The sequence below is a fragment of the Amblyomma mixtum genome, chromosome 7, assembly GCF_055824585.1.
Source record: "Amblyomma mixtum isolate Tamu chromosome 7, ASM5582458v1, whole genome shotgun sequence".
In the NCBI taxonomy this organism is placed as follows: domain Eukaryota; kingdom Metazoa; phylum Arthropoda; class Arachnida; order Ixodida; family Ixodidae; genus Amblyomma; species Amblyomma mixtum.
Window position 1 is genome coordinate 104,689,301 of NC_143018.1, and position 106,987 is coordinate 104,796,287.

At 47.1% G+C, this 106,987-nt stretch overlaps 2 protein-coding genes across 2 annotated transcripts; one reads left to right on the forward strand and one right to left on the reverse strand.

The window, feature by feature from the left end:
* The first annotated feature begins 30,272 nt into the window (after positions 1-30,272).
* Positions 30,273-46,446, forward strand: LOC149337081 (uncharacterized). The gene is made up of 5 exons (XM_089553304.1): positions 30,273-30,815; positions 35,364-35,499; positions 39,154-39,728; positions 42,382-42,607; positions 45,629-46,446. The coding sequence occupies exons 1-5, from the start codon at positions 30,450-30,452 to the stop codon at positions 46,429-46,431; spliced, it is 2,106 nt and encodes a 701-aa protein (XP_089409430.1). The 5' UTR covers positions 30,273-30,449; the 3' UTR covers positions 46,432-46,446.
* Positions 46,447-52,810: 6,364 nt separating this feature from the next.
* Positions 52,811-94,121, reverse strand: LOC149337082 (neprilysin-like). Its single transcript, XM_089554321.1, has 8 exons — positions 94,046-94,121; positions 71,347-71,629; positions 67,941-68,117; positions 65,632-66,139; positions 63,142-63,422; positions 60,834-61,143; positions 55,269-55,598; positions 52,811-53,140 (listed from the first exon to the last, which is right to left on the reverse strand). Exons 1-8 carry the CDS (start codon positions 94,119-94,121, stop codon positions 52,811-52,813), a joined length of 2,295 nt encoding a protein of 764 aa, XP_089410447.1.
* Positions 94,122-106,987: the final 12,866 nt, after the last annotated feature.

Here is a 106,987-nt window from a genome sequence, read left to right on the forward strand (position 1 = left end):
CAAATTGAGAGACGATGTCCTTTAGAATGCTGCAGTGCGTACTTTTTCTCGTAAGGTTTCCGTCGATAAAGTATAGAAAGCAATGCAGTAGTTCTAAATTCCACACTAATGATTTGCTGACGTACATACGTCGCCAGTGTGAGCTGTGGTCGCACCATTTAATAATATGGACCAATATGGACGTTGTGCAGGATGACATTCGAGTCCCTGCAAAATTGGATCTCGTCAGTACAAAACACTTTGTGGAGAAATTCCTTGTCTTCGCCGCACTGAATGAGGCGCCAGTTGCGAAAACCCAGTCGTTTTTGAAAGTCATTTGGTCTCAGCTCCTGGTGAAGGCACCCATGATACGTGTAGTAGCTGTGTCTTGAAAGTGACCTGCAAACTGAAGCCGGGCTGGCTCCATACGCGCTGGCAATTTCCCCAACACTTGCCTCCGATCTCAGGTAGAGAAACGCATGTCAGGACATCGATGTCAAAATCGTCGGTTGCACTGGCTGGTCACTTTCTTTTCTGAACATGGACTGCATCAATGGTCTTGAATCGATATCGATAAATGGGGGATGAGTCGGCCCATGACGGACTGGATGTTGGGCAGCATACAGTAGTGGATGCCAGCTCCATTTTGATTTTAAGCTGCGAACCCAATGGAGCGGGAGCTTGGAAAGCAAAAGAAAGGCCCACAGCTGCCCTCTTGGAACAGTGGACAACTCCATCGTGCTTTAAGCTACGTGGCGGTAGTGACAGATGTGCGCTGCATGCTTTGGCATTGACAACGCTGTGCCATTTTAAGGAAAGGAAGTGCGCATAACTGGCTCCCTTGGTCAGTGGATCCTGAATCGCGCTTATAGGTACGTGGGGTGATGTGAGAGATATGTGCGCTGCAGGCATTGACAACGTTGTGCCTAGAAATGCGCCGCTGAAGCCTTAGGCCGCCAGCGTTCATTGTGTTCATTGGTGTTGGCGTTGACAACGTTTTACATTCTGATCATTTTAAGGAAAGGAAGCCCGTATAACTAGTTCCTTGAGTCAGCGGACGCCTGAATCGTGCTTATAGGTACGTGGGGTGATGAGAGAGAGATGTGGGCCGCATGCGTTAGCGCTGACAACGGTGAGCGAATTACCTCGATCAACCACTAACTGCCACCTGCCGGGGTGGCAGGGTGTGTGTGGACTTTAATGTAGATAGAAAAAGAAATAAACATGAATTCCTTACTCCTCATGTGGGAGTAGTAGTAAAACATTTATTGTTGCAAAAGGAAGAGTTAGGGAGTAGGGGGTTGGGGACAGATAGATGTGGAGTTTCAGTGGTCGGTCTTCCCTATTTCAGGATCCCGTTGGCCTCCGCCGCTGCCTTGGCCCTCGTCACCAGCATAAGCTGTGTGCTCGGGTCGGAGTCAGTCATGAGGGCCCCCCACTGCTCTAGACTAGGGCTATTTGTCTTTGAGGATGTCCGCCGGAGCCGAGTACTTCTTGCGCGCTCCCAACAACGCCTTCATTGCCTCCCCGTAAGATTCTGGCGTGCTGAAGGGTTCCACCGGCAAACCCGCCCTCCGGTTCGTGAACCCTCGGACAACGGTGTCTGCCATGAGATTTCTCTCAACCCCAGTGTCAGGGACCCAAATGATGGTGTGTTGAATGTTTGTGTTGTTTGATACATGTCTGTGTTGTTTTTGCTCGAAGAGGATCCTCGCGGCTTTTCGGCCGATCCTTCCATCTCTGTATGCCCTCGCTGCAGCCTGAGAGTCCGTCGCTATCCAGTAACTCAGTCCCTGCCGATTGGCTTCAGTCAGGGCTAGAGCTATGGCGATATCTTCCTCTGCTTGTGTTGTCCTTGTGCGCACTGATGCACCAGTAATTATCTTCCCATTGGCGTTCACTACTGCTACCGCCCTAGCGTTTTCCTTCGTTCTGTACTTGGACGCGTCAACATACAGAACCATCTGTTTCTTCTTTAGGAACCTGTCCAACTCGAATGATCTCGCCGCCCGTCTTCCTTCGTTGTTCTTCGGGTCCATGTTTCTGGGCACTGGTTTTACCAAGAAAGTGCTCCTAATTTGGCTGTCAATGTCTGTCTTGTCTTCGCCCTCGCCTTGTGCCGGGTATCCTAGCTTTAGCAGTAGTGCGCGGCCAGCGGCTGTTCTTTTAAGTCTTTCCAGTTGAAATCTGAGCATGGTTTCGCTGTGCTCCTCATAGGTGCCGTACATCCCCATGTTCATCAGCTTTTCTGTCGAGGCGCAGGTCATGACGCCTAAGGGAGAACATCTCGTTCCTCTCGCTTGTAACGCCTCCCACGGCTGTGACAACCTCGCGAAATACTTGCATAGACCTCTGCTTTCAGAACCAGGGATTGTTGCAGCAAGTCGAGCATATATTTAACTATTTCTCCGACCACAAAGCTTCCTTTATGACAATCAAGAATGGTTAGCGCGAGTGTTTCTTGAAGAAGGAAAATGTGTAAAATAAGTTGTCTGTAATTGGACATGCATGTCTTGCTCGAATTCTTTGCCTCAATGTATCGAAAAGCTGAAACAGCTGATTAGCGGCGCTCAAATTCCGCATTAGGAAGTAACGTAATCGTCGGCAAGTTTTTTGTTTTCACTTCGAAACTGGTTTTTCTACGATGCAGGCCCTTTACGTCGTCGCGTAAAAGAAAGAAGACTGCAGAAAGCGGCGATCAGGATTCTCAGAATCGACAGTCGCTTAGTTGGCGATCACTATCCTTTTTCTTGCGCCGACGAACCAGAAGATATCGCCGCCCCCTGTCCAAGCTGACCCAATTAATTCCGTGGCTCGAGCCGCTCAACATCAGCGGATGTTGTGTTTTCAGTATAGTAGAAAAAAATTGATTTTCTGAGGAAAGGAAATGGCGCAGTATGTGTCCCATATCGATCGACACCTGAACCGCGCCCTAAGTGCAGGGATAAAGGAGGGAGCGAAAGAAGAAAGGGAGAAAGAGGTACTGTAGCGGAGGGCTCCAAAATAATCTGCGAAGAGGAACCTGAATTCGTCTTTTTGCCGCGGGAACTCGGTCTACACGTTCCGAGCGTTCTTAGAAAAATCGATTTTTTGCCCGGTGCGGCCCTAATTTCCCTAATTTAAATCGGATTAACGTCCGGCTCCCGCCTTTTTTTTTAATTCCCCGCAGACGATGGGAGGAGTCAGCGAACGCATGGAGTGCCTTTCAGGCAGTCGTGCGGCTGGTTTGCTTTCGCTTTTGTTTCGTTTTTTTAGGTTTCCGTGAATAAATAGTTTCAGTCGCAGATAATAAGCCCGAGAAATGCAATATTTTGATAAATCCGCTAAACAATTGTGATTCATAGAACGTATCGCCAAAAAAAAAAAAAGAAGCCCGAAGCGGCCGGACTATTTTTTCTCCTCGTCTGCTGCCGCAGGAGTGATGCGCCCCAGCGCGGTCGCTTCGGCCTACTCCGAGGAAGCGCTCTCCTCGCTTCTTTTACTTGTCGGTTGTTGGTACGTGCGGTTCTGCTTTCCCGAAGGTCCCGTGTCTGCCCCACTTCCCTCTTTTGCCGTCCCGCGACATCCTTGGATCTACACTTTTTTGTGTGACGCCATATCGCGTTCTGTTGCAAGTGCTGTTCCGTTCTTGAGTGATACTTTCGCGATGCCGGACGTTTGTCGGGTGAGGTCGTGTCCTAATCGGTTTTCAAGAAACTGCCCAAAGGGCCTACGTTTGTTTTCCTTGCCGACGGACGAACCGCGGCGTAGCGCATGGCTACGTTGCGCAGGGCTCGATAACGCCGAGAAGCTACCAAAGCTTCCCCGTTTCTGCGCTGAACACTTCGAGTTACGCGCTTTCCATCGGCCCGACGTCAGTCACTCCCGCCTGCGTTGGAACGCTATGCCCACGCTTCGACTTCCCGTCGTCGATGAAACGGAGGAACAAGCCCCGATGAGCCAAAGTGTCCTGGTAAGTATTTCTGCGAATGAACTTTTCTTAGGATGGCGCGCAAGTATCGTTCAGTAGGGTCGCTGACTCGAACATGCTGAGGCTGAAAATATAGTTTGTTCTAAACGTACCTGTATCATTACGTGAATGTTCATCATTTGCAGAAGCTGACGAAGTAAAAATGTTCCGTGCTTCGTGTTCGTAAGTGTGGGGTCGGTCTACATATACTAAGCTTAGAAAATTTCTGACATACTGCTTGTTCAGCAACTTTGCGCGCGCCGTAGAATGCTTCTCTCAGCTAAAGCGGTGCATTGTTCGTGTTCAAATTTCGCGCGGCAGTGGCATTTGGTCGGCAGTGATGTTTGTTTTGGGTGCTTGTGAGATTCGATCGCAAAGACAGAGGTATTGGCATCGTGTGCTGTGACGGCGAAGCAAAGCAGGCCGCTCTCCCAGCGATGCATCGTGTTGAATGCGAGGTAGCAGCATCCCACCGCTGCCACCAGTTGTTGAAGGTTGAGGACGAGGTTCGGCGTCGCGGCTCGACGGATCCACGGTCAGCACGACGCCCGTTCCCACCTCCAGGCCAAGGACAGGAATGCCGCTGAGCGACGGAGTTAGAAGATGGCGAAAGAAGACTGAGTTTATTTACATATCTACAACAGTCAGGATCAGAAAGTGTGACTGAGACTGCATTCGTCGCCGAGTTTTATACCGTCCGTCTTCCCTAGTTTCCCTAGGTTGATGACGCCGTCGCCAGGGAGGGAGTGGTCTAAAACTTGCACACGTGCGCACAAACTCACACATCCGCACTTGTGGAAACCCCCCATCACGTGTTGAGCCTGGGGGGGGGGGGGGGGGGGGGGGGACGCTCCAGCGGAATGCGACGTTCCTGGACCCGCCGAAGGTTCCCCCGGGCGGCCTTCACCTGTCCGTCAGAAGACATTAGTCACAAAGGGTCGGAATGCGAGGCCGGAACAAAAGGGCGGAAGTGGTCCTTTGTTCTTGGGGACATCCGCGAAGGTTCTGGAAGTCCCCCGCCAGACCGCCGCGATGCTCGATACGCAGAAGAGCCACCAAAGATGACGGCCCTTGACATCCGCCATAGTCGCTTGTGTCCTCTTGTTCCTGTGGGGTCCCGCACTGAGACGCAGCAACATACATTGCCCTTGCCTCTAAGGTCCATTCGGCACGCCTCGAGGCAAACACGTCGTTGGGTATACAGGGGTTTCTCGGAACCATCCAGGAGAAACGTGGGTGCTGGCTTCCTGCTAACGCCGATCTTAACATTCGCCATCACATTTAGTTTGTAACAACTCTGCCATGGAGATGGGGTGTTTTTTCTAACTAGTCAAATAATAAAGGAAGGAAAAGTTGTTGCTGTACCCTCGGCATATCTGTCATCGAAACCTGAGCTGCGGCTAGTAGAAATAAAAGAAGAGGCAGAGGGGAGCCAGGGAAGGCGGTCCACGCGATGTTTTTGTCGGCGACACCGACTTGTTAACTTGCACCCGGGGGCACAGACGCACACTTTGCCTTCGCGCTAGTGATGCAAAACTATCGGGAAATTGACTATCGATAGTATCGATAGTTTTTTTTAAACTATTGATAGTGTAGGCAAACTGTCGATAATACTACTATCGATGGACTATATCGATAGTATTATCGATAGTATTACTATCGGTAGTATTGCTATCGATAGTAGCACTATTGATATTATGCATTTGTTGACCAGCGATATAGCCAAAAACTTTGCGATACGTTTCTGGTTTCACGGTTTTATAAGGCTTAACGTCCCAAAGAGACTGAAGGTATGAGAGACGCCGTAGTGGAGGTCTCCGGATAAATTTCGACCAGCTGTGATCTTTAACGTGCACTGGGACAGTTCGGAATAATAGCTGGAACTGCATCCAATGAAAGAACAAACAGCACAATTTGTGCTGGCGAACACGACACCATTATGCGATCCAGACGTCGTCTTGCTGACGTAGAAATGTTTTTCGCACACATGCTTCGCAGCTAGGACATTTGCGACACTAACACTTTATCCAGCAACTTTACGTAGGGAACGTCTGCAGAGCTGGGTGACGCGTAGGCTGAGAAAACGGGCGAGTCCTGTCAGTCATTCATACCGTCACCTCCATACCACACACTCCGGAAACCAAGTTTAGTATGCAGTGTGTACGCGTGGTTGATTTTACAGTATCGATAGTACTATATATAGCAAGCAGTATCGATACGGCTATCGATAGCACTATCAATAGCACTATTGTCACCCACACTTCGCGCACTTTTACGTGGGAAGCTCCCAGACACCCTTAGAGCGTGTGGGGGTAGCGGTCTCGGACTCGAAGGAGATGCCCTCGACTCAGCGTGGCAAACTCAGCGGAGACCAGCTACCAAGTGACAAGAGGTTTTTGGGCGTTCGGTGCCCAGCTTTCGCTGGTCGCAAGCCAGAGAATGGGTCGGAGCCAAAGGTTCACAAACAAAACAAAATTTATGCAGCAATGAGACGATACAGAGGATTTAACAATCACTAGTACAGACACATACAAAGTGATTAACAGAACAATGCAAATCGTGCAAAGTTAAACTCGAGAGAGAATACAATACAAAGGTAATATTACACCTAAAGTGCACTAACACAAGAGAGAGGGGTATACAAAAAAAACACAATTTGTTCACCGGGCACTGCGGCAGTCCGACGACCAGAGTTCCACGACGATGCCGTCCCGCAGACTGGAGAACGTTGCCTCGTTGGTCCGATGCTGGCCGAGTGGTGTTTTCCCGGGAGTCGACCGGGCGCGCTTCGATGAAGCTTAAACGGCGGTCCGGACTGACTTGTTGTTGTTGTTGTTGTGACTGAGAGAAGGATGAAAAGGAAATTGCACGGGCCTGCTACTGGCTCTAGCCAAGCCACCACCGCTGCCACGTGCAGATAGAGGAGAGTTAAAAGATCAGAGGAAAGAGAAAAAGGAAAGAAAAGACGCGCGTCGCAGCAACAACTGCGTCCGCCGGAGCGGACGCTGCTCAAAAAGAAGCGGCCGAAGCCGCGCTCGCCGAAGCGAGAACAGATACTCCTCGTGGCCGAAGCCGCATGCGATCTAACTTGACAGCGGTCAACGTCTTTCTTTTATAGGCTCGCTCTCCCGTCTGTTTGTTGTACGCGCCAAAGTAGGCGCGCACATACACGCAGTATCTCCCGTATAGTTTCCCTTCCTTTCTCTCGCCGGCCGCGCGTCCTCATTGGTTAAAGTCAGGAGTCGTTTCGCGAAGGTTCCAGCGTGTTCTAGCGCGGCGCCGTCGTGGCGGCGTAGCCGACGTCCGAGTGCAGAGGAGGGGGACATGTCTTAGCGCACGCAAGGCTTCCCCCTCTTCCCCCGGTTAACAGTAGAAAGGACTCGGATGTTCTAGAGAAATCGGCGTGGATGACTCATTTCTTCGGCGCACGCCGTGGCGGTGGAGGGAGAGGCACGCGCTCGGCGGGGGCTTTCCCTCTCTCCCGTTGGGCTCGCGCCGGCGAGACGCCGTGCGCGCGGCGGTTTTTCTTTGTTTTTAAAATGCGCCGAATTTTGTGACAACTATCCAAAGTACTATCGATAGTACTGTCGATAGAACTATCGATAGTACTATCGATAGTTTTTTTTTTCTGGCATTGATGGTTCGATTGTGACTCAAATATCAATAGTATCGATAGTACTATCGATATTTTTGCATCACTACTTCGTGCACCGTGCGGTCCAGCTGAACGTTTGCATTCCGCGCGCGTGCCGTGTTCTGCCACGGGAGGAAAACATAACGCGCGCAGCTCTGCACACAACAGCCTATGTGGAAGCGCCAAACCATAATTCTGTCACACTCCTAATATATATATATATATATATATATATATATATATATATATATATATATATATATATATATGACAGAAGCCAACAGCCACAGAAACCAAGGGGCACAGGGGATTTTTTTTTTTTTTAAGTTATTTTATTTGGTAGTGTTGATCAATTTAGAATATTACTGAATATGTTATCGTTTTTAAAGATAACTGATTAGAAAAGCAGAAGAAAAAACAACCATCTGCCGCCGGTGGGATCCGAACCCACGACCTCCGAATTACGCGTCCGGTGCTCTACCTCTGAGCTACGGCGACGGCTGTCAATTCTTCTGCTTTCGGGGGTATTTATGTTTTACAAGTAACCTAACCTTGAGAGTGTTCATCAGCGCCACCCACGTTCATAAGCGGCGGACGTAGAACGTCCTGAGTTACCGCAGGTGTGACGTAGAACGTCATCGAACGGAGAGGGTGGAAGCTGCGTGAGAGCCCTCTTATGCTTCCTAAGGCATCAAGGCTGCCAGAATCGAGGCCCTCGCTAAGCAATTAAGCAAACAAGGGAAGGGGATGAGGGGCTCGTTATAAATATGACAGAAGCCAACAGCCACAGAAACCAAGGGGCACAGGGGATTTTTTTTTTAAGTTATTTTATTTGGTAGTGTTGATCAATTTAGAATATTACTGAATATGTTATCGTTTTTAAAGATAACTGATTAGAAAAGCAGAAGAAAAAACAACCATCTGCCGCCGGTGGGATCCGAACCCACGACCTCCGAATTACGCGTCCGGTGCTCTACCTCTGAGCTACGGCGACGGCTGTCAATTCTTCTGCTTTCGGGGGTATTTATGTTTTACAAGTAACCTAACCTTGAGAGTGTTCATCAGCGCCACCCACGTTCATAAGCGGCGGACGTAGAACGTCCTGAGTTACCGCAGGTGTGACGTAGAACGTCATCGAACGGAGAGGGTGGAAGCTGCGTGAGAGCCCTCTTATGCTTCCTAAGGCATCAAGGCTGCCAGAATCGAGGCCCTCGCTAAGCAATTAAGCAAACAAGGGAAGGGGATGAGGGGCTCGTTATAAATATGACAGAAGCCAACAGCCACAGAAACCAAGGGGCACAGGGGATTTTTTTTTTTTTAAGTTATTTTATTTGGTAGTGTTGATCAATTTAGAATATTACTGAATATGTTATCGTTTTTAAAGATAACTGATTAGAAAAGCAGAAGAAAAAACAACCATCTGCCGCCGGTGGGATCCGAACCCACGACCTCCGAATTACGCGTCCGGTGCTCTACCTCTGAGCTACGGCGACGGCTGTCAATTCTTCTGCTTTCGGGGGTATTTATGTTTTACAAGTAACCTAACCTTGAGAGTGTTCATCAGCGCCACCCACGTTCATAAGCGGCGGACGTAGAACGTCCTGAGTTACCGCAGGTGTGACGTAGAACGTCATCGAACGGAGAGGGTGGAAGCTGCGTGAGAGCCCTCTTATGCTTCCTAAGGCATCAAGGCTGCCAGAATCGAGGCCCTCGCTAAGCAATTAAGCAAACAAGGGAAGGGGATGAGGGGCTCGTTATAAATATGACAGAAGCCAACAGCCACAGAAACCAAGGGGCACAGGGGATTTTTTTTTTTTAAGTTATTTTATTTGGTAGTGTTGATCAATTTAGAATATTACTGAATATGTTATCGTTTTTAAAGATAACTGATTAGAAAAGCAGAAGAAAAAACAACCATCTGCCGCCGGTGGGATCCGAACCCACGACCTCCGAATTACGCGTCCGGTGCTCTACCTCTGAGCTACGGCGACGGCTGTCAATTCTTCTGCTTTCGGGGGTATTTATGTTTTACAAGTAACCTAACCTTGAGAGTGTTCATCAGCGCCACCCACGTTCATAAGCGGCGGACGTAGAACGTCCTGAGTTACCGCAGGTGTGACGTAGAACGTCATCGAACGGAGAGGGTGGAAGCTGCGTGAGAGCCCTCTTATGCTTCCTAAGGCATCAAGGCTGCCAGAATCGAGGCCCTCGCTAAGCAATTAAGCAAACAAGGGAAGGGGATGAGGGGCTCGTTATAAATATGACAGAAGCCAACAGCCACAGAAACCAAGGGGCACAGGGGATTTTTTTTTTTTTTTAAGTTATTTTATTTGGTAGTGTTGATCAATTTAGAATATTACTGAATATGTTATCGTTTTTAAAGATAACTGATTAGAAAAGCAGAAGAAAAAACAACCATCTGCCGCCGGTGGGATCCGAACCCACGACCTCCGAATTACGCGTCCGGTGCTCTACCTCTGAGCTACGGCGACGGCTGTCAATTCTTCTGCTTTCGGGGGTATTTATGTTTTACAAGTAACCTAACCTTGAGAGTGTTCATCAGCGCCACCCACGTTCATAAGCGGCGGACGTAGAACGTCCTGAGTTACCGCAGGTGTGACGTAGAACGTCATCGAACGGAGAGGGTGGAAGCTGCGTGAGAGCCCTCTTATGCTTCCTAAGGCATCAAGGCTGCCAGAATCGAGGCCCTCGCTAAGCAATTAAGCAAACAAGGGAAGGGGATGAGGGGCTCGTTATAAATATGACAGAAGCCAACAGCCACAGAAACCAAGGGGCACAGGGGATTTTTTTTTTTTTTTAAGTTATTTTATTTGGTAGTGTTGATCAATTTAGAATATTACTGAATATGTTATCGTTTTTAAAGATAACTGATTAGAAAAGCAGAAGAAAAAACAACCATCTGCCGCCGGTGGGATCCGAACCCACGACCTCCGAATTACGCGTCCGGTGCTCTACCTCTGAGCTACGGCGACGGCTGTCAATTCTTCTGCTTTCGGGGGTAAAAATCCCCTGTGCGCCTTGGTTTCTGTGGCTGTTGGCTTCTGTCATATTTATAACGAGCCCCTCATCCCCTTCCCTTGTTTGCTTAATTGCTTAGCGAGGGCCTCGATTCTGGCAGCCTTGATGCCTTAGGAAGCATAAGAGGGCTCTCACGCAGCTTCCACCCTCTCCGTTCGATGACGTTCTACGTCACACCTGCGGTAACTCAGGACGTTCTACGTCCGCCGCTTATGAACGTGGGTGGCGCTGATGAACACTCTCAAGGTTAGGTTACTTGTAAAACATAAATACCCCCGAAAGCAGAAGAATTGACAGCCGTCGCCGTAGCTCAGAGGTAGAGCACCGGACGCGTAATTCGGAGGTCGTGGGTTCGGATCCCACCGGCGGCAGATGGTTGTTTTTTCTTCTGCTTTTCTAATCAGTTATCTTTAAAAACGATAACATATTCAGTAATATTCTAAATTGATCAACACTACCAAATAAAATAACTTAAAAAAAAAAAAAAATCCCCTGTGCCCCTTGGTTTCTGTGGCTGTTGGCTTCTGTCATATTTATAACGAGCCCCTCATCCCCTTCCCTTGTTTGCTTAATTGCTTAGCGAGGGCCTCGATTCTGGCAGCCTTGATGCCTTAGGAAGCATAAGAGGGCTCTCACGCAGCTTCCACCCTCTCCGTTCGATGACGTTCTACGTCACACCTGCGGTAACTCAGGACGTTCTACGTCCGCCGCTTATGAACGTGGGTGGCGCTGATGAACACTCTCAAGGTTAGGTTACTTGTAAAACATAAATACCCCCGAAAGCAGAAGAATTGACAGCCGTCGCCGTAGCTCAGAGGTAGAGCACCGGACGCGTAATTCGGAGGTCGTGGGTTCGGATCCCACCGGCGGCAGATGGTTGTTTTTTCTTCTGCTTTTCTAATCAGTTATCTTTAAAAACGATAACATATTCAGTAATATTCTAAATTGATCAACACTACCAAATAAAATAACTTAAAAAAAAAAAATCCCCTGTGCCCCTTGGTTTCTGTGGCTGTTGGCTTCTGTCATATTTATAACGAGCCCCTCATCCCCTTCCCTTGTTTGCTTAATTGCTTAGCGAGGGCCTCGATTCTGGCAGCCTTGATGCCTTAGGAAGCATAAGAGGGCTCTCACGCAGCTTCCACCCTCTCCGTTCGATGACGTTCTACGTCACACCTGCGGTAACTCAGGACGTTCTACGTCCGCCGCTTATGAACGTGGGTGGCGCTGATGAACACTCTCAAGGTTAGGTTACTTGTAAAACATAAATACCCCCGAAAGCAGAAGAATTGACAGCCGTCGCCGTAGCTCAGAGGTAGAGCACCGGACGCGTAATTCGGAGGTCGTGGGTTCGGATCCCACCGGCGGCAGATGGTTGTTTTTTCTTCTGCTTTTCTAATCAGTTATCTTTAAAAACGATAACATATTCAGTAATATTCTAAATTGATCAACACTACCAAATAAAATAACTTAAAAAAAAAAAAATCCCCTGTGCCCCTTGGTTTCTGTGGCTGTTGGCTTCTGTCATATTTATAACGAGCCCCTCATCCCCTTCCCTTGTTTGCTTAATTGCTTAGCGAGGGCCTCGATTCTGGCAGCCTTGATGCCTTAGGAAGCATAAGAGGGCTCTCACGCAGCTTCCACCCTCTCCGTTCGATGACGTTCTACGTCACACCTGCGGTAACTCAGGACGTTCTACGTCCGCCGCTTATGAACGTGGGTGGCGCTGATGAACACTCTCAAGGTTAGGTTACTTGTAAAACATAAATACCCCCGAAAGCAGAAGAATTGACAGCCGTCGCCGTAGCTCAGAGGTAGAGCACCGGACGCGTAATTCGGAGGTCGTGGGTTCGGATCCCACCGGCGGCAGATGGTTGTTTTTTCTTCTGCTTTTCTAATCAGTTATCTTTAAAAACGATAACATATTCAGTAATATTCTAAATTGATCAACACTACCAAATAAAATAACTTAAAAAAAAAAAAAAAATCCCCTGTGCCCCTTGGTTTCTGTGGCTGTTGGCTTCTGTCATATTTATAACGAGCCCCTCATCCCCTTCCCTTGTTTGCTTAATTGCTTAGCGAGGGCCTCGATTCTGGCAGCCTTGATGCCTTAGGAAGCATAAGAGGGCTCTCACGCAGCTTCCACCCTCTCCGTTCGATGACGTTCTACGTCACACCTGCGGTAACTCAGGACGTTCTACGTCCGCCGCTTATGAACGTGGGTGGCGCTGATGAACACTCTCAAGGTTAGGTTACTTGTAAAACATAAATACCCCCGAAAGCAGAAGAATTGACAGCCGTCGCCGTAGCTCAGAGGTAGAGCACCGGACGCGTAATTCGGAGGTCGTGGGTTCGGATCCCACCGGCGGCAGATGGTTGTTTTTTCTTCTGCTTTTCTAATCAGTTATCTTTAAAAACGATAACATATTCAGTAATATTCTAAATTGATCAACACTACCAAATAAAATAACTTAAAAAAAAAAATCCCCTGTGCCCCTTGGTTTCTGTGGCTGTTGGCTTCTGTCATATTTATAACGAGCCCCTCATCCCCTTCCCTTGTTTGCTTAATTGCTTAGCGAGGGCCTCGATTCTGGCAGCCTTGATGCCTTAGGAAGCATAAGAGGGCTCTCACGCAGCTTCCACCCTCTCCGTTCGATGACGTTCTACGTCACACCTGCGGTAACTCAGGACGTTCTACGTCCGCCGCTTATGAACGTGGGTGGCGCTGATGAACACTCTCAAGGTTAGGTTACTTGTAAAACATAAATACCCCCGAAAGCAGAAGAATTGACAGCCGTCGCCGTAGCTCAGAGGTAGAGCACCGGACGCGTAATTCGGAGGTCGTGGGTTCGGATCCCACCGGCGGCAGATGGTTGTTTTTTCTTCTGCTTTTCTAATCAGTTATCTTTAAAAACGATAACATATTCAGTAATATTCTAAATTGATCAACACTACCAAATAAAATAACTTAAAAAAAAAAAATCCCCTGTGCCCCTTGGTTTCTGTGGCTGTTGGCTTCTGTCATATTTATAACGAGCCCCTCATCCCCTTCCTATATATATATATATATATATATATATATATAGCTTGCGCCGACGTCACATCCGGTAGGCGCGGCATACCAGTCGGCCATGCTGCCGAACCACCGCACCGCCAGACCGCCTCTAGCTTACCGCCGCTTGTGTTAGCTCGCATCGTGTTGGTTCTCGTCCATTCGTGGCTTCGATACGGTTTTATATGCCACCCTTAGCTGCTCTAACCATAGCGACAGTTCAAAAGAAGCCGAACGTCTTCCGCATTCGTTGGATAATTGTAGACATGCAAGTGCGAGCGTTCCTTTCAGTACGAATCGGCACGGGCCGTGGCTGGCTCGCATTAAGCGCGGTTTGCACCCCGACAACCCAAATTTACTTGTGTGCGGAGCGCACTTTGCGAGAGGTAAAAGGCTTGCGACGTGAACTAAATGTTTGCGAAAACGAGGGAAGCAAGAACTACGGCCTGAAGTGAATGTTGCTGCTTTGATGGACGCCATCCCATTTGTTTGACAGCACAAATCCAGACTGGGACCCACATCCCTGCATCTTGGCTACAGCACTAGGCCAGCCGGTAGGAATCGCCACGACCGCAGCGAGCAACGACGGCAGAGAAAGCGGTGCGGCCGAGGCCGAGCTTTTCGACTCGTAGGCGCATCGCAGACAGGCTTCTCATACACTTGCTGGAGAAAGCCTTGTGTACTGCAGTTATTTGGAGGCTTTCATTTCTTTCAACGTCACAAAGCTGGAAGGGTACACGGTATCGGCCCGTGGGTCACTTCAGGGAACACATCAACGCCCATCGCCGACTTCCGGTCGCAGCATGTATGGACCCATATCGCCGCAAAATTTCACTTTGTCTGCGTAGCGTACGCGCGCCGATCGAATAATTTGAGATATGTATTTGAGATTTTTATGAAAATATGTATTTTAGGCATGAATTTTATGAGAATATGTATTTGAGGAAAGGAAATGACGCAGTAACTGACGTCTCACATATCTCTGAGGGCATTTTCTTCATTACGGCACCTCTTTCTTCTTTCACTCTCACTACCTCCCTTCGTCCACTGCGCGGTTCGGGTATGACAGAGATTTAGTGCGTCATTTCCTTTCTTCGAAAATGCGTTGCGTTCAAACCCTAGTAGCACGCTTTGTTGCCTCAGTGTGGCCACAACGTTACCTTTTAACATTGCCTTAACGTGGCTAGCGTCCTCTTTTTGCCACGTTAACGCAACATACATAAGACAACGTTGAGACAATATTGCTCCAATGTTACATCAACTTTCAGTCAATGTTAAAGCAACTTCTGGAGACAATATTAATGCAACATTGCTACAACATTTTCTTAATGTTGATACAACTTTTTATTCGCACACATGCAACATTCCCACGACAATGTTACTACAATATTGCTGCAATGCTGTCATAATGTTTCAGAAACATTTAGACAGCATTCTAAATTACTGAAATATTTCAGCGACCAATAATGGCTGCTTCTCCATAGTGATCTCTTGAAAGACTAAACTGTGTACAATGGCATCATCATACCAGAATGGTATGATGATGCCAAGGTTACAAGAATGAGCAATTGAGCATTACTCCTTGCTACACAGCAATGCGGTGCTTGCTATAGAATACAAATACAAGACTGCACTGCACAACACATTGTATTTCCATACTTTCCAGACCGCTTGCTCTAAATAAATCCTTAAATGTTACATTCATTAGCTCTCTACCAGTGCTCCTATCGTTTAGATGCAACAAGATTCCATGACATGGTTATTCTGACAATTAGACTGATTTATTTAAATAGACAGAAATATAATTTCGAAAAAGGAAGCAGACTTATAATACACTCAACAATACAGCTTGAAAAATGCAACACGAGGGCTTACATTTTCACGGATATGATTTATTTATTTACTTCATAAAGAATTTTGCAACAAATCTAAAAAAAACAGTACACATGTGAGCTACTCGGGAACAAGAACCAGAGCTAATGTTTTAAACAGTTACTAGGCACATTACCATAGCATGAAAACGTGCACACACCTCTCAACTGGCATGTTATAAATACAAAACACTTGAGTAAACTATTTACACAACAATAGCACACCTTAAAAACATGCACCACCTGGACTTTGTATTTCCCAAATTTAACACGTTCATTTTGTGCACAAAATTGCAACAAATAAACAAAGTAGCAGTTCAACCTAGTTGGCCATTCAGAAACAAGGAGCAGAGGTATTATGAACAGCAGAGTTAGTTGTTGGGCTGTTTAACATCACTGATTTAAGTGCATAGTTTTCCAGCTCTACGGAACACACACACACAGATACATGAGCCGCCGCGGTGGTTCAGTGGTTATGGTGCTCGGCTGCTGGCCTGTTAAGACACGGGTTCTATCCTGGCCGTGGTGGTTGCATTTCGATGGGGGCAAAATGCTAGAGGCCCATACATGCAATCTGCATGCAAGAGATCTAAAGAATGAAGAGAGGTTCCAAACTTGTCAAGCACTGCAGTGATTGTACAGAGATTTTCAAGTGCGAAGATCCTTAGCAGAAGCAGACCACAAACCACATGTGAAGCGACAGAGACGCATCATATTAAAAAAGCTGGTTCACAATGTGCGAGCAATACTTCAATTGTATCATATAATGCAGATATGATGTTTCTTTCATAGTTTTTATGATAAAGGCTGGTCGGAGGGCATTTAAGCAGTGTCTGTGCCGTTAAATAACCAGTTGTCAGTGAGCGCTGTGTTTTATCCTTCTTCCCAACTTCAGTAAAACGGCAAGTTGGTACATACTTGAAGAAAACAGCGCAGCAACAAGCACAAGAGAGAAGATGGGACAGGTGCTGACCAGCAACTGAAGGTTTATTGAAAAGGAACACTTAAAATATACTCACTTTACAACCAAGAGCGCACATGAGCTGCGCAAACAACACCGATAAGCTATCAACTTCTGTCATGGTGGTCAAGATTCAACAGTTCACATTCATGAACAAGGACGGACAGTCGTTCATGACTGTGAACTATTGTATCCTGACCACCATGACTGAAGTTGACAGGTTATCAGTGTTATTCGCGCAGTTTATGTGCACTCTTGGTTGTGAAGAGAGTATGTTTTATGCGTTCCTTTTCAATAAACCTTCAGTTGCTAGTCAGCACCTGTCTCGTCTTCTCTCTTGTCCCTGTTGCTGTGCTGTTTTCTTCAGGTATCCTTCTTCCCTTCTTTGGTCATGCACCGTTGCACTGGAAAACTACAAATTTAAAGTACTGTCAACATTTGCCTGAACAATTTAGTACGTCTAAAATATGCTTGTCTTCTGGTGGCCTCCAGCTGCTCACGATGATGGTCTCTTCTAATTCATGATGTCACAAGCGAAGCTGCATCCCTGCAAAAAAAAAGAACAAAAAATTTCCTAATATAAGCATACACGTCTAATAACAAATCTTCTACACTCCTCAAGGAACACAGACATTGGACAGCTCTGTTTAAAGAACTTATGTCCAGTCACTTGGCTCAAACCAAAATAGTGAAAAAAAAATGCCCTTCCCTGGCACCGCGAGCATATTTTAACAGCCTGAGCAACAAATTGTTCTGAAAGTGGCTAAAAAATGCATTCATTACATAAAAGACATCGACTATTCATGCCACCTAAAATTCCTCCAAAGCAAGCAAATAATTTACAAACAAAAATTCCCATTCCCGCACCTCACAGCGATTGCCAGTGCTGCTGTCTCGCTTGAATCCTACCTTACAAGCGGACATACTGATGTCATCCATGGGGACGACCATTCAATTGCTTAAAACCACAAGGGCGTTTGTAGATGAAGGCGTAGCCGGCTGGAGGTGGTTGCACATCACTCCCTTTGTCTTCCCTCAATTGTGCCATGGCAGGTGGCCGACAAAGTAAACCGAGCGAAGAGGGCAGGCCCAGCCTATAGTCTTTTTCAGTCTCACTGCTGTGCACAATTTGAAAGGCAAAGTTGCTAACGGCCGATTCTTCCTGGGCTACATAAGCTAGATCACAAACTGATGATGGGTGCAGGGGTCAAGTGGATGCAGCTAGCACAGGAAAGGGCTAATTTGGGGAATATGGGAGAGGCTGTCGCCCTGCAGTGGGTATAGTCTGGCTGACGATGATGAAGGATGATTGAACACCAATGAATATTTCACTTTTCTTACCCTTGGCGCAAATCGCTGCACAGTCCCATAAATGTTGGTTATAAGGGTATACATCTGATTGGGAATGACAGGGCAAAGACTAGTATAATGCAGCAGCGTCAGTTTCGAGTGAAAGAACAAATTCTGGTTCCCTGCTTAAAATGCCGCTGGATTTATACTATCTTCCAGTAGAATGCATGAGAACTGGTGTAATGCCCTCACACAAAGTGCAGACGTTAAGGAACATGCACATGTTCTTCCATAGAACGAAACATTCCAAAGTAGTGGTAATGACCATCGGTCATCACTGCTGGATCAGTATGCCTCTGCGTCTTTAGTAATTTTCTAGCATCCGTGGGTAACTCTGGATGGTATGGCTTCAGCACTTTAAGCAGGGAATGCAGGTGAGAAGCAGGCTATTAATTGCCCACTCGCGCAAGTCGTGCTCTAGACATTGAGTAGCGGCACCAGACTCAAGTGTCATCCTATCTTCATAAACCACCAACTCCTTATTGTCAGAAATCCGCGACAACTCCTATGTTGCCCTTTCTATGTCAGAGATGCTGCTAGCGGTGCTAAAATCCGATAAGTGAACTGTGGCTTTCAACTGCGTCCTCGCCTGGCGCTGATAAAGAGGATAAAATAATATTATGCGATCAAAAGGCATCTTGATACTGTTCTGCTCATGTTGCGTACAATCTGCTGCCATGACCATTATCAAGCCTAACAACAGAAAAACAGTTTTCTAGTTCGTCGTGAACAACCTCTGCTGTTCTTCGGCGTCGTTGCTGAATGGACACTTCGCTTAGCGAACACTTCATTCTCTTCATGATACAACGAATGTAACACTTTATCAAACTATCACGAAGAACCAACACAACTCACAGCATAACAATGGAAGTCTAGAAATCACTCACCATTGAGGTCATCCTCTGGGCAAGCCTTTGTTGTTTCAGCGGAATTCCAGTGAAACCACAACGAAACACAGCAGCGCGGGCACGGCGACCGCAAGAAAAACTGTACTAGAAGAACAAAAAACGTGAATATCTTGCCATGACTGCCGCTGACACGCAACGCAGTTTCTCCGATGAGCGCGCATCGCAGGATTGGCTCTCGGCGCGGCCGCGGTTTGGATTTGGATTTGTGATAGTGATCTCCATGGCCATTAGACTGCGGGGCGTCAGTGAAACCAGAACTAAATTTCTTCGGCAGTTTTAATTTTGTCTGCATGTTTAATTGAAAAACAAAGTACTTCCAGCTCATTAAAAATATTTTAGATAGAAATATATCTTTCTACATTAGTGTCACAGAGTGCAAGTACACTTGGACTGCTCACCATTTGCATATGCAAACTTGCAAACTTGCCCTCGAAGTAAAAATTAATAAATAAATAAATTAATACTGTCATGGTGAGTAGAAGTGATCTGGTACCGGCTTTTCTATTTGGGCTTCAGAAATAGCCCGAGAGGGCAGACAATTAACCTATAGCATGAATGTTATATCAATGTCATCGTATGTGATTCAACATTTATTCATCATTTTACAATATTGCTGCAATGTGTAAAGACCACTTTAGGGCAACGTTATCAGCATGTTGCTTGGTAACATTGCAGCAACATTATCTAATGTTGAAGAATGTTAGCACAACATAGTACAACATTGGCAATGTTGTTGCAACATTGCAGTAACATACTGTGCTACTAGGGAAGGTGTTTCCAACGGGCAAGGCATCGCGCCGAACGGGCGGTGGCGTTCCGTGGACTCCCTGGTAGCGATGCAACAGGCTGTCGCGTTCCACTCCTAAAGCCGAAACTTAAGCGTTATTAATCAGTAATTAGTCATTAGTTAAGTTTGACGTCATCCAGTGCCACAGTGGCAGTGAAAGTGGTGCGGAAAACGCTTTCGCCTCTTCGCACTTTAGACAGTCAAAGTGCCGAAGAGCAAGTTGCTGGGCTAGTTGGTACTGTTGCATCGTGGTGGGGCAGCGAGTCAAAGTGCCCCCTGAATTTTTACTCGCCTTGCCAATCGCAACAGTAAACGAAATCAGCCTTTTAACGTTTGACGTCCCAAAGAATGTCAGGTATTCAAGTTCTAGACCTCATAATTTTTTCTTTTGGTGACAAGACAAAGTTTTATCTATGCGCTATGTTTTCATAATGGAGAAAATAGTACTTACCGTTCTATCAATGAAATCGAAACCGAAACAACGTTAAGAAAAAAAATATAATCTATTTAGCGGTCTTAGGCAAATGCCACGGATATGTAACGCATCATTTGACAGAAGAGAGATAATAAAAAATGTGGTGTATATAGTCTTTTATATCGTATCCGACTATAAATTTCCGGCGCTCCTCATGCAATGAGTTTTGGTTTCGTATGTGAAAAAAGACACGAGAGTTCCTCGCACTGCAAGGTTTTAGAGATTTAGATATGGAAGAAGCAAAAATTTAGAGAATGATTATTTCTTCGTTTTAAAAACTGGTATGGTATTGTCTTCTTCACGGTTACAAACCCGCCACTGACAATAACGTCGTATTTTCTAAATACACAGCAAATTGGCAGATTTTCACAATTAATTAGGTCTACTGAAGCTGTCAGGTCAGTTTCCTTCTGGAGAGATTTTCTCTTTTTCTCGAAACGTTTATTTTGACAATTTTTTAAAAAGTCCAGACGTGCGACCGGTGCTGCCCCTCGCGGCGCGCGACCGCGCCAGCCGCGTCGTGCATTATTTGACGGATGTCTGCGCGCCTCACTTGGAGCACCAGTTTAGCATTTACCGTGGATTCATCGGCGCTCTGCTTTCATCAGCTAGTTTCTCTACTTCGAATGCATTCCCACAAATGCTTGCATCTCAACCCGTCTCGCTAGAGAGGACGCAGCCAGACTGTGTTTGCGGATGAGTGCGTCGTTACGAGTCTGACTTTCGCTGTGATAGGTTGGCGATACGACAGGATGGTATCAGCCAAGACCTACTGAACTACAGACCTGCACATTTGGCGGGGTCCTATGGAGCAGCGTGCGCCAACTTTCGTTAGCTTTTTGGCCGCTGAGGGCGCTCGGTTGACCTGTTCGTCTGCTACTATCATCATCATCGTTTTCTATGTGCGCCAACTTTCGTTAGCTTTTTGGCCGCTGAGGGCGCTCGGTTGACCTGTTCGTCTGCCATTATCATCATCATCGTTTTCTATGTGTGACGGCGCAGTTGGCTTTCACGCATGCAATTTTAGAATTTGAAGCAACGTGTTTGGAGTACATGCGCTACGACAAATTATTTCTCCTCTCACTGCCTCTCGGTGCATTTGTCCTGTCTTATTATTTTGAAATCTAGTTATGAACCAAGCAAGTATGTTTTTTTTTTTTTTCAATCCTAGCGGTGAATATTCTGTTCGCGCGCATGCATGCGTGTGACTTGCTGGCATCGCGGCCGCGTTAAAAAAAAAGGCGGTGAGGCACTCAGTTGTTTAAACACTTTATTCACACAAGGCTTACATATCATTCTGAGTAAAACACGCTTAATACAAGCGTAAAGTAGTTTTTGTAAGTATTTTTAGAACGAGTTATTTACGCAAAGCGTTATGTGTCGCTCGGGCTTGAAATATAGGCGTGTCTAGATCTCCAAGCCACAAAGAGAAAATTTCCAGCGATAGTGTGTAATTAGTTTTTATTATGCATGCCATGGAGGAGTTTTTTTTTCCTCCATGATGCACGCTGCCTACCACATGTGAAACTTAACATGTGAAACTTAGCAGGTGAAACTTAACATACTCATGACTTGTATATAATCATAATTTTCGAAAAGCCCATATAGAAGGTTTATTTTTCTTATACGTACCCGCTGAAATCTTCGGCGACGCTATATTCCGAGACGAGAATGAATTACGAGGGTAATCCCAAAAGTATAAGGCCTTCAAAGGGCTGCGGCCGTAGGGAAACTATTTGTGTGGCTGCTCGCCACACTGTTCATTGTTCCTCGTCTTCCAAAGAAGTCATGACTCAGCGCGAAAGGGACTGTTAAATTTTGCAAGGCAGCCATTTGAAATGGAGCTGCCGCTACCGCCAGATGCGATCGAAGTTCGCGCAGTTATTCAATTGTTGAACGCAAAAGGCGTTTAACCAATCGAAAATCATCGCCAGTTGACGGAAGTGTACGGAGAGCCTTGCATGGACATTAAATACGTCCGCAAGTGGTGTAGGGAGTTCACCGCTGGTCGCACTGAAATTCACGACGAAGAAAGACGCCGGAGACCGTTAATTTCTGATGAGACAGTCGCAAAGGTCGAAGAAATGATGCGGCAAGATCGGAGGATCACACTCGACGAACTCTGCATTTTGGTTCCTGGCGTTTCTATAGAAGCACTATTCATACGATTTTGACAGCAAAGTTGAAATATCGGAAGGTGTGCGTAAGATGGGTTCCGCGAATGCTCAGATACGACCATCAACGGCAACGCGTTGACTCCTCGCGCGCATTTCTTCGGCGTTATGGAGATGAAATGGAGACCTTTTTGGATTCCATTTTTACGGGCGACGAAACCTGGGCATTCCACTTCCCACCTGAGAGTAAACAAGAATCACGTGAGTGGCGGCACTCCTCGCCGCTCAAGCCGCGAAAGTTCAAGCGAACACAGTCTGCCGGCAAAGTCATGGCAACTGTGTTTTTGGATCGAAAAGGGGTATTGGTGGTAGACCTCACGGCTCTAGGCACCACAGTAAACGCGGAGAGATATTGTGAGACCCCTAAGAAACTCAGACGGGCGATTCAAAATCGCAGAAGAATGCTGAGCAAGCTAGGGCGTGAGTCTTCTCCACGACAACGCTCGCCCCCACGTTACCTGCCAAACCGTCGCGCTCCTGCAACAGTTTGGATGGGACGCATGGAGTTCTTTCCTTCCTCCATGTTGGGACCTGATCAGCCACACACCCTACAGTCCGGACTTGGCACCAAGTGACTACCACTTGTTTCCTAACTTAAGGGAACATCTCGCTGGAAGGCGCTTCACCAATGGTGACGAAGTGAGAGATGCGGTCAAACGCTCCCTCAACGGTATGGCGGCGAGCTGGTATGATATAGGCACACAAAAAACTGCACCCGCGTCTGCGAAAATGCTCACACCGCAACGGCGATTATGTGGAAAAGCGGAAGAATGGTCTGCCTTTTAATTGATTTGTAAATTGCTTAAAAGAAACGTTTCTTTCGATTGATAAAAGATGTGGAGACCTTAATTTTGGGATGACCCTCGTAATTCGATATGCTTGGGTCCCCGCGTCGACGTGCGACTAATTAAACTTTCAGCACTTTTCTAGATGTTGGCTTATGAGATATTCTTTTCATTCTCCCTTCCTTGGCGGTCTTGTCGGCTAAGTAGTTAGCGAAAAAGGGCCTGCTGAACTTTTCGAGGACAAGCCGTGTGACCGCTTCTAGGTGCTGTTTGGTTGATCCGTCGTGCCTGAAAAGTTTGTTCTGAGTCGCTGCCGGAAGGACGCTTTGCACAAAAAGTGACATAGGTTTCTTTAGGGAAATGGACAAAGGCGCGAAGGCTTCTGCTGCTTGCTCTAACGCGCAGACGAAAGAAATGAATTGAAGGTTAGGATATGACAGTCCTCCGCGATCAATGTTGAAGATTACGGCTGTGGCAGGGCCGGATGACCGCGGGGCCTTGATGTTTTCCACGCACTGGTGGCAGTCGATCGCATCTTCCACTGCCTTGACCAAAAATCCTGCTATGAGGCCCAATGTGCTGGCCCTAATGCCCGGAATTGGGGCACCTGAGAAAGAAACCAGAAGCCGAGATGAGGTGACAAAATGAGGTTTACACGCACAAAAAGGTTAAGCTTTCTGTGTTAAGGCAAGTAAAATGGACAGCAAGTTACAAACGCAATTATTTTACACAGCGCAGGTCTGTGCATTCTTTGTAAAGCTCTTCAACGCATTTTTTTCATGCATAGAGTTGTTACGCAAGCACAGCAGCAATCAGATAAACATGCAGACAGAGTGCGATCAGAACTAAGAGGCGTTTGAAATGCATGCACTCAATTATTCTGGAAGACCTCCAAAACGGCACCCCTTTTCTTTCACTCCCTCCTTTATCCCTTCCCTTACGGCGCGGTACAGGTGTCCACCGAGAGAATTAAGTGAGACAGATACTGCGTAATTTCCTTTCCTCGAAACCAAAACCAAACCAAGCGATAATGAGGTGCACTTGTTGTAAAAGCGGTCGATTTAATAATTAATTTTAAGGCGGAAGCCTTTAATGCCTCATTGTTGGAAGCAGGAATTGGTTTGGTTTGGTTTGGTTTATGGGGTTTAACGTCCCAAAGCGACTAAGGCTATGAGAGACGCCGTAGTGGAGGGCTCCGGAAATTTCGACCACCTGGAGTTCTTTAACGTGCACTGACATCGCACAGTACACGGGCCTCGAATTTCTCCTCCAAAGAAATTCAACCGCCGCGGCCGGGATCGAACCCGCGTCTTTCGGGACAGCAGCCGAGCACCATAGCCACTGAGCCACCGCGGCGGCCGGAAGCAGGAATTGTCGACAGAAATGTCACGCTTTTCAATTGGTCGAAATGGTCGTGACGGCACAGTGCGCGAATTTCAAACGGGGCCAATTGTACTTTGGCTGGTAACCATGCAACCGATTAAAGGGATCGTATAGTGATGCTCCATGTAAGTTGGACTGAGTTTAGTTAATTGCTTAATTAACCAATTAGCCTAATTAACCTTTCTACTCAGACCAGAATAAAACCGAGTAGGAAATTGGTCGAGTTCGAGAATCGAACCCCGGTCTCCGGAGTGCGAGACGAGCATGCTAACCACTCCGCCATGCCAGCTTTTTTTTTTGTCGATGGTTTGGAATGAACAAAGGCGCGTCTAGTGAATACGGTGTCTTCGTTCACTCCCATCATCTTCCCCTCCCTTACTGCGAGGTTCAGATGTCCACTGCACTTTAGGTGAACAAAGCGCCCCCCTGAATTTTAATCTTATCATTCTGGTTGTGTTACTACTGCAGATCGCTTTTTCTGTAATGTAATTTTATTTGCGCGAAATTTTTGCCGTGCATGTGTCACGATGAGTTAATAATAAATATACACTTCCACACAAATAGCTGTCTAGGAACGCAGACATTTACGAACGGTGAATCTCTATCTATGAATGTTTTTTTTTTGTTCTTATTGTTGCGGTTTAGTACGAAAGCATATGCATTTAGCCTTCCCTGGAGATTTCGACCATATGTGCCTCACGCGGAAAAATGAAGCCTCAGCCAGATTCGGTAAGGAAATGGGTGTAATGCGGGCTTTAGTGTAATTCGCCTTTCCTTTTTCTCTAAACCAGGGCAGGTTTTAGACTCTGGTGACATTGAGTAAAGGAAAAGCGCATAACTGGCCCGCTGGGTCAGTGGAAACCTGAATCGTGCTTTGAGGTATACGTGACGGTGGTGTGCACCTGCTAAAACTGCGCTTTCGCAAAATATTTCGTGCTGAGCGATGCTGAACTGCCAGCCATGTTCTTCCTCTATCATGCATCGGTAATTATATCCACTTGAAAGGTGGTGTCAAAAACAAGATGCTTAGCATTGCTGCAAACGGAAACGTTCACCATTCGAGGTCCTCAAAGCAGCAAGGTGTGGCTGCAAAACCCGTTCCATTTCGGCACGCGTCGTGATTCCTCCTTCTGCGGCAGATCCGGCGTCACTGTGTCCGCCACCGCTGGCCATGGCGATAGATGACTCCTGTGGCGGCTCTTGTCGCCTGCCAGTCCCTGCTGGTAGCATATGTGGCGCCTGGTAGCCCGAAAGCCTCTGAATGGAGCCCAGAGGGGCCACAACTTTCCCTGTATTGCCGCTTGCTGATGACTGAACGACACCCATAACCAGCATTTTCTGCAAGGGCGAAAGTGCGGCACGAGCATCTGTCTGGTCATTGCAGCCGTTCATGCGCCGGATAGCAGAAAACAGGGCTTCCACAGGATCGCTAGAAAATTTTGACGTCAAAACATAGACGAAGCCAGATTGGATGAGGTATCTGGTGCACAAAACTGTTGACATCGTCGTCACCTGCAGCGCTTCATAGGTCTCAAGAGACAAGAATGCACTCTTGTGGGGTGCTGCTTCCTTCCAAGCCGCAAAGAAGGGAAGGAAGTCGTTCTCCAGCCAGGACAACCTGGAATAGACATCAGTAATAATGTCAAACCACGCGGCCAAAAGATATGATAGACTATATACCTATCATCGTCAGGAGAGCTGAATGGCATCCTGTTCGGATCTCTGCTCACGATGTAAAATGTCGTGCTTCGCACATTGTGGATGGTGAACCATTTGAAAATGAGTTCCATCAGTTGTATGGTTGGAAGACTGTCCTCGAAGCCAATCACCCCAAATCTTTGTCCGTGTTGTTGTAGATACCGAAGGACGGCTGTAACCTAAAAAAAAGAAAAAAATTGCGAGGCACGTTGAACAGCATGCGCCATTGATTTTCTGTTCTTTTTTCTCTTGGTTTAAATACCATTGGTATACTTGCCTGCGGAGAAAATATGTCAAGAGCCCTCTTGACATTCATTTTCTCGAAAGTCGTGGGAAAGACATGTTTCCGTGTGAGGAATCTCACTAATTTGAAAGAAGGCTGCCTTTCAGTAATTTTGAGCAGCTCTCTAAGATATTTAGGGCTGCAGTGTTGATCCCCGTTGCATAGGGTTCGGTTCGAGGCGAGTAGCTGGTTTCGCAGGTTTTTCAGAATGTGGCAGTGATCAAATGCTAGAAACAACTTTCGCCCACTGTTCATAGGATGTCTGCAAAAAAAGAAAGAAGAGGGAAAGCGTCAATAAGCACAAGATAATTAAAAAAAGCCATATCTCATTCTTCCAGCTAATGCAAGCAAAAGAACTGTACGCCGGCGCTGGAATGAAGACAACGAAAGTGCCGACGCCAACGACGCCGAGGCTCCTGGGGGCGGCCTGTATACTGACGCTCGAGCTGAGAACTGCTTTTCATGTAACCCTCCCTTTCGCCCCACTGTTTTCCCGATTACATATGTGGCCGAGTATTCGTTGCCGGCGCCGCTCAAATCCCCATAAACCCCTCTTCAGGGCATATATACTTGTGCCCCGCTGCTTCTGCTTCTACAAACGTATAGCACCGATCTTCGGGAGGTTAACATCGAAGAGCACACGGAGCGTTAACGGCGCTTACGAAATGTGCGTATTTAAAAGTATGAACCGTTCTTTTCCTAACGGGCAGCTCGTCTAACGAACGGGTGATCATGCATGCTATACAATAACCGAGTTTCCCAAATTCTAGCACTACTCCGACGCCCACAGTGTTCCCTCGATAAGGCCAGTGCACACAGCTGTGTACACTTTATAGGTGAAGTGTATATGAAAGGAATTGCGCTCAAGTACACTTACGGCACCTCCGGGCTTATTTTGCCATTGCTTAGTATGGAGAACATCTTGCAGTTGGCGGCATGGTTGTCGGCTACTAGGCGCACTACTTGGAATCCAGCCTCCTCTACGGACTTCATTACTTTCATTGTCAGGTGGTGCAGTTCCTCTCCTTTTATCGATTGGGTAAAGTAGTACCCTACTGGTAGGCTGAAAAAATGTCACACACGTATGCCAGGTTAGAATAGCCCAGAACGCAAACACGATTTACATACTCGTTAATTATACATATACGTAAACGTTGGCATAGCTCACGTGTAGTGCGTAGAGAGGCCGACGAAGACGAAGGCAAGAAGGTGCGTGGCCAGCTCATTCTCCAGACCTACTTCGCTCTCGAGGCCTCCCATTTCGACAAGTCCATGAACGGCGTCTCCTTGCTTCTGATAGCTTGCACACTGCTTTAGAGACATTTCGTCAAGTACAAGGGAGCCCATTTTTTCCTGAAAAAGTACATATATATCATACAAGTGAAAGGAAAGAGAGGTGCTCGAATTGTGACATAATAAATGACTGTTTGCTTCCGTCTCGCGCGCACGCACGCACAAACACACATGCGCGCGCACACACACACGCATATATATATATATATATATATATATATATATATATATATATATATATACACACGCAACAAATTTTTTAGATGTCGGGGATAACCGCAAATAAGTGCGTTACGAAAAGCGTACTCTTTCTGAACTTACCCGCTCAGTCAGATGCGCAGCTTCCTGGTGCAACCGCTGCTTCATTAATGAAGACACCACCTCTCCCTTGCACGGCCCGATGTACCTTTTTAGAGTGGTGCGACTCGGAAGAGTCAGGCACCCTGACTCCCGTATCATTTCATAACCGCACGGTGATTTGGAATGCCATAGTACAGCTTGTCTGATTGTTTCCTCTGACCAGTGGTGATGTTTCTTGGTCAGACAGTAGAGCTGTTCTTTGAGAAAAAGTGCTTTCGAGTTATTTTCATGCAGCTTCTCCTGAAAAACAATGGAAATTTTTGCAAATATTTAATGCGCCAACCCACACCCTCAAGAAGAAGAAAGCGATTCCATTGTAGTTAATAGTACCTGAAGTATTTCAGCACCAGCAAGCTGTGAGCACGCGCCGACTTTGGATGCTTTTTTCTTCAGATCAAAAACCAGCGACTTCAAGGCACGATTCGTTTTTACAAGTCTCTGCGTCTTGCGCTTTAGTGTCTTTGCGGCCACTGTTGCGAGCCGCATCTTTTTCGAGGTCAGGTTTGTTTGCGACGAGACTGAGCGTTTGAAGCTTCTCGGTCTTGCTGTGTCGCTTTTTGATGAACAAGAGGGCCCTGTTAGAGCAGGCTCATAACTCGCCGTTGGTGAGGTCGAATCGTGGATCCCAGTTGTTCGTGCTTCCTGTTGTGCCGATGGACGGGGTGAATACGGTGCAACAGGCTGTGTTTCCTTCCTATGAAACGAAAAAGAGAACCGAATTTCAATATCTATGCGTTGTATGTGAGGGCAGGGGTCAAATGAATAATTATAGCTTCTGGCATATTGGCTCACATTTCCTTGTTTGGAGCTGGGCTTCCTCCCACCGCACTTCTGCAATGCAGTGACGCTTTCCTCCCGGTTGGCATCATATGGCCAGAGTCGCGCAGAAACACTGAAGGTACTGCATCCGGTTTCAGCCGCCGTCGCTTCAAGCCTGGCCTATAATCGTCAGGCGTGAAGTGAAGGCTACATACTTTTGATCGGTCACTTGGCTGCCAGAGTTGATTTTCCGGGCCTTACAGAAGAACGAAATGGAAAAGTGAAACCAAAAGATAAATTGCCGCGCACACTGCAGCTGTTGTCTGCGGTGCCCATTACCACTAGTATTTTCCTGCCTGCTAATATTTGCGCGTATAAGTGGAACAAGTTACAGCGTAAAGAACGAAACGATACTTTATTGTGCTTAGAAAACAGGTATACATGCAGGCTCTCTCATGTTTTGCGTTTGATGGTTTACTTTCCTTTTCTTCAAAATATGCTCCACAAGTTTCTCAACAAACCATGCATCACCTCTTGCACATATTATTCAATTCAATTCAATTCAATTGAATTCATTTATTTCACCACATATTATGTTGTGTTTTATTCCGATATAGCTGCAAAATTTCAAATTGTAAATTGCCTACCTCGTTACGTTGTCGTCTAGCTGAAAGTGAGCGAGATCTGAAAAGGTCTCACCTTTCCTCGCAACAGCTTGGATCCATTCCTTCCGCACGCTCGTGACAGGAAACTCATGAAAGCTTACGCCAGGTGCTTTTTTTTGCTCTGATTTGCAGAATGGTACGCAGCAGTAAACCATTCTACAGGCTTTACGATCGCTTTACGCCATGCAGCAGTCTTTTCCAAGACGAAAACAAGAAAAATACACCCGTTCGCAACGTATCCTAATGTCGCACAAAGATCTACAACCAGTGCATCGACAACTGTCGCACCAAGCACCAAACTGCAGATATTTTGCGGCACGCTACCGTCTGCCAAACCTCCTACTCAGTTGTCGTCTGCCACATATATGTTTGCGACTCGTGGATGCTCGTATTTTATTGTACCGTTAATATGTGTAAGCTTCTGTTTTTTAAGAAGTTCCTGTACGAGCACTAGCGCTAACAGAAAGTGCATGCTAGCATGCCGACACTCTCAAGGCCAAGTGCAGCGCCCAGGATTTGAAAAAGGCGCGATTACGCCGCTCCCGCCGCCCTCTGGTCGACAAAAAGAAAGCAACGCGCAAAAAAAAAAAGAAAGAAACTCCGAGCATACGCAAATTGGGCGCTTCTGCAAAATAACATGGATGGATGAATACTTAAAACATAGACAGCTGATAAAACTATTACATTCATGAAGTAAAATTATGATAAGCGCCATCTTGTTCAACAGGTATAATGTAGCGCCACGCTTCCCGTAGGTGCCGTTTCCTAGCGGCAAAAGGCATGAACTAGAACATGCGCGCTGGAGCAGTGCCAAATGTGCAGGTCTGTAGTTCAGTAGGTCTTGGTATCAGCTGTGGTGGTGGCCGTTGGTGGTGGCGGTCTGCTGCGGAGTGGTTTCCGTTTTGCTTATCAGCTCTGTGAATCGTGTGTCACCGCGCGTCTCCGCTTCAGTATGCATCGAAGGCCAGCGACGCAGCCACAGTGGCTGCAGTTACCGTAACGTAGCTTTTGTGTGCTGAGTTTGTGTGTTTCGGAAGTAGTGATATGGCTGCAAAAACGGCGAAAGCGCGCTGCGCCGTCCCGTTTTGCGGCCTAGGGTGCAACGCCGTGCTCCATCCTCTTCCCGCCGAGGGTACCGCCCAGCGTCAGGCGTGGATAGACTTCGTGCGTCGCTGTCCCGGTGCCGACATGCTCGCTTGGACGCCGTCGGGGAACGAGCGGTGTTACGTGTGCTCGCTGCACTTCGCGTCTCAGTGCTTCACGAGTGCCGTGCGGGTGCGCGTCAACGGAGTAGACGTTATGTGCAGATTCCTGCGGGCGGGAGCTGTGCCGACACTTTACCCGAACGCTACCGTATCTGTGCGCGTTACTACCGAACCGACCGTGAGGAAAAGCTACCCAGGCAGTGTGGTAAGCATTTTTGAAGTGTTGGGTCTGGTTTGGTTTGGTTTGGTTTATGGGGTTTAACGCCCCAAAGCGGTTCAGGCTATGAGAGACGCCGTAGTGAAGGGCTCCGGAAATTTCGACCACCAGGGGTTCTTTAACGTGCACTGACATCGCACCATTTACCGAACAGCACGTTGGTACAGGACAGCTGAAGGGAAGAATGCGAGTTGTTCCATAGGTTACAAGTGCTGTAACAAGTAACAAGCTCCACTGAGGAGTAATTAACTGATTATCGCTAACGTCAGTGATTATATATGCGCTTGAAGGTAGATGTATGCTTAGAACTACGATTTTTGTGGCACAGTTGCTGAGCACCGCAGTTTGTTTTTGCCTTTCTACTTCGTATCATATTCCTTGAGGACTGCCCTCGCCACAAGGTTTAAATTTAAATGAGTGTAATTCATTGCGTAGGGTATAGATTGGAGGGATGTAGCTTTGCAGTGGCCTATAGTGAATCAACGAAATTGTAGCTTTACATCAACCAAAATGGTAACAAGTTCAGTATTCTATAAAGGAATCAACGAACTGCTTCCGATCTAGGTAATATAGAAAAATGCCATCGGCAGGGGTATGCCTTGGCGTTGGCCAGATGCATTATGCATAGCACTGCAAAAGTGACATGCTGTACTTGTATGAAGAGTTCTTGTGCTGTGACACATAGTCATCCCTACCAACTCAGCTAGGTCTTGGCTTTGACCAAGCAAGATGGTTACCCACCTCAAGTCGCGTGAGTTATTCTTTGGCTCAGTCCTTTGGGGAAATCAGCCAGAGTCAAGAAATGGGACCTAGCAGACAGGGAGTTTCTCGGCTGTGAGCTAAGAAGTTTAGTTTGTTGATTATAATGCAAGATAGTCCCTGCTGTAAATAAGGCACCAGTGCTTGCGTTTGTCTTCCTTGCATTTTGTTTACTTGTGCTAGGAATATACATAGTAATGAACCAGCTAGCACTTGGAGTACTGTTGGAGGGAACACTTAAGCTCGGCCGTAAAGTTTGGTTTGGTTTACGAGGGTTTTATATTCCAAAACGACTCAGGCTGTGAGGGATGCCGTAGTGGAGGGCTCCGGAAATTTCCTCCACCTGGGGTTCTTTAATGTGCACTGACATCGCACAGTGCACGGGCCTCTAGAATTTCGCCTTCATTGAAATGCGACTACCATGGCTGAGATCGTATCTGCATCTTAGGTCAGCCGCCGAGCACCATAACCACTGAGCCGCCGCAACGGCCTGCTCCACTGCGGGTATGACGCGATAGAGTAATGAGTTCATTCCCATGTAGGCAGACGGTCATTCTCTACTTTACATTCGTCCGCCGTGGTGGCTCAGTGGTTATGGTGCTTGGCTGCTGACCCGAATGACGCAGGTTCGATCCCGGCCGCGGTGGTCGAATTTCTTTGGAGGAGAAATTCTAGAGGCCCGTGTACTGTGCGATGTCAGTGCACGTTAAAGAACCCCAGGTCATTGAAATTTCCAGAGCCCTTCACTACAATGTCCCTCATAGCCTGAGTTGCTTTGGGACTTTAAGACGGGCCCATAATCTAACCGACCATCTACTTTACATTCATAGATCCCTGCGAGTCCTCGTTTCCCTCCTGGCGTAGTGGTGCAACGGTTAAGTAATGTGCACGCCACTGCCTTGAGATAGCAGGTGCTCCCAGTGGTGGTCATTGTGGAGCCAAAGTTGCACTTCCTGAGCGACCAATCATTAATTTAACTGCCACCTGCCACGGTGGACAGTTTGCTCACTAATCCGGTGGGCAGGTTGGGATGACGTCATAAGGCCACGTGACCTAGGGTGGCCCATCTGCTTCCTAGGTTGCTCTCTTGGGACCACCTAGATGTCGGAGCCATGCCCGTGATTTATCACTCACAACGCCGACACCGGATTTTCTGATGAATGGGGCCATTCAAATTGATATTGCATTAAAATTCTAGTCTTCCTTGGGTCACTTTTGTTTCTGCTGACATTCTTCATAATTTGGTAGCAGCCTGCACGAAAGAAAGGCACAATGCCTTGGTAGCCTAGACACCAGAGGAAAGGAACAGCACCTATCTTCAATCTAGTTGGTTTGGTTTATTGGGGGTTTAACGTCCGAAAGCGACTCAGGCTATTCTGCCTCTGCACGTTTAGCATGCATAGGGCTACCTGCGATTTTCCAAAATAAAAGTTAGCGGCATAGGAGCCATTCAGTGATGCTTAAAGGTACTGACTAAAGCATGTAATGAATTTGTGGAACAAATGAAATGAGCATGCCTTATATTGTGAGAATTGAGCACTGCAATATCACAGAAACGAGAATGGATATTTTTGGTATGGTACTGAAAATCATATGAAATGCCATCTTGCACTGAAATGCTGCCATTTTTAATTTAGTACACTACGGGACCACATTTCGGTAAAGTATCACTGACTTGTTTTAAATGTACAATGTTTTCTTCTTTCAGAGGTGTTCCTTGCGTCTTATTAAAGTTCACGCTCTCTCCACTGTGCCCTTTAATGAAAAGCGATGCACACTTCGCATTGTTGAAGATGTGCTTTTAGCTTTTATCACTAGATGGTGCCACTGTGTTTTGCATTTCTTGAATGAAGCGGCAACCACGATCCACTAAAACGTTGTGTACATCACTGTGCCACAATAAGTTTGGGCCTGGAAACTGAAATGGATACTTCTTTGCATTAAAAATATCTAATTATTGTCGAGTGGGCGAGATTTATATTAATCTTTAGTACATTACTTTTGCCAAAGTGCAGTCTCCATCGCTTTTGCTAAGCATGATTTACACCATTGGCGTACATAAAATTGTTTGCAAACGCTGATAGATAAATTCTCAGTACAAACTGTTGCAGAACCGAGCACCTTTGACAACAAGCTTTGCTTTGCATTAGAAAAAATGAGGTGCTAAAAATTCAGGCTTCTGTCCCTTTAAATATAAGGTGGTTGAGCTAGGAGCTCAGTTCTAGCCACTAATGCCTTGTATTTTTGTCACATTGGAATGTGGCTGAAGGATCCCCGTCTTGGAAGCTACTGAATGAAGCTTGATGGATATTTAAATGATGGCGACCCAGTGTTCAGAGCTGTGGGTGGGAATTGTGAAATTGCGACTGTTTGTAGCCTTGAATTTACAGTGACACACATAGAGGCATAAAGTAAAGGGTGTGTTTTTAAAATGAAAATAATCTGCATCATGCGCCTGATGACGCCCATTGCAGGACAAAAGCTTCTCTAATATCTCTGCAACTAACCCCGTTCTGTGCCACCTTGCTATCACAAACCTCTTAATCTCATACTAACCTAACTTTCTGCCGCCCCTTGCTACGCTTGCCTTCTCTTGGAATCCACTCCGTTGCCCTTAAGAACCACCGGTTATCTTGCCTTTGCATTGCATGCCCTGCCCAAGCCCACTTCTTCTTCGTTTAAACTTCGATGTCTTTAACCGCCGTTTGTTTGCTGATCCACTCTGTCCTTTTCCTATCCCTTAACATTACGCCTATCATTTTCCATTCCATAGCGCGCTGCATTATCCTCTGTATAAGCTGAGTCCTTTTCATTATCCTAAATGTTTGTTCCCCTTAAGTGAGTACCGATAAGATACAGCATACTTTATTCTTTCCAGATTTGATTTGTGGCAATGATAAGCGAGTCTTCAGGCTTAGTTCAAAAGTGTCCATCTCTGCAGGCACATTACACACAGTTCTTAAATAAGGAATGTGGGGGAACTGAAAGCGTTGGTCTTCAACTTTGGTTCTCCACTAGTGTGGACACAGTTAAGTAGGTGTACAGGTTTGGTCAAAAGTTCCCCGGCCACAGGGTCTGCTGTTCAGTGGCAGATTCTGCCACTTATGATAGCAACAAAGGTATCCACTTTGTCAAAGTTGAGAATGATAGTTTTCCTATCCTCCACAGAGATTTCGCCCTTTAGGACTGTCATAACTGCCTGACTGTAGCACTCGAAAGCAGACCCTGTGGCCTGGGAACTTTTGACCGACCCTGTACATGGCCGGCTTTTTCGGACTTGGTTTGTTCCGGCATTTGAAACGTAGATGGGTGAAATGAGATTATTTACAGACAAGGAATAATGGATGTTGACGCATAATCAAAAGCCCTTAAAGAGGATTTGGAGAGGACTGTCATAAAATTAACATTAGCGATTGTAGGCAATTGGAGCATGCTTGACCTGTGGTTACCTGCATTTTCAGTTCTGGCTTTTTGTTTTCTTTTTGGCGCAGTGGCAGGGGGAGACTGAGCGATAATCTCTTGTCTCCACGCTTGCTGGACACGCGAGTTTTCTAACTTCGGGGTCTAGTGTAAGATGCCTTCCCGTTTGCTATAACCGAGTTGTGTGTTCAGATGTTCACTGTATCTCAGACCAGTCACCATTGCCCTAATGCATATTTAGCTGGTAGCACTGCACCAGTTCGTATGTGATAATAAGCAAGCGTTCGTTATGTCTGCGGCGGTTATAAGTGGGCTCGACTGTACATGCTTTCTTCTTCTGGGTCTTTTCCAACACAGGTGGAGAAGCTTGCCTCCGGCAGTGGGTCCCCTGTGCCTGCTGCTAAGGTCTCGCTTGTCGGTTCGGCCTGCACACCAGCGCCACCAGCCAGGAATTTGAATGTCGCTGTTGGTGTTGCAGCACACGGTGGTGGAGGTAAGCCCCCGTTTAACTGAACGGCACTCTTGGTGAAGCTGCACTGAAACAGGCCAGTGGATTATTAGCATGCTTGGCGGGGAATGTTTGTGAAAGGCGCAGCACCAGCTAAAATACATAAAGGGGTGCGGCTGTTCTGTTTACTTCTTGTTTTGAGCAGAAAGCAGAGGACTGGTTTGGGTGAAAGCATTGTCTAGCATTGTGGTGTTCAGAACAGAAGAGGCTTGGGCAGGTGGGTAATTCAGTGTAACACAGTAATCACAGCGCGGGAACAACGCACGACAAAGACAAGCGCTTGTCCCGTCTCGTCTTTGTCCAGCATTCTTCCCGCGCTATGGTTACTGTGCTACAGCAGTGTGGTGTACTGAGACCCTAGCCATTGTTTTCACAGTAGAAAGAACATCAAAAGTAGCAGCTTGCAGTGAAAGCAGCAGTACAGTTCAAGGCTGGATAGCCCAGATTCGTCTTGTATGTTGCCAGCTTTACATGGGAGTCGTTTTGTGTGGTAGTCATACTTCCTTTTTTTTCTTTTGGAAATTGTCTTCTTCGGACTGGTAGCACTTGTCCAAGTCGGTGTTCTGCTCGCGAAGTTGGTCTCGTGTTTTTTAGGCTACTATGAAGACCACTGAGCATCAGGTGTGATCGCAAAAAGTTGCTTTCATTCAGCTGATGAAGCCTTGAGATGGCATGGACAGGTGCATGCTTTTGCTGTTTCCCCGCCGTGGTGGCTTAGTGTTGGTGTTCAGCTGCTGATCCCTATGTCGTGGGATCAACCATGGCCGCTGCGGTGGTATTTCAATGGAGGCGTAATACAAAAAAAAAGTTCAGGGGGCAGTTTGGCTCTCTAAAGTGCTGCAAGGCGAAAGCCTTTCCTGGTGCACTGTTTGGTATTGGCTGCGAGACTTTGCGCTGTACTAGTGCTTTATTTGACTACACACTTTGACCGCCGACTTTGACTTCTTCTTTAGCACGACTCTCTATCCATCGATGAGTTCGGTTGTATCCATGGCTCTGTTCGTAGTAATGAGGTATGTAATGTGGTTGCCCACGGACGCCTTACGCCCCCTGTCGGAGCGGGCGACAACTATTTTACTAGTTGTCGTCTGCTCCAGAAAGGGGCGTCAGGCATCTGTGGGTGACATCATTACTGCGAATCCGCGCACTCTGACGTCATAACCATTTCGACCAACCGTAAAGCGTGACACCTCTGCTGACAACCTTCTGTCGACAACGATGAGGCATTAAAAGCTTTTGCCTTAAAAAGTAAACTAAGCTTCCCAGCTTGGTGCATTAGTCAGCGAAAGCTGATTGGCATTAGCGGTTGAGAGGTCTGGAGTGGCAGGCCCATTTTAATGATTCGCAGGCAACTACCCAGTTGAGCATCTCACATGCCTGTCTTGGTGCCTGTAAGCTCACGTGCATACTCAGCCTCCGTCCACTTGCAGTCTTCAGTTTTATCGCATTCCCGGCACACTTCATGGACTCCAGGGCCTGCTTACAAATTAGACAGTCCAGTTCCCAGTGTTACTGCCTCCGTTGGCTTTGAGAAAAGGAAAGGTGCACAGCTGGCTCACTGTGTCAGTGGACACCTGAATCGTGCTGTGAGGTGGTAGTGGTGTTCACTTACATAGTGGGGCATTTATGCGCCTTTCCTCTTTTCAAAACTGATGGAGAGTTTTAGTTTTGAATCAAACAAGATTGGGGCTTCTGGGGCTGCTAAGCTGGACTTCCTCCTTTTCAAATGTAGCGCTTAACTGTGAGATCGTCTCCATCATTGTACCCCCTATGTTTGGCTCTTTAACCAAGCTGTTGCAGCTTTTGCTCTAAAATGAGTGATTTGCGCAAATGAGTCATTTGGGAACATGGAATTTCGTTGGTGACTGTAGCAGCAAGCATGATGCATAGTACTCTCCAGAGCACTGATTGTATAGTATCTTTATTTGAAATTTATTTAATTCTTATTCCGCTGCCGAGGTGGCTCAGTGGCTATGGTGCTCGGCTGCTGGCCCGAAAGACGCGGGTTCGATCCCGGCCGCGACGGTTGAATTTCTTTGGAGGAGAAATTCGAGGCCCGTGTACTGTGCGATGTCAGTGCACGTTAAAGAACCCCAGGTGGTCGAAATTTCCACAGCCCTCCACTACGGTGTCCCTCATAGCTTGAGTCGCTTTGGGACGTTAAAACCACCTATTAACTATAAACCAAACGAAGTGCACATTAACCATTTGCTGTGCTGCTTGCACGACAAAAGATTCAATAAAAAAGAACTGTGAAGTGGCTACTTCTTTGTTACTTAATAATTGCCTTCATATTATTAAGAAAATAAGATGTTTTGTCATATGGGGCGGCCACCATGGATAAAACACCAAAGGCAGTTATGATAGCCAGGAACAGAAGCTATTCTACTCTACCTGATCACAGGAGGAGTCTGCCTTAGAGCAGCCATCTTGGCATGGTCATGAAAATTGCCAGAACTGTAGGCCTCTCTAGTGGGCCATCACATGGAAAGAAACAGTGAGGGAAAAAAAACAAAGAAACCAAGATGTCGGGCATTAACACCAAGAACAGAAATCACAATGAGGCATCAAGTTCCCATTGTTCTTAATGCAGTTCTAGTAATGAGTGAAATTTTAAGGCAAAAGCTTTTAATGCCTCATCGTTGTCAACAGAAGGTTGTCAGCAGAGGTGTCACGCTTTTCTGTTGGTCGAAATGGTTATGACGTCAGAGTGCGGGGATTCGCAGTAATGAGAAAATAAAAAGAAAAAGATAGAAAGCTAAAAATAGAAAAAAAAAACAAAATAAATACAACACAAAAAATGAAAAATAACAACTTAGGAAATAAAAATAGCAAACAACATAGATAAAAATTACAAAAACAACAAACAAAATTTAAACAAAAAAAATTAAAATAAAGAAATCAATGCCAAACAGTGCACAAGGAAAGGCTTTTCACCTTGCAGCACTTTAGAGAGCCAAAGTGCCCCCTGAATTTTCTCGAACAGAGTCATAAGACCAATCCACATTGTAAAACATTGAAGGAGAAAGGGTTATTGGAAACCGTCCAGGCGCATTTCATCGTTGCAACACCGTGATTGAAACGAAGCTTAAATTTCTGAGGGAATCGAACATATCAGCGGGGGATTCAGCTTTTTCGTAATTCAGGTAGCTTATGCCAACACCCTTCAGCTGATCTTGGTCAAACATTTTAGGGGAATCCCCCAAGGTGGAGTAGATTTGTAACAAGGAAGTAATTACTGATTGACGTCCACCCGAGCGCAGCCATACGGCTACAAAGGAAAGCTGTACAGCTTTCTCGGAAACTTCATAGTTAAAGAAAAATTCGTCCTGGTCCGGGGTTCGAACCCGGGACCACCGCTTCACCGGAGCAGTCGCTCTACCAAACGAGTTAACAGAGACGGCAAGCTTATGGTAGGGCGAGAGCGAATTGATCAATAACTCGAAGTGGGAACTGTGTTGTTCAAATGTTTAGGGGAGTAGATTTGTAATAAGGGAGTAATTACTCATTGACATCCACCAAGCTTTCCTTTGTAGCCGCATGGCTGTGCTCAGGTGGATGTCAATGAGTAATTACTCACTTATTACCTTTCAGTTGAGTGCAAGAGCATGAAATTCACCCCATGGCTGGGTCTTGCAGGCGATGTGCGGAATGCAGCCGTGCAGCAGACCAGAATCCAAGCACAGAAACCCGTGGTCTGCACGAAGGCGGCCACTGCACAAGGCATGACGCAGCTGCAGCAGCCTGTGTACGAGAGAGGGCTTCGTCGCCCCACGATGCCAGCATCCCCACATTGTGCCCTACCAACTTGTGGCAGGCAAGCGGGTCCCAACACGACGCTGTACCCCGTGCCCATCAGGGGGCCCCAGTCCAAGGCCTGGATCAGCTTTGTGCAACGTTGCCCTGGTGCCAACATGCTGGGCTGGATGCCGTCGGAGCGCGGACAGAGCTTCGTGTGCTCGCTGCACTTCAGGCCATTCTTCTTCCGGTTCACTGAACGAGAAGTACGCCCTGGCGTACACATCGTCGAGAGGACACTCAAAATCGGTGCTGTGCCTACACTGTATCCAGAAGTCGGTGACGCATCCATGGTGTGCCAAAAAGTCGGCGTTGTTGGAGGTCCTGGGAGGGCGGCCGTGTCCCCTTCCATTGTGCGTGGCAGCTTGGGATTATCTGTTTATGACAGTAACCGTGGCAGCCATGACAACCGTGACGTAAGTACATAAGGATTGATCACTGTTTCCTTTAATTGTTCAGTTCGATGTCAGTGCACGTCAAAGAACCCCAGGTGGTCGAAATTTCCGGAGCCCTCCACTACGTCGTCTCTCATAGCCTTAGTCGCTTTGGGACGTTAAACCCCATAAACCAAACCAATTGTTCAGTTAACCTGTCTAGTGGGGATCGCTATGTCTGTTTCAGGAATTTTTTTTCTGCTTAAAATTAGCATATGCGGGCTATAAAAAGCCAATTTGTGCCTCTCGAGCCATGAAATGCTTGCTATTTGGTTTTGTACTGGCATAAAAAGTGTGTAAAAAGCTGCATCTTATCAGTACTCACCTATGGGGCAGAAACTTGGAGGCTAAGAAAGAGGGTGCAGCTTAGGTTAAGGACAACGCAGCGAGCTGTGGAAAGAAAAATGATAGGTGTAACGTTAAGAGATCGGAAGAGGGCGGGGTGGGTGAGGGAACAGACGCGGGTTAATGACATCCTAGTCGAAATCAGGAGGAAGAAATGGGCTTGGGCAGGGCATGTAATGCGAAGGCAAGATAACCGTTAAGGGTAACGGTGTGGATTCCAAGAGAATGCAAGCGTAGCAGGGGGCGGCAGAAAGTTAGGTGGGCGGATGAAATTAAAAAGTTTGCGGGGATGCGGTGGCTGCAACTGGCGAAGGACAGGGTTGATTGGGGAGACATGGGAGAGGCCTTTGCCCTGCAGTGGGTGTAGTCAGGCTGATGATGATGATGATGAAAAAGTGTGGCAATGTTTGCACAGCTGTAACATGTTTGTGACGAGTGAAGGAAATATGCTCTGAAGGAACCATATAATTGCTTACTCTGTTTTCATAGCAGCCTTTACAGGGTAAAACCCAGAATAAAGTAAGTTGATAAAATTAGTCTGTCCAGCAGCAAACGCATGTGCTGGGCAGCTCAGGGCAGGGCAGCTCAGTGCTGGGCAGCTCAGTTTTTTAGAACCGAGGCCCTCGCTAAGCAATTAAGCAAACAAGGGAAGGGGATTGAGGGGCTCGTTATAAATATGAAAGAAGCCAACAGCCACAGAAACCAAGGGGCACAGGGGATTTTTTTTTATTTTTTTTTGTTTTTGTGGTGTTGATCAATTTAGAATATTACTGAATATGTTATCGCTTAAAGCTAATTGATTAGAAAAGCAGAAGAAAAACAACCACATGCCGCCAGTGGGATCCGGCGGCATGTGGGTTCTCACGCAGCTTCTACCCTCTCCGTTCGATGACGTTCTACGTCACACCTGCGGTAATGCAGGACGTTCTACGTCCGCCGCTTATGAACGTGGGTGGCGCTGATGAACACTCCCAAGGTTAGGTTTCTTGTAAACATAAATACCCCCGAAAACAGAAGAATTGACAGCCGTCGCCGTAGCTCAGAGGTAGAGCACCGGACGCGTAATTCGGAGGTCGTGGGTTTGGATCCCACCGGCGGCATGTGGTTGTTTTTTCTTCTGCTTTTCTAATCAATTAGCTTTAAGCGATAACATATTCAGTAATATTCTAAATTTATCAACACCACAAAATAAAAAAAGTAAAAAAAAAGATCCCCTGTGCCCCTTGGTTTCTGTGGCTGTTGGCTTCTTTCATACTTGACTCTTTGGTCTTTCGCTGCTCTGTTTGGCTTTGCGTGAGCTGCACTCTGTTTCCGCAAGCACATATGGGATCAGTAAGCCCATTTCCTCTTCGTTCTCTCGGCTAGAATATCATTAACCCAAATTTCTTCTCTGCACTCCATGCTCTCTTCATGTCTGTTTGTGCCGTCCCTACTTTGCGCAAGTGCAGTAAACAGAATGATCTCATTAAAGGGGCTGTGAAATGGCATTTACTGAGGTTAAAAAAAAGTGCTCGAGTGATCGGTATCCGTTACTCATCATTGCACCGCAAAAGTTTTTATGTTAGCTTCATTGGCATCAAAAGTATCGGTGGTTAAAAATGATGCTTCTCCTCTTCCCACTCAACTCTTATAGGCGCTGACACACCAGACAAAAAAAATGAATAGGTCCCGACTGCACCCCGCCACACCCCATATCCCACCCACGTCAGTTGGGCATGCCCCAGTGAGAAGGCTCGCCCGAATTCCGCATTCACGTCATCGAAGTAGGAGCGGCTAAGAATGCTTGGTGAAGTGTCACACTCAAGCCGGTTGCGAAGAGTAATTTTTAAAAATTACTCATAAGTTATAGACTGCTTAAAGCTTTTATATTTGACTCTAATGGTCACAAACCCGCCGCGGTGGCTCAGTGGTTACGGCGCTCGGCTGCTGGCCCAAAAGACGCGGGTTCGATCCTGGCCGCGGCGGCCCAATTTCGATGGAGGCGAAATTCTAGAGGCCCGTGTACTGTGCGATGTCGGTGCACGTTAAAGAACCCCAGGTAGTCAAAATTTCCGGGGCCCTTCACTACGCCGTCCCTCATAGCCTGAGTTGCTTTGGGACATTGAACCCCCAATAAACCAAACCAATCTAATGGTCACAAAGACCACCTGTACAGATTTGTTGCTTTAGAATGTGTCCGTCAATATAATTTTAGAATCCCTTCAATGTGGCTGGGAATCTTGGTCCCCGTGTTCTCGCATCTGCCATGTTTAGCTTGATGGCCCATCTGAAACTCATTTCCTCTCTCCAGGCCAGGATGGAGCAGTCGGGGGGACCCAGGACGGCAGAGGCGGCGGTGCAGTGCAGCCGCCCGGTGAGCGTTGCCACCAAGTCGACATGGTGCATCACCGAGGCCCTGTCGAAGTCGACGCAGGCTTGTAGCCTGCCACCGAAGGTGCACAGGGCAACGCAGCTGGGACACCCAGAAGACTACTACCGCACTCTGCCGTGGGCACAACGACACAAGGGGAGGAAGGGTGCGTGCACTTCCACTTAGTGTTTTACTTGAAGTGTTAGACACACCTTCCAAATTGGAAGGTGCATTCATTGTGGCAGTAACTATTAATTGTCACTAGTAGCTTAGCATTATGCATAACCTTATGCAAAGCTGCAGTATATTATATAAACAATAATGTATGTCTCAGAGACTGAAAGCTGTTTGATCATTTTAGCAACGCTGATTAGTTAGTTTGTATTGCCACAGATCACTAGTCGGCCTTGAGACCATGAGATGTAATGCCAATCTGTGCCCAAACACTAGAATGTGAAACCCCTGGGAAGGTAGAGATTTGGTGTGATGAAGAGGCTTTTATACCAGGTTGGTGCCCAAATAACAGACCACTTGGGAGAGGCCAAAACAGAATTGGAACCAAGCAAAATCCTATTGGCTCCAGCTATGTTTTGGCCTTTCCCCTTCATCTCCATCATCAGCCTGACTACGCTCACTGCAGGGCAAAAGCCTCTCCTATGTCTCTCCAGTTAACCATGTCCTCTGCCAGCTGTGGCCACCGTATCCAGGCAAACCTCTTAATCTCATCCGCCCACCTAACCTTCTGCAATCCCGTGCTACGCTTGCCTTCTCTTGGAATCCACTCCGTTACCCTTAAGGACCAGCGGTTATCTTGCCTTCGCATTACATGCCCTGCTCAAGCCCATTTCTTCCTCTTGATTTCGACTAACCCGATTGTGTTCCTTCACCCACTCCGCCCACTTCCGATCTCTTAATGTTACAGCTATCATTTGTCTTTCCATAGCTCACTGCGTTGTCCTTAACTTAAGCTGAACCCTATGTGTCAGCCTCCATATTTGTACCCCGTAGGTGAGTACCGGTAAGATACAGCTGTTATATACTTTTTTTCTTGAGGGATATTGGTAGGTCGCCATTCATGATCTGAGTGATCCTGCCATATGCTGCCCACCCCATTTTTATTCGTCTAGTTATTTCCCTCTCATCATCCGGATCAGCTGTCACTACTACTTCCAGCACCGCGCCATCAATTGGGAACTGCTGTTCCCTTGCTAGGCTGTTGAATATTACGTTGGTTTTCTGCATATTAATTTTTAACTCCACTGTTCTGCTCTGCCTGTCTAACTCATTGATCATGCTTTGCAGTTCATGTTCCGAGTGACTTAGCAAGGCAGTGTCATCAGCAAATCGCAGATTACTTAGGTATTCTCCATTAACCCTTATCCCCAACTGTTCCCATTCCAGGCCCAGAATACCTCCTGTAAACAGGCGGTGAATAGCATTGGTGAGATTGTATGTCCTTGCCATAACACCTTTCCTTACTGGAATTTTAAGGCGAAAGCCTTTAATGCCTTACACAGTCGTTAGCAGCCATGTCTGCAGATGTGTCTGCGTTTCAGTTACGTGGCTTATATGGGCATATTCCAGTCATTACTTAATCAATGGCATTTGAATGATACCAGAATACGATTCAGTGCATTCTATGATAATTGCATGATAAATGACCTTTTTACTCAGACCGGATAAATAAATAAAACCGAGTAGGAAATTGGTCAAGTTGGGGAATCGAACCAGGGTCTCCGGAGTGCGAAACGAGCACGCTAACCATGCCATGCCAGCTCGATGGTTTGGAATGAACGAAGGCGCGTCTAGTGAATACGATGTCTTCGTTCACTCCCATCTTCCTCCCTTCCCGTTACAGCGAGGTTCAGGTGTCCACCGTGATGTGCCAGTCAGATACATATCTTTTCCAAAAACCAGTTTACCGATGAGCAAGGTATACAGCCGAACAGGCGATGGCATTCTGTGGACTCCCTGGCAGCGTTGCAAGACGCTGTCGCATTCCACTCTTAGAGGCGAAGCTTAACATTGTAACCACACATCAGTGACACAAGCACCAACACTGCACTTAAGGCTTTCGCCTCACCGCACTTTAGGTCAGCAAAGTGCCCCCCTGAATTTTTTTACAATTACAGACTTGTTTTTTTTTTCACGCATTTTCCTTCTTCAGGAAACACTCCATTAACAGTTCTTGATTGTCATGAAGGAAGCTTTGCGGTCGGAGAAATAGATTGATATATGCTCGACGTGCTGCACCAGTGCCAAAGCCCTGTTCTCAAACGCGAGGTCTATGCAAATATTTCGCGAGGCAGCCGTGGGAGGCGTTACGAGTGAGAGGAACGGGATGTTCTCCCGCATAAGCGGTGCGAAATTCCTGCTTGTCTTTATATCTACATTAAAGTCCCCACCCACCCTCCCACGCTGGCAGGTGGCACTTAATGGTTGATCGCGAAAGTTCGCTGTCCGTTGTCAGCGCTAACGCATGCAGCCCAGATATCTCTTTCATCGCTCCACGTACCTATATGCCCGATTCAGGTGTCCGCTGATCCAGGGAGCCAGTTATGCGCTTTCCTTATAATTATCACAGTGTAAAGCGGCATTGACAACGTTGACAATGAACGCCTACAGCCTATGGCTTCTGTGCCGTGTTTCTTGCACAATGTTGTCAATGCCTGCAGCCCATATCTCTCTCTCATCATCCCACGTACCTATAAGTGCGATTCAAGCGTCCACTGACCTAGGGAGCCAATTATGCGCACTTCCTTTCCTTAAAATGGCCCAACGTTGGCAATGCCAATGCATGTAGCGCACATCTATCACTACCACCAAAAAAAAAAAAGTTGCCTTGCACTTGAAAGCTCAAAACCCTTGAATATCGCAGGTCGGTACCAGCATGAACCCTGGATTAGTAGTTCTTGGGACACATTGCACATTCTTTTGACAACTACTGTGTCAGCAGTGATTGTTTAATTGCTTTGCATGTTGGTAACGCAGTGCAGAGATAATGTTTTGTTTTACTAGTGGTTAATGGTAATCTTTGCCACAGGCGCTGTAATCAATGGAATGTTTAGCAGCGGTGATTGCCACATTTGGTTTGAAAGCTGCCCTTGCACCATAAAAATTCATCATCATCATCAGTTGGTTTTGTGAGACTGCGTATTCAGCTTCTTTTTCTTTTGTCCTTCAACAGTGTTTCTCGATTCGAGTGATGAATCCGAAAGCAGCAGTGAAGAAGAGGAAAGCAGTCCAGGCTACAACATTGGCCCAATTGCAGAGGAAGTTTCGCCCTCTTCTCAGGAGTCTGCAGGCAACGAAAAGAACGTGTTTGCGTGTGGGTTCTGCTCTCGCACCTTCCCCAATCTGCACAGTTTGAATTCTCACGTCCCAGCATGCATTTGGCCAGAGCCATATCCGTGTTGTTTGTGCACCCGTACATTTACCGACCAGGCCTCCATGAGAAGACACATAGCTTGCCACATAAGTGAACCGCCGACACAGTGTCCTGTTTGCTCGATCGTCTTCAGAAGAAGCAGCATCTTGGTTCACATTTTGTCGCACCTCAGCGTGAAGCCATTCAAGTGCGCTATCTGCTCGTGCTCATTTATCAAGAAGCAGGGACTGGACCGCCACATGCGCCAGCACACGGGAGAGAAGTCATTCTTGTGTCACCTGTGCTTGAGTTCGTTTGCGTCGTTAAGCTCTCTCGCTAGACACATGCGTCGGCACACTGACGAAAAACCACACAAGTGCCAACTTTGTGAGAGTAGCTTTGCTGATAAGGTAACCCTCTCTATCCACACACGTCGCCGGCATTTGGGGGAGAAGCCATACAAGTGCAACGTGTGCTCACGTTCCTTTGCTGACAGGGGCTACTACAGGGTTCACATGCGCCTGCACGCAGGTAGGAGGCCGTATAATTCTGTTGTGTGCTCACAGGAATTTGTTAGGTTGGATGGACAGCAAGGCATGTCTATTGAACCAGAAAATAAATGACTATTTCATACACTCTTTCTGCTCACATCCCTTTGGGAACACTTGCAGGTAGGTGGTGGCATTCCTGATGCAATGCCCTATCGCTCACTGGAATGTCTATGTGTGGGTAAACATACAAGTGAAGGGAAAAGAGGTGCTCGTTGTGAATTACATGACGGAAGCTAACAGCCGCCGAAACCAAGGATCATCAGGCATGTTTCTTGCAGAGAAAGCTACATTGGCCACGAACTTGCGATTTCGCTGTGGCGGTGCTTCAAGGAAGCGCCGAGACTGACCTTGAGCCGTTGCCTAGCAACTGCCGCAGCTGGCGCTCACCGCGCCATCTGGCATGACGCCACACCGCGGAGTCACCGTTTGGTAGGACGTCACACCGCTTGCCTCGTCGTCGCGCTTGCCTCCACTTGGTTCGCCAGCTGTGTCGCATGCCCGCTTTCGCTACCTATATCCTGGCATAGCCGAGCTAAGCCACTGCCAGTTTTTTACGATTTGTGGTGTTGCGTAGCTGGAGATTAATGGTGCTAATATTCAATCACTTCAAGATAATTGATAAAGTAGAAGACATAACCACATACCATCGATGGGATCCGAAACTCTCGACCTTCCAAATTCCCGTCCGGTGCTCTACCAGCTGAGCTATGGTGGCAGCTGTCCAATCTTCTGTTTTTGGGGGTATTTATGTGCACTGTAAGTGAATCTTCAGTGTGTTCACCAGCGCCACCCTTGTTCATAGCGGCCGATGTAGTACGTCCTGTACTACCGCAAGAGCCACATACGAACGTGGGCGAAGCTGTGCGAGAACCCTCTGATCTCTTGCTCAATAGTTTAACAAGGGTCTCAAATCTGGCAGCCTTGATGTCACGGGTAGTATAAGAGGGTGCGTAGCTTCTGCCCTTGCCATTTGACCACGTTACTACTGTTACGTTGGTTCCAACGTGGTACTCTACTACGTCCGCCGCCAGGGACGAGGGTGGCGCTGGTGAACACACTAAAGGTTCGCCTACACCACGCACAATACCCCCAAAAAGCAGAAGGTTGGACGACCGCCACCGTAGCTCAGTCGGTAGACCACCGACACAAAATTCAGTGGTCATGGCCGGGTTAGGATCCCACCGAAGGCTTGTTTCTTCTATTGTTTTCTTATGAGTTATCTTAAAGCTGCTGATTATTCGTACTATTTATGTCCAACTACCTAACACCACAAATTGGAAAAAAAAACGCCCTTATATGCTCGTTGATTTCGGTGGCTGTTGGCCTCCATGTGTGTACAGGTGAGTCCACTATGAAGGGGTACAATCAATTTGCAGTACAACTACCATCTTTACCTTTGCACTGAAGTTGAATACGGCTTTATCTGTCCACACAAAAACTATTTAGGATGAAAGCAAAAGTGGTCTTTTTAATTGTGCTTATTGAGTAATCGATAGTTGAACGAGTACCTTTTCATGTTGGAACTACTTATACTATCGAGAGCAAAAGTAACGGTTCCTGCCTGAAGCTCTGATCTGTGCCACTCTGCTTGGGGGCGCCATCTGACGAACTGCTTCTGGAGTCGAGACCGCTACCGTGGACGGATCTCATACCAGAATTGCGATTTGTTGGGTGGGACTGCGTGCTCCGGGCCGTTCTAGACTATGTGCTCAACATCCGAACAATAACTTCTGGTTTGAGACTGGCCGTGCGTGAGTATATGCATGGCCTGATAGCATGGCCCGTCGTTTCGCGGCTTCCTCGCCGACGGGACTTCACAGTCTCTCTGTGTGCATTAGTGGAGCCTATTTCGGCGTGCTTACCTGTCTGGACTTGCCTTTTCAATTTTGGAAAATGTGCGCGAGTTACAGAAATACGGTTTCTTTTCTTTCGTAACCACAGGTAATACGTGGCCATCTATGGGCCAGCATCGTGGTGGTTTAAGGAAACGACCTTACCTCAAGTTAAGGACAACCCAGCGAGGTATCGAAAGAAAAATGTAGGTGTAACCAACGTTACTAGACTAGTAACGTTGGGTGTAACGTTATACTTTGGTCCGTTTCATCGTATGGGTTGACTGAAAAGCGAAAAAAAACTAAATTTTCGTTTCCCAGCGCGCTTCCCCCTTAACTCACAGCAAACGTCATTTTAAGAAGCTAATCAGAGGCTTCTGTCGTCAACACAACATGGCGGCTTAGCGAGGCCTGTTGAGCAGCCATATTTGACCGAGGTCACAGCACCATGACTCGAATGTGGCGTCGCAATGACGTCACGCCCATGGTCACGCCAGGCTGCACGGCGTCGCATGCTCAGAACGGAGTCGGCTAGCTGTTAAGCTGACACGTACGTGCGAAAACCTGGCCGGAGCGCCGCACCAGTCGCCACTTGCGAACTGCCGCCACACACGGAGCGGCAAGCATCTTTGCGCCGCTAGACTCAAGCCCGGCCCACCGCAAACCAGCGCCTGTGCGCTGCTTGGCTACTGAAGTTCCCACCAGAAAAGACAAACTACACAAAATAAGACAAAATAGCGGCGACAAAGCATGCCTGCCCATGTAGCGCGCTTTCGGCACGGCGCTAGACGCGGGCGCGCCGGGCGACGAACTGCACTGGTCTCTGGCTGCCCTGGTCGTCGCTACCCGTTTTGCATCGAAGCCGCGGTGGAGAGCGCTTCGGAAGTAGCCTGGGTTGTAATAAAATACCTGCTCTTGGCATCCCTTTACTGCCAACAGCATCGTATCACAACAAAAAATATGGCCATTTTTGCGGTGCGCTCGGCAGCGGAGCTAGCGGGCGCCAGGCGCGCGAGCCGGACCGCAACGGCCGGGCAGCGGCAGCTGAGAGGTGGTTGTGGCAAGAAATTTGCTCGTATTACAGTTGCTGCTTCTACCAGCAACTCGGCATTAATCAACGATCCTCAAAAATGATCTATTTTCCATACTTCTTGCTCCTAGAGTTTATTACATTAAGAACAATCTTTAGCTCATTTTTATGACGCCAGCGAACGGGTACCAGGGTTGCCGGCCGGCCTGCTGCTCGATGTATTTCACATTCGCACCAGAAAAGAGGAAACAGTCATGCTATCAGAAAGGCTGCCTGCTATATTCGAGCAATGACAGCATGCCGAGCGTTCAACAACGACGTCGGCTGCGGGCGCGCCCGGGAGTGACGAGACTCCCGGCGGCCCTGGTCGTCGCTAAGCCTACCTGGTTTCGCATCGATACCGCAGCTGAGGGAACTTCTGAACTGGTCAGCGCTGTAAAAGGTACTACTCTCGTCACCCCTTTAACTCTGAACCTGTCCCATAATAAAGTAAACATATGCTCGATTTCCGCGACGCCTTCAATAGCGGAGCTAGCAAATGCCAGCCATGCGAGCGGCGACCAAGCAGCAAATAAAGCGGCCATGGGATGAAATTTGTTGGTGTCGCAGTATTCAATTACTGCCAGCAACTCGGAATTGGCCAACGATCTTCAAAAATGGTTCATTTTTGTCATCAATCTATCCCGGGGCTTGTTATGAACATAAATAATACTAGCGTGTTTGGCTACGATAGCTGACTCGTACGTTCGTATCGAGTTCATGTAAACAGAAAGTCTTCGAGATGGGCTGACCTTGCTCAGCTCGATTCTCTGACTCAAACCGCCGCTGTCAAGAAACATCACCTAGATAGGTTCACGTAAGCAAGACTATATCGAGCCGCTGATACTTAAGGGCAACGGACTGAATTCCAGTGCGCGCACTACGGCCGTTTGATACCGTACGCTATTTTTCTTTCCTTGGGATTTTCTTTATTATCTGCGAGTGCACACACACTAACTGATGTGTCCCCTTCTTTCCTTTCTGTGTGTGTTATCAGTGTAGCGTTCCGTCCAGACGGCCACTTGCCCCTCTTCGCGCACTGTCATCAGATGCCGCCCCACGGTGCGCCCCCGCACCTTCCTCCTACATTGTGAAGCCACTCCCTCCCGTGGACGCTTCACCGCTCCCTCCTTTCTTCGGGCGGCCAGTTCGGCTTCTGCATGCCTTGGTCGACGCTGGTCGCACCCTAATCAGCTTTGCGTCTTCAGCTGCATTGAACACAGCGACCGGACACGACACTAACATACATTTCTAAAGCTTTAGAAGGTTTAAAGGTAGCACTAAAATGCTGAAAAAGGCGAAGTTTTTCTGAAGCCTCTCATGTACCTGCAGAAATGAAATGAATATTGCCTCGAGGACATACTAACGGAGTGACGGCTGATGCGTTGGGACTCGAGCCAGTTACCCAGACGTAGGGTAACATAGTGGAGCACCTCAGAAGACTAAGGAGGATCTATCCCCCATCCCATAGACTACTAAAGAGCAGACTAAGTTGGTTGGTTTGTCCCAGAAATTTGGGCCATCTATTGTTCTTAAACATGCAAATGAGAAAAAATCAAAGGATTTTTTCTCATTTGTTTCATTTTTATCTTTTTCTTTCCTGCTATTTTTATTTTTCAAGCCCTCTGTGTGCCATGTTCACTGCTATAAGAAGACGCGTTCATGCACTGTATGATCATTCTTGAAAAAGACTAGTCACTGGTCGAAACGTTGAATTTAAGTTTTTCAATGTGGCTTCCCCAGCTTTTCATATATAGACTTATATCATAACCTATATATATATATATATATATATATATATATATATATATATATATATATATATATTATCTACATGAGAATGCCAACACAACCATGCAGTCCCACTCATATACAATGCCACGCAGGAGCAGTGGGAGGTAGCGCTGTTGAGCCGGGAACCCGGTGATAAGCTTTCACTGGTCGAACGGGCCCAAGCTGCCCCTCGAGTCCTGGCCTAGGGATTCCACCCATGAATACTCCCAAGACACTATGAGCAATATACAAACATTTTTTCTCTCTCTCTCCCTCTCGGGCTTAGCAATGCTATACTTCCATCCAGTTCCTTCCCTAGCAATCCAAAAAAAAGGAGAGGTTTTTCTGAAGCCTCTTAGACACTTGCAGAAATGAAATAAATATTTCCGCGAGTGGGTTTCGAACCTGTGGCGGCGCCAACAAATCAGCTTCGCTGGCCACTGCACGAGAGCAGCCGTACACGTCCTTTAACCCACTTTCAAAGTTTTATGAAGTATTAAGCCATTTATTTTGTTTGATCTTCTACAATTCACGGCAGTGATGCCGCCGCAAGTGGATTAGCAGAGCTTCCTCCCCGCGCAGAGGCCGGGTGTTTCAAAGTACCACTTGTTTTGGTACACGCTTCAGAAAGCATTTACCCCAGAGAACTCAATCAGAGTTATCATATGTCATGCCTGGCATAAATGCTTTGCGGTAAAAGCTAAGTTTTAGAAATTGGCTGCAGTTGAACTACTATGAGAGTTAATAACATTGATCGCTTAACCTTTCTTTGTTGTAGCGGAAAGAGAGTCGTTTGAATCGTTTCAGTAAAACTTCTCTTGTGAACATTCATTCTGTTCAACATACCACGATCGGCGTGCACATCAAGAAGTTTTGTGAAAATGTGTGCAGCAAAGATATCAGCTGCATAAGCTAAACTTGTGATGAAAGAGCACTTAAAATTGAAAATAAAGACGCGCTGTGAAACCGCTAAGTGCAAAGGCTATTGTAAAATAGCAATCGTATATTTTATCGAACAGAAAGGTAAAAGCGATGATTAAAAAAATAGACATCTGGTGAGGGACATGACTACGAACAACTGAACTCTTTTTTGATGCTCAGTCTTTTCTTTTACACGCCAAGGTTTAGGACCGCTCTTGCTAGAAAATTACACGTATTCAGAAACTGGCATTGTAGTAAAATAACATGCAGGATAAACACGAGAACCAGATATCAACGATGACTGCCAAATGAAAAATAACAGCATATTTCTTCTGATTGCGAAGTACATGTCGCATTGCATGCTTTCATCACTTAGGTTAAAGCACAAAAAAAAGTAGTCAGAAAGACACAATAAACTGGCTGAATGTGAAAATCGCAGAAGGCTTAAGAAGTCCGTTTTGCTGCAGTCGTCTGCATGAAGTGTTATACGCGTTATTATTTTTGTTTCAGCAAACCGTTGGCATACACGTCATTCATTTCTTCGTCCTATAATGACAGAGGACATTCGCACTTTTTTGAAAAGTTCGTAGGGAAGAAATAAACGAAAAATAAACTGTTTCTTCTGCGGTTCCGCACTGCAGTGACTCTAGAAATACTTCTTCTAGTTGTCTTCTGTTCCTAATGCAATAAGGCCGCTAACAAATAAATAACATTCAGAAACTATAAAAATGACTACGCCTCATTTGGTCCGAAAGAAACAGCCTATACAAAAATCCCATAAAAAATCCCATAAAATCCAATAATTTCATGATAAGGGCGTGTATATAGCCCCTTAAGTTGTGAGTGTCCAGGGTGGTTAGAGGCAAGTCTGTTCAGGCACCATGGCGCTGCCATTGGGGCAGTTATATGCGTTCCCGAACTCTGGCAGTTCGCGCAGCGGCAGGTTGCAGCGCGCGTTGAGCGGCAGGGAACGGGTCACGTGACGAGGGAGGACGATGCCGCACAGGTGGAAGCAGTAGGCGGCGAAGAAGAGCCGCTCCCTATCGTACACGTGTCCCGAGGCGGCGATGCCCAGGGGAGCGGCCTCCTCATCTGAGCCACCACCGACGCCGGACGAGGACTGGTTCTGCGCGCTCTTGCGAAAGGCGGCGTACGCCATTCTCAGGCCCACCGCGTGCGCCAGTACCTGCGCAAACATAGTGAATCACTAACAGTTCTACAGACACAAGGAGGATTTTAAATTATCTTTTTCAAACGCCGTGGAGGCTAGATCCGAGATCCGATCCGAATTCTGAAATCTTGTTCGAATTTCGTTTGCCAACGTTTTAGGCTATTTTTTCATTGCTTTTGTTCATTGCTTATTGTTGTTGTATAAAATGTTTGCATTGATTTGCTATTTGTTGTTTAATGTATGCATTATATATGTTTATGATATAATGTTAATGTTTATTGGACTTGCCAGCATCAGTGTTCATGTATCCTCTTCCCTTTATTTGCGCCTTCGGCCGCAGAAAGTATCGATGAATGATAAACTCATGCTATGCCTTTCAACGCAATCAGGGCTAGGCGTTGCAAATTAAGCAAGAAACACAGATACAGAAGGATGCAAGGTACACTGCACACGCTGCTTCGGCGCATCCATGCATTCAAGGTGCAGCATTCAAAGTGGGTTACAAGCGGAGAGTTAATGATTCCGGTATTTCTAATAGCATTTATCGAACAAAGTGACGTATCTGTAAAAATCTTCTGCCAGCCATTCCATGAACGTGGTCGCGCATTTTGAAGCCGCTAAGACGCGTGAGAACACTGCACTGTCTTTGCATTTTGGCCTCCCTCATAAATCAGAGGATCCCATCGGTAGTGGTCCTGTTCCATGCGCTCATTATAAAGGGCTGAAATTCAGCCATTACATCAAGATCAAAATCTTGCAACTGTAAGCGGCCGCCACGACAGAGGGGCACCTTACAAGAAAAGACAGCCTAACAGATTTTTGGCGACAATTTGTAGACATGCTCGCTCTACGCGGCATCTACAAGTTACTCTTTCTTTGCATAAAATTACCACCCAGGCTTAAAACCGTGCCTTACTTCTGGAGTTGTTAAAAATGCTTCCCGGAGCATGAATATTCCGCCTCTTAACTGGGCGCAAGCGAGACATATCTAATCACGTCTCCTACACACGCAGTACCACAGAAATATCTTAGCGTCCTCGAAGAAAGGGGGAGCGATTAGGTCAATTTAGGCTGCACTGCTCGCAGCATCTTGCACTAAACCAAAATTAAGTGCTGCCCATAAAAGTGAAAATCTCTAGGATGACACTAGAAAAAATGGCTGTGGCTCAGATTGGTTAAGCCCGGTAATTGCGAAAGCAATATCCGTAGCTACGCCATGGTTCAGCTGGTAGTGTAGCTGGTGGTGGTGCTTGTGGTTAGACTTGTGGTGATGCATCGGTTATACAATCCAATCCAACCCACCTACACTGCTAGGCACGCCGCGCGCGGCGGGCGCAGGAGTTAGGCAGCAGCCACCACGCGCGGCCTCGCCTCGCGACGGCACAAGCTGGAGCCCTGCTCTTGCAGCTGTGACGTCAAACCGCTAGGCGCGCCGCGCGCGGCGGGCGCAGGAGTTAGGCAGCAGCTACCAAGCGCGTCCTCGCCTCGCGACGGCACAAGTTGGGCCCCTGGTTTTTGCGGCAGATGGTATGACGTCATAGCAGAGGTCAAGCTAAAGGTCAATGGTAGCTACCGCGGCCTCGCCACGCGACGAGCTGAAAGTGATAGTAGTATTGCTTTCGCAATAAAAATCAACTAATGAGTTGGCAACAATTCTGACTATATGATCGAGCCCCAAGATCGCCGTCAAATTATGTAGGCTTGCGTAAACGCTCAACTCGACTATCTGCTTTAGGGTACATGCAGAGAGCAACCCATTTCCCATTCGAGTACTACCGGAGAACGCTGCGCAGTAACCTTACCTTGTACGCTGCTGTGTTGGTCAGTGGCAGTGAAAGTGGACACTTCGATTCGTAAGAGCACATCGAAATCTCACGGGTCACCAAACTGTATTGGGCCTAGTAAACTATTTTCGCTTCATTGCACAGCATAACAAATTACCCCAAAAACGATATACGGAGAAAAAAAGCCTAGAGCTTAAACTTAATTCATGTGTTGTTAAAAATCTTTCGAGTGGAATATGCAACTTTAAAGTAAGAATCTGGAAAAATGTGATGTGGATGTGATCTTCTCCGCAATGTAATCCAAAATATGTCCATAGACATGAACAGCAGATTACGGACAGTGCAACAGCGGCGCTTACCTCGGAAGCGTCTTTGTCGGTGACGTTGATTCCTTCGTAAGAAGCCTGCTTCAGGCCCATGCAGTGCAGCTGTTCAAGATACGTCGCTTCGCTCTTCTCCGAGTACCACGTCCGCCCGTAGCGAACGCCCAGAAGATCGTAGACGCCGGTGACGGGGTCCAAGTGGCGAGCAAGAAGGGAGCCAACGATGGAACCGAGAGCAGCGTAGTTGACCACATCGGAATGCAGGGCGTTATCCCCAGTGGAAATCGGCGGGAACAGAAGCGCCGGGGACGCAAGCAACTCATGTCGCATGGAGTCTAGTACTGCCGTTGGTGCCACGTCCAAGAACTGCGGTGCAGATGTATACTACTTTGAGCAGTTATTAAAACAGGAGATGCCTCATCGTTGTAAGCAGGAGTTGTCGACAGAAATGTCACGCTTTTCAATTGGGAGAAATGGTTGTGACGTCACAGTGCGCGAATTTCAAACAGGGCTAATTGTACTTTGGCTAGCAAACCTGCAACCAATTAACGGGATGGTATAGTGATGCTCTAAGTAAGCGTGACTGAGTTAAGTAGGTGTGACTGAGTTAAGTAGTTAATTAAACAATTAGCCTAATTAACCTTCCTAGTCAGAGTAGGAAATTGGTCGAGTTGGGGAATCGAACCATGGGTCTCCGGAGTGCGAGTCGAGCACGCTAACCACTACGCTATGCCAGCTCGATGGTTTGGAATGAACAAAGGCGCGTCTAGTGAATACGGTGTCTTCGTTCACTCCCATCTTCCTCCATTCCCTTACGGCGAGGTTCAGGTGTCCGACGAGATATTCGAGACAGATACATTCCCTTTCCTCAAAAACCAATTTACCGACGAGCAAGGCGTAGAGCCGAACGGGCGATGGCGTTCTCTGGACTCCCTGGCAGCGTTGCAAGACGCTGTCGCGTTCCACTCTTAGAGGCGAAGCTTGACGTCTTCAGCACACATCAGTGACACGAGCAGCAACACCGCGCTTAAGGCTTTCGCCTCACCGCACTTTACGTCAACAAAGTGCCTCCCCTGAATTTTTGACTGAAGTCAGTTCGAGGTCTGCTGAGTACCGTTTCGTCATCATGACCACCATCAGCCTGACTTCGCTCACTGATGCATTAAAGGGAAGCTGAAACACTTTTTTGAGAATTCGAGGTTATTCAAGAATTCGAATCTATCAAGCTTCTAGATAAAGCATGAAAAGTAATTTTGCTCTGGCATTTTAATTGGCGTCATAATCGTCGATTAAAACCACGACGATGTTTAGGCTTCTCCTCAGTACGTTGGAGGAGTGCGAGGAAACTCGACAGTGACGTCATTGTTGCCGAAATTTCAGATGTCCGCTGCTTACGCCTGCATGCTGCTGTGCGTCGTCGGATGGCGCCAAACAATGCATCGTGAGCTTCACCTTCGATGGCGTCGGTTTTCTTCCATGGAATAACCGCTTCTTCGCTGGAAACGTAGTGCAGTCATACGTGACGTCATTATCGGGGCCTCTGCCCGTCGCTGTGCACTTCAGAGAAGCTGAACGCCGACGACGACTCTATTCGGCGGTTATGCCACCATTTCAAGTGCTAGACCAAAACGATTTCGTAGGCTTTACCGGCACATTCTGCACATTCGGCAACCTTAAACTCATCGAATTCTAAAACCGCTTCAGTTGCCCTTTAAGGCCGACAGGTATAAGAAGCGACTAGAAGGGACGAGAAGAGCGCTAACTGGCCAATGTTTTTTTCTGTTAGAATTACCCCGATAGGTTCACTCATCGCTTTCTTGTTGTAATACAGTATGGATTGATTTCGGCTAATTTATTTTACGCAACAAATAAAACAAACAAAATCAGCTCGAGAGTAATTGTTCTTTTCAGAGTCGACTGCTTGAAAATTAGCAGCCCGTGGATGGCTGCTCCCGCACGCACAGTTGAGCGATAGGGCTTTGCCTATAAATAAAAAACGGAAGAATGGTATAATAATATATGCGATGCTCTTCTTGTGTGCTATAGCCAAAAGTTGCATCATTTAACTGTTGAGCATAATCATAGCTTTAATTTAAAAGCCAGAAAACTCACGCCGTCCATTCGTCTTTATTATTTATGCGGCATATACAGTGTTTCACCTAAGAGTTTAAAAATTAAAAGAAATAGGCTTTTTTAGAAGAGCTTTTTTTCGGTATAGCATTGTTAGTGATTTTATACATCAGATTACATTTAAGACGTCCCAACTACCAAGCTGGTTGTTTCTTATTAAATAGTCAACTTTTTACTATCACTGTCAGGCTACTTAATTATTGCGAAGTGTGTAGCTCACTGTATGTAATATCCATATCAGTTTTTAGAATTTGGTGAATGTGGTTATCCTCTATGATGTCGCCAAATGAATTTTGGTTACATCGTGCCAAAACGCATGCACCTGCGAGAAGCTTGCAGGATATGCATCCTTCACAGTGCACGTAACTCACCGAGGTAGCCAATTTTGTGGGTCGCAGCAGTGAGGGCAACCACGTTTTCCATATTCTAAAAGGTGATAATGACATTTGTTACGGCGAGATACGCGCCGCTCAATAATTAAGGCGCCTAAGAGTAACAGTTCAAAGTTAACTATTCAGTATTAGTCAACCAGCCGGTAAGTTAGCACGTCTTAGCTGTATTCTGATGTACTGCACTGGTGACAACGCTATGCCCAAAAAAGCGCTCTCCTAACTCAAAAGCCTATTTTTAAAACTTTTGTAGAGTTTTAGATGAAACACCCCGTATAAGAGAAGGCGCAGTAAAACCCGATGATGGGTTACAACCAATCGGTGTTTGCGGCACTGCTTGTTAGACTTGCAATTAAGGAACTCTGTAGACACTTTGGACGTAACTGCAGTGCGAAAAATTCGCTGTGACTTAGCTTGGTTAAGCCCGGTAATTGCGAAAGCAATATCCGTACCTACGCCATAGTTCAGCTGGCAGTGTAGCTGGTGGTGGTGCTTGTGGTTAGGCTTGTGGCGATGCATCTGTTATACAATCCAATCCAATCCAATGTAATCTAATGTAATCTAATCTAATCTATTCTAATCCAATCCAGTCCAGTCAGGCCGCCGTTCATGTGCACCGCCGTCGCACACGGACGGCGCGAGATCGCGAAGCAATGTTAAGCCGCTGGTGGTTGGCACAGCTACTGCTTTCTAGCGACGTGAGTCGAGCCTAATCTCTTCAGCGTAACGCCACAATCGCGCTCCTAGCGGAGAGCGCAGGAGTTAGGCGCCGGTGGTGGCACCGCCGCGGCTTGCGACGGCGCCAGTCGGTCGCCCTTCTCTTCGGCGTGACGTCACAAAGCACCTGTTTCGCTCCTAGCGGAGAGCGCCGGAGTTAGACGCCGGTGGTGGCACCGCCGCGGCTTGCGACGGCGCGAGTCGGTCGCCCTTCTCTTCGGCGTGATGTCACACATGACGTCACACAGAGGTCAACTAAAGGTCAATGGTGGCACCGCCGCGCCACGGCAAAGGCTGAAAGTGCAAGTAGTAAAGCTTTCGCTTTAAAAACACGGTCACATTATGCTCAGTGGTTAGGGCGCTCGATTACTGAGCAGGAGTTCCTGGGTTCGATCCCGGCCGAGGTGGCCGCGTTTCGATGGAGGCAAATTGCGAAGGCGCCCGCTTGCTGTGCGATATTAGTGCACTTTAAAGTTCCTCAGGTGGTAAACATTATTTTGGAGGCCTTAACTACGGCACCTCTTTCTCTTTATTCTTCAACTCCCACCTTCCTTCATTTCCTTACGGCGCGGTTCGGGTGACAAGCGAGATGTCAGGCAATTACTGCGCCATATCCACTGGTCACACTCTTGACTAATTTTTTTCAAGAAGAGCTGGTTAAACAAATACCCGGGTTGCATATGCGTGCGCTGACAAAACAACGTAAAACGCAGATCGATACGTGCCAGAAACAATACTAGGTCCGACACACGGTTGAAAACTGAAAGTGTCTTAGTTATCAAACGAATTCAGCCAGAAGCTCATTTTAGTCTCTTATCTTCTAGTCAAGTGGCCTGAAACAGAAGAACCTATTCATGAACGTTTCATTAAGTATTCTCGATATTTTTATCGCGCTTTTTAAATTTTCATACAGCCTCCAGGTGCTCATCTAGGGGGAAAAAATTGCTTCAACTGACTGCTGCGACAGGCCAGAGGGCGCTTAGGATAAAAAGCGTGTCGTGCCTTCCTAAATGCAACCAGATTTTTGTCCTAAAAGAAAAATATTAGTAGCGAACATCTGAAAAGAGGAATAAGCATGAATGATTGTCTGATGAGACTAAGTACAGTGATGCAGATGAGCCAAAAGAAACAAGAACTCTAAATGGCGTACTTATTCGTGCGCCCGACTTAAGAAGTCTACGTTCGCATGAAGTTTACCTCTCTTATGCTTTACCACAAAAGCATATTCCTGGAGAGTCAAACTCCACCGGAGCAATCCGCCGTTCTTTTGAGACAGTTGCTGGAGCCATGTCAACGGTCGATGATCAGTAATTAGAATAAATTCAGGGCCCAATAGGTAACAGCGAAATTTCTCGACAGCCCACACCAGGCAAGCGCATTCTTATTCAATTGTGCTGTAAGCTTGTTCCCTCGAAGTTGGGTGAGGATAATAGAGGAGGAAAGCGCAGCCCCGAGGAGTGTGTCGCTACTTTGAAATTATCAAGGGGCTTTGGTCTACGCAAAGCCATGGCGTCTTTAACGCTTTTAGAGGTGATCCACTGAGCAAGAAGCGATGGTGAGGGGGAGAGAAGTAGGAGTAGGCATGAAATGGCCGCAATGCCGCAGCAAAGCGGGCGCGGCGCCTTCTGCATTCGCTCCGCGGGCCACCGGTTGAGAAGAGGAGGGGGCATAGGACGGTATATACGCGCCTGTTCGATCCTTACAACCTCATCCTCAACCAAATGCTGAGCGCTGCGGAACCTGAGTACTTTACTTAGCAGTTTAGCCGTTGCTGAGATAAAAATATCATGGTCTCATTCAGGCGGTGTCAGACACGGAAATGCAAATTTTACATCCTGCTGCACAAGTACATATACACTCATCATGAGTGCTATGAGAAATTTTCAGGAAGACTGAGAACAACTACATGTAAATTTCGTTGCCAGCAAAAATTGACTGCTCTGCTCTTTCCGTCTACCGTGGAGCTTATTCGCCAGCACAATGCGCATTTATGGCTGTCAAATTTCTAGAAACGAAACATTCCTTTCCGGCCATTCGAATAAAACTTGTGTGGTCAGAACAGAAACGGACTGTGCGATCACCGGAAGGAAACGGATGTTTCCTTCCGGTGATGTTTCCTTACCTCGGGCATCGGCGCGCAAATACTTTCTTCATGTCACTGCAGCTTGTTTTCGAGAATCAACGCTGGTCGCATTGCCTGTTTTTTTCTCTTCTACTCCTAGCTTATAAATGCTCTGTTTTCACTGAAAGTGGCTTCATTGCTATTCAGGCGAGGAAGGGCTACTACTACAGTCCAACTTCAGCTTGCCATCAATCTCTCCACAAGCCCAACTGCCGAATCCTAAACTGCCGCGCATATACTGACCGGTTCAGGCTCTCGCGCAACTTTGGACGAGGAGTCGCTGTCCATCAGTTCCGCACTCCGAGCACGCAGATCGCGGGCCCTCTGTTCCAGCAGCCAGGTGGTGAACGACGTGGAATCGCCGAACGGCTCCAGGTGCCTATGGCGGCGCCGCACATCGGCGCTCTGGAACAGCGTGGGCAGAGGGCCCAGCACGATGCGGAGCCGCCGCAGACGCCCGTTGGCGCGATCCTGGGTCTCGGCATCCATCCACGAGTAGTGCGTCATCGCCGACTCCAGGATGGCGCGAACCACCGCGTCAGGGTATTTATACCTGAGCCGGCGAGCCGCCAGAGCACGAATAAAGAACGAATCCGGTTACATCCAGCGGCTGAGGGAAACAAAACGAAACGTCTAATAAAGATTTCTCTCCCTTATAAAACGTTTAGTTAGTAGCACGTTGAAAAATGTTGTCATGTAAGAATACGGTTACTGTTTATGAAGGTTTAACGTCCCAAAGCAAAAGAACATATCCATGCATGAGCATAAGTGTACACGCTTATGCACATGCATAAACATGTGCGCTAATAAATTGAATTTAGATCGACTTTTTTCCCCAAGATTTGCGCGGGTGTTTATATGGAAAAGAATTCCGAGTGAAGGCCGTGTACGAGGTTTTTCTTATCTTCGCTATGAGCGCACCTCCCTACCCGAGCCGCTGTTTTCTTGTTTCGCTAAGGTAGCAGTGTTTACGTGGCGTTTCCTGAAGCACTACTATACTCCTGCACGCTTCTTTCGAAACTGTCGTTTGTTGCGAAAGGCTTTAGTGGGCGTCCATAAGCGCGTCCGGAAGCTTGCGCAACGGTGCATGCATACGTTAGCTACATACCCCACGGTAACGCACCTGCAACGTCAGCCTTAAGGTCTTGCTGCTAAAATCTTCTGCATCTCTCTCGGGGCCTTGTCCTCATGAGGAGAAGGGCCTCGCCAATTTAGCATAAATACTCTGTGTCCTACACTGGCCAAGGCTACCGCCATAAACACTGCTATCTTTAAATTTTTCAGTTGAAACGGGTGTGCATCTAGCTTCGATCTCTTGCGATATGCGGGGACTAGGTCAGTCATAAAGCTTAGTCCCATCCCGAACATCTGTATTACACCTGTCCCTATATCTATGCTCGCTTAAGTATATCTGAACGTGCGTTTGTGGGTTTACAATAATGAAGAAAATACGCACTCCTATGGACAACTGCGCCGAAGAAAGCTGCTTGCATCTGAACAATCTGGAAACAGGGTGAGTAGGGCAGGCAAGGTGTAAGAAAATGGACTCTGAAAGAGGCACATTGTGAGGGGCTGATTTTTTATTCAGGATCATTAAGAACAAACAACATAAAACCGACAGCTAAGCTATGGGGGGACGTGAGGGTTGGTAGTGCAGTTGGCAAGCCCAATACGACAAGCAACTCTGCCGATGTGTTTAGTTTAACATCTTATGAAGCGAAGGAACGATACGACTCTAACGAGGACGAGTGCTACTTCCAACATCACATAGCCGCAGAAACTATTGTGATCTGCCATCCTTCAGAACATTGTTTAGTTTACACTAATTCCACAAAGCACTCATGACTCTGGAGTGCAGACGCATCGCACGCATATACATGTCCTAGGACCTCAGCTACCATCAGCCTCTGCGAAGATGTTGGCGGCGAAATGAAGTGCCTAAGGGTCTAGGGCGGGCCACTTGGTTCGAAATAACGGCATCACCGTAAGGAAAAAGCGTACCGCGTTCCAGAAAGAAATTTGCAAGACAAAAAAACGTAAGTGCAGAATAAAATATGCGAGTTAGTAATATCCCATCCTAAGTCAAGGAAACAAGTTGAAATTAGGCCCGCCATGTAGTGCCTGATAAAGATGAGGGGATACCGTTTGCAATACAAGAGTAGATACTAAGGGTTCAGCCGGTGAGCACACAAAGATGAACAGAAAGGAAAATCTCACACGAGCGACCCATTTAGTAATCTTTGAAGCCTATTGTAGTCTTCGACGCCAATATAACAGAACCACGTTAGTATCCTCAAGTAGAAACTAAAGGTATGGAGTTGTAGCCGAAAGCCTCAAAAGCGGGTGGAAAGGTGATATGGGCAGACTTGGTGGGGTATGGTGCTCACTGCTGGCGCAAGAGACGAAAAGTGTAAGCTGATTTCAGATGCTCTTAGCCTAAGATGGACTCATCCTGGCTGATAATGATGATGTCACGAAGAATATGCAGAAGCTGCACCCTGTGTGAGAGCGTGGTCGTGAGAATTCCTTCGAGTGTCTGAAGGTGGGGCACCTCTGCTCGAGACGTTGCTGGTAGAAGAGATGCTCCCAGGCGCGCGGCATGACACCGATGGACTCCCTGGTGCAGGCGTCAGCGCGCACGTAGAACGCCGCGCGTTGGTCGATGCCGTAGACGTCCGCCAGGTTGCCGGAGGAGACCGGCAAAAGGCTCTCGATGACCAGGTAGCGGACCAAGCGGAACAGCGCGGTTGGCTTCGCAGCGGCCACGAACTTGGAAAATGCGGCGATGACTGTCGGCGTAGAGGTCACCATTTCATCGTCTGGCCGGAAGTACTGCACCAGTTTGGAAGTTGCATCCACAAGGAAGTGCAAGCTGTTATCCGCTTGTAACCAACAAAGCAGGTGTCCTTTCTCAGCTCCCCTGTCATTCTAATACTTCCTTTACCCACGCTACAAATTGTGGAATCGCTTCATCAAAGTGCTGAATTGGTTTTTATTTGCCTCAGGACCCAGAGTGTTTCGGACGTTGGCGTTGATGCTCTGAGCTGTGAAAATGCTACTAAAGAGGTGTTTTTATCAGCGCCAATTAAGGCATCACAAAGCCGGCCGTAAACGAAGCAAGATCACCACCTTCACTGTTGAGAAATTACATGCCGATAATGGGAGTACAAAAATTCTTAAAAGAAAATAAACGTTCTTTGCAAATGTCGTCGAACGATCGACCGAAGCAAGAACTGCAAAGCCACTAATGACAGGATGTCCGTATTGACAGTTAGGTGTTTAGTATGGCTGACCCTAAATTATGCTAGTTTTTCCGTCCTGTCTGCAACCTGCGGAGTAACGGGCGGGCATTCATCAAGCTCGGCGGCAAACGATTTTATAGATGGAAAAGTTTAATGGCATTTTTGTGACCGGAATTCTGACCGTTTTATAACTGTTGTTTGTAAACCGAACGGGAAGGTGCTGCTGCTGCTCACAAAACCTGAAGGTCAGGTTGTATTTTGTCCTTGCTCTTTCAGAGCTCCATAACCTTATAGGACCCCTTAGCGGCAAGCTAAACAAATGGTGTCGAACTTAATTAATCGGCTGCTTTTAATAAACATTCTTTTTATTTCGGTTCGTTAAGGGACCAAGAAGTATTATTATTTCTGTATTCCTGTGCCGCTTTGCCGCTTTGCCGCTGTGCCGCTTTGTCGCTTCGCGTCAAAATGCGTATCCACTTTGTGAACACGTCTTAATTCTGGTGGCTGATATTGGCATGTACTCATTCTCAAAAAATAAGCAAACGCCATCCGCCACCATATTCAATCTCGTTTGCTGCATAAATGTTCTCATCGGGTTGACTCAAACACCGCCTGGTTAGCGTTGCCCATGATTTGGTATCATAAGTACTGATCCCACCAGTCTTATGATACTTAAGTTTGCACGGTGATCATACAATAGCAAGTACGTTTCAGCTGAGTTGGGCTAAGTTGAATCAATTTTCATCACACCTTTGGCTTCCAAAACAGTGATTGCGGACAAACTGGTCACGACCTGTTATGAACACTTCCAGAATACCGTCCCAGAAAGCATTTTTTGGGGCATCATCACAAATTAAACGAGAAATAAAACAGAACTGGGGCATCACTGGTCGTGAATTGCTTTTGTTATACACACTACGCTACGCTGAACCTGCTTCCGTAGCTTCCTGATCGAGAATAGTGCCGGGAGGGGATGCCTCGGTCACAGAACTTGCACCATCAGCGAACGCTACTGGGGTACTCCTGTTAGTTTCAGTTTAATAGAGTTCCTCCATCGGAAACCGTCGTATGGATGCCCATTCCGCATTTACTACTTTGAATTCCTAGAGAAATGTGTGGTGAAAGCTCACTCTCCTTGGCGTGCGCACTTACACTCTAGTGCGTATTATTCCTTTAGGCGCTCTGTACACATCTCTGTACGTAACGAACTAACAGCTATTGCACAGAGTGAGCTGTCCCATGCAGTGATTTCTTCGTTTCACGTGCGTTTAGCGTCATTCATGTCGCAAGTAGGTTAACGGTTTAGGCGATATAGCCAACAAAGTAAATATTTAAAAAAAACTTATTTATTTTTTATTTATTGATACCGCGAATACCCATTTACATGGTGTTACATGAGGGGTGGGCGTGGAGTACGGCAAAACAGTTGATTTTACAGGAAGTAGAAGGTCATCCGCCATTTTTTGTACACATATTTTGTAGCCAGCTGTAAAGTCAATTTGTTTGTTGCATTTAAAATTCGAAGTACCCCTTTGAAAAATAAACTGTTCCGCGGTCTATGCTGTATTTGCTAAACAAATGCCAGCTATGTTAAAGTTTTCAGCCACAGTTACACTTTGTGAGAAATTTTGCGCATCCGTACAAAATTTATCGGATGGTACCTTCCGCTGGTACCTAACCGATTGTCCTTCTTGATGTCTGGATTGCTATTTCAGGGTAAAAATATTTGTTTTCGATGAAAACAAAAAATGGCGCTCAAAGGGTTGTGTATATGCGCTGGGAAATAAGGCACCACTCACGTCTTCCTTTTTCGACCCGTGAAGAGCAGCGTTCGTCATCTTAAGAAACGGCGTTGGTTCCACGAACGACAGGAGCTCCTCCTGAACCTGCGAAAATTTGGCGTACGCCAGGCCGCCCTCCCAGCGCGGCGCCGCGTTCAGGTGCGACATTAGCTCCTCCAAGTGCCTCATCGTGCTCAGCGCTGATCGCCTGAAGCGGCTGATGCCGGTGCTGTTGTGTCCGACCAGACGCAGCGACTCTTCGATTGCCGACAGAGTCCGCTCACCGGCACCCGGCGGGAACCGCGGCATCCTGAACTCCAGGCTTAGCGCCAGTCGGTTGTCGGCGGTCTCCTTCAGCGACGGGCAGAGGCTGGCGTGGAGCAGGACGGGCACCCCGTACTTCAGGGACAGCCGGAGCACGATGCCCAACGTGTCCTGGTGCGAGTGGGTGGACGCCCTCTGGGTCCAGTGGATTCCTGAGGATCGCAAGAGCAGGCGCAGTGGTACCAAGCTGTCGTAGTTGCGCCTGCAGAAAACGAAGACGAGGGAAGTGCGATTAAAGGAACCGAAGTTTCTTAGTCTAGTATATTTTCGGAAAAAATGTTCGAGGGGGACCTCAGCGTGCATGACTTGGGCGCGCAGCTGGGTTTTGCGAAGGGTGATATCAGGGTGGAGGAAGATTTAAAAGCCGTTAAGGCAGTGCATGGGAAGGAATCCTCAAAATCCTTGCATGCGCGCGTACGAGGTCCGTGTGGTGTTCTACCTGCGCGGAAATACCATTATACCATGCGGCTGCGTGAGTCAAAAATGCCGACATTCACGGCTTTAAAACAATGCTTAGCGTCAGGTACTGCTTGGAGTTCATCGTTTTAAATAGTTTTCAGGCGCCCTGAACATCCTTCCTTTAGCTTTTCGGTGCACAGAAAAAATAGCCACCGTCTGTACTGGTGTCAGAGCGAACAGTTGCATTTATTTAACAAGTTGGAAGCAATACCACAGAGAACTCACGTTGAGCACAGCACAACACAATTGCAAGAAATATTGCGATATGATATATGCAGCGAATTTGGTCTCCAAGAGAGTACAAGCTGAGACCAATATGGCGACTAGAATACAAGTACTCTTGCAAAGTAGCGCTTAAATATACCTCGATTAAATACCCTCTGCAAGTAACAAACCATTACAAGTGTTAAAGAAAGGAAAGGTATCTTAAGTGTGATCAGCATGAATCGTTTGGAGCATAACTTATTCAGTATACTGCTCAATTAAGCGTTCCGTCAAATAACCCGCTTTTGAAGTCGTGCAGAAGTAATGCACAGGCACAACTATAACTTCCCGATATCACTACAGCCGAAGCCGAGATGCGTAACAGGAGCGTATGACGTCTGCTGCCAGCTGCCGCGACTGCGTTTCGACACTGAAAATCCAGAAAAACTACTCATAAGATCTGCATGCACGTCAAATAAACACAAGTCGTTAAATCTAGAATAGAAAGCGTCGAAATGTAAAATTACAGAAATAATTGGGGTTACGACTGCCCACGAGCAATAATACTTTTCTTCCATCTATTGGCGTCCAGCAATAGCAGCTGCACCTATTTCACTACTTTTCTGCAGAACAATAGATGTGTTGATAAGAAAAAAAACTTAATTTAGGCGTTTCCCTCACAGATGGCCTGCCCTGTCGGTGCTTTTTTTGCTTTTGGCATTTGTGTGAATATTTTTCTCGCCGACAGTTACGTGGCACTGTCCCGAAAGTAATGACGTCATCCATAATGCTCTTCACCTCTCCTTTTCTCACGAGCTCAACTCCTATTACCCTGCTAATAGCCCTCTCGTTACCGTTTTGCCCGACCCAACTGTCCCCTGGGCGGTCTGCCTACTATCAGTAAATAAACCGCTGGTACGATAAGTACGGCCCTACCCGTGATGTAAGGATAGGCATGACGTACTGCGCGCCTACACACCGGCCCTCAGATTCAACACTCCCCTTTCCAAACCACATCGCTGGTTTCAGCCCACTGCAACACTGCCAGAAAAAGACTTTCGCTACGGCTTTCCTACGGCGCTCAAGCGATTGTAAGAACATACTCGCAATACACGTCTCACATCCCCACAAGAGGTTGGTAACCACTCCGTGTGGCCTCAGCATTTCGCCCCAACGCAGCAATCCTGCAAGTCAGCTTAACCGCAGGAGGATGTTTGGAGTGTTTTTTCTCCGTCAATAAGTGTCCTTCCGTGTCCGCGAAAAAGGGCCAAGCATCCCTGATTCTTTCGCCTGTCTAGCGAGCTTGCATGCTTTGGCAGGCACTCTTTTTGCGTGCGCACCTGTACTCTTCGACGCATTTGCGGAAGGCGACGATGACGTGGCGGCCCACTTCGTCGCCTGCTTCGACGGGGTGCTCGTCCAACACGTGGTCGCGGAACTCCGACAGCTTCGACTCCAGCAGCGCCAAGAAGCTGGACCGACTCGGGTACAGCTCTGCGAAATTGCTGCACACGTAGCTGCATCGGGATAACAAAGTATACAGAACGAATGGCAAACTTTGTAATCAAACTAAACTAGGTTTAATGATTCTGCACAGAGAAAGGGTAGCGTGAAACAGCTGATGGTCACACAGTTTGCACGTCTGTATCATGGGGCCAGAAAACTAACATGCACAGTGATACGGTTACATCAGCAGGCTCACTCGATGCAGATAGGTATGCAAGTGTAGTTATTGGCAACGAATAAACGATGAAGGCGAAAAAAAAGTAGAGAGAGAACTGTTATATACCGAGGGATGACTTTCAGTCGTATTTAGAATTGGTGTTATCTGTGAATGACAACGACATTTTTCTTAAAAGGACCCAGAAATGATTTTGATGGGCATATTCTACTGCAACAGATCTGTATAGGCGGTATTTATGTGGATTCGAGTCAAATTTGAATGTCCTGCGTGTAACATATAATTTAGAATTTTTTTTTTAAATCGTTGCCGCAGTAACTCGCAACCGATTAGGGCGATATACCTAACCACGCCTCCTCTACCCCCCGTGACGTGGGCTGACGCGGCGAGCTTGAGGGCTGGCTCTTCTGCCCAATGACGTCATCGGGAAGGGGGACGCACGCTGGGCTGTGTCGCCATAATCGATTGCGAACTGTTGCCAGCAGCGATTTGTAAAATTTATTTTTAAATTATGAGGTCCATGCAGAGCTTTCAAATTTGACTCGAATACACACAACGACTATCTTCATGGGTCTGTTGCACTAGAATATTCCAAACAAAATCATTTCAGGGTCCCTTTAATTGCGGCTAACCAGCAGCAGCAAAAAAACTTATTTGTAAAAAGCCTATTTCGATGATGAACGTTCAATCAGTCATGATAGTTTATTACTGATACGTTTAAGAATGTCTGATACCAGATTTATAGCGAAATATAATTTGTGTGTATATAGCTTCGTAGTTTTAGGAGGAAGATGACTGACGTTAGATAGTCATGAAATGTTAGAAGACCGCGTTTACTGTCGAAGTTCATCAGCTAAAGCCGATTCTGACACACTAGAAGCCTCAATGCCTAATGAGGAAACATGAACGTTTGCGTAGCTGATCGTGAAGCAAAACAGCACGCGTTATACGCCATTCCAGTTGAGCAAATACAGGGGAAATGTCTCTAACGCTAAGCAAAGGTATTGATGGTTCATTATAAGGATAACACCCAGAATACGTATACGATAGGAGAGGAAGCACGGATGTGAACCCCTTTCCCGCTGTTAATCTTACTTTACTCTCACGCATAGGTTTCGCCCACGTTTTTATACTCTTCTGTCGGTCTAGTGTGTTTAACGTGCACTTTTAAGAAGCCTATTGTAATTTTGAAACCAATTCTGCGGCTTGCAATTTTATCTCAAAGTCAGTTCCACACCTATCGTTACTACGTTACGCGGAAAGCACCGGCAACTAGGACTGCGAGCTGGTCGCGGTCTCGGTCCGGTTAGTTTTGAACTCATTTTTTTGGGGAAATTGTGCACTTGAAGAATTTATAGTGGATCACTACCCGGCTTTCTTACACCATAGGTCCAGCTTGCCTAGCAGCACATATTCCATAGCACCAGTCTAACAAAAGCTAATCCCTATGTGACGTTTTTTTTATTTTAACCACCGAAATTCTTATGACTGTGACGTCATTGTTAGTTCCTCCAAATCGCTATTTCCAAAACAACATTCGCATTATTTAGCGCCAGTCATGAGCCTCCAAACTATGTTCTACATTTGCAAAGGAACTCGCGTTTTTGATAAGAGATGCGGGCACAAACGCCAGCAATCAACAAATTTTTAAAAGCGTGTCATGGTGTCGTAAATCAGGCAGGCGCAGGCGCGACTTCGTTTCTTTTGTTTGCGTATTTTAATATTTGATAAATTGCAGAACAAAAGTTGCTACCTGCTTAGTGTTGTCGGCGTTGCTGAAGTCTTTAAACAGCCTGCCTGTAGCAAAAGCTCCGCATGAGCGGCCCCGAGTAGACTTTGGTTGGAAGCACTAACTCATATTGCCACGTATTATTGTAGTGTCCGTTCGTTCGCGCAAGGCCGCAGGAAATGGGTGTTATCATTTCTGTACGTGACGCGAGAAGCGGCCGGACTAATCTCGATTGATCACAGCCATGAAGAGCTGCATCTACGTTCTTCCAGATTACTGTAGATGATCTTGACCAGTTATCTCAAAGTTTCCTTGCCGGCTTTAAATTGAGCCATGCAGCCAGCAGTGGGCATTCATAGTTCGACGACTGACAAGCGCGTTTGTTGCTTACGCCGCTGCCGTGCTGTTTAGTTCTTTCGCGGGCGAAAGTCAGCCCAAATAAAGAGCTTCGTTTGCAAATTTTGTTGCTGCCTTCCTGACCGCTGGACTGCCGTCACTACAACATGACAATATTGTATACAATGAGTGGTGCACAGAGCCTGCTGTGCTATGCCTGTTGTGTTGTGCCTAGTGAAATCTTTTCGCCAGACCTGGTTCAGTTGTAATTCAATATTGATAGTTACAGCGTGTTTTCTCATTTGATAATTTCTTTCCTAGTGTGATAGTGGCGTATCGAACCAGTTGAGCGCAGGCTTCTTCACCTGCACGGTGGTGGGTGTGGCTGCAGCCGTATTCGTCTGCTTCTTCACATGATCTCTCAGCCATCCAATTTTTTGGAGTTCAGGGGTCGAGAGACAGTCAAGATGTTTCCCTCTTCACGCACTCCGTAACTTAAACCGGGCTGCAAGGGCAGAATTAGGGCGCGCCGTGCGTACACCCTAAGTGTACAAATGCCCCACTACTAGTGCCTAAGTAGGCCGCCGCGGTGGCTCAGTGGTTATGGTGCTCGGCTGCTGACCCGAAAGACGCGGGTTCGATCCCGGCCGCGGCGGTTGAATTTCTTTGGAGGAGAAAGTCTAGAGGCCCCGTGTACGGTACGATGTCAGTGCTCGTTAAAGAACCCCAGGTGGTCGAAATTTGCGGAGCCCTGCACTACGGCGTCTCTCATAGCCTTAGTCGCTTTGGGACGTTAAACCCCATAAACCAAACCAACCAACCACTAGTGCCTAAGCAGCCGAAATGTATGCATCTCGTGCATCTACCTTTGTGGTGGCAGCTCGATCATAAATGTTTATAAAAGTGCCATAAAAACGCTTGCAACTAGCGTGAATATATATTTGCCCTAAAGTAAAATTGTGAGATTCTATCCTTCTTCGGAAAGCAGTGGTCTCTGTACCTGTGGAAGTCGCCGCAGGGGTCTCCCTCTTGTGGGTCGGAAGCGGTCAGCGTCATCTCGCGGCCGTAATCGAAGCAGCGCGGGTCGTGCCAGGAGCAGCCCGGCGCCAGGGCCATGATTGCAAGAGGCGCAGACAGTGACAGACCCGTGAGTATTATGGTAGCCAGAACCACGACGGCCTGGTTCATCGGCGACAGCAACTCTTCCGGCTCGACGACGGCGCCTCCCAGCTGAGCGTAATTCCGGCCTCCGACGCCCGTCGCCTGAGTGTGCACCGCCTCGGCTGCATTGAATGTGCAGCATGAGCTCGAGCCTCAGTTGTAATCGTGGCGTCATGAGACAGGGTAATGTAGATCGCTCCAAGGCAAAGGCCTCTGTCATTGACCTTAGCTTTGTCCTCGTCCTCTCTTGAACCAGCATCGGCCCTTTTATTGTCGTTCGCTTTCTTACCACACAACACTTTCTGACTGCGCAACCCTCAGTTACGATTTCCCTTTTCTTGGCATCTCAGTAGACGCTTTAATTAGGCTACTTCTCGAAATATCCTTCGGGATTCTGTAGTTATTGGCCGAATCTTTTCCAAAGCAGGTTTTCTCCGTTTATCAAATAAGAAACGAACGCTAGGACTAAAAACGTGTATTGGATCGTACCGATGGCATTCTGAAGTCCGGGCGGGCTAAAAAAATTAATCGTTAGGCCACCACTACCTTTCAGGAGCAGGTACACACCAACTGTATCGTACAGGGTGGTCACCTACGGGGCAGAAACGTGGAAGCTTACAAAGAGGGTTCAGCTTAAGTTAAGGACAAGGCAGCGAGCTATGGAACGAAAAATGATAGGTGTAACGTTAAGTGATCGGAAGCGGGCGGAGTGGGTGAGGGAACAAACTCGGGTTAATGGCATCCTAGTCGAAATCAAGAGGAAGAAGTCGGATTGGGCAGTGCATGTAATGCGAAGGCAAGATAACCGCTGGTCCTTAAGGGGAACGGAATGGATTCCAAGAGAAGGTAAGCGTAGCAGGGGGTGGCAGAAAATTAGGTGGCCGGATGAGATTGAGAAATTTGCGGGGATACGGTGGCCGCAACTCGCAAAAGACAGGGTTGATTGGAAAGACATGGGAGAGGCCTTTGCGCTGCAGTGGGCATAGTCAAGTTGATAATGATGACTACCTTTCAGGAGGAATGTACAGTGACGGCGTTGGGTGCAGTGAAAGTCGAGCGCCATGACAACGCAGCACAATACGTAACAGCACGAGGGACGTTTATTCCCTTCTTCAACGGGATTCTTACATTATATGTCCCTGCCTGAAACGGCGTTATAACACGCTATATTGTGTACACGAGAGCGCCAGTTCTGCTGATTGATCAGTCATGGAGATATTATCATTGCCGTGAAAAAGTAGCGACTGAGGCTAAGCACAAAATACACACGAGGAGTTCAAATGGTTTACGACAAAAGGAGAAAAAGGAAGTTCATGGCGGATGTGAACGTCCCTGGTCTCTGTCTGTTCTTTCAGTGTTGCGCTAAGATCTATACTTTGTAGATCCAGCTCGTTCGTCTACTTTTATTTGGGAACGCAATGTCTATGATCGGCAATATCTTCTTTAAAATGCATTGAGCACAGGCGGAATTTTAGAACCGTAAGTTCAAATGCAATACTATCTGGTTGAGAAAAAACACAGAATATGCTGCGGAGAAGGTAATGTAATAAGCAACGTTAACCAATATATTTTACCACGTTATATTTAACACTGCCACATGAGCAATCACACAATGATGCTGCAGGTAGAATGATTAGGCGAAGGCAAATAATTACGAATATCATTATGATGCTGCTATTCAATATGAGTTCAAAGGAAAAAAAAGAGCACCCGCATAATTTTATGACAGAAATAAAATGCTAACAAGACAGAAGGTCTGACTCATCGGGTTCTCTCAATTCGTTCTCTCAATTCTATCCAGAGTCAGTATAAGCCTCCGTTGCCATGCCGCCACGCTCAAATTGGCCTCCGAGCACTGTCTTTCAGCTTTGCGAGCCTAGTGCCGCTGACACTAAGCGGGCTGAGCTTCTTATGACACAGCCTTCGCTTTTATTCTGCTTTTCAGGTGCCCCCGTGCAGACGTTACATCAGCTTTTATCGAGTGGCCTTCTGTAGGGAAAGCTACACTAGACAAGCAGAAGCGCATTTCGTGGTGCCTGCAAAAGGCCAATACCGCGCACGCGCCGTTATCAAGGCAACCAGTGCTATTGAAACCATGGTGCCATTCGGGCTGCCAATCATAAGAGACCAAAATTGGGCTCTCAGGTTGGAATCGAACCCGGTCAAACACCATGTGAGACGGGGACGCTGTCACTCTGCCACGCACTTCGACGATTGAAGCTTAATAAAAGTGCGTGTAGTTGATGCACAGTTCTTAAAAGATATCTTCGAGATATTTATTACTGAGTCCTACATGAGTAATTATGAGCATGTTATTTACAGATGCAGAAATCAAGCCAGTACCAAATTTCCTCCGTTTGCAGTAAATTTCCTCCGTGCTTGGCGCGCCGTAGAAGCGCCCTCATGGTGCACCCACTGAAAACCTCACTCGCAATGTACGGCGCTGGCACAGTAGAAGAACGCCTCGCGAAGAGACAGCGCCAAGCTGCTGAATGACAAGAACGGCGTGTCGCTACCGAAATGTTAGTAGTCGAAACTGTTTTCGCTACATATATCCCGGCCTAGCTCAGCTAAGCCACTGCGAATTTTTTCGTCCCTCCCTCAAACGTTAGATCAGCTTTTGTCGAGTGGCCTTTTTTCGTCCCTCCCTCACAGCGCTGGTCCTTGTGTCGGCTCGTATTCCTTCATAATAGACCACTTCTCTTCTCAAGCAAGATTTGGAAAAACAAAGAGGATAGCAAAGAGCCTCCTGAAAAGGCAAGAACTTTACCCTGTTGCTTACTTAACTAGACAGATTTTGAGCATTATCACGAGTATTTGAAGTGCAGTGGATAGGTAAGGCCTCGTAGAGTACGAGCATAAGGCCGGGAAAGTTTGGTGTAGACGGCTCGGAATTTTTTATCGTAACTGGACAGGAAGCGATTCACAAACGAGGAATTCCTCGTTTTCTTTTTTTTCATAAAGTGCTACAAGTTCCGCCGAAACAGGAGACGCGCTGTCATTTTTAATTGTACTAAGGAGTACTTGAAGCTGGGCTTGTTGGTGCATATTCGTGAAAGACGTGAGAGCGCAAAACGGGGACACGGGCGAGGAAGGGAACAGGACGAGCGCTGCACTTTCAACAGGATTTATTCAGGGAAGAACGTTTAAATAGCCTTTGCCCTTATCCATGCTCTTGATCGCAGACAATCGCCTCTCACAGATACGCATCAAGAAACAGCATTTCACTGTGGCGAAGAACAACTGACGTGTCACTAATACAACTATCACCTCGCTTCTTGATATAGAAGGCTTCCACAAGCTCACGTTCTGTCCTATCTCGGCTTTTCAATAGCACTTTGCAATCAGATAGTCGAGGCTTGCAGGCTACACGCTTCTCTTTCGAGCAGGCTTGGCAGTGGTCTGGAAGATGTCCTCTCTTGTTTAATGAATTCTTGTGTTCAAGCAGGCGCTCGTTAAGACACCGTCCGGTTTGTCCAACGTACACCTTGCCGCATGTAAGCGGGAACTCATAGACTACTCCTTTCTTGCAGCCAACATGTGGCATTCGGTGTCTGATGGTGCACTCTTGTACTTTTTTTCTTCCAATGCGTGAACACATTCTGGCGAGTTTTCGCGGCGGTGAAAATGCCACATCGACGCCATACTTATTGGCCACCTTCTTGAGGTTATGAGAAGTGTGGTGTACGTAAGGTACAACTTCCGGCCTTGCCCGCTTTTTTTCTTGAGGTCGGTTGTTTTCCTTGCTGCCCTTCAGCTTTTTCAGCTAGGTCTGCGCCATGGAGAGAACCAGGGAAGCCGGGAAGCCTGCTTTCTGCAGCCTGGATACCTGGGAAGCATGGCTTGCGTGCATGGCGTGGTGGCAAGACTTCTTTAGAGCGGAAGCTAAGCACTGGGAAGCGATAGCCCTCTTAACGGTCTTAGAATGGTTCGAATGGAAAGGCAACACATCTTTCTTTGCGCGTGGACAGTACTGCCAGCAAACGTGTGAAGGGTGAAAGGTTAGGGTGAGATCTAGAAACTGTAATTGGTTATTACTGCTAGGCAGTTCGTGTGTGAAGGTGAGACCCATGCTATTCCGACCAAACGTACCTAAAACATCAGCTACTGCTTCGTCAAAAGTAAAATCGTTATCTGCCAAAAGGACCAGGTAATCGTCTACATATCTAAAAACGTGGACTATACAATCCGTGTCAAGTTCTTCACTCAAGGAGCGGTCAATTTCCGATAAAAACATATTACAGAGTACCGGGGCGACACAAGAACCAATACAAATGCCCCTTTTTTGTAGATACGCTTGGTCATTAAAGTCAATAAAAGTGGCCTTGAGATAAAACTCAAGTAATGACAAAAAATTGTCCACATTCAAACCGGTAGCGTTTTGAAAAGCCGTGGCTCCATTTCTGTCAATGCAATTACGCACTGCAGAATAGAGATGTGCATGCCGAACAGAGTAGAAAAGATCTTCTACATCAATAGAAAAACCAGAGCTTATGTTCCTATGAGTCTGAAGGAAGGCTATCACGTCATCCGAGTTCTTAGTTGCAAAGGGGTCTTCTACTTCCAAAGTCTTCAGGTGCTTGAGAAAAAAATTGGCTGATTTGTCGTTGCCAAGTTTCCTTTTCACTTACTATAGTCCGGAAAGGCATTTCCCGCTTGTGTGTTTTGGCGGCGAAAAAAAAAAAAGAAAGGCTGTTCTTTTCAGACTTGTTGATGGCCCTGGCTAGTGTATGCAGTTGCAGCTCCTCACACAACGACACTGCATCTTTTTTCATTTGCGTCGTCTTCACTTTCACGGACCTGAAATTCTTCTTTACTGCTTCTATTGCCTTTTCGTTGAATAAACCGGACGGCATTGCCACAAAACCGCCTTCTTTGTCTGCCTGCACAAGCTGCAGATCTTTCGCTCTAAAAAACGAAACGACCTTCGCCGTGGCTGGCGGCCATCAGACATCGAGAAAGCAAGGAGCTCGCGGCACAGACAACAGAGCTTTGGTGGAAGTGCTCTATGAACCAAGTAACGAGACACTTGGAACAACTCAAGAAGGGGGAGACCAAGAATCCAGGACGCCACGATGTGATAGTCTTGGGAGGAGCCGAACTCCCGGAAAGATTAGCAGCAGTCCTAAAGGAAGGACCAAAATTCAGCGTACAAGTCAAGCTTAAACCATACGAATGGCTGGCCCTCAACCGACGACTGGCCAACAAAACAACGAAGGAAAACCAGGAAAGGTGCCACTTGGACGGTGTCGACACCCTCACCAGGTCAGTCAGGGATCGAAACCCTCCCAGCCATCGAGCTGATCCCACGGCGAAGGTCGTTTCGTTTTTTAGCCTTCTTTGTCTGCCTGCTCATGCAGGCAGACAAAGAAGGCGGTTTTGTGGCAATGCCGTCCGGTTTATTCAACGAAAAGGCAATAGAAGCAGTAAAGAAGAATTTCAGGTCCGTGAAAGTGAAGACGACGCAAATGAAAAAAGATGCAGTGTCGTTGTGTGAGGAGCTGCAACTGCATACACTAGCCAGGGCCATCAACAAGTCTGAAAAGAACAGCCTTTCGGTTTTTTTTTCGCCGCCAAAACACACAAGCGGGAAATGCCTTTCCGGACTATAGTAAGCGAAAAGGAAACTTGGCAACGACAAATCAGCCAATTTTTTCTCAAGCACCTGAAGACTTTGGAAGTAGAAGACCCCTTTGCAACTAAGAACTCGGATGACGTGATAGCCTTCCTTCAGACTCATAGGAACATAAGCTCTGGTTTTTCTATTGATGTAGAAGATCTTTTCTACTCTGTTCGGCATGCACATCTCTATTCTGCAGTGCGTAATTGCATTGACAGAAATGGAGCCACGGCTTTTCAAAACGCTACCGGTTTGAATGTGGACAATTTTTTGTCATTACTTGAGTTTTATCTCAAGGCCACTTTTATTGACTTTAATGACCAAACGTATCTACACAAAAGGGGCATTTTGGCTCGTGTGTCGCCCCGGTACTCTGTAATATGTTTTTATCGGAAATTGACCGCTCCTTGAGTGAAGAACTTGAGACGGATTGTATAGTCCACGTTTTTAGATATGTAGACGATTACCTGGTCGTCTTGGCAGATAACGATTTTACTTTTGACGAAGCAGTAGCTGATGTTTTAGGTACGTTTGGTCGGAATAGCATGGGTCTCACCTTCACACACGAACTGCCTAGCAGTAATAACCAATTACAGTTTTTAGATCTCACCCTAACCTTTCACCCTTCACACGTTTGCCGGCAGCACTGTCCACGCGCAAAGAAAGATTTGTTGCCTTTCCATTCGAACCATTCTAAGACCGTTAAGAGGGCTATCGCTTCCCAGTGCTTAGCTTCCGCACTAAAGAAGTCTTGCCACCATGCCATGCACGCAAGCTATGCTTCCCAGGTATCCAGGCTGCAGAAAGCAGGCTTCCCGGCTTCCCTGGTTCTCTCCGTGGCGCAGACCTTGCTGAAAAAGCTGAAGGGCAGCAAGGAAAACAACCGACCTCAAGAAAAAAAGCGGGCAAGGCCGGCAGTTGTACCTTACGTACACCACACTTCTCATAACCTCAAGAAGGTGGCCAATAAGTATGGCGTCGATGTGGTATTTTCACCGCCGCGAAAACTCGCCAGAATGTGTTCACGCATTGGAAGAAAAAAAGTACAAGAGTGCACCATCAGACACCGAATGCCACATGTTGGCTGCAAGAAAGGAGTAGTCTATGAGTTCCCGCTTACATGCGGCAAGGTGTACGTTGGACAAACCGGACGGTGTCTTAACGAGCGCCTGCTTGAACACAAGAATTCATTAAACAAGAGAGGACATCTTCCAGACCACTGCCAAGCCTGCTCGAAAGAGAAGCGTGTAGCCTGCAAGCCTCGACTATCTGATTGCAAAGTGCTATTGAAAAGCCGAGATAGGACAGAACGTGAGCTTGTGGAAGCCTTCTATATCAAGAAGCGAGGTGATAGTTGTATTAGTGACACGTCAGTTGTTCTTCGCCACAGTGAAATGCTGTTTCTTGATGAGTGTCTGTGAGAGGCGATTGTCTGCGATCAAGAGCATGGATAAGGGCAAAGGCTATTTAAACGTTCTTCCCTGAATAAATCCTGTTGAAAGTGCAGCGCTCGTCCTGTTCCCTTCCTCGTCCGTGTCCCCGTTTTGCGCTCTCATGTCTTTCACGATTAATTGTACTATCCTTATATCCTTCTACCCACGTCAGTGTCTCCAAGAAGCGCCCCGCCGCGGTGGCTCAGTGGTTACGGCGCTTGGCTACTGGCTCAAAGACGCGGGTTCGATCCCGGCCGGGGCGGCTGAATTTCGATGGAGGCGAAATTCTAGAGGCCCGTGTACTGTGCGGTGTCAGTGCACGTTAAAGAACCCCAGGTGGCCAAAATTTCCGGAGCCCTTCACTACAGCGTCCCTCATAGCCTGAGTTGCTTTGGGACGTTAAAACCCCAATAAACCAATAAACCAGTCTCCGAGAAGCTTCTTTTCCCCTAGAATGGCCCTTACCACGTTGTGCGCATGTGATCGTCGTCAATTATTAAATATCTCATCTTGTGTGCTGGCTATCATTCCTGCTTCCCGCCACTAAGATCGTCCACGTCCGCTGCCTTAAACCATGGAGGAAGGCTCCATGCCTTAAACGCTACCCGGGTGTTCATACGCCGTCCGCCTAATGCCGAGACGGCGCCTCAGCAGCCGAGTTGTTAACCAAAGGGCAGACAACGATGATGATCTGAGTGTGTTTCATGAGTAGAAGGGAGACGGAGGTGATGACGATGCTCTGTTTGATTTTAATGGCTGCTGGCAGCAATGTCAGATGTCGCTATTCTTGTCCGTAGTAGATATCTGTACCTATTATTCTTCCCGCAACAGTACCTTTGTAAGCTGCTTCATGCAATTTTCTATGCTTGCGCTGAAGTTTATACGGTCATTAGGACTTCTTTCACAAAAATTTGCTTCACGGCACACGTGATGAAAGTATTAATTTTTTTATGCTCATTCAATACCTTCCAATTTGCACTTCCTCAGCTTCACATTGTACTGCAAGGTATTCAGTGTTTCTATTTTATTTCGATTCTTTTTTCTCAACTCCTAAAGAACAAACTGCCTGGTTCAAGTTATTTAAAGAACTTGACAAGTTGAATTTTATTTTATGTAGTCTTGAACACGAGGTCCACTGCTTTCTGAGTAAGACCATTATAGGTGCGCATACAATTGCATTTTCTTTTTGCCCCTGTAATAGAGCATACCTTGTTAGTGTCTTAAAGTGGCTCCGCTTAAAATATATTTCGGTGCACATTTCAAGAAAACGCTGTTTCCTCACCATATCTGAAGAACTATGCAACTAAAACACCGTGAACCTGCATCTGGGCTATGACAGACACCCTAATGAAGACATCCCATGAGTTTTGAGCCCTGTTCCGTCACAAATGAATAACCAACATGCCCAAGCTGCTGTTCTGTTGCAGAAGTATGGTGAGTTGGGCGAGTTGGATGTAGTTCATTTTTGCGGAAAATTCAGCGCGGAGGAACGAAAGACACTGGAAGGGGGACAGAATAAGCGCTGTATCGAAGCTAAATTTTATTGTGATTGAACACAATGTATACAAACAGAGAAAAATGGCGTAGATGCGAAAGGCACGCAGTGCATAGATAGCATAGATGGCAATATCAACACCAACGTGCAATAAAAAACAAACCCAAGGGCTCTTCTTCCACAGAACAACAAGTGCCACATCATGAGGCGTCTAGAAATCCTATCGCTTTTTCATACAACGAAATGGAAGGAGTGGTGTACTGACACCGTTTTTCTTCCCGATAAAATACGCCTCCATAATCTGTCGAGTGTGCTGATCACAATGCCGGTACAGAACAATTGTATCTCTGAAAAAAAGCTTTGCACGTTTTTTTTTTATTCTTCTTGGTGCACTCTGCACAGATAAGAAAAAAGGAGAGAGTTTTAGACGCCTCTTGATGTCACTCCTGTTGATGTGTGGCGCATGTGTACTTCGGTTTGATTTTTATTGCGCGTTGGAGTTCATGGCGCCCTCTGCATGCATTTCGCACCTACGTGCGCTTTCGTGTGTATACCCTGAGGAAGGATGGTCCTCCGTTCGAAATTGTCGGTATTAAATGAAGATAATTGCAATGTTGTGACCCCTTCTTCTACAAGTATTCCTGGGCCATTGAACGACAAGACCTGCTGCAACTACTATATGTATATATATATATATATATATATATATATATATATATATATATATATATATATATATATATATATATATATATATATGGTTAATCCACAATAAAAATTAAGCTGCGAGACAGCGCTTGTTCTGTCGCCCTTCCGGTACCTTTCGTCCCTGCATGCTGAATTTTCCGCCAAACTGAGTTTTGAACACCTGAAATGGCATATGCAGTCGCCCCGCTCAGTACGCGATCCTACGATCTTTCTTTTGAGCCGCCGAACACCGCATCCAATCAGCCACCGCTGGGCGGGTTTTATTCATAACACGTGATCTGGTTCTACCATGGTTGCGAGTGCAGGTTCGTTCAGTCCACTAAAGGAAAGAAAGGATACGCTACCTGCGGAACCACCTGGAGCTTCCATTGGGAGAGCAGTCCTTCGGTAACGCGCCGTTATCGCCCAATTCTGAAGCAAGGTGTATGTGGGGGGCAACAGCTGTTAGCGAGAGCCAACCAAATGTGCATGCACAGCCCTGCGCGAAAAAATTGAAGCAGAACAATGAATTAAACGCCGCAATGGCTCACCATGAATAACTGAAAAATCGGCCACTGCTAGATGACTCTTTTCGTTATCAGTGATAACCTTTGCTCATGAAATCTAAAAAGAAAGCGTTCGTTAAGCAACCTGACAGTATTTTAAGTTTAAAAATGACATTCCTGCAGAAAAGCTTCACAAATGACAAATTTTATTGCGAAAGCAGTACTACTCCCAAGAACGGCCTTTCGCGTAGCGGCGGCCACTTAGCACGTTTGACCTTTACAATGACGCCTGATGTCACACCATGTCTAGTGACGTCACAGCGTGACGTCATACCGGAAGCGAGAGGCGGGCTACCAACTCGGCTCGTCGGGTAACGGCGGCCGCTTGGGACGGCGCGCCGCGCTCCTCCCACTAGAGGCGCTAGTGACCTTATAGGGTGACGTCATACCAGGAGCGAGAGACGGGCTACCAACTCGGCTCGTCGGGTAACGGCGGCCGCTTGGCACGGCGCGCCGCGCTCTTCCCACTAGAGGCGCTGCATATGCAGTATAAAACTGTCGTGTCCGGTCGCTGTGTTGAATGCAGCGAAAGACGCACACGGTACTTTAAGACTTCGTTTATTTAAAGCCGATGAGGGTGCGACCAGCGTCGACCGAGGCAGGAGCCGAACTGGCCGCCCGAAGAAAGGAGGGAGCGGAGAAGCGTCCACGGGAGGGAGTGGCTTCCCAAAACAGGAGGAGGATGCGGGGGCGCACCATGGGGGGGCATCTGGCGATAGCGTGCGACGAGGGGCAAGTCGTCGTTAGGAGGAGGATGCGAGTGGTCGTTAGGAGGAGGATGCGAGTGGTCGTTAGGAGGAGGGTGCGGGGGCGCACACACACAAAAGCAATAAGGGGACACAACACTTCCTTCCCCCTTAGAAAGTTGCCTGGTATCGTGCAGGGGGTCGGCGCTCACGCGTGGAGGCGCGCTGGCTTTGTGCGCTCGGGGGAGAAACACTTGTAGGCTGGCTGTTGTTCGCTGTGTCTCCTAGGTCTGTCCTGGGCGAAGTCTCTTCTTCCGGGAAGAGGTGCCAGGCTATGTGGGAAGATGGTGCACGTGTTCTCTCCGCTGGCGGACAGCTCTCAGACGGCGTCGTAAATCTACGCAGCTGGTTGAGATGTCGGCGTGCTACTGTGCCATGTATGTTGACGAGCCAAGAGCGCAGGCCTATGCGTCTGACAATTGTAGCTTCCTCCCAGCGTGGCTTTTTCAGAAACTGTCGGGCGAGGACGCGCTGCCCCTCATTAAGCGTGCCGCAGCGCGGAATTGCTTTTTCTTCCCGGAACGTCTCTGCCTTTGGCTCGGGGAGGATGGCTGTGAGCTGGGTTCGCATTTCACGCTCGAACATCATTTTCGAGGGGGTCTCGCCTGTTGTGCTCTGAACCGTCGTGTGCTGCTTGAAGAGAAAGCGCGCAAGGCGGCGCTGCAGCGAGCCTGTCTGATCTCTTTCAAGGGCGCGTTTTAGCTCGGCTACGTAGCGCTCGGCTTGTCCGTTTGTCGCTGGGTGGTAGGGGGCCGATGTAACTGATGAGATCCCGTTGTCGCGATAAAACTTGAGGATCTCCGCAGACACAAACGGTGTTCCGTTGTCCGACACTACCTTGCGCGGCAGGCCGAACGTTGCAAATAGTGATCGGAGGTTGTCAATGACTGCTGCCGAAGTCGTCTGTCCCATTTGCCTTATCTCAAGCCACTTTGTGTAGGCATCTACGACCACAAGGAAAGTGCAGCCCTCAATTGGTCCTGCAAAATCAATGTGCAGTGTGTGCCATGGTGTGTCTGGCTTTTCCCATTCTGGGACAGGAGCTTTCGGCGGGGCGCTCCGGCTGCTCTGGCAAGGCTTGCATTCTCGCACCACTGTTTCGATGTCGTTGTCAATGCCAGGCCACCACATGTAGCTTCTGGCACACTTTTTCATTGCAACGATGCCCCGATGTCCGGCGTGGATGAGAGACATAGCTTGTGCGCGTAGTTCTCTCGGCATCACAACTCGGGACCCAAATATGATGCAGCCGCGATGGGTGCTCAACTCTGTAGCTCGCCTGCGGTAAGCGTCGAAGTTGTCCCCTTTGAGTTTATGCACGTTGCCTTGTTGAACAGCTGTGTAAACTAGCCGGAGAGCTGCGCACTTCTGCGTAGATGCTGCAACTGTGCCTGCTGTAAGCGGAGGTTCTGGCAGTGCTTCGAACATCAGAACGTCTCCTGGTGGAAATGGTTCGTCAACAGTTGCGTCTAGTGGCAGACGGCTTAGCGCATCGGCGTTTTGATGTTTACTCCCATTGCGGTAGACCAGAGCGTAGTCGTACGCTGAGAGTTTGATGCACCAACGTGTCATTCGCGGAGACAAAGTTGGTGGCATAGGCCTTTGTGGTCCCAGAATGCCCAATAGCGGTCGGTGATCGGTTATAAAGGTCACCTTCCGGCCGGCAATGTACTGGTGAAAATGTGTCGCCGCGTAGACGATGGCTAGCCCTTCTTTGTCAAGTTGCGCGTAGTTGCGTTCTGCTTGCGACAACGTACGTGAGGCGAAGGCGATGGGAGCTTCCCTTCCTTGCTCGTCAGTTTGCGATAGAACCGCGCCGACTCCGTACGGTGATGCGTCGCAAGCCAAAAGCAGAGGCTTCCTTTCGTCGTAGTGGCGGAGGACTGTACATCTTCGAATCAGGTCTTTCAGGGCATCGAATGACTGCTGATGGCGTGGCGACCATGTCCATGTCACATCTTTCCGAAGGAGTTGGTATAAGTCGTTGGCCACGGTAGCTCTTTGTTCCAAGAACCGGTCGTAGAACGTCAAGAGTCCGAGAAAAGCCTGTAGCTCCTGCTTGTTTGTTGGAGCTCGTGCTTCTGTGATCGCTCGCACTTTGTCCTCGGTAGGGTGAATGCCTTCCGCATCAATTCGGTGTCCCAGAAATTGCACCTCTGGCACCGCAAAACAGCACTTCGATTTGCTTATGCACAAATTAGCGTTTGCTAGCCTTTCGAGAACGAGCTCTAGGCGCACTGCATGCTCTTCAGTGGAAGTGCCACTGATGATGACATCGTCAAGGTAGACACAAACTCCTGGGATGCCCTGAAGCACTGTCTCCATGAATTTTTGAAATATGGCCGGGGCTGCAGCTACGCCAAAAGGCAGTCGCTTGACTTTGTACAAGCCTTTCAGTGTGTTAATTGCCAATAATTCAGCAGTTGACTCGCTCACCTTCAGCTGCTGATACGCCTGGGTGAGGTCCAATGTGCTGAAGACTCTTGCGCCACGTAGTACACTGAATACTTCTTCAGGTGTCGGTAGCGGGTAAGAGGACGCTTTAGTCGCAAGATTGACGGTGCTCCGGTAGTCTCCGCAGAGGCGTATGGTTCCGTTCTTCTTGCGAACTACGACAAGTGGTGTGGCCCATTCTGAATGCTGCGTCGGCTCGATGACACCTTGCTGCTCCAGTTTGTCCAACTCTTTTTCAACTGAATCTCGGAGAGCAAACGGCACCGGCCTGGCCTTCAGAAATTTGGGTTGCGCGTTGTCCAACAACTCCAGTGTGACCGGGGGCCCTTCGTTTCCTGGAATCTCTTCCGAGAATACTCTTTCGTATTTCTCTTGCAGTTGCTCAACCATGTTCTGGCTCGGCGTCTGGTGTATGCCGCATATCATCACGCCTAGTGGAGAAAACCAGTTTCTCCCTAGAAGGCTTGATCCTGTGCCCTTCACAACAAGCAGAGGTAGCGTATGGGTCTGGCCGTTGTAGTTAACCTGCACGTTGGCAGAGCCCAATAGTGGCAGATTCTGTCCTGACCACGTTCGCAGGTGCGTGTCGTCTTGTTGCAGGGCGGGTGCGTCAGATGGCCATGAAGTTCGGAACGTGTCCTCACTGATCAGAGTACAGGCTGCGCCGGAGTCCACCTCGAACTTAATCAGCTGGTGATGTACGCTTACTTCTGTAAAAATCTTCGGTCGCGTGCCGAGATTCATGGTGTTCAGGTCGTACAACACAGATGGTGTTGCTGATGTTGTTCCATGGAGATCAGATAGCGGCGTATTCTCTGAGGCGTTGACGCTGTGATTAGGCTGGGAAGGTGACTTTATCTTGGCAAGTCTCCGTTTCGTAATGCATGCTCTTTCGATATGTCCTCGCTTGTGGCAAAAATTACACGTGGCTGACTGGAATCGACATCCCTGGGGGTTGTGTTGGTCGTCACACCGCCAGCAGCGTTGTGCCTTTTTGACCGATTTTACAACAACAGAAGGCTTGCGCACCTGGTTGCTTGTCTGGTGTACCGGCTCGGTATTCCGGCGAATCCCTCTCTGCTGGTGACCGGCGCTCTCCGCTCGAACGGCGATGTCGTAAGCTTTGCTGAATGTGAGGTCCTTCTCAGCGAACAGGCGCTGCTGCAGTGACTCGTCACTCAGTCCGCACACAAATCTGTCGCGTAACATCACGTCCAAGGGAAGCATGGTGGTGTTAGCAGAAGAGCTGCGTCTCCCTCCTGCCCGGTAGCTGTTGTCGACAGCGTTCCAAAATTGCAGTCGGCAGCGAGCTTCTTGAGCGCGGCTACGTAGGCGCTCACAGTTTCTCCTCCCAGTTGATCTCGTCGTTGGAAGCGAGCCCGGCTGTAGACCTCGGATGGCCTTGGGTCGTAGTGCTTTTGCAGCGCTTTTACGATGTCGTCGTAAGACACTGCCGCTGGTGTGCTTGGCTGAATAAGGGCGCAGACAGTATCGTAGGTCTGCTCCCCGCACAGCGTCAGCAGGTTGGCCCTCTTCAAGGCTGGGTCTGTGATGTTGTTAGCTTCAAAGTAGAACTGAAGGCGTCCAACCCACGATGACCACGATGAGCCGTTGAACTCTGGTATCTGATTGGGAAACCCTCGCGTAGCCATGGCTTGTCAATAGCGTTGCGTAGCGCGGGTCGAATCCACTTTCTCGTCGCCACTGTCGTGTCCGGTCGCTGTGTTGAATGCAGCGAAAGACGCACACGGTACTTTAAGACTTCGTTTATTTAAAGCCGATGAGGGTGCGACCAGCGTCGACCGAGGCAGGAGCCGAACTGGCCGCCCGAAGAAAGGAGGGAGCGGAGAAGCGTCCACGGGAGGGAGTGGCTTCCCAAAACAGGAGGAGGATGCGGGGGCGCACCATGGGGGGGCATCTGGCGATAGCGTGCGACGAGGGGCAAGTGGTCGTTAGGAGGAGGATGCGAGTGGTCGTTAGGAGGAGGATGCGAGTGGTCGTTAGGAGGAGGGTGCGGGGGCGCACACACACAAAAGCAATAAGGGGACACAACAAAAACACCTGTGCGGAGGCGTGGGTACAGCGTGGGTACAAAAAAAAATACCGATTTGAGTCGTCGCGCAGCAGCGGCCGGTAGCCACGCGTGACCTGTAGACGCGGCGCACTGCGTTCCTTCTGTAGAAGACGCTGCGCTTTTGCTTTCGCAACCTACCAGGCTTAACCAAAGCTAAGCCCCCGCCAATTTTTTCTCTCTTCTGACGTAAAATCCCAACACAAGCGTCAAAAATTGTTCTCGTTCTTTGCCCTCCCATTCGTGCAGAGCAGACGCTGCTACAGCCGATAGACTGTACAGCCGGCCAAATCTTTAGCTGGCGTGCGTGACGGCCACGTTTTCTGGGCTCCTGTAGCTTATGACGGAGCAAACTTTCGAAAATATCAAATTTGATCACAGGCTCACTAAGCCCGTGCTTAATATTGAGCTTTCCATAAGTCTGCTTCATCCCAAAGCGCAGGAGCACAGAAAAAGCGGCCGTCGCGCACGACAGCTAAAGATTTGGCCGGCTGTACATGCGTCTGTACGCTACTTTGCATAGTGAAGCTTTTAGGTTACATAGTCTAGAAATATTGAAATTTTGTTAGAGAAGAAAAAGCTTAACGCACGATTGCGGTACTCCTTATGATATATTGAGCGTAGCTTGAATTTGAGATCAATTGAGGCAGTGAACTTCGAAGACATTTCAACTGCCTCTAAGAGTACAATTCTGATCAGTGCCGCTCAAAACGCACTGCACGAACGTTCTTCACTTGTGTAGATAGGCTCGGAGTAATACCTGCCCGGTTGCAGCGCCCTTATCCAAGTTACCTGCTCCTTGCTTGAACCAGGAACACTGAAGCCACAAAGGACAAATGCCTGTTTGGAGTGGGCAACGTTCGCGAGGCCCACACATTCAGACTAGTGCTTGTCCGTTCCGATGGTAAACGGCGTGGGCTCCAGTATCGGCAGCCATAGACGCCCATGTATACGCTGGTTGACGGTTTGACAGCCGGTTCATTGGTGACTCATGTTGCCACCAGCATTTTGCGACCACGGAGGAGCAGGAGCAGGAAAAACTATTAAAAAAGGGAAGCTGTGAGAGCTTAATGTGGGATCCTCCTTCCAGTGCTTCACTGACTTCAGCTGCACTTCGGACCTGTTGTCCGAAAGCTCGTTCGTAATTAATGACGCTTAAGCTTCGCCTTTAGGAGTGGAACGCGACAGCGTGTTGTAGTGCTTGCCAGGGAGTCCACGGAACGCAACCACCCGTTCGGCGCGATGCCTTGCCCTTCGAACGCAACGCTTTTCGAGGAAAGGAAATGAAGCAGTAATTCTCAGTCATCTCGGGGGACACCTGAACCGCACTGTACAGGAAGGAAGTGGAAGTGAAAGAAGAAAGAGGGGCCGTAATGAAGGAAATGAACATTTTATTTGGGGAAAGGAAATTAGTAACTGTCTCACATATCTCGGTGGACACCCGCCATCCGTTTGTAGAGGAAGGGAGGAAGTGGGAATGAAAGAAGAAAGAGAAAGAAGGGCCGTAATGAAGAAAATGAAAATTATATTTATGGAAAGGAAATTACGCAGTAACTCTCTCACATACTTCGGTGGACACTCGTCAAAAGCGACACTGCTGACAAGCATCTGCTGGCAGCCTTCTGTCAACAACGATGAGGCATTAAAGGCTTTCGCCTTAATAGTAAATCTAATGCCGGCGAATTTCCGGTCGATAATCTCGGCATCAGAATAGTTTAAACAGGCTTCGACATTATTGTTCAGCGACTGTTGCGAAGGAAGTGAAAGACGCACCCAAAATCAGCCACTAGTTTTCCTTAAGCTATTGTTCAGCTCCTTAGTGCTAGATGTTCAGTAAACGGTATTAAAATGAATTGAGAAACCGCGAACGCCGCGATGTTTATTGTATTTTGTGGCAAGTGAACTAGCTATTGCCAGTGCGACTTTTGATACTGTGACTACCGTTTCCGCACAGGCCGAAAAGGAATCCGGGTAAGGAGCAGTTATGCCATCAAAAGCCTTCCCCTCCCCGCATGTCAGCCCATCGACATGCTACACATCTGCAGACAGTCCGCAGAATGGGCGCGCAATAGTCTGATATGTTGACTGGAGTCTGATTGTACGTGCTTAGCAGCAAGGCTACTTAACTTCAATATATAGGCTACGCTGCTTGGAGCTGATTGGATCAAAAAAGCAATGGTTCCGCCGCATCAAAGAAAGGAAATAAGGAAGTTAAGTGCGCAGAAGCGTCGTTCTACAAGCGAAGCATGAAAAAGCATACAGAATATAGCTTACCAGGAGTCGCTGAGAGAAAACGCGTCCGAACGCTGGCGTACCTCCAAATCTTCTTCTCCTTCTCTTCGGTGTCATTCTTGTCGCGAGGGCACCAGCGCAGGGATAGAAATACACCCTTAGGGGAAGGAAGAACACAGATTTACACCTCTTCAGTATTACACAAATGAATAAAGCACAAATTTACTCTTAAGATTGTGGTAGGGGGGCCGGCTACGGCGGACAACTACAGGCATTTCATGAAGTATTCCATCGACGCTACTGACCGCAGATTAGCTGTACACTGCAACATGGCTCGGTCGCTAATTCAAGGAGGGAAGAAACGAGCAAATTATTTTTTGAGAACGAATTCACTGATTGATATACCTTTACTATTCAGCAGAGATGAATGGGGTGACTCAAACGCTTAGACGACGGCCCCCGAAAAATTCAGATGGCGCTTAATAAAACTGGTTACGTACTGTGAACGCGAAAGAATTAGTGCGTCATCGGGATCGTTCGAGCTCGACACAGGTTGTGCCATGAAAAATGAGACGAAGACGCGACACAAAACGCTGATTCCATAAACGCTGATTCCAAAAAGGTCCGAGTATTTCGTAAACAAAAATGAATGCCCGTGAAAGGGTTTGGGTTCCTGGCCATGCAGGTATTCATCGAAAAGAGGTGGCTGATTACTCAGCAAGGTCAGGTCTTGACGGGTCAGCGACAAATCCCGTCCCGAAATTCAGTCTGCTGGCGATTTCCAGGTTGCAGGGGTTCCAACACATATCAGCCAGGTTATGCGATCTATTAATTAATACCACGGATTGTCAGCTCTTAGCATATAATTGGAACGTCCGTTTGTGTAAAACCAGGGTGTGTGAGGTATCAATGACGCGGGTGCGGTGCGGGATTCCCAGTTTAAATTTGTATCTATGGAGATGTGGGTCACCGACAAACCTATGTGGCTCATGCGGGGACGTTGAATCTCTCGACCATTTCCTCCTCTATTGTCCAAAGTTCGCACCCCAGAGAAAGATTTACCTGGAGGTCCCTCCCTCCTGGTTAGTGCTCCCGTTATCTGTGCCAGTGTTATTTCGTTCGGCGTGAGCCGTAAAGCATTTACATTGGGTGTAATTTGTGGGATTCTCCATGATTACATAATTGAACAAGTAGGTTGACTTGCAAACATTTAAAATTCGTGGAGTTTTTTCACCATATGCTCTTTGTTATTTAACTTTAATTATTCTTCTGTCTTCATTCATCGAAACATTTTTCAGAATGCACGCTTGGACCTGATATTATGTCGTAACTGCCTTAGAAATTTCTGTATTTATGCCACCTCACTTGGCTAGTCCCCCCATGTGGGTATGTGCGATGTCTTAACAGGAAGAAGAAGAGCGGTCATTGCTAGAAAACGAAGCCTAAAAGAATTGAACTGAAATGAAAAGGTTTAATGTAATTCAAGCTCTAGTGCTCAAGATTGTGAAGTTTGATCAGGTAACATTAAAACGAGAAAATATACAGGTAAGAATGAGCAGAGAAACAATGTTTTTGAAGGCTGCGGCAGCAGATTAGAAGTATGTAAACATCATCTTATAGTAAGTAAAGAAATACCTCCAGGTATAGCTTTACACACAGTATCCGGTAACCCTTCCTGATGCGCTGCGTTTATTACACGGTGAAAGCATAATTAGAGCATCAGCACCAAGCCTCAGCAAAAGAAGACTACAGCACAGAGGCCTAAATACACTGGCAGTAAAAAAATTGCATGAACCTTAGCGGAATTGAAGTAAATAAACTTAGAACGCAGAAAGAGAATTCATTTGAATCGAAAAGAACCCGAATAGAACTGTAGTTTAAAAGGACATGAGGAGAGCCCTGTCGAATTAGTTTTCTCAATAACAATTTGTTTGCAGGTTGTTCTTTCTGAGTTCGTTAACGTACGTGTGGCTATAGTAGACACCTCTGGACGAGCAAATTGAGTTAAAAAAATTCTCTCCAGTTGATTTAAACTTGTGGCCGCTACACCGACAAGAAAATGGTTGCGGCCGTTTTGGAGTGAACCACAAGGTATCTTAGCCTCTGGCATCCGCACCCCATATTCGGTGCGAGGCCCCTAGTTTACTTGCGAAATAAGCAAGTGATGGCCTCCCATGAATTTCATTATTTGCACTTTTGTACTTTAAAAAGCATAACTTTCTATGAGAGTGGCTCTTGGAACAGGCCAAATTAAATTTCTCATGAGTGTTCGTTTCAAAAATTATAAAAACCGCTCTTCGCTCGCCTAGCGAAACACATTACAGCGTACGACTGAGTACCCTGCGTGCTAGAATCGAACGCTTGCATAAGCGGCCTCATTTATCATCTCTTCTCGAATCGATTGCATTGAGTGAATGGTATCATATAGCATTTATTTTTGCTTGTTTCAGCAAGCTACACCTTGCGAATGCACTGCGCGTGCCAAAGCTCTCTGCTAGTTGCATCTGCAGCAGCTTTGCAGAATAAAGGGATAACAATGAGAAGCGCCGAGTGTTGATCACTCAGGGCACTGCGCACGCTACTGATGTGGTCGAGGTCGCTCTTTTAGGCCCAATTATCTAATCTATGTGCCTGAGTCTATTACAGAACGCTTTTTATTACCCAAATAGACTCTCGGGAAGGATATTCGTCACATGCACTTCCGTGTTTCGACTACATGTCCGACGGTGTATGGAACGCGAACTGCTGATGACGTGGCGTTGGCGCAGCTTGCGGCTTGAGCAGCGGCGCCTGCTGCTTCTGCGGCTGTGCCTTCATCTCGCTGTGGCCCCTGCAGCGCCTCTGACTGTCTGTCGCTGTGGTTTTGATTGCGGCTGCTAAGACGTCGTCTCGTGCTTCGGTGGATAGAAGGTTCGCGGAGCCCTGTGCCGGTTTTGGAAGCGGTGCACGACGCCTGCTTATCTGGGTATCTCAGTGATTCACAGTGCCCAGGGGAAACAAACAGGACGCGTAAAAGACCTTCCGGCGTTGCGCAAGGACCTAAATTAGTGCATGTGGGTCACAGTGAGCGCGCACATAACACCAGCTTCAGCATAAATACAACGGCCCTATGAGCCTCGCTGTGGGTAGTTCACAAGCCTCGTCTCCTAAATCACGGGCGATATTGAGATGGTCTCCATGCCAGGTAAAACGTTGCGTGCCCACTTGTACAGTCTTTGTCAAAAATAACCAGGCTCCATGGTTTGCTTCTCATTCGTATAACAGAGCCCTCACGGCTTTCCTAAAGATCAAAAAGTTGTTTGAAGGTGAGAACAGGGGTTCTCCTTACCACACAGAGATTTAGAGCTCAAAGGTTGGCATAATATCTTCGATATACGACTGAGAAGAAAAACGTGCAGCCTGGTTACTTTTGACAACGACTGTACATATGACTCAAACAGAGCCAAAGATAGCCGTGCGGATGTGCAGACTCCAAACATGTTGTGTCCTTTCTGTGAAGAGTCGGCAACTGCAATTTTATGGAAGTATTAGGTTCTTTTGCGATGCCGCACATGGCGCCGCCTCTTCCTTTCCGGTCATTCAAAACTTATTCAAAACATGGAATCAGACATGAAAATCGCATCTTTTATTGTACAAGGCTTCCGTACCATCCGAGAAATTGGTTTTGAGGAAAGGGTTTGGAGCTTTAGCACTCTGACTTCTGGTTGGAAACCTCAACCGCGCCGGGAGCCGGAAGCAGACTCAAGTAATGTTCTGCGCACATAGAGCGCGATATGATATTTTATGCCTTGAAGAAAACTAACTTTACGACACTCTCGGATGTATCAAAATTCAGACGAAACTTTAATGAGGACTGCTTTTTCTTCGTTTGCCACTTCAGGGTTGGATGGTGCAGGATTCGCTGTGATTAAAATATCAATACTACCAAACCAGCACATCGCATATGACTGCTATATTAGTCTGCTTACATTGAACTCTGTCTATTCTCTATTCTACTGCGAGGCTTCAAACTTTCTCCATTTACGCTCCGGCAAATCCAAGCCTCAGCTCTGATGTTTTTCGTGGATACCATATGTACTACTTTGACGTCGTCATATCATCGCTGCGGGCGACATTAAGTGCGTTTTGACTCCTGCACCGATGTGCACGGCTTCGGTGGAACTCGGTCAACCTGGAAAGCTTAAAAGTTGACGCATCTGGTGCAGCGGCAGTTATCGGTTCAGGGTACGCGAGCTCATGCATGTCTAGTCGTTTTGCTCCACGTGACATTGTCGTTCAGCTGCATTTCAATCGATACGAAACGCAAAATGCGCCTGAGCGCTATGCGATGACTATGCCCGTTAACAATCGCCATTTGGTCGAAATTAGTCCGGAAGCCTCCAATACGGCAACACTTTCACCGTGCCATCTTGCAGTTCTACCTTTAACCTTTTTCTTACAGCACGGTTCAGTTGAGGTCTCCGCCGAGGTGTGAGACAGACAGATGCTATTCAATTTGCTTTCCGCCAACACGAATTTTAAGATTGATTTTCATCTATTTTTCGCACAGCAGGCTTCATATAGTGTATGCGCATCAGGCGCTAACTGGATATGTGTATATGTCATTGCATTGCTCTCGCCGCCAGTTTCTACTTGTTGAATCATCCACCTCTCATGCTCACGCTATGAATTCCTCTGTAGTGCAAGAAGCTACCTTACGTCAGCCTGTCACGTGCTCTGCGTTCCTCACTGACCGACAGCGACGAAGGCGTGTAGAATGCGCTAAAAAGAGCTTTGACGCACCGGCAGTAGTGGCAGTAAAAACTTTTTTTGATACACAGGAGTTTGAGGAACGTAGGCCCCTGGGTCCCCCATGGTCCCACTACACTCAAACGTTCCTGTTCCTGTGGTCCATGACCTCGGAAGCCCGCTCCATGGCAGTCATATGCTGCACCGGGTCATCAGAGCTTAAGAAGGTCCTCCCAGCTGGTGAGGCGCTCCAGGCCAGCTAGGAACGGTTCAACAAAGGCATGTATGTACGTTTTGGCGCCGCGTGCCTGAGCAGCCTTCGAATTGCGGGAAGGGTAGATTGGCATGTCCACTCAAGGCCGCGTGGTGGAATGAGCTGCACAGCCGCTTTGAGCGCTTAATTAGTGCCTCGTCGCTTTCCGTGCCGGCCTAGCGTGCTGGCAGTGACTCGTGTGCAAACCCTGAGCCGTCGCGCTTTGTATGGCACTGCATTATTCGTAGCTTACAGCTGGGCTGGCCACCCTCTTCCACGTCTTCTCCGGTTCGTGACTGCTTGTGACTTCTGGTACACTTCAGGACCATGGCGGGTTCAGATACAACAGTTGGCATAGGTACGGTCGCAACACATGCACGGTGCGATGCGAAGCCTGCGATGCTGTTGGCCAACATCAGGAGTTAATGTAAAGATAAAAGGCCCTGTGAGCGCTAGCACGCGAGGCGCCTGCTAGCGGTGGCAGGTGCCGTGTGAAAAGTTGCACTCAGACTTCGCATTGCCGACTTTCGTAATTATCTGTGAATTCTTTATCCAACAGTTTTCAAGCCTAGTGGAAGGAAAAGCCTGCTTGAAATGCCTTGGGAGCGCTCTAAGAGGTTGCCGGCATTGAAAAATGTACGATGAATGCAACGAATGAACAGTTTGTGCGCTAGAAGATTCTTTTCAAGAGCATGGAGTGTAAAACTTCCTTTTCTTTCACACACCACTATCTGGCGTTGCAGCTAATGCATTGTTGACAGAGAGAGAAAATAAGAGACAGATTCATATAGAGAAGCCTTAGTAAGTTTATCAGGCGTACAATGTTTCACAGCTGTCTTTAAAGAAAGTTTTCTTAAAAGAAGTGGGCCTTGCTTTTATCTTTACTGGCTCTCTTCACCAACGATACCATGCCGCTTACAACGGGGCCGATGAGTATGATGTAGATAACTGGTTCACATCTTACGAACGGGTGAGCCTCTACAACAAATATGATCATGCGACTAAACTCAGTAACATTACTTTTTATCTTACCAGCGTTGCTCACCTGTGCTATCGCAACCACGAGGTGAATATCCGTATTGGTCTGCCTTCAAGACAAACTTCTCAGAAGTGTGTGGTCGTCCTGCAGTGCAGAAACTTCACGCCGAGCAACTCTTGTGCGAACGGTCGCAGCTGGTCGTCCAAAGCTTTACGAGCTACATAGAAGAGGTCCTTCATTTATGCGAACGTGTAAACTTCCACATGTGGGAAGGTGACAAGATAAAACACATCTTCAAGGTCACTGAAGACGACGCTTTTCAGATGGTGTTAGCGTGCGGCTGGCACGCCATGTGCCACAATGTAAAAAAAAATCGCTCAAGTTTAGGGAGAAACCTGGAGGTAATGCGAGGCCGACCACTTTCCATAATTGATAAAATGTACACTTTGAGAAACACGGGAAGTCCTTAAGACGGACTCAGTGCTGTTGTTCACGTAAATTGCCTACAGTTTAGTACGTAAGCCAACCGTAAAAAAATAGTTTACTCATTCTTACGCTTAGCCTCTCTCGGGACCTTCTCCGTGTACTCAGGTGATGCGGCTTCTCGCCAATGGATTGGACAAAACGTTACAGGAGCAGTGCGTGGTCCCAGACGACCATAATGGTAAGCCCTCTGCAGTGATACTGACACTGCTGATGCATGGTGCGGCGAGAATGATGACGTGGAGTGTTAAGTTGAATATAAGCTGCCAAACGCATCCATATTCTTAATTTGTGTGCCTGACCAATGTGTCTTGACTCACGTTCAAGCATGCACAACAGCAGTACAGGGGCTACAAAATGTAGGCCTATTACATACCAGTTCTTCCTTTACGCATATTGTGCATTGCATACATAGAAAGCATGTCGCTTAGAATAAAAGAAGAGTGGATGAGTACAGGTACATACGTTTTATTTTCATGACAAATTGCATACATTGTACCTCTGGACATTGTTGTCAAATGCATCTGAAAAGCATAAAAAGACCTCACTTAAATAAATTTCGCGAACACATTCAAACTATTCACTATTGACCAACTGGCTTTTGTAGAAGCTTGCAAAACAATTTACTGAGAACCAAGCCATTATGTTTAATGACCAAAATTCATTTTGCATTACCGAAAAGAAAGTAAAAACCACAAGACCAGAAAGAAGCAGACAGAATGTGATTACACGGACAACACTTTGTGTATGAATGCCCTGAGCTGCAGAAAAGAAGGTAGCTCAGGATGGGTGCCAAAAATAATTCAATGCAGATGCCTTCTTGCTGTCCGTAGTACTCACTGCAAATCTTAGTGAGCAAGGAACAATGGCAACATCTTCGTATGACCGAAAACGTGCCCACAAGCAATGTGGAAGCACACTTCCCTCAAATCTTATGCTTTCGCTCACAGATTCTATTATCTAAGCATGTGCATGAAAATGTACAGATCCCTGATTTCAAATGAAAACACAGTCATAGACACCGGTCGCTCTTCATTGAGGTATTGAGATAAGTCTGCAGTATGCCTTACAAGGAACGTGTTCTCAAGTTTTCAGAACGGGCTTTTTGCAGAAATTTAACCGAAAGCCGTTGCCGTGTGGACCTTTTCTAAGTGACCAAAAAAGATTAAGTGTCCTCATATGTGTGGTGCGAAAAAAGGCCTAAGATATGAGTCTTTCTGCTTCATCCGCTGTGAAACGTTCTTTATTCCCGCTGCTTCGCACAGCCTCACAGTCTCTTTTTTGCTTGTTTGCAAAACCGTTCCGTATTGTCACCGACAAAAGCAGCAGGAAGCGGGAAGCACAGCAGTCTTCTAGGACGAGGCTCGCCGAACCGCCGAGCTCATGCAAGACAAATAAGACGCTCGGCCACGCGTTGGGAGACAAGGTGCGGCCACCAGGCGGCGCCTGCAGAGTGTCAGCAGTGTGGCATTGCCCCCCCCCCCCCTTCCTTCCAAAAGTCATCGGCTCGATGCCGCACGGGCGGAGAAAAAAATAATAATAAAGGTAAGGCGGAAAGTTAATGGCGCGAGTGTCTCCGTAAAGAGGGGCTAACGGGAGCAATACGGCTTCATTTGCGCCACGTGGACTACTTCGGACGTCGGTTGTCCAGAGGACCGAACAGTTCTTTGAGGGAGCACCTCGTAGGTCATCGCGCTGAGGCGGCGTAACACCTGGTAGGGACCAAAGTAACGGCGAAGAAGCTTCTCAGAGCGCCCTCGCAAACGGATCGGGCTCCACACCCAGACTTGGTCACCGGGTGTGTAAATCACCTCCTTGCGGCGGAGGTTGTAACGCTTGGCGTCGCGTTGTTGTTGGCGCCGGATTCGTTGTCGAGCCACATGGCGAGCGGCTTCGGCGTCACGAACAAATTGGTCGGCGGCCACGACAGAAGGAGCAGGGTCCGGAAGAATCATGGCGTCCAGCATGGTCAAGGCTTCGCGACCGTGCACCAAATGGAACGGAGTGAAGCGTGTCGTTTCGTGTAGAGCAGTGTTGTGAGCGAATGTGATATAAGCCAGTATCCGGTCCCAGTTCCCATGGTCATCGTCTACATACATCGAAATCATATCGGCACTTGTCTTGTTAAGCCGCTCAGTCAGTCCGTTCGTTTGCGGATGGTAAGCTGTAGTCTTTCGATGGCTGGTGCTACTGAGTCGAAGTACCTCGCTCGTAAGTGCCGACGTAAACGCGGTTCCCCTGTCAGTTAATACGACTGTAGGGGCTTCGGGACGAAGCGCAATGTTGTGAATGAAGAAATGGGCAACTTCGGCTGGGGCACCACGGGGAAGGGCCTTGGTCTCACAGTAGTGGCAACAGCAATATAACGGTTACCCATGGAAGACGCCGGAAATGGGCCGAGTAAGTCCATGCCGACCTGTTGAAATGGGAGGCGCGGGGGATCGATAGGCTGCAGGAGCCCGGCTGGTTTAGTCGGCGGCGTCTTCCGGCGCTGGCACTCACGACAGGTTCGTACGTAGCGGTGTACAACCTCAGCAAACCTGGGCTAGTACTTGTGACGTATGCGCGCCAACGTGCGGGAAAACCTGAGGTGCACTGTAAAAAATTTATGTGTAAAATAACAGAAAAAGTCCGGCAGCTTTCCTGCCAGAAAATATCTGTGATTATCTGTTTTCCGTTCTAGAACGTTTCACTCCGGCTCTGGCGAACTTTTCTTTCCTACTTCAAGGAAGATGAAGGGCCAGGCCATTACTTCGCGGAGCCGACCTTGGGACGACACTACCACGAGGAAGAAGCGGACACCGGTCCCCCACCGGCATTCCGACCTTCACCCCCACCCCTACCCTAACCCCCACCCTTAACCACTCCCCCACCCCAACCTCCATGAAGCAGCTTAGTTCTGCCTCAAGGTAGCGGCCTACTAAATGCAGAAATAAAGACGTTTTAAAAAAATATCTTAGTGCTGTGCCTGTGCTACAGCGCTCCCGCTACCCACGCAAATCAAACATGCAAGCTTTGCTCTGGACACTCTTTCTTAATTGTGCCCTACACAACACCTCCCTGGTAAAGCCCATTTAGGGCTTTCTTGGGCTAAATGAACCCCTGAATCGTAGAATCTCCATCAAAGACAATGAACTAAGTAGAACCACTATGGTTAGAACCTGTTTAATTCACTGCAGGCACAAGAAATATCCACTTACATATTCTGAAGTTGCGTTTATACAAATACAGAAACTGCTACTATGGGTACCCCTCAGTTAGACGTATTTTAAAATACTCTTCACAGGAGCGGAAAAACGGGCCGACTTTGCTTCGGGCGTTGGGCGTTGATTTGAAAAAGCGGTGCTATCTTGCTTCACAGGAACACACCTACCAAGTATGCCCTTGTAGCTTAAAGTATAGCCTAAACGCTGGCTTTTATTTATAAAATGCGCCGAAAAAAAATGTTCTTTTCAGAAAGTGCTTGTGTTCGCTCGGATAAATGTAGGTGAGTAGGCTATTGTCGTTTTCTTCATTTACAGTGCACTCAAGAGTGTGCCGTTTTATCCTGCTGTGATCGAAAATACCGAAGTGATGGCGTCAAATATTAATGGCCACAGTGCACTTTTCCGCTGAAGGAAGCGCTATGTCTGTGTTCTTCCTTTCTGTAGTCCCGTGTTTTCGCGCTGTTGCGTTCAAGTATCATGAACCAACAAGCCCAACAATTGTCCCTTTTGCAGTTGATAGAATGTTACCCCATAGTAAATATAAATCAAAACACCAATATTGAGAGATTGGCAAATACATAGCACTTAGGTTCAAAAATTGGTTTGTACACACTCCACATATGAATTACTTCCTCCCACACACACAACCCAACATAGTGACACCTGAACGTTTACTCAATGACGTACGAATCAGTCTGATCCACTGCTATTTCGTTCTTATGCTGTATTCTCTTATTTTCGGTACATTTTCCATATTTGATTCAGCATATGGCGATAAAATCTGTTCATTGGGTTGTCGGGAAGCTTAGTCAGTGCGGCGCGTCAGCATAATCGGAAATTAGGGCATTCTGCGCATCTGGGTGCTAAATAGGCGCATACCCGACAATTAAGTCACACCCTAATGCATACAACCCATTTCGAAATGCAGAAGTACAAGCACCAGCAGGAGCTAGAACATTCTCTCTGAGAACCGGATGCGAACTAATGACAAGAATAACCGCAGCCCGAGAATCCAAAGAAAATCATGCTCATAAAAGATGAGAGGGCAGCTTGAGCCTCGGTCACATTCGCCGGCGTGCGTCTAATTCAAATGCCAGCTGTAGAATTTGGAGTCGACTCGTGTATAAATCAATATTTCGCACTAACAGATTCTCTCTGCAGCTGTGGAGAGAGCTAGAATGGCAAATGCAAATAACAAATTATAATTGCAAAAAAAAAACGATTTCCCACTTCTTTTCACGTCCTGATTCTCCGGTGACAATATTGTGTCAGTATTGTGTGCAGACATTTCGTGCTGTACAACACTCGTGCAGGCGTGTTACCCTAGATTTTAAGAAGCTTGCACATGCATCAAAATTGCTAGCCTTACAGTTCACTTTAGCCTAGTGTTTCAAGCAGTGGACACTTTGTTTTTCAACGAAATGAAGCGTACTATGATTCCTCTGCTTTCTGTTCTGTTTGGAGTGGTTGTAGAGTAAGTAAAATCTCCCTGGCCCTATATATGCTCCCAAAAGTGCGGGACAGCCTCGAAAAAGATCGGCTCAAGCTTTCCCGAGAGAGCAATCTATAGGTTGTCTAAGATGGTGACCTACTTCAGTGTATACAGGCTGACTGACAAGAAAACTGCCAGAGAAAGCTCCTCAGAGTACAGCACAATGAACCAGTGATCAAGAGGTGAGGCGCGGTAGTTTCCTTGGAGACAGACCTCTTGCGAAACCGTTTGCGGTTAGTACTTCTGGTTACTTGCAGGGTACTTCCTTCCCTATTCGCCGGCTTGCCGGCTGTGACAGTGCTTCAAAAGAATTCGTATACCTATAACTATTTAAGTTGAACTGCGCATGTTTGTTGCCATCAGTACGGGGACGAAAAAAAGATAAGCTTTTAACATGAGTTATTTGATTACCAGCCATGTGGGCATCATTACTCTGGATAGGAGTTTCTTTGTGATACTTCGAATTCGGAGCCTCGCGGAAAGTTCTTGTAATTCTTGTCATTCGGAGCTCTCGCGGAAGAGACCGTAACAAGGAATGGATACGAAAATAGGACAGGTAACTTTAAGAGATATTGAGACGAGTTGGTTAAGAAGCATGCACGACAGGGGAGAAAATGAGCATAAGAATTTTTTTTTTTAGTATAACGGAGTGGGTTCCAAGGGAAGCCGAAAGTATCAAGCCAAGAAAGTGGCAACATCTGTTGAATTACAAGTCATATTTGTTGCGCGAACCAAAACCTTCTGGTTCATTCAGAGAAACGAACCTGTTCTCATAACACACGATGATTCTAGTTGCAGTGGTGAAGAGGAAGAAACGTATAATTTCACGAACATCAACAACGCCTGCGATGGCCACGCGAAACGCCTGGAGATACATGTGGACCAGTTTTATCCTAGCGCAGAACATAGGAGTATCATTTTGTAGCATTGTTTCCTGAGCACATAATGCTGCCTTGTCGCCGTTGGTTATCCGTGTCATTTATGCTGCAGACAGCGACTTGAAATCCTTTAGCGACGATTATCCTTAACCTGGCAGAGGAGCAGGAACCCACGATAGATTGTATCGGCAAAAGACTCCGGACAAATTGCGGCATGTGAACGCGCTACTCTCCCGGTCGTCTTCTAAGCTACATCACAGCCAGAAACAGGCACAAGGGAAGCTATAGCTATGATCGTACTATGCGGCCGCATAGAGTTCTGAAAATTTTGGGGACTACGTTCTTATAGCTCAACCGATATCGGTTATGGGCACCAAGCTGGCGTATGCATCGATGTACAGACTGCTCATTACAGCATTTTACTCATACCGCTACCATATACAGCTACCGCAAGCTGTGAGTAAGGTATTCGCGATAGCCCACACGGTCCTGGCAAGCTAGAGTCGATACCATGTTCCAACGGCCTCGAGAGGTCATGTGAGGGCGCACTTTTAGCGGCAGCGGTAAGCTCTCCGCTGGTCGTTAGCGACAGCGGTAAGCGGTACCACTATCCGAAATTAGTCTACTATAATCTAATACCATGACCACATGCTGGTTATGTGCTTGTTGTGCATGATGAATTCACTGTGTTCTCTCACTGCATTCGTGCCAGTGATTTTAAACTCATAATCGCTGCTGTATTTCGGCAATGTTCTGTATTCAGCCGAATATCTGTATCTATTGTAGCCCGCCAGTTTGTAGTACCCAATATCACAGATTTCGGCCTGGGCTGCTATGCATGATGTCCCGAATTTTTCGATCGCTCGAGTTTTCCCCGTAACCTTTGTTCTCACATCACTGCGCAAAACTAAACTGCAGCGCCCCCGCTCCTTTCAAGTCACGGAAGTTGTCTACCAGCTCAAGTGGCCAGAAGTAAAGACCCTTGTGAATTTTTTCGTGACGTCAAAGCCACTACAGCTGAAAATGCGGCCGTAGCGTTCCCTCACGGGAAAATGGGAAGTGTAATGAATTATAAGTAATTCTAAAGCGTAATAAGTGGACATGTTTCACGCTATAAAATGACTCTCAAGTACCATTCAGTTCATTAAAAATATTCTAAAGATATTGTTTCCAAAACTTACTTTCACAGGTAATGCAGTGGGTGAACGGTAAGCAAATGAATGACGCCACCGAAAGTGTGACCACGTGAATGGTACTTTGTCGACCACCCGTGAAGCACATAAGGTGGCGTCAAAGTAGTATTGATCCCATAGTGACTCTAGATAACCCAGAAAACATGGAGGTGTGCTGTGGGATAAATTGTTCATCTTGATATCATTAGGTCCTTCATGTGAGGGTGTCACCAGAGCTAGATGAAATTCAGAGTTTCGCTAAAGCCGGGATATCCTTGTTAGCATCACTGGCTACGTATTCACGTTTTCTTTTTTTTAACGCGCGTCGTTTGCACAACTTTTCCCACACGAGATTACTTTTGCTCCGTAGCTGAGTGAACCCGGCTTTGGTTTTCTTTCCTCCATATAGAACAAGAATAGGCTTCATTCTTAAAATTTATATTTTAATGTTGTACTGGCTTATTTTTATGGTTCATGGGGTTTAACGTTCCAAAGCGAATCAGGCTACGAGGGACGCCGTAGTGAAAGACTCCGCAAATTTCTGCCACCTGGGGTTCTTTAACGTGCACTGACATCGCGCAGCCACGGCCGAACTCGAGGGGGGCGCGCGGTGGCACAGCACACGGGCCTCTAGAATTTCGCCTCCATTGAAATTCGACCGCCGCGGCCGGGGTCGAACCCGCGTCTTTCGGGCCAGCGGCCGGGGACCATAACCACTGGGCCACCGCGGAGGCTCAGCTATTTTTCTCCTGTTCCTTTAAGGGCCGGCAACACCCATGGTCGAGAGCAAGATCATTCCCGCTGCCTTCAAGCCGTATGGTGCCAAATATTTTTTGCTTTCTTTAAAAAAAAAATAGAACATACGATCAGTCATAGCAGTAACGTTCTCGCCCTTTTAAAGCATATGCGTGGCAAATTTATTTCTTGAGCTATTTTGCTTCATGAAGTGGTGATCTGGCCACGTAATATATAAAGGGTGATTATTTTAACTTGTATGGATTTTAATTTCGAACATCAAGAGATAGATCGGTGCCGTCTCTTAAGCTGGATTATACAGCAAGGCGGACATTATGTAGCTCATATGAATAATTAAAAAAATTAAATGAACTAATAAACTTTTTATTTTTATTTTAGGTGGCGCTGTTATATTCAAAAATTTATGACCGTCAGCATCGAAGGTGATCCTTGTAGTTAAATTTTCTTAATCGGCAATGTGGTTCGAAATCTAGAACGTCGAAAGTACGCATTCGGAAGCCTGATGAGTTGGCTTTCTCGCATTACCGGTTTATAAAATGACGTCGTCTTGCGTGGTGCCGTGCCGAAATGTTCACTTCTACATGATCAAATACACCAAATGTGCCTGTACCTAATGCACAAGAAGTGCGAGACGCCATTTTTGAAGTTTTCAATGCAGGAAAGATAGCTCAAAGGGCTTTCCATTTAGTGTTTTGTATTACGTTCGATATTTCGAAACATTACCGAAAATGAAAGTTTCAGAAAAGCATCATCTTCAGTCTTAAAGAAAAATGGTCGAGCAAGGGCTCGAACCGCCATCCCTTGGGTTGTGAGCCACGCGCGATACCCCTCGACCAATGAGGAATGTTCGTTAACTTGACTGAGCAAAGGCCTTGTGTGTGTTGTGGTAAAAAAATATAAATACGGAAAAGAACACAAAGGGTTAAAAAACACGCAATAAAGTACAGTGCCTGCGTCTGCTAAGTGATATGTAAGAGGGCTACGGGGCAACTCAAGGCACCCATTTACTCTATCGCGTTGAACATTCAAGGCGGAGCTTAATTGCCCCCGGAATTGTGTACTAACTCTGCGTAGAAGTGCGACATGTGGTGGTAGGGGTGAAGCAGGCGTGCGTTGCGCATGGTCGCTCATTCGTCCACATAATGCGGAAATCCGGCGTGACAGACGCAGCAAGAGTGTGCGTTATGGTCGGTAAGGGGGTGCGCCTTCGACTGTTTGTTTTACGCCAACGATGGTTCGACGAAACCTTTGAACGCACCTTTAGCTGGCAAAAGCCTTTAATGGCTCATACTGTCGTCCGTTAACAAAGCGTGTCACAGGCGTTTAACTCGGGAACTGAAAAAGATAGAAGAAAACCAATGGTTGCGTCAGATAGAGGAGGAAAAAATGAACCTAGAAGCCAATTTGATGACTGTGTATTAATTAGTTAATTATAGACGGAAATTTCGAAATTTTGTTGAAATAGCGTGGATGTGGATATAGCCACGGGAACAGTGTGACGTCCCATTCACCGGAAGTCGTCACTGCATAGTGAAAATTGCCACAGAATGATCGGAAAAACGTCGTATTTTTGCCAAATTAGATGAAAAAGGTGTAATTAAGCGTAATTAACACCAAATATCCCCGAAAGATGTATAATTTGTGTGTCTATATAGCCACGGGAACGGTTTGACGTCACATCCACCGGAAGTCGTCACGGCATAGTGTCCTCGGTTTTCGCCTCTCAACACTTAAGTTGCCAAAGTGACCGCGCATTTTTTGGTTATATTAGGAAAAGGATGAGAAATATGAACCGGACTCTGATGTGCTGTTAGGGAGTGCTCTTGATATTGAGCTTCCACCTTCCACAAATAACAAAAGCTGGCAGTTAGGAAACACAACGCTAACAGTGTCTTAAAATATAACAATTTTCAATATTTTTGTTCGATAATGTTGGACATGGTTGCGCTAGATGTGCCTCTTCATCTTTCTCCCCAACCAGTGCAATCCGGGCCAACTGTGGCCGCGATGCCCCGAAGGATGTCTCTGCTTTCCCCTGAATGTGCGGAGAGAAGTGGGCACCCGCAGGAAGGGGATGTGCCTCGACCCTCGCATCAGACGGCCTCGGGGTTACGCTCAGCCATTTGTGACAGGCCCTGTTGGGCAAGTCCCATTTCCTCGCCACTGAATAAAAGTGTTGTTCGAGCTACTAATCAGTGCGCTGATTTAAACACGAAGCATTTTCCTAAACTGAAATAACCATGGTACAGAGCGAAACGTGAAAATGACTAGGCGGGGGGGAATGGATACGGCAGCGTATTGCTGTTCTGCTTTGAGTTCTTCAACTCAAAGTGTATTTGTTTTAGATATTCCTCGATCAAGCGTGAGTCATCACAACGTTAACACTAAGTCATACTTCGCGCGTACTAATAATTTCAAATAAAGTTGTTGTTTTTTCGCCCATAATTCAGCAGTGGAACTTAATTCCTGGAAAAATAAGGTCTCTCTTAATGAATAAGCTCCAAATAGAAATTAATGCCGCGTAATATTATCTATTTGTTGTGTTTACAGTGTACTGTTTCAATTTATTTCATCTTACTGCAGGTTTGATATATTCTGTGTTGCCATTTTATGTTCATTCCTTGAGCTATATACCGTATTTCATGTTAACTCTGTCTTTTATTGTTTTTTTTGTGCAATAAGTATATTGGCTAAGCTCCAAATAGAAATTAATGCCGCGTAATATTATCTATTTGTTGTGTTTACAGTGTACTGTTTCAATTTATTTCATCTTACTGCAGGTTTGATATATTCTGTGTTGCCATTTTATGTTCATTCCTTGAGCTATATACCGTATTTCATGTTAACTCTGTCTTTTATTGTTTTTTTTGTGCAATAAGTATATTGGCTTGTCTACCGCACTCCTGCAACAGCCTTATATAGGGGCAGCAACATGTACAAAATAAATAATTAATATACGCGAGACGGAATGCTGCCCTATATGTATACCCGACAAGAGAGAATGCACAGGTTTGGTCAAACGACCACAGGGAACCGCATCGGCAGAGGAAGGGAAGAGACGGAGAAATCACAGGCCCAACATTTAGCGCGCCTCTAACTTTTACTACTTACGACTACTATCCTCCTGCATGATCAAGCTTGACGCAGAGAAGAAAGATTTTGATATGACAGAGGGTGAATTAGGTTAGAGAACTATCGCTGGTATACTCCCTATACAAACGGGAAGTCTCTAATCATAACTCAACAATTAAATCAGCAAATCAAAGGGGTTGGAAGGACATTTGGATGAGTTTTGTGTACAAATGTCTGGTGGCGCATCAAGTGCGGGCAATAGATCGTTTTACGACGTATGCGAGTGACATACAGGGACTTTTCATAATTTTTAAAAATAGGCTTTGGTCAATTAGTTCAGGGGAATCCCCCAAGTTTGGGTTCACAGATGCTGCCATTTACTCCGTAACGGTGAACTATATAACAAATCTGTTTCTTCAGTGTGTTGTTTTTGCGTGTGTGCACAGAGTAGTTTGCGAAATGCTTTTGTTTTCATCCACGATTTGATGTTGTTTCCTTACAAATCATTTGTAATTAGTTCGTTTGTGTCTGGCCGCATAGCTTGCGTATTGCATTGTATTTTCTGCTCAATGTCTCGTTTTACTTTCTTTTCTTTTCTGTTTTTTTCTTTTTTCCCCCACCCAACTGCTACCAAAGCAACATAGGGGTTGGGAGCTTTGTCAAGCCTCAATTTAGGCTTTTTTCCCTTCTCCTCAGCCATGTACCTGACTGAAAATAAACCTTGAACCTTGAACCTAGGAACGTCAGGTTCGAACTCCGGACCAGGAAGAATTTTTCTTTAACTACGAATTTTCTGAGAAAGCTGTATCCTTTGTAGCCGTATGGCTGCACTTAGGTGGATATCAATGACCAATTACTCCCTTATTACAAAAATCGGCTTTCTGACTTACAACAGCGGTTTTTTAAGCATAGCATTGTCAGTAGAGCAGTACATCAGAATACAGCTAAGACGTGCTAAACGAGAAGGCTCGTTAAATAATAAAGAACAGTTAACATTTTAACAGTACTGTTAGGCTTGTCAATTATTGACAGTACGTCGCCCACCCAAAGTAATAACCATATCAGTTTTTAGGATGTTGAAAGCGCAGTTATCCTCGACGATGTGGCTCAGTAAATTTTGCCTACGTCGCGTCAAAATACATGCGCTTTAAAGAAGC

Excerpts from the sequence above, each read along its gene's own strand:
- LOC149337081 (XM_089553304.1), top strand. The coding sequence starts at position 30,450 with ATGGCTGCAAAAACGGCGAAAGCGCGCTGCGCCGTCCCGTTTTGCGGC. Across the intron at positions 30,816-35,363 it reads AAAGCTACCCAGGCAGTGTG|GTGGAGAAGCTTGCCTCCGG; the intron begins GTAAGCATTTTT and ends TTTCCAACACAG. Across the intron at positions 35,500-39,153 it reads TGCAGCACACGGTGGTGGAG|GCGATGTGCGGAATGCAGCC; the intron begins GTAAGCCCCCGT and ends TGGGTCTTGCAG.
- LOC149337082 (XM_089554321.1), bottom strand. The coding sequence starts at position 94,121 with ATGGTCCTGAAGTGTACCAGAAGTCACAAGCAGTCACGAACCGGAGAA. Across the intron at positions 68,118-71,346 it reads CCCTGCGGCGACTTCCACAG|CTACGTGTGCAGCAATTTCG; the intron begins GTACAGAGACCA and ends ATCCCGATGCAG. Across the intron at positions 55,599-60,833 it reads TTGCGCGAGAGCCTGAACCG|TTCTTGGACGTGGCACCAAC; the intron begins GTCAGTATATGC and ends TCTGCACCGCAG.